General features: G+C 47.5%; 4 protein-coding genes across 7 annotated transcripts; 3 read left to right on the plus strand and 1 right to left on the minus strand.

The window, feature by feature from the left end:
* Positions 1-671: 671 nt before the first annotated feature.
* LOC136588102 (oocyte zinc finger protein XlCOF8.4-like) lies at positions 672-18,411 on the minus strand. 3 transcript variants are annotated; one of them, XM_066587061.1, is made up of 7 exons: positions 18,297-18,411; positions 15,051-15,124; positions 14,728-14,898; positions 14,469-14,642; positions 14,272-14,395; positions 13,599-13,733; positions 672-1,796 (listed from the first exon to the last, which is right to left on the minus strand). In XM_066587061.1, exons 3-7 carry the CDS (start codon positions 14,842-14,844, stop codon positions 778-780), a joined length of 1,569 nt encoding a protein of 522 aa, XP_066443158.1. In that variant the 5' UTR covers positions 14,845-14,898; positions 15,051-15,124; positions 18,297-18,411; the 3' UTR covers positions 672-777. The 3 variants fall into 3 exon arrangements, with proteins under 3 accessions (XP_066443158.1, XP_066443159.1, XP_066443160.1); XM_066587062.1 differs by lacking the exon at positions 18,297-18,411 and adding an exon at positions 18,210-18,262; XM_066587063.1 differs by lacking the exon at positions 13,599-13,733.
* A 460-nt stretch (positions 18,412-18,871) lies between these two features.
* On the plus strand, positions 18,872-36,137 carry LOC136588099 (gastrula zinc finger protein XlCGF57.1-like). The gene is made up of 7 exons (XM_066587056.1): positions 18,872-18,920; positions 24,643-24,788; positions 29,283-29,459; positions 29,533-29,653; positions 29,752-29,852; positions 30,923-31,016; positions 32,270-36,137. The coding sequence occupies exons 2-7, from the start codon at positions 24,711-24,713 to the stop codon at positions 33,280-33,282; spliced, it is 1,584 nt and encodes a 527-aa protein (XP_066443153.1). The 5' UTR covers positions 18,872-18,920; positions 24,643-24,710; the 3' UTR covers positions 33,283-36,137.
* Positions 36,138-49,337: 13,200 nt separating this feature from the next.
* LOC136587445 (gastrula zinc finger protein XlCGF71.1-like) lies at positions 49,338-68,916 on the plus strand. The gene is made up of 3 exons (XM_066586014.1): positions 49,338-49,419; positions 68,192-68,313; positions 68,647-68,916. The coding sequence occupies exons 1-3, from the start codon at positions 49,338-49,340 to the stop codon at positions 68,914-68,916; spliced, it is 474 nt and encodes a 157-aa protein (XP_066442111.1).
* A 5,943-nt stretch (positions 68,917-74,859) lies between these two features.
* Positions 74,860-115,078, plus strand: ADAT3 (adenosine deaminase tRNA specific 3). 2 transcript variants are annotated; one of them, XM_066586484.1, is made up of 3 exons: positions 74,860-74,890; positions 90,369-90,466; positions 113,824-115,078. In XM_066586484.1, the coding sequence occupies exon 3, from the start codon at positions 113,832-113,834 to the stop codon at positions 114,996-114,998; it is 1,167 nt and encodes a 388-aa protein (XP_066442581.1). In that variant the 5' UTR covers positions 74,860-74,890; positions 90,369-90,466; positions 113,824-113,831; the 3' UTR covers positions 114,999-115,078. The 2 variants fall into 2 exon arrangements, with proteins under 2 accessions (XP_066442581.1, XP_066442582.1); XM_066586485.1 differs by lacking the exon at positions 90,369-90,466 and having other exon boundaries at positions 74,868-74,890.
* The last annotated feature ends 29,101 nt before the right edge of the window (positions 115,079-144,179 follow it).

Below are 144,179 nucleotides of genomic sequence, written 5' to 3' on the forward strand. Positions count from 1 at the left end.
GAATACCCAGCCTCCAACAAGCGAATACTCTGATTGGTTAATCCAGCGCCGCATCAGCCAATGAAAGCCGGCACTGGGTTAACCAGTCAGAGCATAAGCTTGCTGGAGGCTGGGTATTCAAGATCCGCTTCTAGGAAGAAATGCTCTGTCGGCATGGAGGACCACGCGGCAGCATGCAGACCATCATGAGGACTGGAACGCTGGCGCTAGGCAAGTATTAGACGGCCCCCAAGTCTCAGCTTGCGAGCTTCTTGACTTGCGAGCAGGCTCGTAACCTGAGTTATCACTCTTAAATCAGAGCAAAAATTTGGGAAAGAGCCTGCTCGCACTCAAGAAGCTCGTAAGCTGAGGCACCACTGTATAATACTTGGTGATGGAAATGTAATGCTCTGGGGCTGCTCTCTGTGTCTGCACGCTTACCATCATAGAATTCACTAGGACTTTTTCTCCCTCCCAAGGCGTGGGCTGGTGAGGTCATCTGTCAAAATACTAAACGTGGACCTTGTGTGTGTAATGCATATATTGGAGATGTATGCAAGAGTCCACTGCAGAACTGAAAGAATTCTTCATGGAGAAGGTAAGAACTCTTGCAGTGCATATCAGTCACAGACAGACAACTATAAGAAGTGTGAGACGGAGGCCATTTTTCCAGAGGAGCCAATACCAAGTAGTAGAGCAAAGGGTTCTGTATTACACTATTGCAAAGTTATTGCCCGATATGGTAACACCGACCCCCTGAACAAACAGCAGATATGAGGGGTTCTTTACTTTTTTTTTTTAAACAGTTGGATCTTTATCTACAATCAGAGCAAAATACTCGGCATCTTTCAGAATCTCATTTTTCAGGTGATTTTTCCGATGCTTCAAAAGTTCTGAGCTACTAATAAAGCACTTCAAGCATTCGGAACAAGAATACGGCCGCTCTCCCGTGTGGATGCGCTGGTGAACAACAAGATAGGAATTACTGAAGAAACATTTCCCACATTCCAAGCAAGGATATGGTTTTTCACCCGTATGGACCCTCTGATGGACAACAAGATTTGAGTTCCTGGCAAAACTTTTCCCACATTCTGAACAAGAAAATGGCTTTTCACCTGTGTGAACTTTCTTATGGTTTGCAAGATTTGACATTCTGCTAAAACATTTCCCACATTCGAGGCATGAATATGGTTTCTCCCCAGTGTGTCGCCTCTTATGTGCAATAAGGTAAGACTTTAGCTTAAAGCATTTTCCACACTCCAGACAAGAATACGGCTTATCAACCATCTTACAATGGAGTTCATCTTTGATGTCCATGGATGCAGATGACACATACTCTGTAGGGCTGCTGGGTGGATCAGGGTTATTTCTCATGATGGGCTTTTCTTCATAGGAGACAAATAACTCAATATGAGCCGATGAATACTCTTGTATATGATCTGCAGCTGTATGAATGTCTGTACAACCTCCTTCATCCCATGGTTCCTCCTTAACACGTGCAGACGGGTCATGTGTGTGATCTCTGGAGTCTTTTAAAAGCTCTTCGTCTGATGAGACTAGTTCCTCCTTAATGGGAGCGGTTGGGCAGTGAGGGATAAGACCCGTGTGTCTACAGAGAGTGGCGTTAGGGAGATCTTCTGGTCCACATAGTGCCGCTGTCTTGGTAACCTCCGGACAGTCATTTATCTTCGGCTCATCTGATGATGCGCATTTTGTTATCTGAAAATCTCTAATTTTATTCTGGTCATTAATGAAACAATCTGGTGAAGAAACAGAAGTGCGCGAAGCTTCAGATAATGTAGACGTCTCGGTGAGATCTGTGGAGACAGAGATATTCGGAGTCATTACTCCTCTGACCAATCACGCTACATTGTGGAGGAGGTTTGCACTTTGTCATCTGGCCTAAAACATTTAGGGTTCTTTTCTAATTACGTGTTTGAAACATATTTCCTTATTTTTGCTAATTACACCTTCATACAACTCTGTAGCTTTAGATTTTAAGTAAAATAATACCCAACGCGTAAAACACCTTCTTATGGATCATGTAGGTGGTGCGTCTAATCCTGAATAAGGTGGAGAAGTGATGTCAAATTACTGATGGAAGCTGCTTGACCCTGGCTGGATCAAACTGACATAAAAGAGCGGCCATTCTTCATCTTCGCCTTCATACGGCACCGATGAACTGCCTCCGCCAACAGCGTCCCTTGAGGTAAACTAGTAGAGGTTTTAGGGACGTCTACTTGTCTCTGCACATCATGGGGGAATTTATTAACCCCTTGAGTGGCGGGTTTCCTACCACCCTGTCGTGCCCACCAGGGCAGGTTTTTTAAATGGTCTAATCATTGAATTTCAACAAATTTTGCAGTCGCGTTCCAAGAGCCATGACTTTCTCATTTTTCCATTGACACGGCCATATAAGGGCTTGTTTTTTGTGGGACAAGTTGTACTTTTTGATGGCATCATTTTTGGGTGTATATAATGTATTGCAGAACTTTTGTAAAAACATTTGTAGGGAGATTGGGGGAAAAAAAAAAGAAATTCTGCCATTTGTTTTTTGAATTTCATTTTTACGGCGTTCAACATGCAGAATAAATAGTGTGATAACGTTATTCTCCGAGTCAGCACGATTCTGGCGATAACGAGTTTATACAGTTTTTAGGTTTCGGGGAGGAAAAAAGAAAAAAAAGGGGGCCATGTCATTAAGGGGTTAAATAATGTACCAACTTCCTTCTCTGGGTCATTACGACGCAGGGATACCACATGTGTGATTTTATTTTACATTTTTTACAAAGTAAAGGGAGACAAGTGTTTTTTAAATTTTTTTACTTTTTTTTTTTTTTAAATTTTTTTTATTTTTGTCCCTTTAGGAGACTTCCACAGGGACCCATCAGGACCCCCTGATCACTTTCTGGAGGTCCGATGGTGACAGCCCATTACATGCTGCAGTGACTGCCCTTTACATGCTTCAGTCACATAGACTGCAGCATGTAAAGGGATAACACAGCAGAGATCGGAGGTTTTCTCTGATCTCTGCTGTAAGAGCTAGTACCTAGCTATCCTCTGGCAGCCAAGCATCAGCTCCCCCTGCCACAGAGATCATCGGCTTGCTTCTGACAAGCCGATGGTCTCTATGGCAACCTATAAACGAAGCAGGAGACTTAGAAGCAGGAGATTGCCGGCATATCGGCAATATCTTCTGCATCTGTTTTTCAAAGTCCTTGCTTTGTTCTCTGTGGGCCTATGCAGGCAGAGCACAGTGCCACAGCTTGTGGCATTGTGCTCTGCAGCTCCCATAGTGATACATAGCCCGGAAATCTTCCGGGCTATATCACTATCGGCAGTGGAGCTCATCCCGGAAAATTTCCGGGCGTGCCACTCAAGGGGTTAAGACTGGCATTCCAAACTCCAGTCTTAATATGATCGCTGCTGGCGCACAATGTCTAATGCACACGTCAAACACAAGGCCTGTGGGCTAAACCCAGTCCGCCCCCTTATTTTATGTGAAGAAAAAAGAAACACAGCAGCACTCCAAAGATTCAGCCACACCGCTGGTGCAAGGCACTATGCAATAGCCCAGTTAGGGTCCCGACTCCCCGGGTCCACCGTTGATCAGCAATGTAGAAAAGGAGAAGAACCGGGCAGCATTCACTAAATATCCTCTTCTTTATTAGAATCAATACATCATGAGGAAGCAAGCAGCCACGTATCGACCCTGCACTCGGGTCTTTATCAAGCTTGATAAAGACCCGAGTGCAGGGTCGATACGTGGCTGCTTGCTTCCTCATGATGTATTGATTCTAATAAAGAAGAGGATATTTAGTGAATGCTGCCCGGTTCTTCTCCTTTTCTACATTCCCTTATTTTATGTGGCCCACTGGCCGTGCATCAATTATAACAGGAATTATACACACCCCATCTACAGCTCTGGTCCAGTGGCTGCTGCCGCGGAGTCTGTGACCACCGGCGTTTGTGCAGAGGTGAGAGGTCAGTGGACACAGACTCCGCATCGGCTGACAATAGGAGGCTCGATGAGTGTAAAGCCTGGAGGGAGGCCAATAGGGGGTCTAGCCAAAAGCATCCCTACAGGTTGCCGCCGGACCGAATCTGCAGGTGGGGCGAGTATAATTCCTGTTATTGGCCACTGGTCAGACAGCATCCTTGGAACTACTGTGGTGGTCGCTATTACTACTGCGGCCACTACAGGGGGGAAGAAGTCGCTATTACTACTGCGGCCACTACGGGGGGGAAGAAGTCGCTATTACTACTGCGGCCACTACGGGGGGAAGGAGTCGCTATTACTACTGCGGCCACTACTAGGGGAAAAGTCGCTATTACTACTGCGGCCACTACGGGGGGGGGGGGGGGGGGGAGTGGCCATTAGTACTGCGGCCACTACGGGGGGAAGGAGTCGCCATTACTACGGCGGCCACTACGGGGGGGGGGGGGGGGGGGGAGGAGTCGCCATTACTACTGCGGCCCCTACGGGGGGGGAGGAGTCGCCATTACTACTGCGGCCACTACGGGGGGGGGGGGAGGAGTCGCCATTACTACTGTGGCCACTACGGGGGGAAGGAGTCGCTATTACTACTGCGGCCACTACGGGGGGAAGGAGTCGCCATTACTACTGCGGCCACTACGGGGGGGGGGGGGGGAAGAGTCGCCATTACTACTGTGGCCACTACGGGGGGAAGGAGTCGCTATTACTACTGCGGCCACTACGGGGGGAAGGAGTCGCCATTACTACTGCAGCCACTACGGGGGAGAGAAGTCGCCATTACTACTGCGGCCACTACGGGGGAGAGAAGTCGCCATTACTACTGCGGCCACTACGGGGGAGAGGAGTCGCCATTACTACTGCGGCCACTACGGGGGAGAGAAGTCGCCATTACTACTGCGGCCACTACGGGGGAGAGGAGTCGCCATTACTACTGCGGCCACTACGGGGGGGAGGAGTCGCCATTACTACTGCGGCCACTACGTCGGGGAGGAGTCGCCATTACTACTGCGGCCACTACGTCGGGGAGGAGTCGCCATTACTACTGCGGCCACTACGTCGGGGAGGAGTCGCCATTACTACTGCGGCCACTACGTCGGGGAGGAGTCGCCATTACTACTGCGGCCACTACGTCGGGGAGGAGTCGCCATTACTACTGCGGCCACTACGTCGGGGAGGAGTCGCCATTACTACTGCGGCCACTACGGGGGGAAGGAGTCGCCATTACTACTGCGGCCACTACGGCGGGAAGGAGTCGCCATTACTACTGCGGCCACTACGGGGGGGAAGGAGTCGCCATTACTACTGCAGCCACTACGGGGGGAAGGAGTCGCCATTACTACTGCGGCCACTACGGGGGGAAGGAGTCGCCATTACTACTGCAGCCACTACGGGGGGGAAGGAGTCGCCATTACTACTGTGGCCACTACGGGGGGAAGGAGTCGCCATTACTACTGCGGCGACTACGGGGGGAAAGAGTCGCCATTACTACTGCGGCCACTACGGGGGGGGGAGGAGTTGCCATTACTACTGCGGCCACTACGGGGGGGAGGAGTCGCCATTACTACTGCGGCCACTACGGGGGGGAGGAGTCGCCATTACTACTGCGGCCACTACGTCGGGGAGGAGTCGCCATTACTACTGCGGCCACTACGTCGGGGAGGAGTCGCCATTACTACTGCGGCCACTACGTCGGGGAGGAGTCGCCATTACTACTGCGGCCACTACGTCGGGGAGGAGTCGCCATTACTACTGCGGCCACTACGTCTGGGAGGAGTTGCCATTACTACTGCGGCCACTACGGGGGGAAGGAGTCGCCATTACTACTGCGGCCACTACGTCTGGGAGGAGTTGCCATTACTACTGCGGCCACTACGGGGGGAAGGAGTCGCCATTACTACTGCGGCCACTACGGCGGGAAGGAGTCGCCATTACTACTGCGGCCACTACGGGGGGGAAGGAGTCGCCATTACTACTGCAGCCACTACGGGGGGAAGGAGTCGCCATTACTACTGCGGCCACTACGGGGGGAAGGAGTCGCCATTACTACTGCGGCCACTACGGGGGGGAAGGAGTCGCCATTACTACTGTGGCCACTACGGGGGGAAGGAGTCGCCATTACTACTGCGGCGACTACGGGGGGAAAGAGTCGCCATTACTACTGCGGCCACTACGGGGGGGGGGAGGAGTTGCCATTACTAATGCGGCCACTACGGGGGGGAGGAGTCGTCATTACTACTGCGGCCACTACGGGGGGGAGGAGTCGTCATTACTACTGCGGCCACTACGGGGGGAAGGAGTCGCTATTACTACTGCGGCCACTACGGGGGGGGAAGGAGTCGCTATTACTACTGCGGCCACTACGGGGGGGGGGAAGGAGTCGCTATTACTACTGCGGCCACTACGGGGGAAAAAGTCGCTATTACTACTGCGGCCACTACTAGGGGAAAAGTCGCTATTACTACTGCGGCCACTATGGGGGGGTGGGGGGGGGGGGAGTCGCCATTAGTACTGCGGCCACTACAGGGGGAAGGAGTCGCCATTACTACGGCGGCCACTACGGGGGAGAGGAGTCGCCATTAGTACTGCGGCCACTACGGGGGAGAGGAGTCGCCATTAGTACTGCGGCCACTACGGGGGGAAGGAGTCGCCATTACTACGGCGGCCACTACTGGGGGAAGGAGTCGCCATTACTACTGCGGCCACTACGGGGGGAAAAGTCGCTATTACTACTGCGGCCACTACGGGGGGGGGGGGGGGGGAAGGAGTCGCTATTACTACTGCTGCCACTACGGGGGGAAAAGTCGCTATTACTACTGCGGCCACTACGGGGGGGGGGGGAAGGAGTCGCTATTACTACTGCGGCCACTACGGGGGGAAAAGTCGCTATTACTACTGCGGCCACTACGGAGGGAAAAGTCGCTATTACTACTGCGGCCACTACGGGGGGAAAAGTCGCTATTACTACTGCGGCCACTACGGGGGGAAAAGTCGCTATTACTACTGCGGCCACTACGGGTGGAAAAGTCGCTATTACTACTGCGGCCACTACGGGGGGAAAAGTCGCTATTACTACTGCGGCCACTACGGGGGGGAGTGGCCATTAGTACTGCGGCCACTATGGGGGGAAGGAGTTGCCATTACTACTGCGGCCACTACGGGGGGGAGGACTCGCCATTACTACTGCGGCCACTACGGGGGGGAGGAGTCGCCATTACTACTGCGGCCACTATGGGGGGGGGGGGGAGGAGCCGCTATCACTAATGCAGCCACTACGGGGGGGGGGGGGGAGGAGTCGCCATTACTACTGCGGCCACTACGGGGGGGAGGAGTCGTCATTACTACTGCGGCCACTACGGGGGGAAGGAGTCGCTATTACTACTGCGGCCACTACGGGGGGGGAAGGAGTCGCTATTACTACTGCGGCCACTACGGGGGGGGGAAGGAGTCGCTATTACTACTGCGGCCACTACGGGGGAAAAAGTCGCTATTACTACTGCGGCCACTACTAGGGGAAAAGTCGCTATTACTACTGCGGCCACTATGGGGGGGGGGGGGGGGAGTCGCCATTAGTACTGCGGCCACTACAGGGGGAAGGAGTCGCCATTACTACGGCGGCCACTACGGGGGAGAGGAGTCGCCATTAGTACTGCGGCCACTACGGGGGGGGGGGGAAGGAGTCGCTATTACTACTGCGGCCACTACGGGGGGAAAAGTCGCTATTACTACTGCGGCCACTACGGGGGGAAAAGTCGCTATTACTACTGCGGCCACTACGGGGGGAAAAGTCGCTATTACTACTGCGGCCACTACGGGGGGAAAAGTCGCTATTACTACTGCGGCCACTACGGGTGGAAAAGTCGCTATTACTACTGCGGCCACTACGGGGGGAAAAGTCGCTATTACTACTGCGGCCACTACGGGGGGGAGTGGCCATTAGTACTGCGGCCACTATGGGGGGAAGGAGTTGCCATTACTACTGCGGCCACTACGGGGGGGAGGAGTCGCCATTACTACTGCGGCCACTACGGGGGGGAGGAGTCGCCATTACTACTGCGGCCACTATGGGGGGGGGGGAGGAGCCGCTATCACTAATGCAGCCACTACGGGGGGGGGGGAGGGGGAGGAGTCACCATTACTACTGCGGCCACTACGGGGGGGGAGAGGAGTCGCCATTACTACTGCGGCCACTACGGGGGGGAGGAGTCGTCATTACTACTGCGGCCACTACGGGGGGAAGGAGTCGCTATTACTACTGCGGCCACTACGGAGGGGGAAGGAGTCGCTATTACTACTGCGGCCACTACGGGGGGGGAAGGAGTCGCTATTACTACTGCGGCCACTACGGGGGAAAAAGTCGCTATTACTACTGCGGCCACTACTAGGGGAAAAGTCGCTATTACTACTGCGGCCACTATGGGGGGGGGGGGGGGGGGAGTCGCCATTAGTACTGCGGCCACTACAGGGGGAAGGAGTCGCCATTACTACGGCGGCCACTACGGGGGAGAGGAGTCGCCATTAGTACTGCGGCCACTACGGGGAGAGGAGTCGCCATTAGTACTGCGGCCACTACGGGGGGAAGGAGTCGCCATTACTACGGCGGCCACTACTGGGGGAAGGAGTCGCTATTACTACTGCGGCCACTACGGGGGGAAAAGTCGCTATTACTACTGCGGCCACTACGGGGGGGGGGGAAGGAGTCGCTATTACTACTGCGGCCACTACGGGGGGAAAAGTCGCTATTACTACTGCGGCCACTACGGGGGGGGGGGGGGGGAAGGAGTCGCTATTACTACTGCGGCCACTACGGGGGGAAAAGTCGCTATTACTACTGCGGCCACTACGGAGGGAAAAGTCGCTATTACTACTGCGGCCACTACGGGGGGGAGGAGTCACCATTACTACTGCGGCCACTACGGGGGGGAGGAGTCACCATTACTACTGCGGCCACTATGGGGGGGGGGGGAGGAGCCGCTATCACTAATGCAGCCACTACGGGGGGGGGGGGGGGAGGAGTCACCATTACTACTGCGGCCACTACGGGGGGGGGGAGAGGAGTCGCCATTACTACTGCGGCCACTACGGGGGGGTGGGGGGGAGGAGTCGCCATTACTACTGCGGCCACTACGGGAGGAAAAGTCGCTATTACTACTGCGGCTACTACAGGGGGGAAGGAGTCTCTATTACTACTGCGGCCACTACGGGGGGGGGAAGGAGTCGCTATTACTACTGCGGCCACTACGGGGGGTGGGTGGAGGAGTCGCTATTACTACTGCGGCCACTACGGGGGGGAAGAGTGGCTAATACTACTGCGGCCACTACGGGGGGAGGAGTGGCTTACTACTGCGGCCACTACGGGGGGAGGAGTGGCTATTACTACTGCGGCCACTACGGGGGGAGGAGTGGCTATTACTACTGCGGCCACTATGGGGGGGGGAGGAGTGGCTATTACTACTGCAGCCACTACGGGGGGAGGAGTGGCTATTACTACTGCGGCCACTACGGGGGGAGGAGTGGCTATTACTACTGCGGCCACTACGGGGGGAGGAGTGGCTATTACTACTGCGGCCACTACGGGGGGAGGAGTGGCTATTACTACTGCGGCCACTACGAGGGAGGAGTCGCTATTACTACTGCGGCCACTACGAGGGGGGGAGGAGTCGCTATTACTACTGCGGCCACTACGAGGGGGGGGAGGAGTCGCTATTACTACTGCGGCCACTACGGGGGGAGGAGTCACTATTACTACTGCGGCCACTACGGGGGGAGGAGTCGCTATTACTACTGCGGCCACTACGGAGGGAGGAGTCGCTATTACTACTGCGGCCACTACGGGGGGGGAGGAGTCGCTATTACTACTGCGGCCACTACGGGGGGAGGAGTCGCTATTACTACTGCAGCCACTACGGGGGGAGGAGTCGCTATTACTACTGCGGCCACTACGGAGGGAGGAGTCGCTATTACTAAGAGTACGCTACTTCTGTCTATGGACACTTGGGTGTAACATGAGCGTCAGATCGCAGGACCGGCAGTCATTGTGGATGGTGATGAACGGGGGGGGGGGGGGGGGGGGGGGGGGGGGGGGACAACCTCTCCAGAAACACTGACCGTGGAAGAAGAGGACTGTGGACGATGATGGCGGACTACTGGTGAAACATCAGGCCAATGTCCAGCAACATCTCATCCCAGAAATGTAGTTTCATCGACATCTCAGTGAAGAAATTCTTGTTTTATTCGTGTTCTCGGCTTCTTGGGATTTGTCTTTGTACCTTCAGCTTCTGAGTGGCGGTTATTACATGTATAATACAACATGTATACATTTATAAGGACACGTCAGATCTTGGTAAGCAGACCTGATGGTATGCGACACAACAAATACACCGAGGTACCAAACGTTATGGGCAGGAAGGAATGTCATGCAGGACTCCTCCGGCCCACAGAGGTGCAGCAGACCAATGTGGCATCAATTCCACAAGTGGATGGAAGATGTCTGGAAGGATGTGGAGTCGTCTGGACGCCCCCACAGCTCCGGGGGTTTCGTCCTCTCCACCACATCCCATTAAATGCTTGCTGGACTCACGTTGGTGGATGTGCAGCCATATCGCTCGTAGGAACTCACCAGAATGCCCCTCCAACCCCTCGGGGGCGGCAGCCCCCCTGCCCCCCCCCCCCCCTCCTACCCCCAACATCTCCAAAAATAAATAAGTTAGGATTTCTTGAAAGTAGGGATGAAAAAAAAAATGGGAAAAAAATGGCTGCAGCAGGAAGGGTCAAACTAGAAAGATAAAAATGAGCAAATCTGGTCATCTCACTATAATCATACTGACCCGCAGAATAAAGTGATCTTTAGCGCACGGTGACCCTCATAATGAAACGGAGAATGCAAATGGGGAAATTGCAGGATTTGTACATTCATCTCACTTAAACATTTTAATAATGTCCCCGTACGTTATAGGGGGGCACCACGAGCGGCCATCAAAAGCACAACGGGTCTCGCAAAAAAACAAGCAAATCACAAGAGCAACAGCGAAACTCCTCAGCAGAGTGCGATCAATCAGAAGACCGTCGTCCACGCGCCATCAGGTAGCATTCCTGGCCTAACGCACCTCCAGCATACAGGGATCTCCGGCATCCATGGTATCGTGAGTCCCGCATGCTTGGGTGGTGTAGTACACACATGCCACATTATGGGGGGGTCATGCCCCCTTTCTCAGAGGCTCGAGATTGGGCTGTAGCCCCTAAAATGTTGCGCGCATGTACTATGCATGAACATGACTGACAATCAGATATCCGCTGTTGGAGCTGAGATCAGATGTTTAACCCCTCAGATGCCAGAGTCAATTACGTCCGTGACATCTAAAGGTGTCAGAGGGAAAGGCATGGGCTAAGTAGCCTGTGAGTGTTATAGTGACAGGTGATGATGCCCTGGAATCATTCTAGAAACAATCAAGCCCCCTGCCCCTCTAGGGAGAAAGAAAAGAAGGTCAGTTAATCCAAAAGATGGCATGTACCCAAAATGGTGCCAATATGAACCACAGCCTGTCCCGCAGAATACAAGCCCTCGTAAGACCACATCAAAGGAGAAATCAAAAAGTGACGAGTCTTAAAATGTAGCGACACAAAAATGACTTTTTTTTTTAGAAAACATGTAGAATCTATAAAAATACTTAATTGGCGTCACGGTATTCGTACCGCGGCAAACAGTAAACGTGATACTAAACACAAAAAAACAGAAAATATGGGAAATGCTGAAAAAGGATTTTCTGCATCGGCTCCCTTCGGCTCGTTTCACGCGGGTGATCACAATTTTGTCGCAGGAAAATTGTGGCAAATTGCATCTTTGTTTCTGCGAGTTTTGAGCTTCAGCAATGATTCTTTTTAGAATAATCTTGCATCGCACGACTGCCGCCCGCGTTACAATCGTACAAGATAGTCACACGGTTTTTCTTTTTCTTTTTACGCAAAAGTCAATAGGACTTTCTAATGTGAAAATCACATGACAAGTGTGTTGCGTTGCGATAAATAGGAGGCTCGATAGGGAAACATGGGAGATAAAAAAAAGCAAAACGCAGAAAGATCGGGCAGGCAGTGATTTTTTTTTTCCTGCTCCACATCACATCAGTGAAAACATCGCAGATGGGAAGGAAACCCTTGTAAATCATTGGCTTCATAATCTGCTTTTTTACGGACTCTCGCATCAGGCGCAAAATTGCGCAATTTACTCACCCGGGTAAAACGAACCTGAGGCGAGACAAATCACGTGAGACTTGTGCATTGCGAGGCGCATAAATATGAACCCCATTCCTTTGAATGGAGTCATATGCACGAGCGATGTCACCACGATGCAGGAAACACACCGCAGCTGGTCCTATGTTGTACGTGATCTCACATTGTTTGCTGCAGGGTGCTGAGCCCGATCCAGAGGAGGCATTCATCTCCCACTTCTATTATCCAACCTTCATAGACTATAGCGTCCAATACCAAACATCAGTGCCCATGGATGTGCCCATAAATGGATCCGAGTGCCCACAACTACGGAGAGATCTTATACAATCCCTGATGTCATGATTGGTTCAAGAGTCGATTCTTTTGCTAGACATGAATGCACGGGTCGGTTCTATTCTTTTCTAGACATTGGTTCCGGTTTAGAAGACCCCTCCTCTGAACAGCGGGGACCCTGCATCCACTAGTGACTGGCATAAATACCAATTATTGCCACACAGGATCCAGACTGAGCGCTTACACCATCTGCACACCACGGTAATAGAAGGGATACCGCCATTACAAGAGCTCCGGTGTGCGGGGAAGCGATGACCCACAAACCCTCTAACTGAGAGGAGAGAATAAGACCTGCTCTAGAAAGGTCTTCAGATTAATTATGGACACACTATATACATACATTTAGGCGTATACGTCCGCTCCTATGGCATTAAAAGGGTTGTCCCGCGCCGAAACGGGTTTTTTTTTTTTTTCAATAGCCCCCCCGTTCGGCGCGAGACAAACCCGATGCAGGGGTTAAAAAAAACAAAACGGGTAGTGCTTACCCGAATCCCCGCGCTCCGGTGACTTCTTACTTACCTTGTGAAGATGGCCGCCGGGATCTTCACCCTCGGTGGACCACAGGTCTTCTGTGCGGTCCATTGCCGATTCCAGCCTCCTGATTGGCTGGAATCGGCACGTGACGGGGCGGAGCTACGAGGAGCCGCTCTCCGGCACGAGTGGCCCCATTCAGAAAAGAAGAAGACCGGACTGCGCAAGCGCGTCTAATCGGGCGATTAGACGCTGAAAATTAGACGGCACCATGGAGACGTGGACGCCAGCAACGGAGCAGGTAAGTGAATAACTTCTGTATGGCTCATAATTAATGCACAATGTACATTACAAAGTGCATTAATATGGCCATACAGAAGTGTATGGACCCACTTGCTTTCGCGGGACAACCCCTTTAATAGCCGCTGTTACTGGATATAAGGTGGGGGTGAGATTTATTGGACGTTTCTTCGTGAATTTGGGGCAAAATTTTTAAAGATTGAAATAAGTTATTTTTTAGGAATCTATCCTGGGACTGAAAAGAGTCCGAATGAAGTGATTAGAACGACTCCTCTGATCCACACACGGCATTTACCTCTGTGTTCAATCACACTTATTTCAAGCGCTGATTTGTCGGAAAGAGACGCCCCCACTGGGGTATTAAGATGTTCCGTTGGGCAGTACTGAGGGCTGGCACAAGTCTCTGGTAAACCTCTCGTACACGACCCATCTGTAGGAAACACAAAGTGATGAAATACATTGTTTTTACATTACATTTAGATGATTGTCATCTAACGGACCCCCAGCCCACTTTCTGTAGGAATAGTATTTGTTCTTGTAAGGCCCATTTACACGCAAAGATAATCTTTAAAAAAAAAAACTGAAATTTTCAGCAAACTTTTTGCATAAAATGTTAATGGCCATTAATACTTTATCACCTTCATTTGCATGTAAAGGGGCCTCCAGGAGTTGTTTGCAGACCTCAGTGTGTGATTAGTTATACGCTCAGCTGTGCACAAAGCTGCATCACGGCTGCTGGCAGGTTACAATGTTATCTGCCAGTTCCCCGTGGAGATAACAGCCTGCGGTCTACTGAAAAATAAATGTGTTTATCTCCAGTAACAGAACGATGGAGTTTAAGTTCACCTTAAAATCATTGTTCAAACGAAAAGTGCGCGCTGCCCGCGTTTACATGTAACGATTATTGCTAATTTTTGGTTGTTTGAACGAATTTTGAGCGATAACTGTTCCATTAAATGGGTCTTTACCTGGAGATATGAGGGTTTGGTGGTTCTCCATCATGACGTCCTTGTAGAGGTCCTTGTGTCCTTCTAGATACTCCCACTCCTCCATGGACAGATAGACGGTGACGTCCTCACACCTTACAGGAACCTGATAACATAGTGATACATTTATCATCCCTTGTGTTACTATGTCACGTCCCATCATCCCCGGCGCCGCTCACCTCTCCGGTCAGTAGATGAATGATCTTCTTGGTGAGCTCTAGGATCTTCTCCTCATTGTTCCTCCCATGTAAGTGATGAGGACCAGTGATGGAGCCCTGAGTCTTGCTCCACCCTTCTGTCACACTACTGGGAGTGTCAGACTCACCAGATATCTTCTTCACTACAGTGTAATCCTGTGTATGGAGAGAGGGATCACATTATACATTCCCAGAAGCCTCCACGTCTCAGTTGTGTCTGTCTCTGTCCCACTGCCCTTACCTCCCCAGTAAGCATGTAGATGATCTCCAGCGTGAGGTTGAGTATAATCGTAGTCATGCGACTTTTGCCCTTCTCCATCTTCAGCGAGTCAATCACATGACTTTGGTATTCGTCCATTCTCTTCGCGTCAGGCACGAGATTTCAGCAGAGCGTACGGCGTCTTCATGGGACCTAAGAGAGATATAGAGGAAACATGTTCAGCTCTCGACTCCCCAGGGGTCTTCTTGGGGGAACATCAGAGAAGCTTCTGGTCTCATAGACAACAGGCGAGCGTCACGCTCTATAGGACTAGAAAACATTACGATAATCATATCCCTGCTTACCGTGGTCCTTGCTGCAGAGCTTACAATCTACTCTCCTGCTTCTGGTACCAGACCCCCGATTCTGGGTAATTTCCCTAAAAAATAGGAAGGTGAGAATCTGAAGGCAACACTTTTAGACAGAAGAAAGATGTACAAGAACAGCGCGGCGGGCCATCAGTACATGCCTCACACACCGGTGTCCCATAAAGCCTGCTCCCCTCCAATACAACAACCAGTCCCAGACAGGACACCAAGGTCTGATCCTCCTGGGTCATAATACCTGACATCTCTAGTGCCAGAAAAACTACAAACATGGTGGAGATCAGCCTCTACTACATGAACAAGGTACAAAACAATCACCAGGTTTTTTATCCAACTATATCAGGAGACAGCACACCATAATCTGCCCCTACTGTAATATAATACCCAAACCATGTAGTCAGCCCCTCCCATGTTGCAAAACTCAAACCGGGTAGTCAGCCCCACGTGTAGTGTAATAACCAGTGGAATCTGCCCCTCCTGTATTATAATAACCAGGCAGTGTAATCGGCCCCTCCCGCGATGTAATAACCAGTGGAATCTGCCCCTCCTGTATTATAATAACCAGGCGGTGTAATGTGCCCCTCGTGCCATGTAATAACCAGGCGGTGTAATGTGCCCCTCGTGCCATGTAATAACCAGGCGGTGTAATGTGCCCCTCGTGCCATGTAATAACCAGGCGGTGTAATGTGCCCCTCGTGCGATGTAATAACCAGGCGGTGTAATGTGCCCCTCGTGCCATGTAATAACCAGGCGGTGTAATGTGCCCCTCGTGCCATGTAATAACCAGGCGGTGTAATGTGCCCCTCGTGCCATGTAATAACCAGGCGGTGTAATGTGCCCCTCGTGCCATGTAATAACCAGGCGGTGTAATGTGCCCCTCGTGCGATGTAATAACCAGGCAGTGTACTCTGCCCCTCATGTGATGTAATAACCAGGCAGTGTACTCTGCCCCTCATGTGATGTAATAACCAGGCAGTGTACTCTGCCCCTCATGTGATGTAATAACCAGGCAGTGTACTCTGCCCCTCAGGCCATGCAATAACCAGGCAGTGTAATTGGCCGCTCATGTGATGTAATAACCAGGCAGTGTAATCTGCCCCTCGTGCAATATAATAACCAGTGTAATCGGTCCCTTGTGCAATGTAATAACCAGGCAGTGTAATCGGTAATAACCAGGCAGTGTAATCGGGCCCTTGTGTCATGTAATAACCAGGCAGTGTAATCGGGCCCTTGTGTCATGTAATAACCAGGCAGTGTAATCGGCCCCTCATGTGATGTAATAACCAGGCAGTGTAATCGGACTCTCGTGCCATGCAATAACCAGGCAGTGTAATCGGACCCTCGTGCCATGCAATAACCAGGCAGTGTAATGTGCCCCTCGTGCCATGCAATAACCAGGCAGTGTAATGTGCCCCTCGTGCCATGCAATAACCAGGCGGTGTAATGTGCCCCTCGTGCCATGCAATAACCAGGCGGTGTAATCTGCCCCTCGTGTCATGTAATAACCAGGCGGTGTAATCTGCCCCTCGTGTCATGTAATAACCAGGCGGTGTAATCTGCCCCTCGTGTCATGTAATAACCAGGCGGTGTAATCTGCCCCTCGTGTCATGTAATAACCAGGCGGTGTAATCTGCCCCTCGTGTCATGTAATAACCAGGCGGTGTAATCTGCCCCTCGTGTCATGTAATAACCAGGCGGTGTAATCTGCCCCTCGTGTCATGTAATAACCAGGCGGTGTAATCTGCCCCTCGTGTCATGTAATAACCAGGCGGTGTAATCAGCCCCTCGTGTCATGTAATAACCAGGCGGTGTAATCAGCCCCTCGTGTCATGTAATAACCAGGCGGTGTAATCAGCCCCTCGTGTCATGTAATAACCAGGCTGTGTACTCGGCCCCTCGTGTCATGTAATAACCAGGCTGTGTACTCGGCCCCTCGTGTGATGTAATAACCAGGCAGTGTACTCGGCCCCTCGTGTGATGTAATAACCAGGCAGTGTACTCGGCCCCTCGTGTGATGTAATAACCAGGCAGTGTACTCTGCCCCTCATGTGATGTAATAACCAGGCAGTGTGCTCTGCCCCTCAGGCCATGCAATAACCAGGCAGTGTAATCAGCCGCTCATGTGATGTAATAACCAGGCAGTGTAATCTGCCCCTCGTGCAATATAATAACCAGTGTAATCGGTCCCTTGTGCAATGTAATAACCAGGCAGTGTAATCGGTAATAACCAGGCAGTGTAATCAGGCCCTTGTGTCATGTAATAACCAGGCAGTGTAATCGGACCCTCGTGCCATGCAATAACCAGGCAGTGTAATCGGACCCTCGTGCCATGTAATAACCAGGCAGTGTAATCGGCCCCTCGTGCCATTTAATAACCAGGCAGTGTAATCGGCCCCTCGTGCCATGTAATAACCGGGCAGTGTAATCTGCCCCTCCTGCCATGTAATAACCGGGCAGTGTAATCTGCCCCTCCTGTGATGTCATAACCGGGCAGTGTAATCTGCCCCTCCTGCGATGTAATAACCAGTGTATTCTGCCCCTCCTGTCATGTTATAACCAGGCAGTGTAATCGGCCCCTCGTGCAATGTAATAATTGGGCAGTGTAATCTGCCCCTCCTGCCATGTAATAACCGGGCAGTGTAATCTGCCCCTCGTGCCTCGTAATAACCAGGCAGTGTAATCTGCCCCTCGTGCCATGTAATAACCGGGCAGTGTAATCTGCCCCTCCTGCCATGTAATAACCAGGCAGTGTAATCTGCCCCTCCTGTCATGTAATAACCAGGCAGTGTATTCTGCCCCTCCTGCCATGTAATAACCAGGCAGTGTAATCTGCCCCTCCTGCCATGTAATAACCAGGCAGTGTAATCTGCCCCTCCTGCCATGTAATAACCAGGCAGTGTAATCTGCCCCTCCTGCCATGTAATAAGCAGGCAGTGTAATCTGCCCCTCCTGCCATGTAATAACCAGGCAGTGTATTCGGCCCCTCCTGCCATGTAATAACCAAGCAGTGTAATCGGCCCCTCCTGCCATGTAATAACCAAGCAGTGTATTCTACCCCTCCTGTGTTGGCTTCAGACACCTATAAGGCTCCAGTCTGCCCCTCCATGACACTACTGAGGCCAGAGTTGGCAGTCACACCCGGTACTCCGCAGGCTGCTGCTCCGATACTATAGGCGGCACACATGGCGCCTCCTGCCGCATCCACAACGGTGTGGATGATATTACCGCTGCCAGCCTCAGGGATGTCTCCTCCCAGATCCCTTCATCCTTCACCCGGATATTCTTCTCCCTCTTCCCATCCGCCATCACTGTTGCCTGGAGACCGCAATGCTGCCGATAGACTTTGGCGCCCCCTGCTGGATAGCAGCGGTGCTTACAGAAGGTCACATGACTGTAGCTCAGTCCTCACGTGACTGCTGTGACGCAGCCGGCGGCATATTAACTTATTCCACAAGACTTCTGCTCAACTCACAACCTGATTGGTTGTTTGGGTTGGCTGATTCACAGTGATTGGTTGTTCCAACCCAAACAACCAATCAGGTTACGAATCGAGCAGGAGTCGTGTGGAATCAGTAATATGCCGCCGGCGTCCCTGGCATATATGTATATTCCACAACACTTCTGCTCGATTCACACCCGGCGGCTGGATACCGGCTCCTAAGCAGGTCAGTGACGGGTCATGTGACGGGAAGGGGAGGGGCTTACTCCTAATGCAGCGTGCATATTAGCCTTTTACGCCCTACCTCGGCCCTAACAACCAATCAGGTTGAATCAGTCAAGCCAAACAACCAACCAGGTTCAATGAGCAGGGCTGAGCTGCGACCTCCGCTGAAGGGAGATGAAGAGCCTGTGAGAACCGGCGGTGTGGGGGATGTAGGGAGTAGTTAGTGGGATTGTGGTTGCGTCCTGTCATGGCTGCCCTCCTCCTGTATTGGGGTCTTTGGTTGGGTGCCGTCTGCTCCCCTCCCGAAGGGGTGGAGGGGGGTGTCAGTGGTTGGCTCCCTACACACGGGCCGATATTCTGCGGTGGGATTTCCCGCAGAGTGGCCGCTGCTATACGATTGCATTAAAAAACGCCATCCTGTGCAGACGGCCGCGATTTGTATGCGGGAAGGAAAACAGATGGCGTCATGTTCTATTTCCGACCCGGCCGTCCTCAGGCGGCCGTTGGGTGCTGTCTGCTCCCCTCCTGTATGAGGGGGGTCATTGGTGGGGTGCCGTCTGCTCCTCTCCTGTATGAGGGGGGGTCATTGGTGGGGTGCCGTCTGCTCCTCTCCCGTATGAGGGGGGTCATTGGTGGGGTGCCGTCTGCTCCTCTCCTGTATGAGGGGGGTCATTGGTGGGGTGCCGTCTGCTCCTCTCCCGTATGAGGGGGGTCATTGGTGGGGTGCCGTCTGCTCCTCTCCTGTATGAGGGGGGTCATTGGTGGGGTGCTGTCTGCTCCTCTCCTGTATGAAGGGGGTCATTGGTGGGGTGCTGTCTGCTCCTCTCCTGTATGAGGGGGGTCATTGGTGGGGTGCCGTCTGCTCCTCTCCTGTATGAGGGGGGTCATTGGTGGGGTGCCGTCTGCTCCTCTCCCGTATGAGGGGGGTCATTGGTGGGGTGCCGTCTGCTCCTCTCCTGTATGAGGGGGGTCATTGGTGGGGTGCTGTCTGCTCCTCTCCTGTATGAAGGGGGTCATTGGTGGGGTGCTGTCTGCTCCTCTCCTGTATGAGGGGGGTCATTGGTGGGGTGCTGTCTGCTCCCCTCCTGTATGAGGGGGGTCATTGGTGGGGTGCTGTCTGCTCCTCTCCTGTATGAGGGGGGGTCATTGGTGGGGTGCCGTCTGCTCCTCTCCTGTATGAGGGGGGGTCATTGGTGGGGTGCCGTCTGCTCCTCTCCCGTATGAGGGGGGTCATTGGTGGGGTGCCGTCTGCTCCTCTCCTGTATGAGGGGGGTCATTGGTGGGGTGCCGTCTGCTCCTCTCCCGTATGAGGGGGGTCATTGGTGGGGTGCCGTCTGCTCCTCTCCTGTATGAGGGGGGTCATTGGTGGGGTGCCGTCTGCTCCCCTCCTGTATGAGGGGGGTCATTGGTGGGGTGCCGTCTGCTCCCCTCCTGTAGGAGGGGGGTCATTGGTGGGGTGCTGTCTGCTCCTCTCCTGTATGAGGGGGGTCATTGGTGGGGTGCTGTCTGCTCCTCTCCTGTATGAGGGGGGTCATTGGTGGGGTGCTGTCTGCTCCCCTCCTGTATGAGGGGGGTCATTGGTGGGGTGCTGTCTGCTCCTCTCCTGTATGAGGGGGGGTCATTGGTGGGGTGCCGTCTGCTCCTCTCCTGTATGAGGGGGGGTCATTGGTGGGGTGCCGTCTGCTCCTCTCCCGTATGAGGGGGGTCATTGGTGGGGTGCCGTCTGCTCCTCTCCTGTATGAGGGGGGTCATTGGTGGGGTGCCGTCTGCTCCTCTCCCGTATGAGGGGGGTCATTGGTGGGGTGCCGTCTGCTCCTCTCCTGTATGAGGGGGGTCATTGGTGGGGTGCCGTCTGCTCCCCTCCTGTATGAGGGGGGTCATTGGTGGGGTGCCGTCTGCTCCCCTCCTGTATGAGGGGGGTCATTGGTGGGGTGCCGTCTGCTCCCCTCCTGTATGAGGGGGGTCATTGGTGGGGTGCCGTCTGCTCCCCTCCTGTATGAGGGGGGTCATTGGTGGGGTGCCGTCTGCTCCCCTCCTGTATGAGGGGGGTCATTGGTGGGGTGCCGTCTGCTCCCCTCCTGTATGAGGGGGGTCATTGGTGGGGTGCCGTCTGCTCCTCTCCTGTATGAGGGGGGTCATTGGTGGGGTGCCGTCTGCTCCTCTCCTGTATGAGGGGGGTCATTGGTGGGGTGCCGTCTGCTCCCCTCCTGTATGAGGGGGGTCATTGGTGGGGTGCTGTCTGCTCCTCTCCTGTATGAGGGGGGTCATTGGTGGGGTGCCGTCTGCTCCTCTCCCGTATGAGGGGGGTCATTGGTGGGGTGCCGTCTGCTCCTCTCCCGTATGAGGGGGGTCATTGGTGGGGTGCCGTCTGCTCCCCTCCTGTATGAGGGGGGTCATTGGTGGGGTGCCGTCTGCTCCCCTCCTGTATGAGGGGGGTCATTGGTGGGGTGCCGTCTGCTCCCCTCCTGTATGAGGGGGGTCATTGGTGGGGTGCCGTCTGCTCCTCTCCCGTATGAGGGGGGTCATTGGTGGGGTGCCGTCTGCTCCTCTCCCGTATGAGGGGGGTCATTGGTGGGGTGCCGTCTGCTCCCCTCCCGTATGAGGGGGGTCATTGGTGGGGTGCCGTCTGCTCCCCTCCTGTATGAGGGGGGTCATTGGTGGGGTGCCGTCTGCTCCTCTCCTGTATGAGGGGGGTCATTGGTGGGGTGCCGTCTGCTCCTCTCCCGTATGAGGGGGGTCATTGGTGGGGTGCCGTCTGCTCCTCTCCCGTATGAGGGGGGTCATTGGTGGGGTGCCGTCTGCTCCTCTCCCGTATGAGGGGGGTCATTGGTGGGGTGCCGTCTGCTCCTCTCCTGTATGAGGGGGGTCATTGGTGGGGTGCCGTCTGCTCCTCTCCTGTATGAGGGGGGTCATTGGTGGGGTGCCGTCTGCTCCTCTCCTGTATGAGGGGGGTCATTGGTGGGGTGCCGTCTGCTCCCCTCCTGTATGAGGGGGGTCATTGGTGGGGTGCCGTCTGCTCCTCTCCTGTATGAGGGGGGTCATTGGTGGGGTGCCGTCTGCTCCCCTCCTGTATGAGGGGGGTCATTGGTGGGGTGCCGTCTGCTCCTCTCCTGTATGAGGGGGGTCATTGGTGGGGTGCCGTCTGCTCCTCTCCTGTATGAGGGGGGTCATTGGTGGGGTGCCGTCTGCTCCTCTCCTGTATGAGGGGGGTCATTGGTGGGGTGCCGTCTGCTCCTCTCCTGTATGAGGGGGGTCATTGGTGGGGTGCTGTCTGCTCCCCTCCTGTATGAGGGGGGTCATTGGTGGAGTGCCGTCTGCTCCTCTCCTGTATGAGGGGGGTCATTGGTGGGGTGCCGTCTGCTCCCCTCCTGTATGAGGGGGGTCATTGGTGGGGTGCCGTCTGCTCCTCTCCTGTATGAGGGGGGTCATTGGTGGGGTGCCGTCTGCTCCTCTCCTGTATGAGGGGGGTCATTGGTGGGGTGCCGTCTGCTCCTCTCCTGTATGAGGGGGGTCATTGGTGGGGTGCCGTCTGCTCCTCTCCTGTATGAGGGGGGTCATTGGTGGGGTGCCGTCTGCACCTCTCCTGTATGAGGGGGGTCATTGGTGGGGTGCCGTCTGCTCCTCTCCTGTATGAAGGGGGTCATTGGTGGGGTGCTGTCTGCTCCCCTCCTGTATGAGGGGGGTCATTGGTGGGGTGCTGTCTGCTCCCCTCCTGTATGAGGGGGGTCATTGGTGGGGTGCTGTCTGCTCCTCTCCTGTATGAGGGGGGTCATTGGTGGGGTGCCGTCTGCTCCTCTCCTGTATGAGGGGGGTCATTGGTGGGGTGCCGTCTGCTCCTCTCCTGTATGAGGGGGGTCATTGGTGGGGTGCCGTCTGCTCCTCTCCTGTATGAGGGGGGTCATTGGTGGGGTGCTGTCTGCTCCCCTCCTGTATGAGGGGGGTCATTGGTTGGGTCCCGCCTGCTCCTCTCCTGTATGAGGGGGGGTCATTGGTTGGGTCCCGCCTGCTTCTCTCCCCCGCACGGGGGCGGGTTGGTTGGGTCCCACCTGCTCCTCTCCTGTATGAGGGGGGTCATTGGTGGGGTGCCGTCTGCTCCTCTCCTGTATGAGGGGGGTCATTGGTGGGGTGCCGTCTGCTCCTCTCCTGTATGAGGGGGGTCATTGGTGGGGTGCCGTCTGCTCCCCTCCTGTATGAGGGGGGTCATTGGTGGGGTGCCGTCTGCTCCCCTCCTGTATGAGGGGGGTCATTGGTGGGGTGCCGTCTGCTCCCCTCCTGTATGAGGGGGGTCATTGGTGGGGTGCCGTCTGCTCCTCTCCTGTATGAGGGGGGTCATTGGTTGGGTCCCGCCTGCTCCTCTCCTGTATGAGGGGGGGTCATTGGTTGGGTCCCGCCTGCTTCTCTCCCCCGCACGGGGGCGGGTTGGTTGGGTCCCACCTGCTCCTCTCCTGTATGAGGGGGGTCATTGGTGGGGTGCTGTCTGCTCCTCTCCTGTATGAGGGGGGTCATTGGTGGGGTGCCGTCTGCTCCTCTCCTGTATGAGGGGGGTCATTGGTGGGGTGCCGTCTGCTCCTCTCCTGTATGAGGGGGGTCATTGGTGGGGTGCCGTCTGCTCCCCTCCTGTATGAGGGGGGTCATTGGTGGGGTGCCGTCTGCTCCCCTCCTGTATGAGGGGGGTCATTGGTGGGGTGCCGTCTGCTCCTCTCCTGTATGAGGGGGGTCATTGGTGGGGTGCCGTCTGCTCCTCTCCTGTATGAGGGGGGTCATTGGTGGGGTGCTGTCTGCTCCCCTCCTGTATGAGGGGGGTCATTGGTGGGGTGCTGTCTGCTCCCCTCCTGTATGAGGGGGGTCATTGGTGGGGTGCTGTCTGCTCCCCTCCTGTATGAGGGGGGGTCATTGGTGGGGTGCCGTCTGCTCCTCTCCTGTATGAGGGGGGTCATTGGTGGGGTGCTGTCTGCTCCCCTCCTGTATGAGGGGGGTCATTGGTGGGGTGCTGTCTGCTCCTCTCCTGTATGAGGGGGGGTCATTGGTGGGGTGCCGTCTGCTCCTCTCCTGTATGAGGGGGGGTCATTGGTGGGGTGCCGTCTGCTCCTCTCCTGTATGAGGGGGGGTCATTGGTGGGGTGCCGTCTGCTCCTCTCCTGTATGAGGGGGGTCATTGGTGGGGTGCCGTCTGCTCCTCTCCTGTATGAGGGGGGTCATTGGTGGGGTGCCGTCTGCTCCTCTCCTGTATGAGGGGGGTCATTGGTGGGGTGCTGTCTGCTCCTCTCCTGTATGAGGGGGGTCATTGGTGGGGTGCCGTCTGCTCCTCTCCTGTATGAGGGGGGTCATTGGTGGGGTGCCGTCTGCTCCTCTCCTGTATGAGGGGGGTCATTGGTGGGGTGCCGTCTGCTCCTCTCCTGTATGAGGGGGGTCATTGGTGGGGTGCCGTCTGCTCCTCTCCTGTATGAGGGGGGTCATTGGTGGGGTGCCGTCTGCTCCCCTCCTGTATGAGGGGGGTCATTGGTGGGGTGCCGTCTGCTCCTCTCCTGTATGAGGGGGGTCATTGGTGGGGTGCCGTCTGCTCCCCTCCTGTATGAGGGGGGTCATTGGTGGGGTGCTGTCTGCTCCCCTCCTGTATGAGGGGGGTCATTGGTTGGGTCACGCCTGCTCCTCTCCTGTATGAGGGGGGGTCATTGGTTGGGTCCCGCCTGCTTCTCTCCCCCGCACGGGGGCGGGTTGGTTGGGTCCCACCTGCTCCCCTCCCGTATGAGGGGGGGGGGGGGGGCGGTTGGTTGGTTGGGTCCCGCCTGCTCCTCTCCCGCGCGCGGGGGCCGGGTGGTTGGTTCCCGCCTGCTCCCCCTCCCGCGCGGGGGCCGGTTGGTTGGGTTCCGTCCTCGCACATCTGTATCATAATGCTCTTTCCTTCCAGTCTGCTCTACCCGGCCGTGTGATGGTCGCAGTGGACAGAATACCCCGGAGGTCACAATCGCTCTGTAAATGGCAGCAGACAAGAGCCCCACCAGTGGAAGGATATTAAGCCTCACCATGGACATCATCTACCTGCTAACTGGAGAGGTGAGAGACTCCTGGATAATGTGGCCCCCTCTTATGGGCATCGGGGTGTGAGGGACTCTGGGTGGTGTCACTGGGGAGGTCAGGGGGAGTCATGATGACTAGATTCACGTATGGGCTGTAGCTTGGGATAGATGAATGGTTGCCCTTCTGAGGACCTCCCTCTGAGAGCAGCTTCCACCTTAGAGGGGTTGTCTCCCGTCTTGGCTATCTCTGGCGGTCAAGTTGAAGTGAATGGGAGTGGAGGTACTCTTGCCCCACACTTTGGAAACTTCAGGATGCAGCTGGGGCTGCATTCTATATTTGGGCTGGTGCGAGACAATCCCTTTAACCCCTTGGTGACGGCCCCATAGTCTTTTTACGTCCTGCCATTGCAGCGCCGCTATCTCCCTCCATACAGCGCGGGCGTCAGCAGTTTATTACAGCTGACACCCGTGGGCAATAGCCGCAATCGTCCGATCTTAGCTATCAACCCTTTAAATTCCCTGACCGTCGTTCGGGGGTCCCGTACGGCCCCCCCTGCGGTGAGATCAAGGGAGCTGTGCAGGTGTAATGGCAGCTGGGGACCTTCTGAAAGGCCCCAGGGCTGTCTTGGCAGTATGCCTATTAAGCTTGGTAGACTGGGGTGGCTTGATAGACTGCCTGTCAAAATGCAGTATGATGTAATGCTATGGCATTACATCATACTGCAGGAGCGATCAAAGCATCACTGGTTGTGGTCCCCCAGGGGGACTAAAAGAAAGTGTTAAAATATAAGCAATATGTATGTTAACACTTCATTTCATACCTAGCCAAAAAAATTGTGCACATTGTATTTTCCTTTTTTTTTTTTTAAATAATTACCGTAGTAAGTTCAAAAAACCTTCCTTTTGCCATATTTGCAATAAAAAAATCTAAATAATAAAGCAAAAATACGTATTTTGTATCGCTGCGTCCGTAAAAATCTGATCTATCAACGTAACGCATTATTTACCCCGCACGGTGAACGACGTCCGAAAAATAAAATAACGCCAGAAACGGTCACCCTGTCTCCAAGAAAAAATGTAATAAAAAGCGATCAAACAGTCATACGTAATCCAAAATAGTACCAAAGGAAACAACAGGACGTCCTGCAAAAAGTGAGCCCGCACACAACTATGTGGACGGAAACATAAAGTTATTGTGCGCAGAAGATGGCGGCAGAAAACTATTTAAAAAAATGTAATGTCTTTAAAAAAAAAATACAAGTACTACCGCAAAAAAAACCTCTACAAGTTTGGTGTTGTGGTAATCGTACGGAGCCGTAGAATAAAGTTATCATGTCATTTTTGTCGCAGTTTGTGCGCCATAGAAGCAAGACGCACTGAAATATGGAGGAATGTTGTTTTTTTTTCCATTTCTCTCCACTTAGAATTTTTTAAAGTTTTTCAGTACATTATATAAATAGCACCATTGAAAAATACAACCCGCAAAAAACAACAAGCCTCATACAGCGACGTTGATGGATAAATTAAGGAGGTATGATTTTTTTAAAGGGAGGAGGAAAAAAACGAAAATGCAAAAAAGCTCGGTCACTAAGGGGTTAATGGCCGGTCTTGTCTGCGTTCGGCTGACAACCTTGGATTCTATTCTTTTGCATTGATCACCAGTGTGATGGAGCGGGTAGGGATAAAAGATGCATCCCCGGGGTCCCTGTCACCGGCCCTAACATAACCGCGCGCTCCTGACTGCTTCCCTTTAACCCCTTAATGACACGGCCTATTTTGGCGTTGAGGACGCAGCGATTTTTGGTATTTTTCCATCTCCATTTTTCAAAAGCCATAACCTTTTTATTTTTCCGTGGACGCGGCCGTATAAGGGCTTGTTTTTTGCGTGGCGAGCTGTAGTTTTTATCGGTGCCACTTTTGGGTATATAGACAATATCGTAAAAATTTTATTATTTTTTTTATGATAACAGGGAGAGAAAACGCATCAATTCTGCCATAGATTTTTTTTTTACAGCGTTAATCATGCAGCATAAATGACACACAAAATTTTTTTCTGCGGGTCGGTACGATTACAACGATACCAAAATTCTTATACTTTTTTTAGGTTTTTACACTTTTTTGCAATAAAACCCCTTTTTTTTGGAAATCTTTTTTTTTTCTCTATAGCTGCATTCAAAGTCCTGTAACTTTTTTATTTTTCTATGTACGGAGCTCTATAAGGGCTTATTGTTTGTGAGACGAGCTGTAGTTTTTGTTGGTTTCATTTTGGGGAATGTACGGCTTTTTTAATCACTTTTATTGCATTTTTTGGGAGTCAAAATGCTAAAAATTAGCATTTTGCCTCTGTTTTTTAACGTTTTTCTTTACGCTTTTTGCCGTACAAAATAAAAAGCATGTTCAACTTTTTTTAGACGTCGTTACGGACGCGTCAATACCCAATATGTGGGGTTTTAATTTTTTTTAACCTTTTTTTTATGCTAATATTAGAAAAAGCATAAAAAAGGGGTTTTTTTACATTTTTATTTTACATTTTTCTTTTTTTTACATTTTTCTTTTCTTTTTTTTATACTATTTGAGTCCCTCTGAGGGACTTACATCACTGTGCCTATGATCGCTGTGATAAGGCATGGCAGAGCTACTGCTCTGCCATGCCTTATCGCTTATACAGCGATCATAGGCATAGGCAATACAGGACGCCAGTGTCTGGCGTCCTGTTGCCATGGTGACAGGCCGGGCTCTCGCAATGATATCGCGAGTGTCGGCCGGAGACACAGGAAGTGCGGTCCCACTGTGAACTCTTTCCCTGCCGCGATCTACTTAGATCGCGGCAGGGAAGCGGTTAACAGCGAGGGGCGCATCTCCGATGCCCCCCCGCTGTTGCAGCGGGACGCCAGCTGTGACTGACAGCCGGCTCCTGCTGCGGGATAGCGCGGGATCATATGTGATCTCGCGCTATCCCCAGGACGTACCGGTACGTCCTGTTGCGGGAAGTACCAGGCTCCCAGGACATACTGGTACGTCCTGGAGCGGGAAGGGGTTAAGGAGACAAATAACAGGTTTTGTTGCCAAATTAACCCCTTAGTGACTAGCTAATCACCGCGTTCCAATCGCCGATCTTTGTTTGTATTCTGCATTGTGCTTGTATTTCGTGGGGCAGGTTGTATTTCTTTTAACCCCTTAATGACACGGACCCTTAGTCTTTTTCCATTTTCATTTCTCCCCCCCCCCCCCTTCGAAAAAATCCTAGCTCCTTTATTCATCCATCAACGTTGCTGTCTGAGGGCTTGTTTTTTGCGGCACAAGTTGTATTTTTCATTGGTGCTATATAAAGTACAATATAATGTACTGAAAAACTTAAAAAAAATTCCAAGTAGAGTAAAATGAATAAAAAAAACAACATTCCGCCATCTTTCAGTGCATCTTGTTTCTACAGCGCACAAACTGCAACAAAAGCGACACGATAACTTTATTCTACGGGTCGGCACGATTACTGCGATACCAAACTTGTATAGTTTGTTTTTACACAAACTACTCTTTTTCTTTTTTCAAAGACATTTCATTTTTTTCAATTATTTTCTGCGGTCATTTTGTGCGCGCGATAACTTTTTTATTTTTCCGTCGACGTAGTTGAGCGAGGGCTCATTTCTTGCGGGATGTCCTGTAGTTTCCGATAGTACCAATTCAGAATACATATGACTTTTTGTATTTTTTCTGGGAGACAGGGTAACTAAAAAAGTGCATTTGTGGCGTTCTTTATTTTTTTTTCCGGACGACATTCACTGTGGGAAAAATAATGCGCTACTTTGATAGATCGGACTTTTACGGACGCGGTGATACCAAATATGTATTTTTATTTTATGATTTAGATTTTTTAATAATAGATATGACAAAAGGGGGGTGATTTAAACTTTTTTTTTTTTTTACAATTAATAAAACTTTATTGATTTTAAAAAAAAATTTTTTTAAACTTTACTTTAAAGCCCCCTGGGGGACTACAACCAGCGAAGCTTTGATCGCTCCTGCAGTATGACGTAATGCATTACGTCATACTGCCATTTGACAGGCAGTCTATCAAGCCACCCCTCGGGGATGGCTTGATAGGCAGTCTGCTAAGGCAGCCCTGGGGCCTTTCAGAAGGCCCCCGGCTGCCATGACACCTGCAAGGCTCCCCTGATCTCATCGTGGGGAGGGGGCGTACGGGACCCCCGAACATCGTTTGGGGGATTTAAATGCCACTGTCAGAATTGGCCGATCGCGGCTATTGCTTGCGGGTGTCAGCTGTAATAAAAGCTGATGCCCGCGCTGTATGAAGAGAGATCGCCCCGGTAGAATGCCCCGCGACCCCTCTTCATACATACGCCGACGCTCCATGACGTACCGTTATGTCCTGGAGCGGGAAGGGGTTAATTGCGGGGGGAAGCCAGTGGCTACACCTCTTTTTTTTTTTTTTTTTTTTTTTTTTTTTTTTTCCAGTGATAAATTAAAATGTAAATAATCTCCCATGTCGCCCCCCCCCACCCCCCATGCACAGGACTACACTGTAGTGAAGAAAGATGGTAATGAGGGTCTACACAGCTGTCCTTGTGTGTCCGGGGGGCTGATCAGGATGCAGTGCCCAATCATGGTGCCTCCATTAATGGGCAAGGACAACAAGGAACAGAAGATCCTAGAGCTCACCAACAAGATCATCGAGCTGCTAACCGGAGAGGTGAGCGCCAGCGGGGAGGATGGGACGTTATATAGTAACACCAGGGATGATGAATGTATCACTATGTCATCAGGTCCCCATAAGGTGTGAGGACGTCACCGTCTATCTGTCCATGGAGGAGTGGGAGTATCTAGAAGGACACAAGGATCTCTACAAGGACGTCATGATGGACCACCAGACCCTCATGTCACTTGGTGAGGACACTTTCATTTCCTGTAACGTAGACAGTAGTTTTTCGGTCCGTTATTATCCTCATCATCTTCATCTCTGTCTGTTTTTTTTCTTCCTACAGGTGGATCCAGTAGCAGAACTTCAGTAGAGAGTTGTCCAGTGGTGGGAAATTGCTTCATTGCATCGGATCCTCTGTCAGATGGAACCAGGGCCGACATAATGGTCAGACTGCAGTAAAGATTGTCAGCTGTTGCAGCCTTCTCATGGCCTGAATGCATATAAAATATAGGTTTCATTAACGATGTACCGTCTCCATGGTTACAGACTGCAAACAAACTTTGCATAGCCTGATCCTGCAGTCAGTTTCCTTTTCATGTCTTCTACGTCTTGATAACTGAATGCATGTTAGCAAATAGAAGCGGGCCGACAATGAGAAGCGTACCAGCAAGATCACTGCAGGGGTCGTTTATAGTTTAAATGATCGCTAACATTTCATATAACTTGTATGATAACTAGCAAAAGTGCAAGTCACGTGATGGTCTCTGTTACTGGAGACTGCAGGACAGGAAGTGTAAAAGAGGGAGGAGTCAGTCTGCTCATTGAAGTCTATGAGTAGAGGGGAGAGGAGAAAAGCAGAGACTTGCACAAACCTGCTCTTGGAGATAATTGCAAGTGATTTACTGTTGTTTGTTCTCATCTACACGACTTGGTACTGCTGTACTCTGTCCTACATGATTGTCCTTTCTCTGTGGCACAGACAGAGCAGAATCTCCCTTTTCTCTGTGCATAGTGTATAGAATACAACAGAAAATCACAGTTACAGCCTGCATATAAAGGCCAGAAATAGAGTTATCCCTCATCTACATACTGTATACATGGCAGTTTCTGAAGCCATTTGAAGAGTTGGGTGTGCTTTAACTATATACAGACCTGTGGGTCACTATGAGATCATGCTATACAGCTGATGCACAGAACTACGTGTTGCAAACAAATCCCTCCAATCTTGTTGTCGTACTCCTTGCAATCTTCCCCATTCTGTCTAGTAATATATATCCAGCAAGTAAACTGAATGCAGAATGAAGCTACACAAGGTTTGTGGTCTGGAACCACAGAGACCCGTAGCTGTACATGAGCGCTCTAGACCCAAAACTAGGATATCTCTAACCGAGGCTGTCTGCAAAGTTGCCTCAAGATTTATTGTGCATTTAAGGAGTAAAAATAAAATTGGTTGCAAAGGCAGACACATCCCTTAATTCATGTAAGTTAATTGTGATGTTTTTTTTTTTGTTTAGGACAAAGATCCTGATCAAGCTAAAAAAGGGGAAAAGGAGATGAACACGAGTTACAGACCAATTAAGGAAGACATTCCCATAGTAGTTATCCCAGGTGAGCAACAGCTATCTAGAGACAATGGTCACATGTTGTATTGCTCAGTTACCACAATAACCTTCTATTACCTGCCTTTAACCCCTTAAAGGGGTTTTGTCATTAACAAAAGAAACAAATTCTATACTCACCTTTTCCTCCATAGGCAGTATTCTTACGCTGAGCTTCTCCAGTTCCCCCGGGTCACATCACCTCCAGCCAGCCGACTAGTTATAAAGGCTGTGTTCCTGGCATTCTCCTTTCTGTAGGTCAGTGAAGGTCACATTCCTGTGATGTAGCGTTCACTGGCTAGGACGGAATGCTGATTTATGGCAGAGACAGCGGGCATGAGCAGTCTCCACAATACCTCTGCACTCCCCCTGCTGGGCTGTGAGCTGTGACATAGTGTACATTGCCAGGCAGGAAGGAGACTGGAGGCAGAAGAATCAGGCAGCTGGAGGTGAGGTGACCCGGGGGACTGCAGGAGACAGGAGAAGATGGGTGAGGTGAAGATCTGGTAAGTAGTCTGACAGGGGAGGAATAGTTAAAAAAAAAAAAAAAATTATATATATATAATTATACTTATGACTCATGTACTTTTTAAGTTTTTCCTTTCCACTTAAAGAAAATAAAATCATAACTTTTATTTATCCATTGACATAGACGATGGAGGGCTTATATTTTGCGGGACGAGTTGTATTCCTCAATGGTACCATGTAATGTACTGAAAAACTCTTCAAAAATTGTAACTAGAGTGACAGCCATAACTTCGTTATTTTTCCATCGACAGCGAGGGCTTTCTTCCTTGTGCAGGACATCATGTAGTTTCTATTGGTACCATATTTTTTGAGTACCTTCGACTGCTTGATCGCTTCTTACTAAGTTGTTTTTTTTTCTTGGAGACAGGGGTATCATAAAGGAACCCCAGTCATCTATTAAGGACATGCATACAAAACAGGCGGCTCCTGTAGTTGTTAGGAGAGGACTAAGATGAGGTTGGATCCATTCCCTTAGCTATGGGCTGTGAGGATTTACAGCAGTGGTGCTATCAGCAAGGTGGAATTGATATCCGTAAGAGAAACAAAATCTTGTAGATGTGATACTTTTTTAATGGTTAACAAAAATAAATGAAGTTACAGCGAGCTTTCAACACTACTTGGGTCTCTTCTTCAGCAGCAAGGTGAAACGGAGGATCATGCTGTCTTCCTCTTCTACAAGGATTGGAAGATTGAGGGGCATCTTGACCACTAACGGCAATCATGTTTGTTTTGCAGAAAGCAATCTCAATTTAACTCCAAGTGATGAAGGAGAAGCTGACAAACTTATCACCGACGATTCTGTAAGAGAAGTCCCAGATGCCACAGATATACCAGCAGGCTTTCACTGCAGAGATCTAGCGTGTGAATCTTATAACCCAGTAGGTCAGAATGCAGATCACACAGAGTGTGAGGCCTATCCATGTCCTGAATGTGGGAAACACTTTACAACGAGAGCAAGTCTTATTCGTCACATGAAGAATCATTCCGGGGAGAAGCCATTTTCATGTACTGACTGTGGTAAATGTTTTAAGCGGAAGTCAACTCTTGTCAAACATCTAAGAAGCCACACAGGGGAGAAGCCTTTTTCATGTGCAGAGTGTGGCAAATGTTTCCAACAGAAGTTTAATCTTACAGAGCATCACAGAATTCACACAGGAGAAAGGCCATTTTCCTGCCCAGTGTGTGGGAAACGTTTTACATACAAATCTGATTTGATGAAACATCAGAGAACCCACATGGAAGAGAAGCCATTTTCATGTTCAGAATGTGGAAAATGCTTTACACAGAAGTTGGGGCTTCTTAGACATGAGAGAATTCACACGGGAGAAAAGCTACTTTTGTGTTTGGCATGTGGAAAAAGTTTTGTTAGAAAATCAGAACTTGTTAAACACGAGAGAATTCACACGGGCGAGAAGCCATTTCTCTGTTCTGACTGCGGAAAGGGTTTTATTCAGAAATCAGACCTTATGAGGCATCATCGAATTCACACAGGAGAGAAACCGTTTCCATGTTCTGAGTGTGAAAAACGCTTTATACTGAAATCTGAACTTGTTAAGCATATGCGAAATCACACGGGGGAGAAGCCATTCTCATGTTTCCACTGTGGGAAACGTTTTGCTTGGAAATCGGAGCTTGTTAAACATCAGAGATTCCACACTGGGGTGAAGCCATTTCAATGTATAGAGTGCGGCAAATGCTTTACCCAGAAATCAGACCTCATGAGACATCAGATTGTTCATCTGAGATAGCAGCTAGCTTCAGGCTCGGTACTTGGGAAAAAGTTTATGCCAGCAGCAACCTTGCTGCACATCAGATTCCACTAGACAACGTAAAGTCCGCCCCCAACGCAAGAATTAGTGCCCGTCCTAAAAGAAAACTTCTACAGCAGAGAGAACCAATCAGAGGCTACGCGACATTGTGAACTCGCATCGATCACTACACAACTGCGGTTCTTCACAAGCAACAACGCATCAATTGCAAATATTCTGCCCTAATGAAAGACACAAGGGTGCTTGTAATTTTTTGTCCTACAGGGAAGAATTGTACTGTGAAGACAGTCTAATATAACAATCCGCTCCTTGTTGCCATGACGTTCTAGCTCTAGATGATATACCATGTTTCCCCGAAAATAAGACAGTGTCTTAGATTATTTTTTGTTCAAAAAGGTTTAACTTTTTTACGTGTATAGCTGCCTGGACACGATTTAAATTTATATTTCAAGCATCCTCAAAAAGCCTGAAAAATCATTTTGCATCCTCGAAAATTCTGGAAAATCATGCTATGTCTTATTTTAAGGGTATGTCTTATTTTCAGGGAAACAGGGTAGCAGATGCCATAGAAATAGTGGTAAAAATGGCATCTGTCCTCAGAAAACTTCCACAAGACCCCTCTGTATAAATGTAAAATCTCGTCTCTATATGCAAACAGAATAGTCAATGTTCTTCTTGCTCTAGAGCCAACGTTGCACTGCCTGCAGCCGCAATCTATCTGATCTCGTAACTCACCGGCTAATCCGGTCACAGAGGCAAGAGATTATGCGTTGCAGAAACCTACACTATGGAAAAACAAAGGGCAATGGTGCTTCCAGAGGTAACGATATCATTCACAAAATCGGTCAAACACGAGCCAACAAGTGAACGATGAACGAAAACCGTGAGGGTCCCCTCCTGTGTGCAGTGTAAACCCTGTCCGCTCAGGGTTTAACATAGGAATGGGGGTCAGAAACGCTATCTTTTCTCCTTAGGGAGAGCAACTATACTATAAACTAAGTGAGGAGACTCAAATGGCCACGCACGCTCCTCTGGGTAATATGCAAATAAGGGAGATGGAATAAATCCTCGTGGAGGATTTATTCCATCTCCCTTATTTACATAGGAATGTGAAACGCTGAATTAGAAGTGAATGAGAACCGCATGATTGCTTGAGCCTGAACCACAAGTGTGAGATTCTTGTTTGGTCTAAAAGCAATAACTGAACTTTTTACAAACTTTTGATGTGTTCTGGTGACATGGCAGTAGTTTAGCTGAGTAGGGGTCTAGGTGCTAAGACCCCCAACACTGGCTAAATGAACGGGCAGATGTGCTCCTCTGAGGGTCGTGCATGTTTGGCTGTTTTCATTGCTTGCAGCAGTGTATGGGCTCCATTGAAAGTTTTTATAGAGTCTATACACTGCTCGCAATGACAGCCAAATGGACACAGCACCCACCAAACAAAACTTCTGACATGTATTTATGGCACATTAAAAGTTTGTAAAACTCTTAAAGCTATAGTTTAACCTTTTTTTTTTTTTTTAGGTAAATTCTGTCAGATTAAAATAAATGTAATCTATCTAGAGTAATTGTTGCTACAGCTAAAACTAATGGAGTAGATAGAGAGACTTACCTGCAGATTATGTTCCTGTTGGATTATTAAGGTCATGTGATCGCCATTATCCAATGAAATAAAAATAGAGCAAACTACCTTAGTCAGACCGCTACCTATATTGCCTACACAAGTTACAAGAAGTCCCAGCGAACGGTCACCCTCCTGCAGTTCCAGGAACAGCTTGTTGAGAGACTTCTGTTTGAGGACCACCGCAACTTTGCAAGCTTACCCCATCCCTGCCACTGAGATCAAGAAAACCCCCCAAAAAGTGTCTGCAGCAAGCACGGGAGGAGGACGGATACCCGGTTTCACTGCCCCATGTGCCTATCCGGGCCTACGTAATTACCCCTGTTTAGAGACCTACCACACAGTTTTACATTATTACTTTAATCTAAGATTTAGGGAATATCAAAAAGAAGGGGGGTGGATTTTTTTTTTCTCTGCAGAAGTGAGCAATGGGTCCTGAAATTTATTCCCTTGTGCCCTGAAAGCCAATGGCTGTTCCCTCTATTACAAGCCTAGCCATGTGTCCTTCAAGCACATTTGGGCGACAATGGGTATGTTTCTGAACACAGGACAAACAGGGGTATCCATTTTGGGGTGAACGTCTTCATGCATATGTGTGCTGTACAGAAAAAAACTGTTTTTAAAATGATACAATTGCCAAAAAAAATTAAAATCATAACTTCCATTTTGTCAATCCTGACAGCACTACTGGAGGTTGCCCTTTGACCTTTCCGGGACAGGAAGAGGAGTTTAAGAGGCCACCTCCCTCACACTTCTCCCGTGTTCTCCCTGTCCGATGGACATAGAGGAGAGCTCCCAATGAGAGCACCAAGATCTTGTAGCTGACCACGCACAAAGAAGCGATCTGGGGTTCCTTACCAATGCGCCAATTTCGCCATACCGTCTCTAGAGAGCTATATAACACAATATTGTTAGAGAAAAATTTGTCTCCGCGCCACGTGGTACTTGTATAGAATGCGTGGATATACTTTATACTTAGCGATAAGCATAAAGGCGAGTGGTAGTATAAGAAAGACACTTACTGGGAAGGAGGGGGGTATGTAAACAGATGCCCCCTCCTTGAAGTGCTGACTCCAATCACTAATGAAGGTACACGCTGGTGTGTTGGATCAAGTCCAAGGTTTATTTCATAATCCACCGGTTGTGGAAAACGTAACAGGCAACGCGTTTCGGTGTCTGACACCTTTCTCAAGTAATAAATATGCACAAATTCTATTGGTCTTTTTTTACCACCTAACTGAAGTACAATATGTAGTGAAATAAAACATGTCAGAATCACTTGGATATGAGAATAATTCTGCAAAGTTTCCACGTTAAAGAGAGACATGTCAGATTTCCAAAATTTGGCCTGGTCATTAAGGCACAAACTGTCTTGGTCACTAAGGGGTTAATGGTGGCATCAAATCGATAATATTAAGCCTCAAGTGGTGGTTGGTGACCTTTCTCTGCAAACTGTTTAGTACCTGGCATATGAATCAATTTCTGACATATTGTACTTCTATGTTTGTTCTTTCATGAATCTCTATGGTCATCTCCCCTGTATACTCATTGTAAAAAAAAAACTCCCTCCCCTAGAAACCGTTTTCAGAATAGAATGAAACTTTCTCTGTGTGATTGTAACGTTGATATAAGTAAGTGATTACGTTATTAGAGCGAAAGGAGAATTTATTGTGAAGAATCGACCCTCGTAGGAAGGCTCTAGTACCCTGTTATACCGCCTCTAGCTTGGATATAAGATGTGATATGGGTGGACATGGAGGCTCTAGTACACTGTTGTATCGCCTCTAGCTTGGATACAAGATGTGATACGGATGGGCATGGAGGCTCTAGTACCCTGTTGTACCAACTCTAGCTTGGATACAAGATGTGATATGGGCGGACATGGAGGCTCTAGTACCCTGTTGTACCACCTCTAGCTTGGAAACAAGATGTGATACGGATGGGCATGGAGGGTCTAGTACCCTGTTGTACCGCCTCACCAGACCATCACACCAGAAGTGTGGGCAGTATGCCGCTCCACAGCAAAGGCAAGATTGAAGCTTTCACCCCAAGGTCTCCAGACATGAACACAGTTGTCATCTGTGCTCAAACTTTAACCTGGATTCATTGTTAAAAACAACCCGGTTCCACTCCGTAGCATCTAGTTTCATTGTTCAAGACACCCTTGCAAACAGAGGCAACGGTGGGTGTCAAAAGCAGAACACCTAATCGACGCCGTGAAACCAAATGTTCTTCAGCCAAGCATCTGGAAATGTTTCTGGCAGACACAAGGGCCTGTAATGATGGTGCCACCTATCTCTGGATGGCAGACAACAAAAAGGAGCTGCTTGTACTTTTTTGATGCGCAAACTATCCTCTTTACTGGGGGTCTGTAGGGGGCATCCTGACCTCGGTCACCTTGTGTGCCCCCATCCACTGCTCCCAACACCTCCGAACAGTCTGATCAGAATGGCCGGTTGATGAAAATTCGTGGATACACCCATTCAGCTTCTCCCATCCCAATAATGCACCCCCCTCAGACTCTGGTAACGGGGTGAAATCTCTTCTCTGCGTCGTAGAGGTGTCTAGTGGCCAACAAGCCCTACAAGCGGAAGAAGTCACTACACACAAGGAGCCTCCGAAAGTCTCTTATAGGCCAAGGAGGGAACCACTTTTAGGGTCTCCGGTGACCGTCCATCTAATCACCACAACGCTCATCATTTGCATATTTCCCTAAAATGTAACAATGCAGAGTTTTGCAGAAAATAAATTCTAGAAGCGGGATAAGCATATAGATCAGGCATCACTGTTCCCTGAAACACTGGGGTTCTGGCTTCACATCCTAATAAGGGAACCTCTGCAGTCCATAACAACTCGCTTTATGGAGTTTTACACTAATCTCTATAGTTCCTCCAAGGTCAAAACTACCATAGATGTCCTTAACTACCTACAAGACCTGACATTTCCCACTCTTTCTGCTGAACAAGTGGAGTTTCTAGAAGCCCCAATTACTTTAGAGGAAATCCAACAAACTATTAAAGACATGGCGCTTAATAAGTCCCCCCGTCCTGACGGCCTCCCAATGGAAATATACCAGAAATATAGCGTGCTACTAGCTCCACTTCTACATGATACCTTACATCAGGCCCTGCTAGAAAAGTCCCTTCCTTTATGAAGCGTCCATTATAGTTATTTTAAAACCTGACAAAGACCCGACGGAATGCAGTTCTTATCGCCCTATCTCATTAATAAATGCGGACTATAAAATCTTAACAAAAATTCTGGCCACTAGATTGAACCAGGTAATCCTATCTATTATACATCCCGATAAGACAGGTTTTATGCCAGATAAATCTACAACGATTAACATTCGCAGGGTTCAGATGGTCATTCAATTAGGTAGACAATACAATATGCCTTGGGCTCTTGTATCATTAGACATGATGAAAACCTTTGAGTCTCTGGAATGGAATTTTCTGGAGGCCTGTTTGGCCGGTTTTGGGTTCGGTCCCAAGTTTAGGCAATGGATTAAAGTTATATACAAATCCCCGAAGGCCAATGTGGTAATAAATGGTGTACCCTCTACTGATTTCCCGCTCTCGAAAGGCACCCGTCAGGGATGCCCCTTGTCCCCGGCCTTGTTTGCCATAGCCATAGAAGCTCTAGCGATCCGTCTGAGGTCCTCTACCAATGTGCTGGGCATCAGATGGGGGGAACTCGAGAACAAGGTGGGCCTTTATGCAGATGATACAATCCTTTTTTTATCGGATCCTGACACCTCCTTTTCTCACTCGTAGACGAATTTTCCCAATTTTCTGGGCTATATGTTAATTGGACTAAATCTACAATTTTATACACGGGCCACAACCCTAAAAATGATCATTGCGTTTCTAGATATGATCTGGCCGTAGTCTCCACATTCAAATATTTGGGGATGATTATGTCTCGAGACTATCAAAGCGCTATAGCTGATAATATTGTTCCGCTACAAGAAACCCTAAGGTACAAACTTAAGAAATGGACTAAATTACCACTATCGGTAGCCGGTCATATAAATCTGGTCAAAATGGCTATTCAGCCCAAATGCCTATATGCATTGCAACATATGCCACTGCACGTCCCAAAACGTTTTTTCCAATTCTTTAACTCCCTCATTATATCATTTAAATGGAACTCAACCTATTCTAAATTAAGCTTTCCATCGCTGCAGAGACCTAAAGATCAGGCAGGAATGGCCCTCCCGGATCTCCAGTTATACTACTTAGCAGGACAACTGCGGAACCTTCAGCCGTGGTTCTTGCACCAGGAGATGCCCACTGCAGACCAATATCTGGCGAAACAAGTAATGGGTAACAATCTACTAAACTATTTAGAATTTCCAGAGTGCACAAATTCTTCTGAAGTATTACCATTACATAGGCTGGCTCTTTGTGTGTGGAGAAAAGCTAAATCTCTTCAAAGATATCGGGATGTGGTGTCTGACCTTTCCCTTTTCGACAACCCCGGCCTAACAGCCTTACACGCAGTACCGGATCCTCAATACTGGATCGGCTTGGGGGTGGTTTCACTGGGAGATGTGTACACGGAGGGCATGCTCCCCACATTTACCCATTTACGTGGGATGCTCCAATCCCGGCACCTTCAATTATTTAGGTTCTTTCAATTGAGACGTGCATTGAACACCCAGTTTTCCCCGACCTCTACTCAAATCTCAAAGTACCCCACTATTGGTATTCTCAAATCCCAGTGTCCCAAAGGTTTGATCTCAATACGATACACACACTTACTCTCAGCAAGGTTAAGTTTTAACCCACTTCCCGTTTTCGACAAGTGGAAACTCCATATCCCGTCCTTAACACCTAAAGAATGGTCAGACGTAAAAAAGAGTCCCACCTGTCAGTTTCCCCTGCTGTAAACAACAAATTGATCCAACTATATATCATCCATCAATCATACCTCACCCCTAGCCGGTTTTAAAAAAATGAGGAACACTCATTCAAACTCGTAAGTCACAGTTGCAGGAGGACCAGTGAATATTTTAAGTACTTTCACAGACTGAAATCCAAAAAATAAAACGTAACCTTTAATTAAACTCTTATAAAATCATATACCAAAGAAAAGGGCCTCATTTATCAATAAATAACATGGTTTGTTGGGGGTGTGCACCTTCGTTTAGTTTGGTTAGGGCCTGAATATCCCCTTAGCCAAGACCCCCACAATCGGGAACAATGGTGACAAACTGGACTAATATGGTATGGCAAGGATGCCAATTAAGTTGTCCGGTAGTGTCATACCAGGGTGCATGCCCACCTATAAACTCATTAACTTAAAATAGATGGTTTCTGGGACATATTTATTGGTCCAAGAAAATAGGTTCTATAGAGGCTCACCTCGATGCGTTTCTATCGCTTTCGTGATTCATTAGAGGCCGTATATTTAAAGAACAAATAGAACCAGACCCAAAATGGGTCGAAAGCTCAGGTGTATGTCGATATCTTACGATAATTTTGAATAGACCATATACCCTGAGTATAAAGAGCTCGGCCTATCAGTGTGTGTCTCAGCACAACGAGTTTCTCTTCACCGAAAGGGGCCGAGTGGGTCAATAACCATCTGTAGTTATCCAGGGCAGATATCCTGGTTTCAATGAACCATAATAGTATTGATATCTACAATCTGAATAGCTTGAAGTGACGCTGCCAGATGGATTTTTTAGAGCATAAGATACAATAAAGATTCCCAGGGTACAGGGCTGTTCGGCCTAAACCTCAATAGATTACTATCATCTGACCCTATAATCCCTGGAGTTGGTAAAACCAACCGTTAGAAGGTATACTAGAATGCCCAAATTTGCTTGTCCCTTACTCATGACCAAATGCTGTTCATTGGTCAAGGTATTTGATTAGGAAACAAAATAACAAAAAGATTCGGCAGCAGCTCCAGCCTTGCAGGTAGGCTGGAGGCATCTGACATGCATCCAAGTGTTGCTTCCTTATAAAGCCCAATTCGGGCACTCCCTCCAGTAAGTTTGTACCTTTAGAGCCAATCAGAAACTCCCAGACCACAGCTATGGGCTAATGAGACGCTTAACTAATGGTCTCATTATATGTAGAATATGCCTCTTCTAATGCTCAAGAGCATTGGATCGTGTGCTTCACTTTCGTGTCATAGCCCCGTTGCACCCGATCTACCATTGTAGTAACCGATCTTTTGGTTCTGCCTCCGTCTCTGAAGTTGAGCTGACAGACTCGGTCATGTGACTGGTATCGCGTGACCGGCCTCGTCAGCGATGGCGCCTCCTATGCAGTGACGTTTACTGACGTTTAATGATCCACCCCAAATCGGGGATGTGACTGACGGCCGCGGTCATGTGAGTCAAGTCACATGGTCCACTGCGTCATAAGTGAGGCCACTCCTCCAATGACGCTGAGTCACGTGAGCTGCTGATCATCACGTCACCGGGTTCCGCCCGCATACGGGGCGCGTCATGCATATTCAGTATCAGGGGTTTGACTGTAATGGTAATGATGACACCTTCAGGATGCTAGATGGTTCTACACCTAAACAGCCGCTAACCCACTTTAATATGCTTGTGGTCTTACTCGTGCATTGTCGTGTAATATAGTGAGAGCGCCCAATTAGCCACCCCATCCTGATGGACAGAGGATGTTGGTGAAAATATTTCTGCGGAGGTAGGGTCTTACCCCAATATCGAAAATCATTAAGACGGCCCTATATGGCAGAATCCTAAGTAGTGATCAGCGGGGCACATGTGGTTATACTCTATCTCAATGAATAGAGATAAGTATAGTAACTAGCACGGAACTATGATGCTAGTGGCTATATGCCGGTGTTTTTTGTTCCAAGAGTATTTTATTACATTTTCAGAATATTCTGGAGTGTCGCATAAGATTTTTTCCCATGCAGGGGGTATATATAGAACAGTAAACAATTTTCATAATAAATAATTGTAACGTGAATTGATTAATAAAAGGTGAAGATGGTGTTTCACACCGAGCTTTAAACTTAAAGGGGTTGTCCCGCGCCGAAACGTTTTTTTCGGCGCGAGACAAACCCGATGCATGTGTTGAAAAAAAAACCGGATAGTACTTACCCGAATCCCCGCGCTCCGGTGACTCCTTACTTACCTTGCGAAGATGGCCGCCGGGATCTTCACCCCCGGTGAACCGCAGGTCTTCTGTGCGGTCCATTGCCGATTCCAGCCTCCTGATTGGCTGGAATCGGCACACGTGACGGGGCGGAGCTACGAGGAGCAGCTCTCCAGCACGAGCAGCCCCATTCAACACGGAGAAGACCAGACTGCGCAAGCGCGTCTAATCGGGCGATTAGACGCTGAAAATTAGACGGCACCATGGAGACGAGGACGCCAGCAACGGAGCAGGTAAGTGAATAACTTCTGTATGGCTCATAATTAATGCACAATGTACATTACAAAGTGCATTAATATGGCCATACAGAAGTGTATAACCCCACTTTGTTTCGCGGGACAACCCCTTTAAGTTAGAGAGCCTGTATTCACTAAGTCTTTCCTCCTCTCCTCTCTTCTCCTCCTTGTTCATTATTGGTGTTTTATTCTTTCGGCTATTGTTTGTTCTAGATTTCTGTCTTTCTTAATTTTATGTTTCTGGCAATTTCTTGCTCTTTTCTGGTTATTATGATTTGTAGGGTCTTATCTTCTACCTGGTATTTCCTGCGCTGAGGGACCTATTAAGGCCCGGTAAATCTAGGAATTCTGCCCAGGCTTTCCATGTCTTGAGGAATAGGTCCATGCTATCTTCTCTCATGGCCGACAGCTTTTCATAGAGCATCATTCTAGATATTCTAGCTTTAATTGGTTCTATAAAGAGGTTGGGAGATAACCATTGTGATGTTATGTCTGTTTTGGTCGCCATACAGATCTGTTGCGACAGTTTATGCTGTTGGTTGTTGTAACCTAGAGGTTTGTCGGCCAGGAGGCAGATAGATGGCGCAGGTGGGAATGCCTTTCCCAGGACTCTTGCTATTAGGTTAGTTACTTCTTTCCATAGTTTGGTGACCAATGGGCATGTCCACCATGTGTGGGCTAGTGTTCCCAGACTGTCGCAGCCTCTAAAGCAGTTCGGAGATGTGGATGGGGAATATTTGTGAATTATTGTGGGTACCAGGTTCGTCCTGTGTAGTACTTTTACTGCTGTTTCTGCGAGGGTCACTTGGTGGCTTCCTTTTGCGGTGAATTACAGCAATGCTGCCAACGAGGTAGGGATAGGGAGATGCCTAGATCTGATTCCCAGCATTGCATAAATGGGAGTTTAACTTCCGCGGAGGGTTTATTTATGCGGGAATAGAGCGAGGATATTATGCCTGACTGGAGTGGGGACCATAGGCATACTCCCTCGAAAGGTGTGACGGTTGCCTGGGGACTAGTCGCGTTTCTTAGAGAGCGTATGAAGCTGTGTATTTGCTGCAGCTCGAGCCATAGGTCCCTAGGAACCGAATATTTCTCTGTCAGTTGTTGCAGGGAGAGAACTTTGTCATGAGACATAAAGTGGTGAAGGAGTGTAATTTGTTTGGATCGCCACCATTTAAAGTTCTCCTCCTGTAGACTTAGTGAGAATGCGTGGTTGGGGATTACTGGTAGTAGCGGTGAAATAGGTGACATCATATTGTATTTAAATCAGTTTTTTCTCCATATCAGGAATAGGTGGTGTGTTAGTGGGGCTATCTGCCATATGTTTATGGGTTTCCAGTTACTGTCCCAGAAAATGGTTTTCAGGTCTAACGGTCTAATGAGAGAGGATTCTATTTCTACCCACAGTGGTTTTTTGGAGCCTGCGAACAAGGAGGGGATTTGTGTTAATTGGGCTGCCAGATCATATTTTTTAAGGTTGGGTACCGATAAACCTCCTATTCTTTTATGGTAGTGCATTAGCTTTTGTTTAATTCTGTTTTTTTTTTAATTTCCCCAGATGAAATGGAATATGGCGTTTTGCATGTCTTTTAGCTCTTTTGGAGGGATATCTATAGGTAGGCACCTAAATGGGTAAAGGAGGCGTGGCAAAGCGTTCATCTTAACCGAGTTGATGCGGCCAATCCAGGAGATAGCGGGTTGGTTCCCTTTTTTCAAGTCTGCTTTTAAAGATGCAAATGGGGGGGGGGGGTAATTCCATTTATATAGTGCGTCTAGATTCGATGCTAGTTTGATGCCTAGGTAGGTCATGTAGTGTGGGCTTGCCTTGAAACCAAAGTTTATTTCTACAAGTTTCTGGAGGTGTGGTGGAGTATTATGGAATAGGGCCTCTGTTTTGTCCATATTGACTACCAATCCTGATATTTCTGCAAAGGAGTCCAGGGTTTTTATCAGGTTTGGTAGTGAGGTGAGTGGTTTGGTTAAAGTGAGCAGGATGTCATCTGCGAAGAGGGTGATCTTGTATTCTTTCTTTCCCGCCCTTACCCCAGATATGTTTGGGTTCATTCTGATCAGCTGAGCTAGGGGCTCCATCGCCATTGCGAAGAGAGCTGGGGACAGGAGGCACCCCTGTCTTGTTCCTCTTTGTACTTTTATTGTATTTAATGTGGATGAAGGAAGCTTTAGTTCTGCTGAAGGTGTTGAGTAGAGGGTGTGAAGTGCTGTGATGAAGTTCCCCTTTATCCCTGCTTTTCCTAAGACTGCAAATAGGTAGTCCCACGAGAGGCTATCAAAGGCCTTCTCAATGACCAGGGCCAGTGTCACTTGTGGGGCTTTGTGTGTTTTTGAGATGTGTATTAGATTAAGGACTTTTCTGATTTTATCTGGTGCTTGTCGGGACGGTATAAAGCCTACCTGGTCTTTTTTAATTAATGTAGGAAGGAAGGAGTTTAATTGTTTGGCTAGTATACTGGTCAGGATTTTATAATCTAGGTTTAGGAGAGATATGGGCCTGTAATTCTTAGTGGAGGTATGGTCTTTATTGGGCTTGGGGATGACTGTTATATGTGCTTTTAGAGACTCCTCCGGGATTGACTTTCCTAGTAGGATGTCATTGTAAAAGCGTGTTAGCGGTAGGGAGAGGGTGGAGATAAATTTTTTTATAGTATAAGGCCGTTATACCGTCTGGGCCCAGGGATTTCCCTGGTTGTAGGGTCTTAATAGTCTCTTCTACCTCTTCTACGGTGATGTGTTGGCTGAGGTGCTCATTTTGGTGTTCTGAAATCTGCGGAAGCGGTATGTTTTTTCTGGGGCTTATATTTATACAATTTATTATAAAAGTCGGAGAATGTGCGAGCTATTTTGTCGGGATTCGAGGTGCAGATCCCGCTTTCTTATCTGATAGTGTGTACTAGGTTAATTCTTTCCTTCGCTCTAAGGCGGGCTGCCAGTAGTTTGTCTGGTTTATTGGCTAGTTTGAAGTAGACTGCTTGTGTCCATTGAAGGGCCTTTTCTGCCTGGGTTGTGTATAATAGATTTATTTGAAGTTTTGTATCTTTTATATTTTTGGTTAAGGCTATATTAGGGCGTTGCTGATTGGCTATTTCTAGCAGTGCAAGTCGCCTTTCCAGGGCTTGTAGGGCCTGTGATTTTTCTCTTTTTTTGATGGATCGATTCGGGAGTATGATTTATGTGGGGCGGAATAGAAGGTGTATCCTCTACTTGTTCCGTTGGCCTCTCTCCAGCTGTCCGCCAGTGCTAACTCTTTTAGTGTGATTGAAATTGATGCTCTCTGTGATGGGCAAATTTTGTCTGCGGTGTGCGAGGACCGGTCCAGGGCGGGTGAGATGACCATGTTAAAGTCTCCCATCCAGTAGATGGAGGCCTTGGGTATGGCTTTGAGTTTTCTGGATATCAATGTAAATAGTCTGTAGGGGTTGTTCACCGGTGCGTATGAGTTTATAATCACTATTTTTTGCTCACGCATCGAGCCTTGTAGTATGACAAATCTGCCCTCGGGATCTGTTTCTGTTTTATCCACGACAAGGGGGAAAGAGTTGTGTATAAGGATCGTAACGCCTTGGTGTTTTTTGGCCGCTACTGAGGAATAGGTCCTTGAAGGCATATGACGTCAGGCTTTAATTTAAGATATTGGGCGAATGCTTCTTTCTTTTTAGTGGGGAGTTAAATCCCTTGACATTATGTGAGATTATGGTGGCCATAGTGAATAGGGGAGAGGATGCCATGTAAGTCTAAGGTTCTTATGTGTTCGTTGGAGGCTCTTGTGGTAGCAGTAAGTCAGCTTACGGTGTGTGGAGATAAATTTCCGTATGTGATGTAACATTGTGAAATAAAAGTAGTATAACCACTATTAGAAAGATAAACCGTTATGGGTCCCAGGACCCAAACTATCCCAAACTGAGTGTCCTCCTCCGTCTATAGAAGGGGGGAACTCGGAGTCTGGCAGGGAGTGGGCATCAAGTCACTCTGCCCCGTCCCAGTGCAACTAATTCACATAATATTAACAGAAGTAACATAACGTGACATAGTTTTTCAATAAACTCATCTAGCTTTAACATTCTGGGTGACCTTGTCAACAGTAATACTAGTGTCAATCCGTATGTGAGGGGTGCAGCGCCCATGGTTCCGACACTGTTGCGTCGTCTTCATCTAATATCATGAGGGTCATTCTAATGTGGGGTGAGGGCCACAGGGTCCCACACGGATCATCACCTATAAATGTAGGTCTCTGCCTAGCGTTCTGTCATCCTCTACATATCAACTTGTAGTGACGATTGTTGAACATGCAAGAGGCTGTCCATATAGGGCTAGGTTTGGAAGACTAAAGTCCAGTGTAACTTAAAGTTTGAGAGCTATCCCTGGCTCCCCAAGGGGAATCAGGGAGGTCCCCAGCCTGTCAACAGTATTGAGCTGTGTAGTGTGGGTGATACATATCTGTCTCAGACGTTCGGGGCTCGGCTTTCTGTGGCGTTCACCCTGCGGCGAGGATTTCCCACTGTTGTCCACGAGCGGGATGGTCGTTGCGGCCTGGGGGACCTGGCCGTTTCGTTCATGAAGGGAATTTGCTCTTCTTCCAGCATGCGTTTTCCTTCTTCTAGTGTTCTAATTGAATACGATCTTTGATTGATGCGGACCAGAAGGGCAAACGGAAAGTTCCATCGGTATCGGATATTTGCTTGTTGTAAAGCTAGGGTGACTGGTCTCAGGGTACTCCGTTTAGCCAGGGTGGATGGTGCAATGTCAGCAAATATTTGGACGGTGGAGGGGACCCCGGTAGAGCGTCCAGATTACGGGCGGCCAGCAGAAGTTGATCTCGCATCTCAGAGTAATGCAGCTTTAAGATTGTATCTCTTGGGAGATCGGTGTTAGTCGGTCTTGAGAGGGCCCGGTGTATTCTGTCTATGCGGAAGGATTCATGTGCCACTTGGGGGAGAAGAGCTGTAAACAGGTTTGTGGCTGCTTTTTTCAGATTGATGACGGTTTCTGATAGACCTCGGATACGGATGTTAGCTCTCCTGCTCCGGTTTTCGAGATCTTCGCATTTTAATTCGAGAGCTTCCACTCTTTCGGCGTAGTCTTCCCATCTTGTTCTTTCGTGGTTAAGTGCGTCTATTATGTCATCAGTCTTGTGTTCGAGGTCGTTAGTGCGTTGGCCTAGCTCGTTGATCTGTTTGGAGATATCTTGCATTGCTGTCTGAAGTTCTTCTCTGAACATTATTTTTATATGAGTGAGAAGCATGGAGTCTGAGGCAGAAAGGTCAGCGATTTGCGGTGACGCGGAGGGGTCAGTGTTCAGGTCGTTGTCGTGCGCATCTCCGTTATCTGAGTTGTGCGGTGGGTGGTCCATTTCCGCTAGCTGGGGGAATTGATTGCGTTAGAACAGCTCTGGTAGCGTACACTGGGAGGCTGTTGGTTGTCCCTTGTTCTGTCTGCTGATCCTCCTGGACATATTAATCTTTCAGTGTTGCAAGGTCGTTTAGTTCTATGCTGGGTGACACTTCTGTTCTAATGACTGGGCCTGGGACAGAGCGCAGCTCACGGTTAGACCTTGGTCATTCCGCTTGCTGCGTATGAGCCTTGTCCTATGTAGTGGGGGGCGTCCGTACAGGCGTGGCCCGGTGTGATGGCACTTAAATTTTCAAGTATAGGCTGAGTTATGCTGCTACTTGCAGGGTGGCTTTGTAGTTGCTGCGTTGCAGTAGCTTTATCGCGTTTGTAGATGGCCCTGTGTTGCAATGCGGTGCTTCTCTGCAGGTTCTGGCCAGCAGCTTGGTTGCACTCTGGTAGGTGCTGGTGGGGGCTTTTACCCTGTTTCTGCACCTCTCTTCACCCCAAGGTTCTACTGGCTATGGGCTGATGGGCCTATATGTTATAGTGGGTTTGTGCTGCAGCTTTGCTGACCTCAGGTTGTTTCTGAGGGTCTTGGTTTTTACTGGGGGTCCCACTTGCTGGTAGGTGGCAATTCTTATTTCTGGGAGATGGGAGAGCGTGGTGCAGGGGCTTTGGGTTTAGCCTCTGGATATCTTAATGTGAAGTGTCTCTTATTTGTGGGGCTGTAAGCCTTTCACCTCCCTCCTCCTGTGCTCTCCGGGTGTTCTCCGGTCTCCAGCAGCTGTGCCCCTTCTCCTGCTGTCTCTCTGCAGGATTCCGCTGCTCCTCTTCGCGGCCGGCGCTCACTTCCGGTCCGCCGCGGCCGCAACTTTAGGCCGGTGCTTCACCTGGCCGAGTAGGCCCCAGTTTTGGCCAGCGGGTCACAGGAGGTCTCCTTCTCGAGCTCTCGCCTTGGTGGCTGGGGTGGTGAAGAGCTAGTTGGATCCTGACTGCTGTCCTAATGAGCCCTGGCAGCAGACGTGGCACCACGAGGAGACCAAGGCCTCTGCTTTGGCTAAACGGGCAACGGCACACAGAGTCCAAAGTGAGGGGAGCCAAAGAGGACCAGCGTCCTGTTGACAGATAGAGAGCCAGACCTGTGTAGCCTTGCATGCAGCTAGCCTGCAGGCGCTCTGGTTTCTGGACTGTTGGCATAAGTGGAGGAGTGAGAAAGCAGGGAGACCCAGGGGCTCGGTCAGTGGTGACTGACTGTGGATTTGTAGTAGTGCACCTTGGAAAATGATGGGGATAGTGGGACATTGGGGTTGACTGTGGGACATTGGAAGAAGATGATGATGGGGGTTAATGCGGAGGTTGGAATAATTATTGTTTGGTATAGGGGGTAAAAACTTGGTGTCTGAGGAGAGGGGGGCCAGTCCACTACTAGTGGCAGTATTTTATACTTTGATGGTCCACCTTTTGGCATTGCATATAGTCCTAATTTCATAGGTTGACGTCCCATTTTGGGTATTCTATACAGTGACACATTGCCTGTAACATATACACTGAACGATCACTGCTGTAGGAACAGCTGGTGCAAGACCTCTTGTGATCTATAGCATAGTCCCACATGATAGTTATGCTGCGATCTGCTCTCAGATAATGTGCTAACTTCTCTTCTTTATAGCAGAAGGCAACATGGCAGTCATAAGTAAATGTGGTGACTTAACAGACTTCAACAGCCACACGATACTGGTGTATCTTGACGCCACTGGAAGTGGTGGGTGCAGCCAAGTGTTAGGCTGCTTGACAGCCAGGTAATGCCCCCCATAACCTGATTGGCTACACTAACCACTTCGGGGCTGATTGTCTGGATTCACCGCTCCGCCGCTGTGTTTAGTGCTGGGCTCCTGAGACTGCAGTCAGCTGGTAAGTAATCCTGCTGCAGCGCCGGCGCTTCTCGTTGCCTCCTCCTCCTCCTATTGCTTCAGTCAGTAACGGTGCGGCATGTGGGCCCCCAATGTCGGCATCTGGAGCGGTGGGCGCGGCAGCGAGGGTTCACAATCCAGGGGAAACTATACACGGAGGCAACATCTTTTGGTGGCGTGTGGCCTCCTGGCTCCGCATCTGCAGTGCCAGCGGTGGAGGTTCACACTCCAAGTGAGAGATATACAGCGCCGGCGGTGGGGGTTCACACCCTAGAGGAGACTACACGTGGGAAGCTATGTCCTAGCGGTAGCTGTGGGGAAGGGGGGTTTAGACACAACGGCGGCTAAGGAGCGTGCAAGAACTTTGTGGTGGGATGGAGGGTTAGGGGTAGTTTAACAGTTAGGCTTTACTACCCCTAACCGTAACTCTCCATCCCAGCACTAACTCCTTCCACGCTCAGGCAATCAGAAGCTTTGCAGCCAATCAGGCACAGGGGGCATCAGCAACTGTCAAACAGCCTAACAGTTGACTATACCCACCACTTCCGGTGGCGTCAAGATACACCAGTACCCAGACTCTCTCTGCTACAATGGTGAGGTTGTGGAAGACAGAGCACAGCAACAAGACACAAGGACGTTATTCTCTGGGTAAATATGATTTACAGCCGTATCAAATTGATATTTTTATCTCTTACTTTTCTCAATAAACTCTTTTTATAAAATAAAAATTGTATTTGTTTTGTCACATTCCATGACCCATAACGTGGTTTAAAATATTACGGTTTTATAGGTTAAATAGGTTTCCCTGAATACAGTCAGAAAAGACAATTAGCAGTCAAGTCATTAATTAGGTGTAATTAGCTCCCTACAGAGGTCAAAAGAACCCAGATGCAAATGTTATGAGGCAATACCTTTTCTATTGGCTTGGTTATTTATGTGTCGCCTATAGGCACCAGAAAACAAAAATTTTAACCAGTTAGTGACGTAAACATTTTGGGGGGTTTTCTTCAGTTTTTAAAAGCCATAACTTTATGGCTTGTATTTTGTGTCAGGAGCTGTAGTTTTTATTGGTACCGTACTTGGGTACATTTAGGCCTCATGTCCAGGGGCAGGTTTGATTTGCGGAACCCATGTGGGACACCCACAAATCAAGCCGCCCATAAGGAAGCATGGGCATCCGCAAATTAATTTAAGCATATGGATTTGTTTTGTGCACCTTTTTGGACCGGAAAGCAAATTGCAGTATGCTCTATTTTTGTGCGGATCCCGCACTGACTGTTTCTATTGAAATCAATGGAAGCTGTCTGGTCCGCAGCTGACCCTGTGAACGTGCCAGTAATCCCACAGGAAAGCAGAAGATTAAAAAAAACTGTACTGTGCATGTCCGACAGCGAGCCATGAGGACCAGGCGCAGTACAGCGGATCCGGAAGTGGAGAGATCTGCGTTGACGCCACTTATGGGGAAATACAGGTAAGCCTGGGTCACTGGCTGCGGGCAGGGCTGGATCCATGCGGGATTCCCAGCACAGTATCCGAGCCGCCCGTGGACATGAGGCCTTAATGTACTGCATAAGGATTTTTTTAAAATTTATTTTATTTTATTTTTTTGGAGGTTTGTATTTTGCAGAAGTTGTTTTTAATGCCATCACGTCAATTTTGCCTTTTTTTTTTCAAACAATCTTAATCATGCAGCATAAATTTATGACAAAACCAAAATTACATATATATATATTTTTTTAGGTTTTTCCACTTTGGTGCAATATGCCCCTTTTTTGGAAACCTTTTTTGTAATGCAGTGCTGCATTCAAAGTCTAATAGCTTTTTTTATTTTTCGTAGGTGCAGTTGGCCGAGACTACAGAGGTTATTTCTTTCCGAGCCTTTCCCGTTGCGTGCGATTGTAAGACGCGTTCTGTGTAGTGTATGGCAGATGACTGTTCTGTATTCCAATGGGAAATTATCGCTAACAGTAGAAGCGCCAAACCAGGTTTGTTTTTAGATGCGTAGGGGTGAAGCGGTTTTATAATTTTAACCCCTTAGTGACCAAGCCTGTTTTGCGCCTTAATGACCAGGCCAAATTTTGCAAATCTGACATGTGTCACTTTAACATGGAAAAACACCAGAAAGGTTTTGCATATCCAAGCGATTCTGACATTGTTTTTTCGCCACATGTTGTACTTCATTTAGGCGGAAAAAATAGACCGATAGAATTTGTGTTTATTTATTAAAAGCGCCAAAATTGGGAAAATTTTGAAAAAATCGTCATTTATTCACATTTCCAACTGCAATATCTTAAATATGTGCAAACATAATATAGAAATTTTTGCTAAGATTTATATTTCCACCCGTTTACTTTATTTTGGGCGCACATTGGAAAAACTTTCGTTTTTTTTTTAACCATTTAGCAGACGTACAAATTTAACATTACTTTTTAGCATTTTGAGGAACACTTTGTTTTCCTATACCAAGCCGAGATTGGAAAGGCTCATGAGTGTCAGAATAATAGATACCCCCACAAATGACCCCATTTAAAAAAACTACACCCCTTAGTGTATTCACTGTGGGGTGTCATGAGTATTTTGACCCCACAGTTTTTTTTCAGGAATTAATTCAATTTAGAGGAGAAAAAGTAAAATTTCATATTTTTGCAAATCTGTCATTTTAAAGACATATTTTTTTCCTATAGTTTACATGAAAATGAGGATTTACACCCCAAAGTGGATACCCCTATTTCTCCCGTGTTCAGAAATATACCCATTGTGGCCCTATTGTTATATCTGAGTCCACAACGGGGCCCAAAATGAAAGGAGTAGTCAGTGTCTTTCAAAACAGAAATTTTGCTTGAAGTCCTTTTAGGCCCCATAGCACACATGTAGAGTTCTTGAGTGCCCCAAACCATAGAAAGCCCCCACAAATGACCCCATTTTGAAAACTAGACCCCTTAAGGAATTTATCTAGGGGTGTACTGCATATTTTGACCCCACAGTTTTTGAATGAATTCAAACCAAGCAAAAGGAAAAAATTGTGATTTTCGTTTTTTCGGCAATTCTGTCATTTTAAAAACAGCTTTTTTTGTACAGCACACATATGAAGGAAGACTTGCACCCCAAAATGGATCCTCCTGTTTGTGCTGTTTTTAGAAATATACCCATTGTGGCCCTAATATGTCCGCATGCACAACGGGGCCCAAAATGAAAGGAGTAATCGGTGGCTTTCAGAACATAGATTTTGCTTGAAGTCCTTTTAGGCCCCATTGCCCACTTGTAGAGTTCTTGAGCGGCCAAAACCATAGAGAACCCCCACAAATGACCCCATTTTGAAAACTAGACTCCTTAACAAATTTATCTAGGGATGTACTGCATATTTTGACCCCACAGTTTTTGAATAAATTCAAGCAAAGCAAAAGTAAAAAATTAGGATTTTCATTTTTCGGGCTATTGTGTCAATTTAAAAACAGTTTTTTTTGTACAGCACACATATAAATGGAGGCTTTCACCCCAAAATGAATACCCCTGTTTGTCCCGTGTTCAGAAACATACCCATTGTGGCCCTAATAGACTTACAGGACCCATGGCTAGGCCTACAATGAAAGGAATACCCGTTGGATTTCAGGGTACCACTGAATAAATTTCAGGCCCCATTGCCCACTTGTTGAGCCATTGAGTGGCCAAAACTATAAAGAACCCCCTCAAATGACCCCATTTTGAAAACTAGACCCCTTAACGAATTCATCTAGGGGTGTACTGCGTATTTTGACCCCACAGTATTTGAATGAATCTAAGCAAAGCAGAAGAAAAAAGTAACGATTTTCAATTTTTTTGGCAATTTTTTCAATTTAAAAACAGTTTTTTTGTACAGTGTACATAGGAATGAAGACGTTCACCCCAAAATGGATACCCCCATTTGTCCCGAGTTCAGAAACATACCCATTGTGGCCCTCATCTACTTACAGGACGCATGGCAAGGCCTATAAAGGACGGAACACCTGTTGGATTTTAGGGCACAACTGAATAAATCCCAGGCCCCATTGCTTATTTGTACGGAATAAAAATTGACTCCCTAAAAATCCCCCCCCCCCCCACACACACACTCCGCGCCCTTTTTGGCGTTCGCAAATCTTAGATAAAAGTAATAATGTGAACTGTGTAGTATTTCCGAAGACAGGGGTAATTACGGAGGCTGGTTGGAATGGGCCCATGGGGCAATAACACCGGGTATCCCCCTTCCTCTCATGTATTTTCAGGGGCTTTTCTTGACCTCAGTAGCGGGTATGGGGTGTAAAAAGTGTCCCTCTGTGAGTCTCCGTAATCTTGCTGCAGTGCGGCGGTCTCACACAGAAGGCGCTCAACAAGCTGCTCCTGGAACTGCAGGAAGGCGAGCGTTCCCGGGGCTTCTTGTAAAATACGTATCACAGGTAGCGGTCTGAATAACGCTGGGCTCACGCGGGTGCAGGCGGAATCCGCTTGCGGAGGCCCGCAGCGGATCCCATCTGTGAGCCCAGCTGTGACCCTGCGTACGGCCGCGTAATGTACTGCACATAACTGCCTACTCACACAGGCGGTCATGCGCAGTACACCTTTTTTTTTGTTTGTATTTCCCGCACCGTCGCTTAGCGATGACGCAGGTACCAGCAGCCCGTATGCAAGGTAGTTGCGTATGGGCTGCGGGTATATCCGCGACCATGGAGCACAATGGGCTCTATGTTGCGGATATCCGCGGTAAAATAGAACCTGCTGCGTTCTCTTTTCTGCGAGTGGATTACACAATTCCAACCGGGTAATGTGAGCGGAATTGTGTAATCCAATGCGATTGATCCGCGTATTACCATAGATGAGACGCATGCGGAATCCGTAATTCCTATCCGGTCATGTAAGACCGACCTAAGGTAGATCGCTACCTTCTTATCACGTGACCGTGACTGCTCAACGAGGCCACCCATCACTGCTCCAGGCTCTCGGCGACCGTTGGTCGCTGGGAGCAAGGAGATTTTAATTTTCCTGGGCTCCCCGACTCCTGCGCATGTGTCCGGCTTTTTGCCGGCAATCGCATGTGCAGAATTCGGGAAGGTCCACGGAGGAAAATCGCGTCGGGGTTCAAATACGCAGGCCTCCGGTAAAAAGTTTCATCTCCTCTCACCGATCGCATCGGTGAGGGGAGATAAAACTTCAAATTTTTTTTTTACTTTTACTTGATCGCCATTATTGGATAACGGCGAACACGTGATCAGGAACCGCTCACTGTGGCCCACGTGAAATCTCCAGGCTCTTGGCTACGTTTTGTAGCCAGAAGCAGGGAGAATTTAAATTATCCGGGCAATCCACAGCTTTTGCGCATGCGCCCGCCATTTTGGCGACGGGCGCGTGCACAGAAGCTGTCGTAAGGTCCGCGGATAAATCCGGGGGCCTTAGGTACGTACTTTCATCCTCCCTTACGGATATGATCCGTGAGGGGAGATGAAATGTACGCTTTTTAAACTTTTTAAAACTTTTTTACACTTTTTTTTTTCACTTTACATGATCACTGTCATCTATTGGATGACAGTGATCATGTCCCCGGTATAATCTCTCTGCTCCTAGCTGCACATGGCAGCCAGGAGCAGAGTGATTTTAAATTTCCTGGGGCGTGAGCCCCTCTGTGCACGTGCCCGATGTCAATCATCGGGCGCGCATGCGCAGACGGGGATTCGGGTCCCGGGACATCGGGACACCGCTGAGGACTGGGGAGGGGTATTTTCACCTCCCCTCATGGATCCGATCCATGAGGGGAGGTGAAACTGACTTTTTAAAAACTTTTTTTTAACTTTTTCGCGATCGCCGCTATCCATTGGATAACGGCGATCGCGGTACCGGGGATCGCTCACCGCGCTCCCTGCTGACATCTCCTGCCTCCCGGCTACCTACAGGAGCCAGGAGATTTTAAATCTCCCGCGCCGCCGGGCCTTCTGCGCATGCGGCTGACGTAATGCCGCCTGGCGCGCATGCGCTGAAGACTGACTTCGGGCCCCGGAGCGGCAGGAGAGCGGGGAGCAGCGTGCCGGACCTGGGTGAGTAATTTCAGCTGCTCCGATGGATCCGACCCATCAGAGCAGCTGAATCTTTAACTTTTTTTGTACTTTTATTTACTTTTTTTGCGATCGGCGCTATCCATTGTATAGCGCCGATCGCAATGCCGGGGGGGGGGGTCCGAACAGCCCGGGATGACAGCTCCATGCTGTCGGCAACCTGCGGACACCGACAGCATGGAGCTGTCACGTCCACAGCCCGAGGGGCTTTATTCTCTGCAGGATACGTGTTTTTACGTCCTCAGAGAATAAAACCCACTTCGGGAGGACGTAAAAAGGCTATGGCCCGGTCGTTAACGGGTTAAACACCGTCTTCCATAAGATGGAGATTGGGGGGGGCAACTCCAGAAAATATGGAGCAGCGACCCCACTTGTCTGCAGTTTAGTGGATGCGCTGCTATAGATGTATGAGAGTTGTAATAGACTATAGTACTATCTGACCAATAAGTCATAGTTCTGCTCGTGGTGGGACACCCAGGATGTAGGTCTTACGGCCCATTTTGGGGCGGTTTGCCATTCTTGAAGGGAGAATTGACTTAAGGTCCGTTTCCCGTTTCAGGAACTGTACTGTTTTCTTTAGAGACATGTCGTCAGATGAAGATGCGTGTTTAGTGCGATCCTTGTATTGGTGAAGGGTATGAGATATTTGGTCTCTTAGGATCGTTGGAATATTGATTTGTGTGGCTGGGGGGGGGGGGGGGAGGGATATATAAAACTCAGAAGGAATTTCTATATTTTCCCGGAATTGAAGAGAATGGCAGCAGTTAGTAAAAGTCTTTAATCCCAGTGTTTGATCATATTTCGAGGGAGATTACAAGGATGAAAAATTGTAATGCCAACGGGGATTGGAGTGATCCGACTATCTTGGGAAAGGAAGTATTTTCTTAAACTTGTTCTTCATCCTAGTTCGCCTGTAGTGGGAGAATATATGGGGAGGACATGTGAGTGGGGAGGCTACAGAGGGTCAGGAAATATGATGTCCAGTCTGAGACCTGTGCAAAGTGAGATTGTAGTGATGGCCACATTTTGTCGGGATGGGTAGCGCATAGGTTTTTGATTTGAGCGATCAAAATTGAGTTGTGGTAGTTTTGGAGGATAGGTAGGTAGGCTTGGCCGCCAGGTTTTTTTAAATTTTTGGTCATAAGAGAGAAGGCTACTCAGGGTTTTGCTTTTTGCCAGATAAACAAGTTCATTTGTTTGTGGAGGGAAGCGAAGGTTGTGATCGGGATGGGTATAGGGAGAGTCCAGTATAAGCCTTTTATATAGTGTAATCCTGCCCATCCATCCCGACTCCAGGGCAGCTAGTCAGTCCAATTCTTTTTGTATTAAATTTCTTAGGTGAAGTAAGTTGGCTTTAATGAAGTTTGAGGTGTCTGGCATTAATTAAATGCCAAGATAGGGAATCGAGTGGGGGCCCTATTGAAAGCAATGGGAGAAGACCGTGATCCCCCTACTGCCGCTGTGACCGCAGCGGCAGGGGATTCCTTTATCCCCGCAGGGTGTCCCCTCATCACTGAACACTGCAGCTGCTGTCACAGTGTTCAGTGATGGGGGGAAGTGGAAATTCATTGGTTTCATAATTATGCGTTTTCACTCACTCTCGCAGTGCGATAAAATCACCAAATTTTCTCGCCAGTGTAAAGGTGCCCTCAGTCCCTTGCTAAATGCTGGGGCAGAGCTGCTGCAGAAAGTTGTGCCGGGCCAGGCTCTGAGAAAAAGCTGGAACTACTCCCTGAGAGGAACGCTAAGAGGAGGCCGAAAGCCTGACAGCGGTGGGAGACCAGGCTGTGGTACGGCCACGAGTCTGAACCGCATGGGAATTTAAACAATACATACATTTTTTTTTTCTTTAAATTGCATACAGGTTCTTGATGGGTTTTTAATTTATTATAAAGTGTGCAATTATATACAGGAGATACCCAGGTTATACCAGCACACTCCATATCTCTATATACAGGGAGATGCATAACTAATACCAGCTGTACATATATAATTATATACAGGAGATCCCCAGGTTATACCAGCATGCTCCATATCACTATATACAGGATGTATAACATATAGCAGCTGTACATATATAATTATATGCAGGAGATACCCATGTTATACCAGCATGCTCCATATCACTATATACAGGGTGTATAACTTATAGCAGCTGTACATATATAATCATATACAGGAGATCCCCGGGTTATACTAGCATTCTCCATATCACTATATACGGGAGATGTATAACTTATACCAGCTATACATATATAATTATATACAGGAGATACCCAGGTTATACCAGCATAGTCCATATCACTATATACAGGAGATGTATAAATGATACCAGCTGTACATATATAATTATATACAGGAGGTACCCAGGTTATACCAGCATGCTCCATATCACCATATACAAGATGTTTAACTTATACCAGCTGTCATATATAATTATATACAGGAGATACCCAGGTTATACCAGCACACTCCATATCACTATATACAGGAGATGTATAACTTATACCAGCTGTACATATATAATTATATACAGGAGATGCCCAGGTTATACCAGCATGATCCATATCACTGGCAGGATAATAATAATAAACTTTATTTGTATAGCGCCAACATATTCCGCAGCGCTTACATAGACAGGGGATACAGAAAGACAAAAGTACAAACATTACAGAACCACAGTTACATAGTAATCAATTGATGGAAACAATAGGGGTGCGGGTCCTGCTCCAACGAGCTTACATACTACAAGTAATGGGGTGATACAGAAGGTAAAGGGGCTGGAGATGTGCACTGTATGGCGAGGTGGAGAGTGAGGGGTGATATACACAGACAATGGTTAGACATTTAGCCGTGTGACGGCAGAAACAGTATGACTGCAGGAGCGGTTTATGATGGCTTGCAGGGATTGCAGTCAGTAGGTCAGGGAGCATGTTATCAGGCGAAGTACAGAGGGGTTTGTTTAGGGAATTCGGTATGCCTCCCTGAAGAGGTGCGTTTTTAGAGCACGCCTGAAGTTCTGCGAGTCCTGGATTGCTCGGGTAGCCTTTGGTAGTGCGTTCCAGAGGACCGGTGCTGCTCTGGAGAAGTCTTGGAGGCGGGAATGAGAAGTTCGAATTAAAGGGGCGCTCAGTCTGGTTTCGTTAGCAGAGCGGAAAGCCCGGGCTGGTTGATGGATTGAGATGAGGGAGGCGATATAGGGGGGCACTGCACTGTGGAGGGCTTTGTGGATGAAGGTGGCGAGTTTAAATTGAATTCTGTATTTAACGGGCAGCCAGTGCAGTGACCGGCACAGGGCAGAGGCGTCCGAGTAGCGGCTGGACAGGAAGATGAGCCTGGCTGCCGCATTCAGGATGGATTGGAGAAGGTAGAGTCTGGTGCAGGGGAGGCCGATCAGCAACGAGTTGCAATAATCGAGCCGGGAGTGGATGAGGGCAACAGTAAGCGTTTTTAGCGTGTCCACAGTGAGAAAAGAGCGGATTCTTGCGATGTTCTTGAGGTGCAGCTGACATATTCGGGCCAGAGATTGGATGTAGGGGGTAAAAGAGAGATCAGAATTAAATATGACTCCAAGGCAGCGGGTATGTTGTCTAGGAGTTATGGTGGCGCCACACACTGAGATGGAGATGTCAGGAGGAGGTCGGTTAGTGGAGGGTGGAAATACCAGCAGGTCAGTTTTAGAGAGGTTTAGTTTTAGGTAGAGAGAGGACATGGTGTTAGAGACAGCGGACAGACAGTTAGTGATGTTTTGGAGTAAAGGTGCAGAGATGTCACGGGAAGAGGTGTATAGCTGGGTGTCATCAGCATACAGGTGGTATTGGAGGCCAAATCTCCTGATCGTTTGTCCAATAGGGGCTGTGTAGATAGAGAAAAGAAGGGGGCCGAGGACAGAGCCCTGGGGGACCCCAACAGCAAGGGGAAGAGGAGGGGAGGTAGAGCCAGCAAAGGAGACACTGAAAGAGCGGTCAGATAGGTAGGAAGAGAACCAGGAGAGGGCAGTGTCCTTTAGGCCAATGGAGCGTAGCATACTGAGGAGGAGTTTGTGGTCAACAGTGTCAAATGCTGCGGAGAGGTCGAGGAGGATCAGTAGGGAGTAATCGCCCCTCGATTTGGCTGTCAGTAGGTCATTGGATACCCTTGTAAGGGCAGTTTCTGTCGAGTGTTGAGGTCGAAAACCAGACTGTAGGGGGTCTAGGAGATAGTGCTCTGATAGGTAGCTTACAAGGCGGGAGTAAACCAGCCGTTCTAGTAGTTTGGAGATGAAGGGGAGGTTTGAGATGGGTCGGTAGTTGGCAGCATCAGTCGCGTCCAGAGTCGGCTTCTTTAGCAGTGGGGATATGATGGCGTGTTTGAAAGAAGAGGGAAAGATGCCAGAGGTGAGAGAGAGGTTGAATATAGTGGTGAGATGGGACAGAACTGGGGAGAAGGAACGGAGGAGGTGTGAGGGGAGGGGGTCGCTAGGGCAGGTGGTGGGGCGAGCAGAGAAGAGCAATTTGGAGACTTCTTCCTCTGTCGCTGGTCTGAGTACAGACAGTGAGCAGGAGCTAGATGCAGTGCTGACAAGACTAGGGTCAGGGCTAGTCTGGGGTTGGGAAGTTATTTCCTGACGGATGTCATCAATTTTCTTTTTGAAGTAAGCAGCCAGCTCTTCGGCACTGAGATCCGTCACCGGGGGCTGCGGTTTAGGGCTGAGAAGGGAGTGAAAAGTATCAAAGAGCCGTTTAGGGTTGTGGGATAGTGAGGAGACTAGAGAGGTGAAATAGACTTGTTTGGCATGATGGAGGGCGAGGTTGTAGGTTCTGAGCATGAATTTGTAGTGGAGGAAGTCTGCGGACGTTTGCGATTTCCTCCACAGCCGTTCAGCACTTGTAGAGCACCGCCGGATGAAGCGCGTTTCAGGCGTGAGCCAGGGTTGCCGTGGATAAAGAGCATAATAATTTTATAATACAGGTCATTAGGAATGCGGTCATATGTAATGTTCATTTTTGTTTATTTAATAAATGTTTTGGGGTTTTTTTTAATGCGATTTTATTTATGTAACTTTTCTCACATTTTGTTGATACCTAAAGCCGCCTGCACACGGCAGAGACAGATTCCACATGCAGGAGCCCGCAGCGGAATCTAACCCTGTGCCCGGCCAGCAACCCTGCGTACCTGCTTCTTTTCTTCATTTTCCGTACTGCGGATGGTCCACATGGTCCACATGGTTCGCCGTTAGACATGCGCAGTACAGGTTTTTTTTTCTTTTAACTATTTACTTTTCCTGTGCCATCGGGTCGGACGGCTTCCTTAGAGCTCAATGGAAGCCGTCCGTGCGGACACCGCATAAAAATAGAGTATGCTGCGATTTTTTTTTTCTCCCTATGTGAGTGGAAATCACAATTGATTTCTATTCCTGTGCAGAAATTCATCAACTGATGAAAAGATAAGACAAAGACAAAACAACAATGAAGAACAGAACACACGTGCTAATAGAGATCACGGGGTTACCACACAAAGGAAGTTTAAATTTAGACTCAGTTGATATGTCTCAGATATGGCTACGCGATTCTCGTGCCATAGGAACTTCCCATTAGAGGGACAATATAGACATGGAGGGATAGGACGTCGCCAATCTCCCTGATTGTATCTCCCATATACCTGAGATATTATAGTGTGATACGTTAGAATCACCCCTCAGTATAGGATATTGTCCCAGTTTAGTACTTTCATTCATTGGTTTGGTTGATAGACATCAGGGCAGGAGGCTACACCAACCTCTATCTAATTTAGCCTAAAAGAAAATTGCTCTCCATTCAGCGCTTTTACTTAGTATAGACAGTCAGTTAACTGAGTCAAGACTATTTGACCAAGGGTTCAGTTAGCTACACTGGCAAGTCTGCTGACTTTTCTGCAGATCTAGATTCAAGTTGAGGGATTGTTTCCTCCTATGTTTGCTGAGTCTAGATAGTCAGTAAACTGGGTCAAAAATATTTGACCGAAGGTTTAGTGAGTTAAACTAGCAAACCTGCTGACCTCCTTGCAGATCTAGATTCAATTTGAGGGGTATTGTTTCCCTAATCTTTATCTTTTTCTCTAAGCGCTGAGACACTGGTCTATATAACAGGAGAATGGTGCTATAGAATAATAACCCATCTCTACGTCACCGATATCATCAAATCGGATAGATCAATGATAGCTGCTAAGAGGCGGTGTATAAATACCAAACTGACAACTGCCAATTAGGAGAGCTGACGTTAGAATTATTTGGGACTCCTACAAAATCTATCCTGAGCCCCCCAAAAAATTTCCTTTGTGTGGTAACACCGTGATCTCTATTAGCACGTGTGTTCTGTTCTTCATTGTTGTTTTGTCTTTGTCTTATCTTTTCATCAGTTGATGAGTGTCTTGAGCCCAATGTGTGTTTTTTAATGTAACTGCCTCTGTGATTCTCTATTCCTGTGCAGGAAGAAGTGCTTTTCCATAGCATGCTATGAATGGTATTTGCGGTGCTGGGGAGGAGTTGGTCTGTGGAGTTAGTCTGTGGAGTGCCAATCAGGAGGCTGGAACCGGCACACGTCATGGGGCGGAGCTACGCGATGACGCGTACAAGGGGGCGGAGCCAAAACGCAGATGCTTCCTAGACCAGCCGAAGGGAGAAGATCCATCTGCGCAAGCGCATCTAAAAAAGCAAGAAGACACCGAAGTTAGACGGCACCATGGCGACGGGGACGCCAGCAACGGAGCAGGTAAGTGAATAACTTCTGTATGGCTCATATTTAATGCACGATATATATTACAAAGTGCATTAATATGGCCATACAGAAGTGTATAACCCCACTTGATTTCGCGAGACAACCCCTTTAAGGACTAGGGTGTTTTGGTCCTAAGGGACCGAACACTTTTTGGGGATTTTACCCATGTGGTCATTTTACTGCCCTATTTTTTTTTTTCTTCAGCCACCAAAGTTATTATTGCAGCTTATTTGCCCCTAACATATAGGGATATTGGGGGGGTTTATTAGGGGTAAAAATATGAAAAGATTTTTTTTATAGTTAATTTTCCCCATGACATCATGACAGCATACGCTGGAGGTTGCTCACCTGCTGACCTGAAGGGACAGGAAGAGGCAGAGTATAAAAGGAACCTCCCCTCCACCAACACCACTACCTGCCACCAGACCACCCAAGAGACCCTTTACTCCTCATCCCTCGTCCACGTACGCCGGGAAGGGGAAGACCGGAAGATGGTCTTATCCAAAGGGCGGAAGGGGTAAGACTTTTTAACTTTTGTCCCTCAGCCCATACTTTCGGGCCCGGTAGGGGGCAGACTGGCTCGCTGTTCCAATAGCTGGCGTAGTATTACAACTAACGAGTGGGTACTGCACCTAGTGGCGGAGGGGTACAGGATCGAGCTACTATCCCGCCCCCCGGACAGATTTATGATAACCCCAACCCAGTCTCCAGGCCTAGAACAGGCTCTGTTGGAGGGCATACGGAACCTGCAGGGTCTCGGCGCGGTTATCCCGGTCCCCAAGAAGGAACAGGGAAAAGGTTTCTATTCCCCCCTCTTTCTGGTTCCCAAACCAGACGGCTCCCACTGCACCATTATCAATCTCAAACAACTGAATAGATTCATTGAATATAGGAAATTCAAAATGGAAACCATTAGAACTGCAACTCCTCTAATTGCCAGAGATAACGTAATGGCTACGATAGACCTTAAGGATGCCTATTTTCACATCCCTATTTACGCCAACTCACAAAAGTTCCTGAGGTTTGCGCTGAGGGTGGAGGGGGAAATCTGCCACTTTCAGTTCGTCTGCCTCCCATTTGGAATCTCCTCGGCTCCGCGAATTTTTTCCAAGGTCGTGATAGAAATGGCGGCCTTCTTACGAAATCAGGGTGTCATGATCATCCCCTACTTGGACGACTTCCTATTGGTGGCAGATTCCCTGTCTACTCTGAGATCACACTTGGAGTCCACATTGCAATTATTTAAGGAACTTGGATGGATTATTAACGAGTCAAAATCCAACATGGAGCCAGAAACCAGGAAGAAATTCCTGGGTGTCATCCTGGATTCCAGTCTACAAAATTCGTCCCTTCCTCCCCTAAGAAAACATCTTATCATAGAGGAATGTTCCAACCTCTATAAAAAGCATAGGGTAACGATAAGAGACGCAATGCGGATCCTGGGACTAATGACTTCGTGCATCGGCATGGTCCCCTGGGCCCAGTTCCATAGTCGCGGACTCCAGTCACTAATTCTCCGGAATTGGGACAAGTTGCAGGCTTCGCTTGATCAGACAATCCCTATTTCGGCGGAAGCCAGAGCTTCACTCCGTTGGTGGGTATCATCGGACAACCTGTCTCAGGCATCCGATTGGAATTTGGACCCGGCAGTAATAATCACGACCGATGCCAGCGCCAAAGGGTGGGGGGCCCACTTTAAAGGTGGTTATGTACAGGGGGCCTGGGACGTTCACGAGAAAGCTAGCTCATCGAACTTTAGGGAGCTTAAAGCGGTATGGAAATCCCTGCGTAGCCTGCAAACACGGTTAGTGGCGAAGCATGTGAGGATCTTCTCAGACAATATGACAACAGTATCACTCATTCGCCACCAGGGTACCACCAGGAATCCTCCACTACAACGACTGGCGGGGCGGATCCTTCAATGGGCGGAAGGCACAACAAAGTCCCTATCGGCCTTTCATATAAAAGGAGCCGAGAACTCAGCCGCGGACTTTTTAAGCAGAAGGAAAGTGGACCCAGGAGAGTGGGAACTCCATCCAGAGGTGTTCAGCCTTCTTGTGGAGAAGTGGGGGGTACCAGAAGTAGACCTCTTTGCGTCAAGCGCAAACACCAAATGCCGGCTTTTCTTTTCCAGAGGCGCAGAGAAACAGGCCTTGGGCACGGACGCTCTCTCTCACCCCTGGGATTGGGACCTAGCGTATGCCTTTCCCCCTCTACCACTAATCCCGCTCCTGCTAAGGAAATTACTGCAGTCAACTCTAACAGTAATTTTTGTAGCACCATATTGGCCAAAAAGACCGTGGTTCCCCCTCCTGAGATCCCTGTCAGTGGGAGAGCCCTTCCACCTTCCAACAAGACCGAACCTACTGTCGCAGGGCCCTCTTCTTTACCCAGAAGTTCACAAGTTCAGGCTTACGGCCTGGAGCTTGAGCGGGTAAAAAGTTCCTAGGGAAGGGTCTTTCTCCTAATGTTATTTCCACCATTAGCGAGAGCCTTAAACCCTCGACACACAAAATCTACTCCAAAGTCTGGAAGAAATTTTCGGAGTGGTTAGGCCAGGACATCCAGCAGCTGGACCAGCCAGACGTCCGTAAAATCTTAGATTTTCTCCAGGCGGGCCTGGATAAAGGTTTGAGTCCGAATACCCTCAAAGTCCAAATGGCGGCTTTGGGGGCATTCTTTGATCTCGAGCTGGCGGAGCACAGGTGGATTAGGAGATTTCTTAGAGGGGCGAGCAGATTACATCCATTCACACGGCCCACGGCACCACCCTGGGATCTGACCATAGTCCTTCAGGCCTTCTGCGACCCCCCCCATTCGAACCGATTACGGATCTATCCATCGCCTGGCTGACGTACAAGGTAGCCCTGCTTGTGGCAGTTACGTCGGCCAGACGCGTGGGGGAAATCCAGGCCCTCTCACGAAGGGCCCCATATATGACTATCCACCCAGACAAAATAGTTTTTTCTTTAGACCCATCCTTCCAGCCTAAAGTATTGTCAGATTTCCACAGGGGCCAACCAATAGTTATTCCAGCCTTTTGCCAAAATTTCAAAAATGGAAAAGAACAAAAGCTCCATAATATAGACGTCAAAAGAGCGGTACTAGCGTACCTTGAGGCAACGGAAAGTTTCAGGAAGTCTGACAAACTTTTCGTTCAATTTCAGGGGCAGGCCAAAGGAAAGGCCACTTCTAAAGATGCGATCGCCAGGTGGCTCAGGAGAGCCATCCAGGAGGCTTACAAGGCCAAGGGCATCCCCCCTCCAGAAGGATTGAAGGCCCACTCAACGAGAGCGGTGGCATCCTCTTGGGCAGAGAGAGCGCACGCGTCGATTGAGCAAATCTGTAACGCAGCCACATGGACTTCAGGCCATACTTTCATCAAACATTATAGGCTGGACTTTAAATATAGTCAGGACGCATCCTTCGGTAGGAAGGTGCTCCAAGCCGTAATCCCTCCCTAAAAAGACCATGCCACTTATTTGGTATTCCTCCAGCGTATGCTGTCATGATGTCATGGGGAAAACGGGAATTTTTTCTTACCGATAATTCCCTTTCTGGAAGACATCATGACAGCATACGGGCTTCCCCCCCCCTTACCAACATGGTTACCCTAGTTTGTCCAACACATGAGGTAATGTGTATGCTTTGACTTTGTCTTCTGAGGTGTGTGATGTCAATAAAAACACACCTTCTGGTTAAATAGCTGGTCACTGTGGTCATTTGGAACGCACTGGTGTTGGTGGAGGGGAGGTTCCTTTTATACTCTGCTTCTTCCTGTCCCTTCAGGTCAGCAGGTGAGCAACCTCCAGCGTATGCTGTCATGATGTCTTCCAGAAAGGGAATTATCGGTAAGAAAAAATTCCCGTTTTTTGTAAATTAGTATATTTACGCTAAATAAAGTACAGGAATGGGCTCCTCATTTTGATATATAATTTGTTTAGTCTCGGATAATGGCGCATATGGCAACAGTTTTAGTTGGCGTCGGTGGTGGGTCATTTTTCTTTTTTACATATATATTTTTATTTTATTCTGTAATGTTAAAAAGAAAAAATTGGTAGCACTTTTTTTTTACCATCTATGTCCCCCATGATGTCATATAAGACCTCTGGGGGTCATTCACATTGTCTGTCTTTTTTTTTTTTTTTTTTCAGATTTAAAAAACACTTCTGCCTTCCCCTCTGGGTCCTCAGCTGTGAATAACAGCCAAGGACCTGACACCAAGCGCCGTGAATTGACTGTGTTGGGTCTTTAAGGGGTTAAATACTTTTGCCTCTAACCCTCTCTCTATCATATCACCCATCATCCACTTGAAGATGGATTTCACTTGACAGCAGGCAGTGGATAGCAAGATAGACTGACGGGTGACACCTACTCCCCGGCACTTTGGAGCAATTTTTTGGACAGAAAATATCATTTTTTGAAAATACCATAATTTGCAATTTTAGGTTGGCCATTAGAGATGAGCGAGCGTACTCGGTAAGGCGATATACTCGAGAGAGCATCGCCTTTTTCGAGTACCTGCTGGCTCGTCCCTGAAGATTCGGGGGGGGGGGGGCTGCGGGGGTGAGTGGGGGGTTGTAGAGGGGATTGGGAGGGGAAGAGAGAGAGAGAGGGATCTCTCTCACTCTCCTCCCCACTCCCCCTCGCTGCCCCGCGCCGCCCCCGACCCCCGCCCGAATCTTCAGGGACAAGCCAGCAGGTACTCGAAAAAGGCGAGGCTCTCTCGAGTATATCGCCTAAATGGGGTAACTAACGTGATCTGATATTTTACTAGTTCTGACTTTTACAGACAGTTATACCAGTTATGTTTTTACATTGTTTATATTTTCATGGGAAATAGTTTAATAGTTTTCTTTTTTAACGTTGTTTTTTTGCACATTTGTTTTAGCCTAGTATGCACTAGTATACTTCACCATTTTATCACTTGTATCATACAGTGCAATGCTTCTCTACTGCAGTGTATTGTGCCTGTCAGCGCTTTCCTGTTAAGTTCTTCCTAATAGGAGTACTAAGATGGCAAACCTAGAAGTCTTCATTGCACCCCTGGCTGCCACAACAACACATCAAAACCCCATGATTATACTGTGGGAGAGCCAAAGGGTGACTGATAAGGCTCCCTCTCTGTCTGACTGCTTAGTGGTCACTATTGGCCACAGCATCTAAGGGGTTCAATGAGATTGCAATTCTCTTCAATCCTGGCTGTTGTAGTTAGGTGTCAGCGGTATGGCTCAGCTGGCAGTCATTGCACGTACAGCAGGCTTAGCTCCTGAATAGAGATGAGCGAACGTGCTCGGCCACGCCCCTTTTTCGCCCGAATACCGCGATTTCCGAGTACTTCCGTACTCGGGCGAAAAAATTCGGGGGGCACCGTGGCAGCACGGGGGGTAGCAGTGGGGAGTGGGGGGGAGAGGGAGAGAGAGAGGGCTCCCCCCTGTTCCCCGCTGCTACCCCCCGCACCGCCACGCCTCTCCCCGCCCCCCGGTGCCCCCCGAATCTTTTCACCCGAGTACTGAAGTACTCGAAAATGGCGGTACTCGGGCGAGTAATTACTCAAAACGAGTACGTTCGCTCATCTCTATTCCTGAACCATCTGCATATACTCCCCTGCAATAAAGATAGTGGTGAAAGATGTGGCCATATCCAAACTGTTCTTCTCTTACCTGCATTATTTTTTGCTGTTGTTGGTTTTACACTTCCCATGGATTTAGTTTGAGATGGCTCCCTATAGTCCGTAGACTCCATCTAGGTGTAAGCCTTTTCCTATATAGCATACTGCTGTGCGTTATGAGCACTAATAACAATAATGACATTTGTATTTCTTTTCACAGATCCAGTAGGTCAAGAAAGCTGCAGAAATATTTCAAACGGACATCTCAGTTTATCTTCTGATTATGAACCAGAAACGATCTCTATTCAAGTACTTCCAGAAGAAACCTTCACGGCCCCGGATGTACCCCCAGTTGTCCACGGCACATGTCTCTTGTGAGATCCATCAAATTACGAGGAACACTCTCGTGATAAGTTACATATTGCTAAACAAAGTACAGATCATGGTGAGAACACAATGTATGCATGTTCTGAATGTAGAACGAAAGCAAACCTTACTGTGCAGCAAAGAATTCTCATGGGAGAAAAGCCACTTTCATGCGCAGAGTGCAGAAAATATTTTACATCAAAAGCGAACCTTATTCAACATTGGCGAATTCACATAGGGGAGAAGCCATTCTGATGTGCGGAGTGTGGGAAGTGTTTCACGTGGAAATCAAGTCTTCTGGACCACCAGAGAATTCACACAGATGACCCAAAATTCCAATGTTCTGAGTGCCCAAAAAGCTTTGTACATAAATTGTCTCTGGTTAAACACCAGAGAATTCACACGGTAGAACGGCCATTTTCTTGTTCTGAATGTGGGAAATGTTTTTCGCAGAAATCTGATTTTGTTAAACACCCGAGAATCCACACAGGGAAGAAGCCATTTTCATGTTCTGAGTCTGGGAAATGTTTTACACAGAAGCCCCATCTTGTTCGTCATCAGATGATTCACAAACATTAATTGGATACTTATTGGGATTTTTATGAAATTTGTATTTTTTGTAAATATCAGAAAAACGTTCTCACTAGATATAAGTTATTTATACATTAGGATACTGAGAATTCAGACAATCCCACTCAACAAGTCAACATCCTATGTAACGTTTAATCTAATTGGTTGGTACTATGTACCCAGTCTTTATGTTTTAGGCCTCAGCCAGATTACAGTATCATACAAACTTCGGCTTGTAACATAGTAACATAGTATGTAAGGCCGAATGAAGACATTGTCCATCTAGTCCAGCCTGTCTATCCTACTGTGTTGATCCAGAGGAAGGCAAAAAACCCCAAGGCCAGAAGCCAATTAGCCCTTTTGGGGGAAAAATTCCTTCCCGACTCCCTAATGGCAATCAGACTGTTCCCTGGATCAACCCCTAATAGTTCCTACCTGCCTATATACCACAATTGTAAGAAGAGATTATATGGCCCTCAGAAAGCTGGATGAGACCTTGATGATCATCTAACTTCATACACGTAAGATACAGTTCTAGAATAATTGACCCATAAATACATTGCTTTCAAGCCAGTACACCTCGTTTACCTGTTAGATGCATGCGTTTTAACCAATAAAGCCAATAACCAATAACCTCCTCCATAGCTACAGTTTCTCTCATGAAGTTTAGCCAATTGGCAACGGCTATTTGAGGACGGAGCTCCCGTTGGGGAACAGATATTGTTTTTCCCTCCTGTATCGGAGGCACTGCTAGTGAGGCGAGCCCCTATTCATTTTTTTCCTTACACCTCCATAATCTGGTTTCATTCCCCGCCCCACAAGGTGCCTACAGCATAATATGGAGCCATGAGGATGCCGGTACAGACCCCGCATGCACCTTGCTGTATAAAGGGGCCTTACCCTTGAAAAAAATATGGATTTTAAGCCATTGGTAGCTCCATTTAATTTATACATCCCAACATTTTGCATGTGTTTGGTTTCACGGTGAGGAAAGTGTCTGAAATGTATGTATGAAAATGATTTCAATTTTATACGATTAGCTAAATAAAATCTACCTTGGATCTGGGCAGCGGTGGTGACAAGTAAAACGGGACGTCTGGAAATAGGTGGATGAACATTTGTTTATGCACCATAGAAGTGAGAAGAAGTCTATGAAGGTTTTCTTCTGAATCGACATTACCAAAATTAAGCCAATTAGCATGGTTACTGCTGATCAGCTGCTAGTGGCATCATTAGTAAGGCTGAAGCTTAAAAGCCATAATCACGCTTTTAGGGCTTATTTAGACAGGTGTATATCGGTCGGGTTTTCACGGCCGGCCAATATACGCTTCCATCTAAGCAGTCCCCGTCCCCCCCCCCCCTTCACCATCCAATCGCTCAGTGATGATGGGTTGCTGGGGCAACTGGCCAACTGATAGTGGGCTCTGGGTCTGCCATGACTTGTACTGGCAAAGATAGGAAATTACACAATACACAATCAGCAGGTATCTTGAGCAGCAGACCCCACTGATGAGGTACTGATGGCAGAGAAAAGTGAAATGCAGAGTAATAAAGTAAACTCTACATTAAATGCCACTAGTCTAAAGGCCGGACAGTAAAAGATGGGCACATTTAGACACAACGATTATCACTCAAAAGAAGGCTTTTGAGTGAATTTTGAGCGATAATAGTTGTGTCTAAATGGGCCTTAACCCAGGAAGAAATGGGTCTGGTAGATGGAAAAGTGTTTAAATTACGAAATACGGTAGGTCTCCCTAAAAAGATGTGTTTTTAAGGTTTACTTAAAGCTGTGAGCGTTGGGAATTACCGATTGCCTGGAGTAACACACTATAGAGAACTGGTGACGCTCGGGAGAAATCTAGGAGGTGGGAGATTCAGAATATAGAGGAATTTAGTCTAAAGTCATTAGCAGATGGTAGAGCACGGCAGTGGACAGAAGTGAGGGAGGAGATATAAGGCATAAGACAGAGTTGAGGGAGGACACATAGGGCATGATACAGATGAGGAAGGAGATATAGGGCATGATACAGATGTGGGAGGAGATATAACGCATGAGACAGAGATGAGGGAGGAGATATAGGGCATCGAACAGAAATAAGGGAGGAGATATAGGGCATTTGACAGAGATGAGGGAGGAGATATAGGGCATGAGACAGATGAAGGAGGAGATATAGAGCATCAGACAGATGAGGGAGGAGTTATAGGGCCTGAGACAGAGATAAGGGAGGAGATATAGGGCGCCAGACAGAGATGAGGGAGGAGATACAGGGCGTCAGACAGAGATGAGGGAGGAGATACAGGGCATAAGACAGAGATGAGGGAGGAGATACAGGGCATGAGACAGAGATGAGGGAGGAGATACAGGGCATGAGACAGAGATGAGGGAGGAGATACAGGGCATGAGACAGAGATGAGGGATGAGACACAGGGCATGAGACAGAGATGAGGGATGAGACACAGGGCATGAGACAGAGATGAGGGAGGAGATACAGGGCATGAGACAGAGATGAGGAATGAGATACAGGGCATGAGACAGAGATGAGGGATGAGATACAGGGCATGAGACAGAGATGAGGGATGAGACACAGGGCATGAGACAGAGATGAAGGATGAGACACGGCATGAGACAGAGATGAGGGATGAGACACAGGGCATGAGACAGAGATGAGGGATGAGACACAGGGCATGAGACAGAGATGAGGGATGAGACACAGGGCATGAGACAGAGATGAGGGAGGAGACACAGGGCATGAGACAGAGATGAGGGAGGAGACACAGGGCATGAGACAGAGATGAGGGAGGAGATACAGGGCATGAGACAAAGATGAGGGAGGAGATATAGGGCATGAGACAGAGATGAGGGAAGGAATATAGGGCATGAGACAGAGATGAGGGTGGAGATATAGGGCATGAGATAGAGATGAGGCTGTAGATATAAGGCGTCAGACAGAGATGAGGGAGGAGATATAGGGCGGCCAACAGAGATGAGGGAGGAGACATGGGGCATGATACAGATGAGGGAGGAGACATGGGGCTTGATACAGATGAGGGAAGAGTTATACGGCCTAAGACAAAGATGAGGGTGGAGCTATAGGGCATGAGACAAATGAGGGAGGAGATATAGGGCTTCAGACAAAGATGAGGGAAGAGATATAGGGCATGAGAGAGAGATGAAGGAGGAGATATGGGTGGGCAGACAGGGATGAGGAATGAGATATAGGGCGTCAGACAGAGATGAGAGAGGAGATAGGGTGTCAGACAGAGATGAGGGAGGAGATATAGGGCGGCAGACAAAGATGAGGGAGGAGATATAGGGCGTCAGACAGAGATGAGAGAGGAGATATAGGGCGGCAGACAGAGATGAGAGAGGAGATCTAGGGCGGCAGACAGAGATGAGGGAGGAGATATAGGGCGGCAGATAGAGATGAGGGAGGAGATATAGGGCGGCAGACAGAGATCAGGGAGGAGATATAGGGCGACAGAGATGAGGGAGGAGATATAGGCGGCAGACAGAGATGAGGGAGGAGATATAGGGCGGCAGAGATGAGGGAGGAGATATAGGGCGGCAGACAGAGATGAGGGAGGAGATATAGGGCGGCAGACAGAGATCAGGGAGGAGATATAGGGCGACAGAGATGAGGGAGGAGATATAGGCGGCAGACAGAGATGAGGGAGGAGATATAGGGCGGCAGAGATGAGGGAGGAGATATAGGGCGGCAGACAGAGATGAGGGAAGCCACAGACACAGTTTACAGAAATGAATGTGTTTTTAGACGGAATGATTATTGTTCACACACGCACTAGTGACTGATATCGTTTGGTTTAAACGCAGCCAATGACTGAACAACAAAGGATAATTGTTCACCTTTTGCTTATCCATTTATTACAGGCATAAAAGCCCTCGCTGGTTCGTTCATTTCTCGTTTGGTGTAAGTGGCGCTCGTTCCGTCCGTCCTCACTTATACAGCCGATGTGAGCAACTGGAGCCATCGCTGTATCTACGGTATAAACAGGCTGCCGAGCGATCTAGCGCCAATGTCCCCATGGTCAAACTATGAATCGGCTTGTCTCCAAGGACCCATCATTATTCGTCATCTACAGGACAAGCCGTAAGAAGATCTCCGAAATCTGGACGGTCTGGAACATTCCTGCAATGAATCTGCAGCATTTTTGAAATGTAAACCTGCAGTCGTTATGCCTCTGCTGCGGCCGCGGGCCAGCCCCACACAGGCGCAAGCTGTTGTATATGGGCATTTGCGCAATGGGTGTCGTGTTTTTGCGTGCATTTTACTGTATTTTTTGTCTGCGCATGCCCTTAATAAAAAAACGTGTTCATGCTATTGATTTCAATGGGCATTTAAGATTAGTTAGATGTGCTATTTTTGCGCGCAACACGCATGAAAATAGAACACGCAGATTTTTTCGTGTGAACTCGGCCCGTGACATCAGTGGGTTCTCTTCACAGTGTAAGGCGCTCACAGATCTTCCACACGTGATACGCAGCACAAATGTGTTTGTGCGACTAAGCCCACATGCCGCGGATTTCACTGGATGGGTTTCTTCTAATGAACACATTTGCGCGGTGTACGACACATGCAACACTTGCTTTACACGGGTTTGTCCTCCCGGCTGCTTTTGTGTGCGCATTTTGATCATGCAAAAAAAAAAAAAGCAGCATGTTCTGTTTTTGCGCGTATTATGCACCAATAAGCCCATATTAAACTTAATTCTACATTAAAATCAAACGCAGCGCCTGTTGCGCAAAAGTGCACGTAAATATACTAACACCCCAGAGGCGTAACGTGAAGCTCCTGGGCCCCAACGCAAAACCTGTAACGGGGCCCCCAGCTGCAATGCTTTATTCATAGTACTAGGCTCCCTATATGGAGAGGAGAGGCCTTATGGGCCCCCTAAAGCTCCGGGGCCCGGATGCAGCCGCATCCCCTGTAGTTACGCCAGTGTAACGCCCGTGTGAAGCTGGGCACAATCCCCAACAGATCCGTGTTTATCGCCCCTCCATCCACGGCATTGAGGTGCAGGTTTAGCTGATGCCAATTTAAGGTACATTTTCTGCAGGTTTTCTGCCGCGGGCTGTGATGGCGCCTCTGTTGTCACGCCCAGAAAGTGGCGCCCACTAGCTGCGTTATTCTTCTCCCATTGCTCACAAGTTGGCAGGCCGATCGTGCGGACAGAAGGTGGAGGCTGTGCCCACCGCCAGTCTGCAGCTGGTATATACTGCGGTATACCGGAGCCGCAGCGGCCAAACCGCGCACATTCCGAAAATAAAAAATGGTTATAAAAATGTTTTCTAGGTTAAAATAAATAAAACTTTGTGGCGGTGCCCGTTAACCCCTCGGTGGTTGTCTTTCGTTCTCCCGTGCAGGGGATGGTTTTGCTGGGCAGGTTGGGTTTGCTGTGCCAATTTGGCGCGATATGACGGACGTGAAGACTTCATTCCGCAGGTTCGTAGTCACATCCACACCTTAGCCGGTTTTTCCCCATATTTGCCCCTCCTGTATGAGCGCGCTCACTATGATTCGCGTCCGCAGCGCTGCAGGTTTCCCCGACGGCTGGCAGTGTTCCTGCGGCTGCTTGGTCTTCGGTCCGTTACTGCTACTATAAGTGGGGGTCATCCACTCGCGGTCTGCAGGTCACGGCAGTCACTGTTTGGCTCCGCGTTTTATGGTCCATTTGAAGAATCAATAACATGTAGCAAATACTGTGCTGTAAGTTCTCCCCTGAACCCCTCAGCAACAGGGGCCACAGGTTGCTAGGGCCAGTGTGGAGGGCCCGCAGTGCCTCCTTGTTCCTCACTGCCGCCCGCCAACAACCTGAATGCCGAAACTTTCTACAAGCGGCGATAACTGTCGGCTGTCTCGGCAGTGCCCTCACTAAGTATGGCTGCCGGAGAGTCGGTCACATGACACCAGCGTGACTGGCTACGTAATCACAGCAGGTCACGTGAGGAGACGCAGCGGCTGAGGTGAGCGGCGCTGCCGCATCGTTCTGCTTCGTGCTTAATTTGCCGGTTTGTTCGCCGGGTGAGGGGGCCGCATGCGCAGTACAGCCTCTGCAGCCCGGTGAGCTGCTGGGTGTAGGTTGTGCGGTGACTCCCCGTCAGGTGCCGTGTGTTAGTGCCGCCGCAGCCCGCCGTCCCATGCAGTGCCGCAGCGCAGTGTCATGGCGTCTGTCCGGCCGGCACTGCGGCGAGGGGAGCAGCCAGGATAGCGGCGGCCGGGGGCTACACGGCGGGGGCCCCATCACCGGCTCCGCCGCAGGAACGGCGTTTGTGAAGACGCTGCGTTTTTCTGCGGCTTCCTGCGTTTTTCCTGCCTATGTTGTGCAGTAAGCAGGCAGGTGCCCTCAGCTGCCCTCCGGGGGGCGCAGTAAGCAGGCAGGTGCCCTCAGCTGCCCTCCGGGGGGCGCAGTAAGCAGGCAGGTGCCCTCAGCTGCCCTCCGGGGGGCGCAGTAAGCAGGCAGGTGCCCTCAGCTGCCCTCCGGGGGGCGCAGTAAGCAGGCAGGTGCCCTCAGCTGCCCTCCGGGGGACGCAGTAAGCAGGCAGGTGCCCTCAGCTGCCCTCCGGGGGGCGCAGTAAGCAGGCAGGTGCCCTCAGCTGCCCTCCGGGGGGCGCAGTAAGCAGGCAGGTGCCCTCAGCTGCCCTCCGGGGGGCGCAGTAAGCAGGCAGGTGCAGGCAGGTGCCCTCAGCTGCCCTCCGGGGGGCGCAGTAAGCAGGCAGGTGCCCTCAGCTGCCCTCCGGGGGGCGCAGTAAGCAGGCAGGTGCCCTCAGCTGCCCTCCGGGGGACGCAGTAAGCAGGCAGGTGCCCTCAGCTGCCCTCCGGGGGGCGCAGTAAGCAGGCAGGTGCCCTCAGCTGCCCTCCGGGGGGCGCAGTAAGCAGGCAGGTGCCCTCAGCTGCCCTCCGGGGGGCGCAGTAAGCAGGCAGGTGCCCTCAGCTGCCCTCCGGGGGGCGCAGTAAGCAGGCAGGTGCAGGCAGGTGCCCTCAGCTGCCCTCCGGGGGGCGCAGTAAGCAGGCAGGTGCCCTCAGCTGCCCTCCGGGGGACGCAGTAAGCAGGCAGGTGCCCTCAGCTGCCCTCCGGGGGGCGCAGTAAGCAGGCAGGTGCCCTCAGCTGCCCTCCGGGGGGCGCAGTAAGCAGGCAGGTGCCCTCAGCTGCCCTGTGGGGGGCGCAGTAAGCAGGCAGGTGCCCTCAGCTGCCCTGTGGGGGGCGCAGTAAGCAGGCAGGTGCCCTCAGCTGCCCTGTGGGGGGCGCAGTAAGCAGGCAGGTGCCCTCAGCTGCCCTCCGGGGGGGGTGCAGTAAGCAGGCAGGTGCCCTCCGGGGGGGCGCAGGAAGCAGGCAGGTGCCCTCAGCTGCCCTCCGGGGGGGGGCGCAGGAAGCAGGCAGGTGCCCTCAGCTGCCCTCCGGGGGGGGGGGCGCAGTAAGCAGGCAGGTGCCCTCAGCTGCCCTCCGGGGGGGGGGGGGGCGCAGTAAGCAGGCAGGTGCCCTCAGCTGCCCTCCGGGGGGCGCAGTAAGCAGGCAGGTGCCCTCAGCTGCCCTCCGGGGGGCGCAGTAAGCAGGCAGGTGCAGGCAGGTGCCCTCAGCTGCCCTCCGGGGGGCGCAGTAAGCAGGCAGGTGCCCTCAGCTGCCCTCCGGGGGACGCAGTAAGCAGGCAGGTGCCCTCAGCTGCCCTCCGGGGGGCGCAGTAAGCAGGCAGGTGCCCTCAGCTGCCCTCCGGGGGGCGCAGTAAGCAGGCAGGTGCCCTCAGCTGCCCTCCGGGGGGCGCAGTAAGCAGGCAGGTGCCCTCAGCTGCCCTGTGGGGGGCGCAGTAAGCAGGCAGGTGCCCTCAGCTGCCCTGTGGGGGGCGCAGTAAGCAGGCAGGTGCCCTCAGCTGCCCTCCGGGGGGGGTGCAGTAAGCAGGCAGGTGCCCTCCGGGGGGGCGCAGGAAGCAGGCAGGTGCCCTCAGCTGCCCTCCGGGGGGGGCGCAGGAAGCAGGCAGGTGCCCTCAGCTGCCCTCCGGGGGGGGGCGCAGTAAGCAGGCAGGTGCCCTCAGCTGCCCTCCGGGGGGGGGGGGGGCGCAGTAAGCAGGCAGGTGCCCTCAGCTGCCCTCCGGGGGGGGGGGGCGCAGTAAGCAGGCAGGTGCCCTCAGCTGCCCTCCGGGGGGGGGGGCGCAGTAAGCAGGCAGGTGCCCTCAGCTGCCCTCCGGGGGGGCGGCGCGGTAAGCAGGCAGGTGCCCTCAGCTGCCCTCCGGGGGGGCGGCGCGGTAAGCAGGCAGGTGCCCTCAGCTGCCCTCCGGGGGGGGCGCAGTAAACAGGCAGGTGCCCTCAGCTGCCCTCCGGGGGGGCGCAGGAAGCAGGCAGGTGCCCTCAGCTGCCCTCCGGGGGGGCGCAGGAAGCAGGCAGGTGCCCTCAGCTGCCCTCCGGGGGGGGCGCAGTAAACAGGCAGGTGCCCTCAGCTGCCCTCCGGGGGGGCGCAGGAAGCAGGCAGGTGCCCTCAGCTGCCCTCCGGGGGGGCGCAGGAAGCAGGCAGGTGCCCTCAGCTGCCCTCCGGGGGGGCGCAGGAAGCAGGCAGGTGCCCTCAGCTGCCCTCCGGGGGGCGCAGGAAGCAGGCAGGTGCCCTCAGCTGCCCTCCGGGGGGCGCAGGAAGCAGGCAGGTGCCCTCAGCTGCCCTCAAGGGGGCGCAGGAAGCAGGCAGGTCACCTCACCTGCCCTCCGGGGGGCGCAGTAGGTTGTGTTACACCCGCCGTACAGAGTCCGGCCGCGTTCACCCAGGTGTTAGCAAAGCGTCCCCGTTCCAAATGGCCATGTTTTACCACAATTTCACTCTCGCTGCTGTTTACTGCGATTGGTGCGGCATATTGAACACAACGCCAACCGCAGTACAATGCCGCCGTTGACTTAATAGGGGCCGCGCACACCAGAGCTCGCACGCGGCATCTCTAACCGCGATTTTTGAGCGCTGTCTGCTGTATTTTTCCGCGTTTAGCGCCCCTCATCACAATGGTGGTGTGCGCCAAAACACCCTGTCGGATGCAGGAACTTGCGGCCAAAAACGAATGTAAAATTGTGGCATTTTGCTGACGGTATGTGTGAGAGCGGTCGGGGGCTGGGCGCACGTCGGGGGCTGGACGCACGTCGGGGGCTGTAAGAACGCTGCGGTTTCAGCACAATTAGCCCCAACGCACACGGGCGGATTTCTGCTGCGGAAGCTGGAGCGGGCGTCCGCCTCTGGGCTGCGCAGCAATAACCCTCCGCAGCACGCCAGGATCAAATGACTCCTCATGCACACCAGCAGAAACTAATCGCAGTTTCGGCTCATGGATGAAAAATCGCAACACGCTCCATTTTACTGCGGTTCCCGCATGGACCGCCTCCGCTGAAGTCAATAGAAGCCGTCCGACTCGCGACCCGCGTGCAGTCAACATTGCAGCGCGGCGCGGAATCCGAAGGGAAAGCAGGAGTTTAAAAAAGAACAAAATCTGTACAGCGCATGTGCGGACCATCCGCAATACAGAGAAGCCGGAAGAAGACGGGTACGCTGGGTCATACGGGTACGCTGGGTCATACGGGTACGCTGGGTCATACGGGTACACTGGGTCATACGGGTACGCTGGGTCGCCCGCTGCGGTCACGGATGGAATCCATGTGTGCTGAGTGCATGAGGCCTTATAAACGCAGCCGAGCACGCTGATAATGCCAGGACTGAGAGAGCGCAGTCACCACATTCTACTGCGTCTTCAGTGCTGAAAACGCCTCAATCAATGGACGACGCAGGAAAATAGAAGAGACGGCGCCTAAAAAACGCAGCGTTCTAACGCTCATCGAAGAATCAATGGTAGCGATTGACAGCGTTTAGCTCTGCGCTGGAGCTGCAGCGTTAAACACTGAAGAACACGTGTGTGTGAGAGCGGCCTGAGGGGGATGGACCACTACCACCGCAGCGCCACCTACTGGATGGCAGCATTCCTGCAAATCAATGTCCGACCCTTTATACAGGTCTGTAGAGCAATGACTTGAGAACGGAATACCAAGCCAGGACCCACGCAGACAGCGGGTTCGGGGGGTTCGCCCGTCATCAGGGTGCCCCGCTGTCTGTGTGGGTCCTGGCTTGGTATTCCATTCCCAGTCATTGCTCTACAGACTTGTATGAAGGGTCAGACATTGGTTTGCAGGAATGCTGCCATTCAGTAGGTGGCGCTGCAGAGGTATTGTTCCATCCACTATTTGCATATATTTCCCAGAGGAGCAGGGACGCCTTCGGGCTCCTTCAGACCGCTGATCGCGATATCGCTGTGAGAAAATTGCGGCATAATCGCATCTTTTTTTCCTGCGATTTCTGCTTTTTCTCACTATAATGTCGCTGTGGCGCGATTTTGCCAAGTTTTTTTAGCGCAAAAGTAAATAGGACTTTATAATGTTAAAATCGCATCACACGCAAGTCGTACGTTTGTGATTTGATAACATGGAGGCTCCGTAAGGGAACATGGCAGATAACAATTGTGCATCGCAGAGAGATATGACACACCACGATTTTTTTTCTTTCAACATCGCATGAGTGAAAACATCGCAAACGTGAAGGAAATCACTGAAAATCCTGCATTTTATAATTCTGCGTTTTTTCTCACTCGCATCACGCGAAAATCGTGCGATTTTTCTGGCCAGTGTGAAGACGGCCTCGCTCACCGCCTCGGTGCTCTCCCTATGGAGAGATGATACCCATCCTGACAAGGCAGTTTTTAACACACCCCATCCTTATGATGGGCGACGAGGTGCATTAAAAAGTGCTAAAACACACAAAAATAGAGCAGATAGCGCTCGAAAATCGATGCGTTTCTGACACTGGTCTGCGAGGCCTCATTGAAGTCAGTGGGAGCATATTACAGCGTTCAGCACAGCAAAAGCAGGCTGTGTGCGAGGGTCGTTTACAGCATTTGTAACGCACCCCATGAATTTTAACAGAGGACGCAGGGTGTCAAAAACGTGCTGAATGCCCGAAAATAGAACGAGCTTTTGTTTTAGCGCGTTTCTAAAACGCCCGTCTGAGAAGCCCCATTGAATGAATGGAGTCTTAGTGCAGCGGTCTTAGCGGGCGTTAAAAACACTCCCTGAATGCTGTAAAGACCCGCCCGTCGCCCTGAGGCCGTCCTTCACTTACAGTTTCTCTATCTCACTGCCTTCTCCTTGCTACTTCTAGGGGGCGACTCAGATGAGAGGTATTACGTAATGTACGTTATAGCGGACTGCAGTGGATTGAAATAGATAAACAAGCATTCTGCCATCTTTGGGGGTCTTGTTTCTGCGGCGTGCGCCTCAGCAGTGATGACACCATAACTCTGTTCTGGGGGTCCCTATGAGTACATCACAAAACTTACTTTTTTTTTTTACTGTACTAATAAAAGCGGAGGAGTAGGCATCATCCTCTCCCCAAACTGTACCTTCCAGGTCATTCCCTCAGCTCCCTCGCTTACCTTCCACTCCTTCGAAGTCCACACCCTGCGACTCTTCCGCCCACTGCCTCTGCGTGTCGCAGTTATTTACCGCCCCCCAGGTCCCGCCCACCTGTTTCTAGACCACTTTGCTGCCTGGCTCCCCCACTTCCTATCCTGTGAAATCCCAACCCTCATCCTTGGTGATTTCAACATCCCTACTAATGACTCTAGCTCCTCATCTGCCTCCTGGCTTTTAACACTTACCTCCTCCCTTGGCTTATCGCTAATCTCTGACTCCCCCACTCATAGAGATGGTAACACTCTCGATTTAGTTTTCCTCCGTCTCTGCTCCACTTCTCACTTTACTAACTCCCCACTTCCACTCTCAGATCACAACCTCTTTCTCCATCAGGCACCCTAGCATCTCCCCTGACCCTCCAATCTATCGCACCTCTAGGAACCTCCAGTCCGTCCGCACTAAACAGTTTGCCGAAACTATTCAGTCCTCCCTATCACCTATCTCTCGCCTAACCTGCCCTAACCTGGCAGCCGAATATTACCACACCACCCTCAGCCGTGACCTGTATGAAGAGGCACCGCCCATGACTCGAGCCGTCAAACGCAGACCACGGCAACCTTGGCTCACGTCCCAAACGCGCTTCATCCGGCGGTGCTCTAGGTGCGGCTGTGGAGAAAGTCAAAGCTGCCGGCAGACTTCCTCCACTTCAAATTCATGCTTAAGACTTATAACCTAGCCCTTCACCATGCCAAACACGTTTATTTCACCTCCCTTGTCTCCTCACTATCCCACAAGCCTAAACAACTCTTTGAGACCTTTCACTCCCTCCTCAGCCCCAAAGAACAGGCCCCTGCGACAGACCTGACTGCTGGAGAACTAGCTGCCTGTTGCAAAGAAAAAAATCGACAACATTCGAAAAGAAATCTCTGAAAGCTGCATGGTTAGCCCCGATCCCAGTTTCATCAGCACTGCACCCAGCACCTACTCACTATCTACGCTAGAACCAACGACAGAGGAAGAAGTCTCCAGGCTCCTTTCCGCTGCCCGCCCCACCACCTGTGCTAGTGACCCTCTCCCTTCTCACCTCCTCCGGTCCCTTTCCCCAGCTCTCATTACTCACCTCACCACAATCTGCGACCTCTCCCTAACCTCTGGCACTTTTCCCTCATTTAAACACTCCATCATATCCCCTCTGTTTAAAAAACCAACCCTGGACCCGACTAATGCTGCCAACTACCGACCCGTCTCAAACCTCCCCCTTCATCTCCAAATTACTGAAACGCCTGGTCTACTCCCGCCTTACTCGCTTTCTCTCTGACAACTCGCTCCTCGACCGCCTCCAGTCTGGTTTCCGCTCTCTACACTCGACCGAAAGTGCCCTTACAAAAGTAACAAATGACCTGATGACAACAAAGTCGAGAGGTGATTACTCCCTACTAATCCTCCTTGACCTGTCTGCTGCATTTGACACTGTCGACCATAACCTCCTTCTCACTATGCTCCACTCTATTGGTCTAAAGGACACGGCTCTCTCCTGGTTCTCTTCCTACCTCTCTGACTGCTCTTTCAGTGTTTCCTTTGCTGGTTCTATCTCTTCCCCTTGCTGTCGGGGTACCCCAGGGCTCGGTCCTTGGTCCCCTTCTCTTCTCTATCTATACTGCCCCAATTGGACGAACCATCCACAAATTTGGCCTCCAATACCATCTCTATGCTGATGACACCCAACTATACACCTCCTCTCGTGAGATCTCTGGACCATTCCTCCAAAATATCACCGACTGTCTGTCCGCTGTCTCTAACACTATGTCCTTCCTTTTTCTCAAACTAAACCTCTCTAGAACTGATCTCCTCGTCTTTCCACCTTCTAACCGACCTCCCCTCAACATCTCCATTCCAGTGTCTGACACCATCATAATCCCCAGACAGCATGCCCGATGCCTTGGGGTCACACTGGACTCTGACCTCTCCTTTACTCCCCATATCCAATCTCTGGCCCAAACATGCCACATGCACCTCAGAAATATTGCTAAAATACGTCCGTTCCTAACCACGGACACGCTAAAGACGCTCGTGGTCGCCCTCATCCACTCCCGACTTGACTACTGCAACTCGCTACTCATCCCCCTCCCCCGCACTAGACTCGCTCCACTCCAATCCATATTAAATGCGGCAGCTAGGCTCATTTTTCTATCCAGTCGTTATTCAGACGCCTCTGCATTATGCCAGTCGCTGCATTGGCTGCCCATCCACCGCAGAACTAAATGTAAACTCCTCTACCTCACTCACAAAGCTCTGCATGGAGCTGCGCCACCATACATCGCCTCCCTCCTGTCAGTACACCACCCAGCCCGCTCACTCCGATCGGCTAACACCCTCAGACTAAACACCCCTGTAATACGAACCTCACATGCTCGCCTACAGGACTTCACCAGAGCAGCACCCATCCTCTGGAATGCTCTACCCCAAGGCATCCGGACAATTCCCGATGCACGAAATTTCAGACGTGCCTTAAAAACGCACCTCTTCAGGGAAGCATACCAAATCTCCTGACCTAGTCCCTCGCCCCTCCCTATGGTGCTCCACCCTGTTTGCCTTCTAATAAATGATCTGTACATGAAATCCCCTATTGCCTGTGTTCCCCACCCCCTGCACCTCCTGTACCACCCCCAACCCATTTGTGTCTAACCCAATGTACCTCACATTGTAATTGTTGTATTGTTTTGCATTTATCCAGGCCTGAAAGCGCTGCGGAATAAGGTGGCGCTATACAATAAAGATTATTATTATTATAAAATCTCCTGAAAGAAAACTGCTGCTGCCCAAGCGGTTGTGTTTTCCCGTCAGGGTCGCTGTGCGAGCGCTCCGCTTTACTTTTGCAGGACATCCTGTATTTGCATTGGTACCAGTTTGGAGTAAATAGTTTTTTTTTTAGAGACGGTGACCAAAAATGCGCAATTCTGACTTACTTTTTTTTGTAAACATTCACCAAGTTGTGTAATTAATGCGTTGCTTTGATCGCACTTTTATGCTCGCAGCAATGCCAAATATGCTTTTATTTTTTTATAAGTAATATGGGAAAATCGTTTTTTTTTCCAGTTATTAAAAAAAAACAAAAACACCTTTTTACTTGTTACTTTTTTTTTTACTTGACTTGAGATTGTTAATTGCTCATACAGTATTACAGTATACCGCATTGTGAGAGGCAGACTATGCATTTATTCATGGGGGCCCTCAGAAGGACCCCAGTTGCCAACGCAATGGAACAGCATCCACAGTCGCATCACAGGGGTGTGATTCAGGACCTGCTAACACTGATCAGGGCATTTAATTGACAAGAGTATTTAGAGGGTTAACAGCCACAATCAGCGTTGGCGCTGATTGCGGCTGTTGCAGGTGGGTAGCCATCACCAGCTTTGTATGGAGTGGGATCGGCTCATGGTCCCATTCCAGATAAGCCCTGCACACCCAGGACATAAATATATGCCCTGTGGCGTTAAGGGTTAAAATAGTCCCTCCCGTGAAACATTTCATTATTCATTATGTGGCCCCCAGTATACATAGATCAGCCTCATTATGTGGCCCCCAGTATATACATATATATATCAGCCTCATTATGTGGCCCTCAGTATATACATATATATATCAGCCTCATTATGTGGCCCCCAGTATATACATATATATATATCAGCCTCAGTATGTGGCCCCCAGTATATACATATATATATCAGCCTCATTATGTGGCCCTCAGTATATACATATATATATCAGCCTCATTATGTGGCCCTCAGTATATACATATATATATCAGCCTCATTATGTGGCCCCCAGTATATTTGTTATTCCTTTCTGTCTGAAAAAATCCCTTCAGTTGGGTCATGTGATCCCCATGGTGACCCCCTTGGAATTAAAGGGGGTCACCAGAGCTCACTCGCCAGAACTTTCTGTGGGTGAAATTACATGGACTGTAACACACATGCTGTTCTCAGGGGGCACAGTAACTCCTATTAAATTACTGCTGATGACTAGAGGCCCCATCACACAGTTATAATGAAGATGATGATCACTCATCCTCCTGACTGTATACATATGGATTTTGGCTTATTTAGGTGAAGGCAGAGGTTATTGATATTTACACTGTCCTCTCAGCAGGCAGAGCTGGTACAGCCTGTAGCTGCTTCTCTGCTGATGCATCACTTTATTGATGTGAAAGTAACATGAAGATGATGGCTGATACGCATCAGACTGCACCGCATGGAGGTGACTGCAGTATACCTCCAGAGCGTGACAGGTGAGGGGGGCCGTGAAGGATGTGTTTTCACAGGAGGGTTTCTTTAAGCTCGTTGAGCGCATCAGATCCACCGAGGTGTAGTGGGTATGGAGGTAGCAGACGGTTGTGTGGTGTCTGCCGCCAGCGGAAACAGGGATCCGGAATGAGATTCAACAAGCGGAAAGGGAATATGTCACCTACTTTTACCCCTCTGAGCTAAGCAGGCTGACGGTAGGTGACCCGCTGAGTCTGGGGATGTGTTATACTTACCTCCCCTGTCATTCCCCCAGTATTGGCCTTAAGAGCCGTTGCCCAACATGGAACGGCGCTGCTAAGTAGTCCATCTGTTCTAATGTTATAACGGGTGCCTAATAGCGACGGCTTCCAGCGCTCACACCAGGGGAATAAGGGGGAAGGTAAGTGTAACACATCCCCGGACTCAGCGGGTCACCTACTGTCAGCCCATAACCCCTTAGTGACCAAGCCTGTTTACCCCTTAATGACCAGGCCAAATTTTGCAAATCTGACATGTGTCACTTTAACATGGAAAAACACCAGAAAGGTTTTGCGTATCCAAGCGGTTCTGACCTTGTTTTTTCGCCACATGTTGTGCTTCATTTAGGTGAAAATAGACCGATAGAATTTGTGTTTATTTATTAAAAGCGCCAAAATTGGGAAAATTTTGATAAAAATCGTCATTTTTTTCATATTTCCAACTGCAATATCTTAAATATGTGCAAACATAATATAGAAATTTTTGCTAAGATTTATATTTCCACCCGTTTACTTTATTTTGGGCGCACATTGGAAAAACGTTCGTTTTTTTTAACCATTTAGGAGACGTACAAATTTAACATTACTTTTCAGCATTTTGAGGAACACATTGTTTTCCTATACCAAGCCACGATTGGAAAGGCTCATAGGGGTCAAAATGATAGATACCCCCACAAGTGACCCCATTTAAAAAAAACTACACCCCTTAGTGTATTCACTGAGGGGTGTCATGAGTATTTTGACCCCACAGTTTTTTTTTCAGGAATTCAATTTAGAGGAGAAAAAGTAAAATTTCATATTTTTGCAAATCTGTCATTTTAAAGACATATTTTTTTCCTATAGTTTACATGAAAATAAGGATTTACACCCCAAAATGGATACCCCTCTTTCTCCCGTGTTCAGAAATATACCCATTGTGGCCCTAATGTTATATCTGAGTCCACAATGGGGCCCAAAAGGAAAGGAGTAGTCGGTGTATTTCAGAACAGAAATTTTGCTTGAAGTCCTTTTAGGCCCCATAGCACACATGTAGAGTTCTTGAGCGCCCAAAACCATAGAAAACCCCCACAAATGACCCCATTTTGAAAACTAGACTCCTTAACGAATTTATCTAGGGGTGTACTGCATATTTTGACCCCACAGAATGAATTGAAGCCAAGCAGAAGGAAAAAATTGTGATTTTCGTTTTTTTGGCAATTCTGTCATTTTAAAAACAGCTTTTTTTGTACAGCACACACATGAATGAAGCCTTGCACCCCAAAATGGATCCCCCTGTTTGTCCCGTGTTCAGAGACATACCCATTGTGGCCCTAATCTCATGTCTGGATGCACAACGGGGCCCAAAATGAAAGGAGTAATCGGTGGCTTTCAGAACATAGATTTTGCTTGAAGTCCTTTTAGGCCCCATTGCCCACTTGTAAAGCTCTTGAGGGGCCAAAACCATAGAGAACCCCCACAAATGACCCCATTTTGAAAACGACCCCTCATCAAATTTATCTAGGGGTGTACTGCGTATTTTAGCCGTACAATTTTTGAATAGATCTAAGCAAAGCAGTAAGAAAAAATTACGATTTTCATTTTTTGGGCTATTGCATCAATTTAAAAACAGTTTTTTTGTACAGCACACATATAAATGAAGGCTTTCACCCCAAAATGGATACCCCTGTTTGTCCCGTGTTCAGAAACATACCCATTGTGGCCCTCATCTACTTACAGGGCCCATGGCTAGGCCTACAATGAAAGGAATACCCGTTGGATTTCAGGGTACAACTGAATAAATTTCAGGCCCCATTGCCCACTTATAGAGCCATTGAGCATCCAAAACTATAAAGAACCCCCTCAAATGACCCCATTTTGAAAACTAGACCCCTTAACAAATTCATCTAGGGGTGTACTGCGTATTTTGACCCCACAGTATTTGAATGAATCTAAGCAAAGCAGAAGGAAAAAGTCACGATTTTCAATTTTTTTGGCAATTTTTTAAATTTAAAAACAGTTTTTTGCACAGTGTACATAGGAATGAAGACATTCACCCCCAAATGGATCCCCCCGTTTGTCCCGTGTTCAGAAACATACCCATTGTGGCCCTAATCTACTTACAGGGCCCATGGCAAGGCCTATAAAGGAGGGAACACCCGTTGGATTTCAGGGCACAACTGAATACATTCCAGGCCCCATTGCTTATTTGTACGGAATAAAAATTGATACCTTAAACCCCCCCCCCCTCCCCCCCCCCCTCCGCGCCCTTTTCGGTGTTCGCAATTTTTGATAAAAGTAATAATGTGAACTGTGTAGTATTTCCGAAGACAGGGGTAATTATGGAGGCTGATTGGGATGGGGCAATAAAACCGTGTATCCCCCCTCCTCTCATGCTTTTTGGGGGTCATTTCTTAACCTCAGTGGTGGGTATGGGGTGTAAAAAGTGGCGTTCCGTGAGTCTCCGTAATCTTGCTGCGGTGCGGTGGTCTCACACAGAAGGCGCTCAACAAGCTGCTCCTGGAACTGCAGGAAGGCGAGCGTTCCCGGGGCTTCTTGTAAATTGCGTATTACAGGTAGCGGTCTGAATAACGCCGGGCTCACGCGGGTGCAGGCGGAATCCGCTTGTGGAGGCCCGCAACGGATCTCATCTGTGAGCCCGGCTGTGACCCTGCGTACGGCTGCGTAATGTACTGCGCATAATTGCCTACTCACACAGGCGGTCATGCACAGTACACCTTTTTTTGTATTTCCCGCACCGTCGCTTAGCGATGACGCAGGTACCCGTATACAAGGTAGTTGCGTATGGGCTGCGGGTATATCCACGACCATGGAGCACAATGGGCTCTATGTTGCGGATATCCGCGGTAAAATAGAACCTGCTGCGTTCTCTTTTCTGCGAGTGGAGTACACAATTTCAACCCGCTAATATGAGCGGAATTGTGTAATCCAATGCGATTGATCTGCGTATTACCGCGGATCAGACGCATGCGGAATCCGTAATTCCTATCCAGTCATGTGAGAACGACCTATGTTAGAGCGCTACTTTTTTATTACGTGACCGGCGACCGCTCAACGAGGCCACCTCTCACTGCTCCAGGCTCTCGGCGACCGTTGGTCGCTGAGAGCAAGTCGATTTTAAATTTCCTGGGCTCCCCGACTCCTGCGCATGTTTTTTTACTTTTACGTGATCGCCATTATTGTATAACGGCGACACGTGACCAGGAACCGCTCACCGCGGCCCTCTGTGAAATCTCCATGCTCTTGGCTACGTTTTGTAGCCAGGAGCAGGGAGAATTTAAATTATCCTGGCAATCCACAGCTTTTGCCCATGTGTCCGCCATTTTGGCAATGGGCGCGTGTGCAGAAGCTGGGGTAAGGTCTGCGGATAAATCCGGGGGCCTTATGTACGTACTTTCATCCTCCCTCACGGATATGATCCGTGAGGGGAGAGGAAACGTACGCTTTTTGAACTTTTTAAAACTTTTTTTTCTTTTTCTTTTACTTTTTACACTTTTTTTTTTAACTTGAAATGATCCATTGGATAACAGTGATCACATGCTGGGTGACATCCCTCTGCTCTTGAATTTCCCGGGGCTCGAGCCCCTCTGTGCACGCACCCGAAGTTTAAAAAACTTTTATTCACTTTTCCGCGATCGCCGTTATCCATTGGATAACGGCGATCGCGGTATCGGGGACCGCTCACCGCAGTCCCCGCTGACGTCTCCTGCCTCCCAGCTACCTACAGGAGCCGGGAGCCAGGAGATTTTAAATCTCCCGCGGCTCCGGGCCTTCTGCGCATGCAGCTGACGTAATGCTGCCTGGCGCGCATGCGCAGAAGACAGGCTTCGAGGCCTGGAGGACGAGGAGAGTGGGGAGCAGTGCGGCGGACCCGGGTGAGTAATTTCAGCTGCCCTGATGGATCCAATCAGGGCAGCTGAATCTTTAACTTTTTTTGCACTTTTTAAAACTTTTATGCGATCGGCGCTATCGATTCGATAATGCCGATCGCATTGCCGGGGGGGGGGGGAGGGGGGGTCCCCGCAGCCCGGGATGACAGCTCCATGCTGTCGACTACCTGCGGGCACTGACAGCATGGAGCTGTCACATCCAGAGCCCTAGGAGCTTTATTTTCTGTAGGACGCATGTTTTTACGTCCTCAGAGAATAAAGCCCACTTCGGGAGGACGTAAAAAGGCTATGGACCGGTTGTTTAGGGGATAAGCTTAGCTCAGAGGAGTAATGTAGGCAACGGGCTGTTTTGTTCCCCTCAAATGTCAGCAGCAATCAGAGGTGTCTGGCAGCCGCTTCTCTTTGCCTCCCACTGTGAGCCGGCACAGTTATGGGCTAGTTGGGAGACTGGCGGGACCTAGGAGTTCTCTTCTGTTCAGTAGATGTGTACGGGTCACTCTTCGTAGGCGCAACACTGACAAATAACTTATTACCGTACTCCTCTAATAAAGGGGAGGCCTCTCAAAAAGGACAGCCAGAAGAAAGTGCTTCCGGGGCATCATTTGGGCTTCTACCTGTGGGCCCCCGACAACACAGACTTGTCTTCTAAGCTACAGCTAGGTGCAGGCCGCCTCGAAACGGTTGGGGAAGCATGTGCTGTAAGCAGTCCGTACTTCCGTCAATGACTGTAGTTCTAGTTCTGTATTACTGCAGCCAGTCACTAGTACTGCTGTATAACACTGGCTGGACGGGGCGGTCCTCTGGTGCCACAGTGTGGAGCTTGTCCTCAGCTACAAATCGGGGGGCCTCCCTCACTTCATGGTGGGTACAGCCGACCATCACAAAGTCTACCTTCCACTTAGACGTTTCCCCGGGTGTAGCTCATGCCAAAACACTCAAACAAGGAGTTTCCATCAAAAAATCCTGGCCTGACTATTGTGAGCAGAGGAGGAGTGCGGTCCATGGGACCAGTAGCCGGACGAGGACAAGTGCCCACTGGGCACATGTGTATAGAATGTCCCATCCAATAGATACACTGATGGAATGTAATAACAGCAGCTCCTGATTGTTAACACTTGGTTTGCTGGCAGTAGACCATCCCAATCTCCTGGCTGCTTGCGGATGAGTTGCTAAATGCTGCCAAGCGGTGCGACTACTGGCCGCAGGGCAAGTCTACTGAAACAGGGCATTGGGACCCGCCAGAGGAGTATGAGACTACAAGACATATAACGAGTACCTGTCTCACTGACCCACATGGGACTTTCATCGTTGGCATTCTTCACATACAGAAGCAGCAATGTTTAAGGGGGATTCTGGGGACTGGGCAAAATTTTCTAAATCCCCCCAACGCTTCCTCTTATTACCATTATCCCAAACTTCCATCTCAATCGTCAAACTGGACTCCATTCCTTTTGCCTGCTCCCCAGCAGCGTCAGATTTCCACATTGTTATTTAAAATGGCTACCGGGGAGTGCAAAAACGACATCTCCCACAATGCCCCGCCGCCAGTTACTGACGGGGCACATTCATGATGTACCATCTGTGTCATCCTTACAGAACGTGAAGGCACCGAGCATGCCTCACCAGTAAACAGCGGAGCGGACGGGTCGTAACCAGTGGATACCGATGGAGAACTGAGCCGGGGAGGACCGCAGGTAGAGACAGATCTCTGCAGATTCGTAAGACAGGTTATTGCAAAATGATACGTTATCACCTTCAGCAGCATATAACTCGCTGTGAATCGCCAGAATTCCCCTTCGGTAACACATGGTACGGAATCGGTACAGAATTACTGTGCGGACCCTCCGCGACCCTTACAGTAGCAGCAGCAAAGTGGATGAGATTGTGAAAATATCGTCCACAAGCTGTGGAAAGATTCCGCACTAAACCTGGGTGGAAATTGACTTGCGGCACGGAATTCAAACCCCGACATGTCAATTTATTGCCGTCTGCTGCGGAATTCACCCCCTTCTAATGAGACAAAAAAAGAAAAATAGGCTCAGAATCCAATCCAGTCCTATTATAATCCAAAACACTCTCGCCATGAGCATGAACTACGAATGGGATCCCTTTAATATGTATTGAATTATACAAAGATTGCACATGGAAACGGAAAATATATATATATATAATGGCACATGGAAACGAAAACATGTTTTACCACCTAAGGCCCCCTGTCCACGGGCATTGTGGTACCCTGTGGCGAATCTCAGCCGCGGGAACTGCCGCCCGGGAGCAGGAGCCAGCAGACGGTTCTCCGCGGTCAGCCTATCTGACAGATAGGCTGACCACGGAGAATCGCAATGATTCTCCGCTCGTGGACACAGGGTCGGCGCTTTCCATAGCAACGCTATGGAAAGCTTCAGCCGGCGTGATTCGCCAGCAATTTACCGCCGGCGAAATCACTGCCGTGGACTGGTGGCCTAAGTGGTGTCTTCAGGGGAATATGGAAACTAATATAGCCACTTAGGTGGTGAAACATGTTGCAAGAGCTCTGCTTCATCTCTTAATATCAGTGTTAGACTGCAGGCGTTGCTATTCCACGCTATTAACCCTTTGGATCATCGCGATCACTCAGAATACAGCTAGACAGTCATGCAGTTTCCCTCCATGTGTGGCAGGAGGACGGTGTAGCAGGTTCTGACGATCAGTTCATTGTGGCTCAGTCAGACGGGCGTTTTTTGCTGTGCATGTTACTTGCGTTTGCGATCCGCATCTATATAGAACCAATGCTGTTCAATGGCAGCGGTTATATGCCTGGTCATATGCCAGATTTTTACCTGCGCACAAAAATATGCAGCGGTAAATATAGGACAGTGGATTTAAATACGCAAGTAACTGCGGCATTCCGAATTTTTGCATGTTAAACTCCTGGATGCTACCGGTATCACATCCAAAGGTTTCACCCAGTGGTGCCGGCGGCAGCAGCAGTACCGGCATCATTGAGAACATACAGTAAAGATTGCCATCCTCTGGCACAGCTGTCAGAGCTGTGGGACAGGAGCGTGATGTTCTCCCATTGCTTTCAGTGGGGCTGAAGCTCCCTTGAAAGCAATGGGCTGCCGGCAAGCATATAAGTCCTTCCCTGAAAATCATCCCCAGACTGTAAAAAAATATATAATCCCCTCTCAGAGTGTTCAGTGATGAGGGACTCCCCGCGGAGATGAAGAAATCCTCGGCCACAGCTGTGCCAGAGGATTGCGATCTCTGTATGTCAGTGGGGCCGCCGCTGCTGTTGCCGGCCCCATTGAACACAAGGTGAAACCCCTGGATGTGACAGCATCCAGGGGTCTCACATCCAAGTCGTCCCCTGCTGGGAGCGAACTTTATGTGCAAATAAGCGCAACCAAGCGTATTTTTTTTCATCGTGACGCCCGCTTCAGTCACGCAAGTTTTTGTGTGTTTGCGTTCTGCACAAAAAAATGTTCAGCAAACAAATATATATCTATACATAGTTATTAGACCGCCCCCTTGTTACAGCTCCAAGTATAATAGATGATGGGAGAGATCTCTGTACTGACCCCTGATATATCTATACCTAGTTATTAGACCGCCCCCTTGTTACAGCTCAAGGTATAATAGATGATGGGAGAGATCTCTGTACTGACCCCTGATATATCTATACCTAGTTATTAGAGCGCCCCCTTGTTATTATCCTGGGTATAATAGATGATGGGAGAGATCTCTGTACTGACCCCTGATATATCTATGCATAGTTATTAGAGCACCCCCTTGTTACAGCTCCAGGTATAATAGATGATGGAAGAGATCTCTCTACTGACCCCTGATATATCTATACATAGTTATTAGCGCGCCCCCTTGTTACAGTCCTGAGTATAAACAGATGATGGGAGAGATCTCTGTATTGACCCCTGATATATCTATACATAGTTATTAGTGCGCCCCTTGTTACAGTCCTGGGTATAATAGATGATGGGAGAGATCTCTGTACTGACCCCTGATATATCTATACATAGTTATTAGAGCGCCCCCTTGTTACAGTCATGGGTATAAACAGATGATGGGAGAGATCTCTATACTGACCCCTGATATATCTATACATAGTTATTAGAGCGCCCTCTTGTTACAGTCCTGGGTATAATAGATGATGGGAGAGATCTCTGTACTGACCCCTAATATATCTATACATAGTTATTAGAGCGCCCTCTTGTTACAGTCCTGGGTATACTAGATGATGGAAGAGATCTCTGTACTGACCCCTGATATATCTATACATAGTTATTAGAGTGCCCCCTTGTTACAGTCCAGAGTATAATAGATAATGGGGGAGATCTCTGCACTGACCCCTTATATATCTATACATAGTTATTAGAGTGCCCCCTTGTTACAGCTCCAGGTATAATAGATGATGGGAGAGATCTCTGTACTGACCCCTGATATATCTATACCTAGTTATTAGAGTGCCCCCTTGTTACAGCTCCAGGTATAATAGATGATGGGAGAGATCTCTGTACTGACCCCTGATATATCTATACATAGTTATTAGAGCGCCCCCTTGTTACAGTCCTGGGTATAAACATGATGTGAGAGATCTCTGTACTGACCCTTGATATATCTATACATAGTTATTAGAGCGCCCCCTTGTTACAGTCCTGGGTATAAACATGATGTGAGAGATCTCTGTACTGACCCCTGATATATCTATACATAGTTATTAGAGCGCCCCCTTGTTACAGTCCTGGGTATAAACATGATGGGAGAGATCTCTGCACTGACCCCTGATATAGCTATACGTAGTCATTAGAGCGCCTCCTTGTTACAGTCCTAAGTATAAACAGATGATGAGAGAGATCTCTGTATTGACCCCTGATATATCTATACATAGTTATTAGTGCGCCCCCTTGTTACAGCTCCAGGTATAATAGATGATGAGAGAGATCTCTGTACTGACCGCTGATATATCTATACATAGTTATTAGAGCGCCCCCTTGTAACAGTCCTGGGTATAATTGATGATGGCAGAGATCTCTGTACTGAACCCTGATATATCTATACATAGTTATTAGAGCACCCCCTTGTTACAGTCTTGGGTATAAACAGATAATGGGAGAGATCTCTGCACTAAACCCTGATGTATCTATACAGAGTTATTAGAGCGCCCCCTTGTTACAGTCCTGGGTATAATAGATGATGATAGGGATCTCTGTACTGATCCCTGATATACATAGTTATTAGAGCGCCCCTTGTTACAGTCCTGGGTATATTAGATGATGGGGAGATCTCTGTACTGATCCCTGATATATTATACATAGTTATTAGAGCGCCCCTTGTTACAGTCCTGGGTATAAATAGATGATGGAGAGATCTCTGTACTGACCCCTGATATATTTATACATAGTTATTAGTACGCCCCTTGTTACAGTCCTGGGTATAAACAGATGATGGGAGAGATCTCTGCACTGACCTCTGATATAGCCATACGTAGTTATTAGAGCGCCCCCTTGTTACAGTTCTGAGTAAAAAACAGATGATGGGGAGATCTCTGTACTGATCCCTGATATATCAATACATAGTTATTAGAGCGCCCCCTTGTTACAGTCCTGGATATAAACAGATTATGGGAGAGATCTTTGTACTGACCCTGATTTACATAGTTATTAGAGTGGGAGAGATCTCTATTTTGACCCCTGATATATCTACACATTGTATTAGAGCGCCCCCTTGTTACAGTACTCCTTATAAACAGATGATGGGAGAGCTCTTTGTACTGATCCCTGATATATTATACATAGTTATTAGAGCGCCCCTTGTTACAGACCTGGGTATGATAGATGATGGGAGAGATCACTGTACTGAACCCTGATATATCTATACGTAGTTATTAGAGCGCCCCCTTGTTACAGTCCTGGGTATAAACAAATGCTGGGGAGATCTCTGTACTGATCCCTGATATACTATACATAGTTATTAGAACACCCCCTTGTTACAGCTCCAGCTATAATAGATGATGGGAGAGATCTCTGTACTGACCCCTGATATATCTATATGTAGTTATTAGAGCGCCCCCTTGTTACAGTTCTGAGTATAAACAGATGATGGGGAGATCTCTTTACTGATCCCTGATATATTATACATAGTTATTAGTGCGCCCCCTTGTTACAGTCCTAGATATAAACAGATGATGGGAGAGATCTCTGCACTGACCCCTGATATATGTATACGTAGTTCTAAAGCGCCCTCTTGTTACAGTCCTGGGTATAATAAATGATGATAGGGATCTCTGTACTGATCCCTGATATACATAGTTATTAGAGCGCCCCCTTGTTACAGTCCTGAGTATAAACAGATGATGGGAGAGATCTCTGTATTGACCAATGATATATCTATACATAGTTATTAGAGCGCCCTCTTGTTACAGTCCTGGGCATAATAGATGATGGTAGAGATCTCTGTTCTGACCCCTGATATATCTATAGATAGTTATTAGAGCGCCCTTTTGTTACAGTCCTGGGTATAATAGATGATGGGAGAGATATCTGCACTGACCCCTGATCTATCTATACATAGTTATTAGTGCGCCCTCTTGTTACAGCTCCAGGTATAATAGATGATGGGAGAGATCACTGTACTGAACCCTGATATATCTATACATAGTTATTAGAGTGCCCCCTTGTTGCAGTTCTGGGTATATTACATGATGGTAGTGATCTCTGTATTGACCCCTGATATATCTATACATAGTTATTAGTGCACCCCCTTGTTCCAGTCCTGGGTATAATAGATGATGTGAGAGATCTCTGTACTGCCCCCTGATTTAGCTATACGTAGTTATAAAAAACGCCCCCTTGTCACAGTCCTGAGTATAAACAGATGATAGGAGAGATCTCTGTACTGACCCTGATATACATAGTTATTAGAGCGCCTCCTTGTTACACTCCTAGGTATAAATAGATGACGGGAGAGATCTCTGTACTGACCCCTGATATATCTATACATAGTTATTAGAGCGCCCCCTTGTTACAGTCCTGGGTATAATAGATGATGGGAGAGATCTTTGTACTGACCTGCGATATATCTATACATAGTTATTAGAGCGCCCCCCTTGTTACAGCTCCATGTATAATAGATGATAGGAGAGATCTCTGCACTGACCCCTGATATATCTATACATAGTTATTAGAGCACCCTCTTGTTATAGTCCTGGGTATAATAGATGATAGGAGAGATCTCTGTACTGACCCCTGGTATATTATACATAGTTATTAGAGCGCCCCCTTGTTACAGTCCTGAGTATAAACAGATGATGGGATTGATCTCTGTACTGACCCCTGATATATCTATACGTAGTTAGTAGAGCACCCCCTTGTTACAGCTCCAGGTATAATAGATGATGGGAGAGCTCTCTATACTGACCCCTGATATATCTATACATAGTTATTAGAGCGCCCCCTTGTTACAGTGTTGGGTATAAACAGATGATGGGAGAGATCTCTGCACTGACCCCTGATAGAGCTATACGTAGTTATTAGCGCGCCCCCTTGTTACAGTCCTGAGTATAAACAGATGATGGGAGAGATCTCTGTATTGACCCCTGATATATCTATACGTAGTTGTTAGAGCGCCCTCCCTTTACAGTCCTGGGTATAAGCAGATGATGCGAAAGATGTCTGTACTGATATATCTATAAATAGTTATTAGAGCGCCTCCTTGTTACACTCCTAGGTATAAATAGATGACGGTAGAGATGTTTGTACTGACCCCTGATATATCTATACATAGTTATTAGAGTGCCCCCTTGTTACAGTCCTGAGTATAAACTGATGATGGGAGCGATCTCTGTTTTGACCCCTGATATATCTATACATTGTATTAGAGCGCCCCCTTGTTACAGTACTCTGTATAAACTGATGATGGGAGAGCTCTCTGTACTGACCCATGATTTATTTATACATAGTTATTAGAGCACCCCCTTGTTACAGCTCCAGGTATAATAGATGATGGGAGAGATAGCTGTACTGATCCCTGATATATCTACACATAGTTATTAGAGCGCCCCCTTGTTACAGTCCTGGGTATAATAGATGATGGGAGAGATATCTGTACTGATCCCTGATATATTATACATAGTTATTGGAACACCCCCTTGTTACAGCTCCAGGTATAATAGACGATGGGAGAGATCTCTGTACTGACCCATGATTTATCTATACATAGTTATTAGAGCGCCCCCTTGTTGCAGTCCTGAGTATAAACAGATGATGGGGAGATCTCTGTACTGATCCCTGATATATTATACATAGTTATTAGAACACCCCCTTGTTACAGCTCCAGGTATAATAGATGATGGGAGAGATCTCTGTACTGACCCCTGATATATCTACACATAGTTATTAGAGTGCCCCCTTGTTACAGTGTTGGGTATAAACAGATGATGGGAGAGATCTCTGCACTGACCCCTGATAGAGCTATACGTAGTTATTAGAGCGCCCCCTTGTTACAGTTCTGAGTAAAAAACAGATGATGGGGAGATCTCTGTACTGATCCCTGATATATTATACATAGTTATTAGAGCGCCCCCTTGTTACAGTCCTGGATATACACAGATGATGGGAGAGATCTTTGTACTGACCCTGATTTACATAGTTATTACCGTGCCCCCTTGTTACAGTCCTGAGTATAAACTGATGATGGGAGAGATCTCTATTTTGACCCCTGATATATCTATACATTGTATTAGAGCGCCCCCTTGTTACAGTACTCCGTATAAACAGATGATGGGAGAGCTCTCTGTACTGACCCATGATTTATCTATACATTGTTATTATTGCGCCCCCTTGTTACAGTCCTGAATATAAACAGATGATGGGGAGATCTCTGTACTGATCCCTGATATATTATACATAGTTATTAGAGCGCCCCTTGTTACAGACCTGGGTATGATAGATGCTGGGAGAGATCTCTGTACTAAACCCTGATATATCTATACGTAGTTGTTAGAGCGCCCCCTTGTTACAGTCCTGGGTATAAACAAATGCTGGGGAGATCTCTGTACTGATCCCTGATATATTATACATAGTTATTAGAACACCCCCTTGTTACAGCTCCAGGTATAATAGATGATGGGAGAGATCTCTGTACTGACCCATGATTTATCTATACATAGTTATTAGAGCGCCCCTTGTTACAGTTCTTCGTATAAACGGATGATGGGGAGATCTCTGTACTGATCCCTGATATATCTATACATAGTTATTAGAGCGCCCCCTTGTTACAGTCCTGGATATAAACAGATGATGGGAGAGATCTTTGTACTGACCCTGATTTACATAGTTATTAGAGCGCCCCCTTGTTACAGTCCTGGGTATAAGCAGATGATGCGAAAGATGTCTGTACTGATATATCTATAAATAGTTATTAGAGCGCCTCCTTGTTACACTCCTAGGTATAAATAGATGACGGTAGAGATCTTTGTACTGACCCCTGATATATCTATACATAGTTATTAGAGTGCCCCCTTGTTACAGTCCTGAGTATAAACTGATGATGAGAGAGATCTCTGTTTTGACCCCCGATATATCTATACATTGTATTAGAGCGCCCCCTTGTTACAGTACTCTGTATAAACAGATGATGGGAGAGCTCTCTGTACTGACCCATGATTTATTTATACATAGTTATTAGAGCGCCCCCTTGTTACAGCTCCAGGTATAATAGATGATGGGAGAGATAGCTGTACTGATCCCTGATATATTATACATAGTTATTGGAACACCCCCTTGTTACAGCTCCAGGTATAATAGACGATGGGAGAGATCTCTGTACTGATCCCTGATATATTATACTTAGTTATTGGAACACCCCCTTGTTACAGCTCCAGGTATGATAGATGATGGGAGAGATCTCTGTACTGACCCATGATTTATCTATACATAGTTATTAGAGCGCCCCCTTGTTACAGTCCTGAGTATAAACAGATGATGGGATTGATCTCTGTACTGACCCCTGGTATATTATACATAGTTATTAGAGCGCCCCCTTGTTACAGTCCTGGGTATAAACAGATGATGGGATTGATCTCTGTACTGACCCTTGATATATCTATACATAGTTATTAGAGCCCCCCCTTGTTACAGTGTTCGGTATAAACAGATGATGGGAGAGATCTCTGTACTGATCCCTGATATATTATACATAGTTATTAGAGCGCCCCCTTGTTACAGTCCTGGATATAAACAGATGATGGGAGAGATCTTTGTACTGACCCTGATTTACATAGTTATTAGCGTGCTGCCTTGTTACAGTCCTGGGTATAATAGATGATGGGGCAGATCTCTGTACCGACCCCTTGATATATCTATACATAGTTATTAGAGTGCCCCCTTGTTACAGTCCTGGGTGTAATAGATGATGGGAGAGATCTCTGTACTAACCCCTGATATATCTATACATAGATATTAGAGTGCCCCCTTGTTACAGTCCTGAGTATAAACTGATGATGGGAGAGATCTCTATTTTGACCCCTGATATATCTATACATTGTTTTAGAGCGCCCCCTTGTTACAGTGTTGGGTATAAACTGATGATGGGAGAGATCTCTATTTTGACCCCTGATATATCTATACATTGTATTAGAGCGCCCCCTTGTTACAGTGTTGGGTATAAACAGATGATGGGAGAGATCTCTGCACTGACCCCTGATAGAGCTATACGTAGTTATTAGAGCGCCCCCTTGTTACAGTTCTGAGTATAAACAGATGATGGGGAGATCTCTGTACTGATCCCTGATATATTATACATAGTTATTAGAGCGCCCCCTTGTTACAGTCCTGAGTATAAACTGATCATGGGAGAGATCTCTATTTTGACCCCTGATATATCTATACATTATATTAGAGCGCCCCCTTGTTACAGTTCTGAGTATAAACAGATGATGGGGAGATCTCTGTACTGATCCCTGATATATTATACATAGTTATTAGAGCGCCCCCTTGTTACAGTCCTGGATATAAACAGATGATGGGAGAGATCTTTGTACTGACCCTGATTTACATAGTAATTAGCATGCCCCCTTGTTACAGTCCTGAGTATAAACTGATGATGGGAGAGATCTCTATTTTGACCCCTGATATATCTATACATTGTATTAGAGCGCCCCCTTGTTACAGTCCTGAATATAAACAGATGATGGGAGAGATCTCTGTACTGATCCCTGATATATCTATACATAGTTATTAGAGCGCCCCTTGTTACAAACCTGGGTATGATAGATGATGGGAGAGATCACTGTACTGAACCCTGATATATCTATACGTAGATATTAGAGCGCCCCCTTGTTACAGTCCTGGGTATAAACAAATGATGGGGAGATCTCTGTACTGATCCCTGATATATTATACATAGTTATTAGAACACCCCCTTGTTACAGCTCCAGGTATAATAGATGATGGGAGAGATCTCTGTACTGACCCCTGATATATCTATACCTAGTTATTAGAGCGCCCCCTTGTTATTATCCTGGGTATAATAGATGATGGGAGAGATCTCTGTACTGACCCCTGATATATCTATGCATAGTTATTAGAGCACCCCCTTGTTACAGCTCCAGGTATAATAGATGATGGAAGAGATCTCTCTACTGACCCCTGATATATCTATACATAGTTATTAGCGCGCCCCCTTGTTACAGTCCTGAGTATAAACAGATGATGGGAGAGATCTCTGTATTGACCCCTGATATATCTATACATAGTTATTAGTGCGCCCCTTGTTACAGTCCTGGGTATAATAGATGATGGGAGAGATCTCTGTACTGACCCCTGATATATCTATACATAGTTATTAGAGCGCCCCCTTGTTACAGTCCTGGGTATAAACAGATGATGGGAGAGATCTCTATACTGACCCTGATTTACATAGTTATTAGCATGCCCCCTTGTTACAGTCCTGAGTATAAACTGATGATGGGAGAGATCTCTATTTTGACCCCTGATATATCTATACATTGTATTAGAGCGCCCCCTTGTTACAGTACTCTGTATAAACAGATAATAGGAGAGATCTCTGTACTGACCCATGATTTATCTATACATAGTTATTAGTGCGCCTCCTTGTTACAGTCCTGAATATAAACAGATGATGGGAGAGATCTCTGTACTGATCCCTGATATATCTATACATAGTTATTAGAGCCCCCCTTGTTACAGACCTGGGTATGATAGATGATGGGAGAGATCTCTGTACTGAACCCTGATATATCTATACGTAGATATTAGAGCGCCCCCTTGTTACAGTCCTGGGTATAAACAAATGATGGGGAGATCTCTGTACTGATCCCTGATATATTATACATAGTTATTAGAACACCCCCTTGTTACAGCTCCAGGTATAATAGATGATGGGAGAGATCTCTGTACTGACCCATGATTTATCTATACATAGTTATTAGAGCGCCCCTTGTTACAGTTCTGAGTATAAACAGATGATGGGGAGATCTCTGTACTGATCCCTGATATATTATACATAGTATTAGAGCGCCCCCTTGTTACAGTCCTGGATATAAACAGATGATGGGAGAGATCTTTGTACTGACCCTGATTACATAGTTATTAGAGCGCCCCCTTGTTACAGTTCTGAGTATAAACAGATGATGGGGAGATCTCTGTACTGATCACTGATATATTATACATAGTTATTAGAGCGCCCCCTTGTTACAGTCCTGGATATAAACAGATGATGGGAGAGATCTTTGTAGTGACCCTGATTTACATAGTTATTAGCGTGCCCCCTTGTTACAGTACTCCGTATAAACAGATGATGGGAGAGCTGTCTGTACTGCCCCATGATTTATCTATACATAGTTATTAGTGCGCCCCCTTGTTACAGTCCTGAATATAAACAGATGATGGGGAGATCTCTGTACTGACCCCTGATATATTTATACATAGTTATTAGAGCGCCCCCTTGTTACAGTCCTGGGTATAAACATGATGGGAGAGATCTCTGCACTGACCCCTGATATAGCTATACGTAGTCATTAGAGCGCCTCCTTGTTACAGTCCTGAGTATAAACAGATGATGAGAGAGAGCTCTGTATTGACCCCTGATATATCTATACATAGTTATTAGTGCGCCCACTTGTTACAGCTCCAGGTATAATAGATGATGAGAAAGATCTCTGTACTGACCACTGATATATCTATACATAGTTATTAGAGCGCCCCCTTGTTACAGTCCTGGGTATAATAGATGATGGCAGAGATCTCTGTACTGAACCCTGATATATCTATACATAGTTATTAGAGTGGCCCCTTGTTACAGTCCTGGGTATAATAGATGATAGGAGAGATTTCTGCACTGACCCTTGATATATCTATACATAGTTATTAGAGCACCCCCTTGTTACAGTCTTGGGTATAAACAGATAATGGGAGAGATCTCTGCACTAAACCCTGATATATCTATACAGAGTTATTAGAGCGCCCCCTTGTTACAGTCCTGGGTATAGTAGATGATGATAGGGATCTCTGTACTGATCCCTGATATACATAGTTATTAGAGCGCCCCTTGTTACAGTTCTGAGTATAAACAGATGATGGGAGAGATCTCTGTATTGACCAATGACATATCTATACATAGTTATTAGTACGCCCCTTGTTACAGTCCTGGGTATAATAGATGATTGGAGAGATCTCTGTACTGATCCCTGATATATCTACACATAGTTATTAGTACGCCCCTTGTTATAGTCCTGGGTATAAACAGATGATGGGAGAGATCTCTGCACTGACCTCTGATATAGTTATACGTAGTTATTAGAGCGCCCGCTTGTTACAGTTCTGAGTATAAACAGATGGTGGGGAGATCTCTGTACTGATCCCTGATATATTATACATAGTTATTAGAGCGCCCCCTTGTTACAGTCCTGGATATAAACAGATGATGGGAGAGATGTTTGTACTGACAATGATTTACATAGTTATTAGAGTGCCCCCTTGTTACAGTCCTGAGTATAAACTGATGATGGGAGAGATCTCTATTTTGGCCCCTGATATATCTATACATTGTATTAGAGCGCCCCCTTGTTACAATACTCCGTATAAACAGATGATGGGAGAGCTCTTTGTACTGACCCATGATTTATCTATACATAGTAATTAGTGCGCCCCCTTGTTACAGTCCTGAATATAAACAGATGATGGAGAGATCTCTGTACTGATCCCTGATATATTATACATAGTTATTAGAGCGCCCCTTGTTACAGACGTGGGTATGATAGATGATGGGAGAGATCACTGTACTGAACCCTGATATATCTATACGTAGTTATTAGAGCGCCCCCTTGTTATAGTCCTGGGTATAAACAAGTGATGGGGAGATCTCTGTACTGATCCCTGCTATATTATACATAGTTATTGGAACACCCCCTTGTTCCAGCTCCAGGTATAATAGATGATGGGAAAGATCTCTGTACTGACCCCTGATATATCTATACGTAGTTATTAGAGCGCCCCCTTGTTACAGTTCTGAGTATAAACAGATGATGGGGAGATCTCTTTACTGATCCCTGATATATTATACATAGTTATTAGTGCGCCCCCTTGTTACAGTCCTAGATATAAACAGATGATGGGAGAGATCTTTGTACTGACCCTGATTTACATAGTTATTAGAGCGCCCCCTTGTTACAGTCCTGAGTATAAACAGATGATGGGGAGATCTCTTTACTGATCCCTGATATATTATACATAGTTATTAGTGCGCCTCCTTGTTACAGTCCTAGATATAAACAGATGATGGGAGAGATCTTTGTACTGACCCTGATTTACATAGTTATTAGAGCGCCCTCTTGTTACAGTCCTGGGCATAATAGATGATGGGAGAGATCTCTGTACTGACCCCTGATATATCTATACATAGTTATTAGAGCGCCCCCTTGTTACAGTCCTGGATATAATAGATGATGGGAGAGATCTCTGTACTGACCCCTGATATATCTATACATAGTTATTAGAGCGCCCCCTTGTTACAGTCCTGGGTATAATAGATGATGGGAGAGATCTCTGTACTGACCCCTGGTGTAATATACATAGTTATTAGCACATCCCCTTGTTACAGTCCTGGGTATAATAGATGATGGGAGAGATCTCTGTACTGACCCCTGATATATCTATACATAGTTATTAGAGCGCCCCCTTGTTACAGTCCTGAATATAAACAGATGATGGGGAGATCTCTGTACTGACCCCTGATATATTTATACATAGTTATTAGAGCGCCCCCTTGTTACAGTCCTGGGTATAAACATGATGGGAGAGATCTCTGCACTGACCCCTGATATAGCTATACGTAGTCATTAGAGCGCCTCCTTGTTACAGTCCTGAGTATAAACAGATGATGAGAGAGAGCTCTGTATTGACCCCTGATATATCTATACATAGTTATTAGTGCGCCCCCTTGTTACAGCTCCAGGTATAATAGATGATGAGAAAGATCTCTGTACTGACCACTGATATATCTATACATAGTTATTAGAGCACCCCCTTGTTACAGTCTTGGGTATAAACAGATAATGGGAGAGATCTCTGCACTAAACCCTGATATATCTATACAGAGTTATTAGAGCGCCCCCTTGTTACAGTCCTGGGTATAGTAGATGATGATAGGGATCTCTGTACTGATCCCTGATATACATAGTTATTAGAGCGCCCCTTGTTACAGTTCTGGGTATAATAGATGATAGGAGAGATTTCTGCACTGACCCTTGATATATCTATACATAGTTATTAGAGCACCCCCTTGTTACAGTCTTGGGTATAAACAGATAATGGGAGAGATCTCTGCACTAAACCCTGATATATCTATACAGAGTTATTAGAGCGCCCCCTTGTTACAGTCCTGGGTATAGTAGATGATGATAGGGATCTCTGTACTGATCCCTGATATACATAGTTATTAGAGCGCCCCTTGTTACAGTTCTGAGTATAAACAGATGATGGGAGAGATCTCTGTATTGACCAATGACATATCTATACATAGTTATTAGTACGCCCCTTGTTACAGTCCTGGGTATAATAGATGATTGGAGAGATCTCTGTACTGATCCCTGATATATCTACACATAGTTATTAGTACGCCCCTTGTTATAGTCCTGGGTATAAACAGATGATGGGAGAGATCTCTGCACTGACCTCTGATATAGTTATACGTAGTTATTAGAGCGCCCGCTTGTTACAGTTCTGAGTATAAACAGATGGTGGGGAGATCTCTGTACTGATCCCTGATATATTATACATAGTTATTAGAGCGCCCCCTTGTTACAGTCCTGGATATAAACAGATGATGGGAGAGATGTTTGTACTGACAATGATTTACATAGTTATTAGAGTGCCCCCTTGTTACAGTCCTGAGTATAAACTGATGATGGGAGAGATCTCTATTTTGGCCCCTGATATATCTATACATTGTATTAGAGCGCCCCCTTGTTACAATACTCCGTATAAACAGATGATGGGAGAGCTCTTTGTACTGACCCATGATTTATCTATACATAGTAATTAGTGCGCCCCCTTGTTACAGTCCTGAATATAAACAGATGATGGAGAGATCTCTGTACTGATCCCTGATATATTATACATAGTTATTAGAGCGCCCCTTGTTACAGACGTGGGTATGATAGATGATGGGAGAGATCACTGTACTGAACCCTGATATATCTATACGTAGTTATTAGAGCGCCCCCTTGTTATAGTCCTGGGTATAAACAAGTGATGGGGAGATCTCTGTACTGATCCCTGCTATATTATACATAGTTATTGGAACACCCCCTTGTTCCAGCTCCAGGTATAATAGATGATGGGAAAGATCTCTGTACTGACCCCTGATATATCTATACGTAGTTATTAGAGCGCCCCCTTGTTACAGTTCTGAGTATAAACAGATGATGGGGAGATCTCTTTACTGATCCCTGATATATTATACATAGTTATTAGTGCGCCCCCTTGTTACAGTCCTAGATATAAACAGATGATGGGAGAGATCTTTGTACTGACCCTGATTTACATAGTTATTAGAGCGCCCCCTTGTTACAGTCCTGAGTATAAACAGATGATGGGGAGATCTCTTTACTGATCCCTGATATATTATACATAGTTATTAGTGCGCCTCCTTGTTACAGTCCTAGATATAAACAGATGATGGGAGAGATCTTTGTACTGACCCTGATTTACATAGTTATTAGAGCGCCCTCTTGTTACAGTCCTGGGCATAATAGATGATGGGAGAGATCTCTGTATTGACCCTGATATACATAGTTATTAGAGTGCCTCCTTGTTACACTCCTAGGTATAAATAGATGATGGGAGAGATCTCTGTACTGACCCCTGATATATCTATACATAGTTATTAGAGCACCCTCTTGTTATAGTCCTGGGTATAATAGATGATAGGAGAGATCTCTGTACTGACCCTGATATACATAGTTATTAGAGTGCCTCCTTGTTACACTCCTAGGTATAAATAGATGATGGGAGAGATCTCTGTACTGACCCCTGATATATCTATACATAGTTATTAGAGCACCCTCTTGTTATAGTCCTGGGTATAATAGATGATAGGAGAGATCTCTGTACTGACCCCTGGTATATTATACATAGTTATTAGAGCGCCCCCTTGTTACAGTCCTAGGTATAAACAGATGATGGAATTGATCTCTGTACTGACCCCTGATATATCTATACATAGTTAGTAGAGCGCCCCCTTGTTACAGCTCCAGGTATAATAGATGATGGGAGAGCTCTCTGTACTGACCCCTGATATATCTATACATAGTTATTAGAGCGCCCCCTTGTTACAGTCTTGGGTATAAACAGATGATGGGAGAGATCTCTGCACTGACCCCTGATAGAGCTATACGTAGTTATTAGAGCGCCCCCTTGTTACAGTTCTGAGTATAAACAGATGGTGGGGAGATCTCTGTACTGATCCCTGATATATTATACATAGTTATTAGAGCGCCCCCTTGTTACAGTCCTGGATATAAACAGATGATGGGAGAGATGTTTGTACTGACAATGATTTACATAGTTATTAGAGTGCCCCCTTGTTACAGTCCTGAGTATAAACTGATGATGGGAGAGATCTCTATTTTGGCCCCTGATATATCTATACATTGTATTAGAGCGCCCCCTTGTTACAGTACTCCGTATAAACAGATGATGGGAGAGCTCTTTGTACTGACCCATGATTTATCTATACATAGTTATTAGTGCGCCCCCTTGTTACAGTCCTGAATATAAACAGATGATGGAGAGATCTCTGTACTGATCCCTGATATATTATACATAGTTATTAGAGCGCCCCTTGTTACAGACGTGGGTATGATAGATGATGGGAGAGATCACTGTACTGAACCCTGATATATCTATACGTAGTTATTAGAGCGCCCCCTTGTTATAGTCCTGGGTATAAACAAGTGATGGGGAGATCTCTGTACTGATCCCTGATTTATTATACATAGTTATTGGAACACCCCCTTGTTCCAGCTCCAGGTATAATAGATGATGGGAAAGATCTCTGTACTGACCCCTGATATATCTATACGTAGTTATTAGAGCGCCCCCTTGTTACAGTTCTGAGTATAAACAGATGATGGGGAGATCTCTTTACTGATCCCTGATATATTATACATAGTTATTAGTGCGCCCCCTTGTTACAGTCCTAGATATAAACAGATGATGGGAGAGATCTTTGTACTGACCCTGATTTACATAGTTATTAGAGCGCCCCCTTGTTACAGTCCTGAGTATAAACAGATGATGGGGAGATCTCTTTACTGATCCCTGATATATTATACATAGTTATTAGTGCGCCTCCTTGTTACAGTCCTAGATATAAACAGATGATGGGAGAGATCTTTGTACTGACCCTGATTTACATAGTTATTAGAGCGCCCTCTTGTTACAGTCCTGGGCATAATAGATGATGGGAGAGATCTCTGTATTGACCCTGATATACATAGTTATTAGAGTGCCTCCTTGTTACACTCCTAGGTATAAATAGATGATGGGAGAGATCTCTGTACTGACCCCTGATATATCTATACATAGTTATTAGAGCACCCTCTTGTTATAGTCCTGGGTATAATAGATGATAGGAGAGATCTCTGTACTGACCCCTGGTATATTATACATAGTTATTAGAGCGCCCCCTTGTTACAGTCCTAGGTATAAACAGATGATGGAATTGATCTCTGTACTGACCCCTGATATATCTATACATAGTTAGTAGAGCACCCCCTTGTTACAGCTCCAGGTATAATAGATGATGGGAGAGCTCTCTGTACTGACCCCTGATATATCTATACATAGTTATTAGAGCGCCCCCTTGTTACAGTCTTGGGTATAAACAGATGATGGGAGAGATCTCTGCACTGACCCCTGATAGAGCTATACGTAGTTATTAGAGCGCCCCCTTGTTACAGTTCTGAGTATAAACAGATGATGGGGAGATCTCTGTACTGATCCCTGATATATTATACATAGTTATTAGAGCGCGCCCTTGTTACAGTCCTGTATATAAACAGATGATGGGAGAGATCTTTGTACTGACCCTGATTTACATAGTTATTAGCGTGCCCCCTTGTTACAGTCCTGAGTATAAACTGATGATGGGAGAGATCTCTATTTTGACCCCTGATATATCTATACATTGTATTAGAGCGCCCCCTTGTTACAGTACTCTGTATAAACAGATGATGGGAGAGCTCTCTGTACTGACCCATGATTTATCTATACATAGTTATTAGTGCGCCCCCTTGTTACAGTCCTGAATATAAACAGATGATGGGGAGATCTCTGTACTGATCCCTGATATATTATACATAGTTATTAGAGCGCCCCTTGTTACAGACCTGGGTATGATAGATGATGGGAGAGATCACTGTACTGAACCCTGATGTATCTATACGTAGTTATTAGAGCGCCCCCTTGTTACAGTCCTGGGTATAAACAAATGATGGGGAGATCTCTGTACTGATCCCTGATATATTATACATAGTTATTAGAACACCCCCTTGTTACAGCTCCAGGTATAATAGATGATGGGAGAGATCTCTGTACTGACCCATGATTTATTTATATATAGTTATTAGAGCCCCCCTTGTTACAGTTCTGAGTATAAACAGATGATGGGGAGATCTCTGTACTGATCCCTGATATATTATACATAGTTATTAGAGCGACCCCTTGTTACAGTCCTGTATATAGAAAGATGATGGGAGAGATCTTTGTACTGACCCTGATTTAAATAGTTATTAGAGCGCCCCCCTGTTACAGTCCTGAGTATAAACAGATGATGGGGAGATCTCTGTACTGATCCCTGATATATTATACATAGTTATTAGAACACCCCCTTGTTACAGCTCCAGGTATAATAGATGATGGGAGAGATCTCTGTAGTGGCCCCTGATATATCTATACATAGTTATTAGAGCGCCCCCTTGTTATAGTCCTGGGTATAATAGATGATGGGAGAGATCTTTGTACTGACCTCTGGTATATAATACATAGTTATTAGAGCGCCTCCTTGTTACACTCCTTGGTATAAATAGATGACGGTAGAGATCTCTGTACTGACCCCTGATATATCTATACATAGTTAGAAGAGCGCCCCCTTGTTACAGTCCTGGGTATAATAGATGATGGGAGAGATGTCTGTACTGATTCCTGATATATCTATACATAGTTATTAGAGCGCCCCCTTGTTACAGTCTTGTGTATAAACAGATGATGGGAGAGATCTCTGCACTGACCCCTGATATAGCTATACGTAGTTATTAGAGCGCCCCCTTGTTACAGTCCTGGATATAAACAGATGATGGGAGAGATCTTTGTACTGACCCTGATTTACATAGTTATTAGAGCGCCCCCTTGTTACAGTCCTGAGTATAAACAGATGATGGGAGAGATCTCTATATTGACCCCTGATATATCTATACGTAGTTATTAGAGCGCCCTCTTGTTACAGTCCTGGGTATAAGCAGATGATGCGAAAGATGTCTGTACTGATATATCTATACATAGTTATTAGAGTGCCTCCTTGTTACACTCCTAGGTATAAATAGATGATGGTAGAGATCTTTGTACTGACCCCTGATATATATATACATAGTTATTAGAGTGCCCTCTTGTTACAGTCCTGAGTATAAACAGATCATAGAAGAGATCTCTGTTCTGACCCCTGATATATCTATACATTGTATTAGAGCGCCCCTTGTTACAGTACTCTGTATAAACTGATGATGGGAGAGCTCTCTGTACTGACCCATGATTTATCTATACATAGTTATTAGAGCGCCCCTTGTTACAGTCCTGGGTATAATAGATGATGGGAGAGATCTCTGTACTGATCCCTGATATATTATACATAGTTATTAGAACACCCCCTTGTTACAGCTCCATGTATAATAAATGATGGAGAGATCTCTGTACTGACCCCTGATATATCTATGCATAGTTATTAGAGCGCCCCCTTGTTATAGTCCTGGGTATAATAGATGATGGGAGAGATCTCTGTACTGACCTCTGGTATATTATATATAGTTATTAGAGCGCCTCCTTGTTAAACTCCTTGGTATAATAGATGATGGGAGAGATCTCTGTGCTGACCCTTGATATATCTATACATAGTTATTAGAGCTCCCCCTTGTTACAGTACTGCGTATAAACAGATCATAGAAGAGATCTCTGTTCTGACCCATGATATATTATACATAGTTATTAGAGCGCCCCCTTGTTACAGTACTCTGTATAAACAGATGATAGAAGAGATCTCTGTTCTGACCCATGATATATTATACATTTTTATTTTGTCTCCCTTCAGCCGTATTTTTACTGAACTAAACTAAATAATTCCAGTTTTGATACCCTCTCTGGGTATTGTAGTTTGCCCATTACATCTATTACTTAAGTTGCACCCTTTGTACCCGCTCAAGCTCTGATATGTCCTTCTTGAGTAGCGGTGCCCAAAACTGTCCACAATATTCCATGTGTGGTCTGCCCAGTGACTTGTAAGAGGAAGAACAATGTTCTCATCATGCGCCCCTAGACCATCTTCTGATGCCCCCCATGATCCTATCTGCCTTGGCAGCAGCTGCCTGACACTGGTGGCTCCAGTTAAGCTTACAGTTATAAAAAACCCCAAGTCCTTCTCCATGTCAGTGCTCCCCAGTGGTTTCCCATTTAGTGTGTAATGGTGACATGGATTTCCTGCCTGTGTGCAGAACCTCACATTTATCAGTGTAAAACCTCATTTGCCACTTTTCTTCTCCAACTTATCTAGATCCTCTTACAACCACCTTGCATCCTCTCTCATGTAATTATTTTACATAGTTTTGTATCATCTGCAAGTATTGATATTTTACTCCACAATCCTTCTACCAAGTCATTAATAAATATATTAAAAAGAATAGAGCCCAATACTGCCCCCTGTGGTAACCCACTAGTACCGGTGACTCCTCCAATACTTCCCCTTGTGGTACCCCACTAGTACCTGTGACTCCCCCAATACTGCCCCCTGTGGTACCCCGCTAGTACCAGTGACTCCTCCAATACTGCCTCCTGTGGTACCCCGCTAGTACCAGTGACTCCTCCAATACTGCCTCCTGTGGTACCCCGCTAGTACCGGTGACTCCTCCAATACTGCCCCCTGTGATACCCCACTAGTACCGGTGACTCCTCCAATACTGCCCCCTGTGATACCCCACTAGTACCGGTGACTTCTCCAATACTGCCCCCTGTGGTACCCCACTAGTACCGGTGACTCCTCCAATATTGCCCCCCTGTGGTACGCCACTAGTAACTGTGACTCCTGTGGTACCCCACTAGTAACAGTGACCCCTCCAAAACTGCCCTCTGTGGTACTCCACTAGTAACAGTGACCGAATCAGAGTATGTACCATTTATAACCCCTCTCTGCTTCCTATCACTGACCAGTTACTTACCCCGTTACCCACATTCTTGCCCAGACCAAGCATTCTCATTTTATATACCAACCTTTTATGTGGCACAGTATCAAACACAAAAGTCCAGATACACAAGATCCGGTGACTCCCAGTCCAGTCTAGAAGTTATCTCCTCGTAGAAACCGATCAGGTTGGTGTGACAGCAGCGACCCATCATAAACCCATGCTAATACGGAGTTATACAGCTATTGTCCTTGAGGTCCTCCAAGATGGCATCTCTTAAAAACCCTTCAAACATTTTACCCACAATAGAAGTCAGACTTACCGGCCTGTAGTTTCCAGAGTCACTTTTGACCCCGTTTGACCATTCTCGGCACAATACAGTTCTAAGAAATGATACTCCAGGATAGTTATGTTATGGAGTGTACAATTATGTACTAAAATAAATATGAAAGGTCATCACTACCTTAAAGGGGTTTTCCAGGTGTAAACCATGAATGACCTTTCCTCAGGATAGCTCATTAGTAGTTGATCGGTGGAAATCTGTTACTTGGGATCCCAGCTGATTGAAGCGACTTCAGCACTGTCAGTTCGCTCCAACCCTGTTCACTTGACTGTAGCTGATTCGCTCTCAGGCCATGTGACCGCTGAACATGACATCGCATACCGGTGAAGAGGCTGCATCCTCTGCAGTCAGCTGACCCCCCAAGTGTGGTAACCCTGTCCTAAGGATAAGTCTTCAATAATTTAGTCCTGGAAAACCCCTTTAATCAAATGAGTTACTTTGTGCCGAAGGGTTCTATTTATGACAGACAATATTCCATCTCAGTCCAACCTCCTAGTGTGGCGCTCATCTGTGGGTTGTTCCTGTACCTTCGCTTGCCTCCCACATTTTTCTTTTGGATTAAAGAGCTTAGACACTTTGTACATACATTTCTAAAGTGCCCCGTGTTGGCGTGTGGTGGTGGAAGAACTCACTACACCCGTGCAGGCCAAGGGGGGCCCCCTTATCCAGTGAATGCCGCATTAGGGGTCATACGTCTCCATACATTTGTGTCCGTTTCTACATTAAAAACATAAACGTCATACGATCAATGACTTACCTTTTAAATAAAGATTTGTAGTTGAACACTTTTTGATTAGGCATTTAAGAACAAAAACATATATATGTTAAATGTATGAAAACCCACAGTTTTACATCTCCATATGTTTCCTAGTGACTATAATGTAAAGAATAAGTATACATTGAGCGGACATATCTTTATGGGACAGATAAGCCTGATATGCTACACTTTTATCTATCTCAAAAAAAGCATACATGTAAGGGAGGTCCGATGTAGTCAACGTCGGCACTACGTTTTACCAATTATAGTCTATGGGGGTCAAGCAATACATTATAATACTAGAGCTATTGTTTGTAGGGGAGACCATGAGGCAGATTCATGAAAAGCATCCTTATTGCCCATAGCAGCCAATCACGGAGCAGGCGTTAGTTTATAAGATCATAATGAGGAATGAAGCTGTGTTGTGATTGGACAATAGTTTCATAAATCTACCTATCTCAGTGCTGTACAGAGGTATGTGGCCCCGGGTAGTTCTGTGCACCCTGCTCTGCTGAATGCCTGAGGCTTAGGGCTCATTCACACGAGCGTATCTGAATTGCGTGTAATATGTGTTACATTACAGCGATGCAAATACATTGATTTTCATGCCCCACTCACACTAGCGGTGTGAGCATGTCCTTATTCTTTTACTGTGCATTAGCCCATTGTTCTCTATGGGCCGCATAATGAAACTAGTCACACGGTGCATGACAGCGTGCGTGAGATACATGTGTGAGATACGCTGTCATGGGCAGTGCACAATTTCCGCCATACGCAGCAATAGCCGGCTCACTACGGCCATGTGAATGAGCCCTTACTGTTCCTTGTTCAGAGCTGGTAAAGGTAAATATGATTTATTGTCGTGAATTAGCAGAATTTTATTATATCTGCAGTTGGTGGTGCAGAAGTAGTCAGACATTCCACCTTATGTGTGGTAGAAGTGAGTAATGAGTATGGTTTTTACGCTTCTCTTTTTTCTCCCTCGTACCAGCTGTTACAATGGCTCCGCCTGCAGATGACCGCAAGTTCTCCTCCTGGTCGCTCATTCCTGTCTTGTCCCTGAAAGAGGAACAAGAGCTGAAGGGCTATGACTCGGGACACGTAATTCCACCTCTCTCTACATTCTTTGCTGCTCCAATCACTGACAAAAAACAAATCTCTAGATTGTCTCAGGCTCTGTACCTGCAATACCCGCTATCCCATACACAGCGGCATCTGAAGAGGGTGCGCGCCTGTCAATATAACCTGGAGATCTTGCTTCGTCCTATCATGCCTGAAGACCGAGTAACCCTGCTGAAGAACATCGTGGACCCTTCCAAACAGAATAATGGTTGCCCTGAAAATAGTGTTGGTTCCAAATCGGAAATTAATTTACAGGTTACTGACATTTTGCAAGGCGGCTACATTAACCTAAACGGCTTAGGAAAACCATTCATTGTGTCCGTTCCATCTCGGGCAGCAAGGAACCAAAAGGAGCAGCAAGTTTGGGGAAGCATTTGGCCCTGCACCTACCATGCCAAGCTCAAGACCCCAGATAAGGATGAGGGCAATAGCAAGGAAGGCGTGTCTGAGCAAGAAAAGTTACGAATTGGAAGAAACATGCATAGAGCCCTAGAAGCAGCGCAGCAGAATCAGTCTAAGGGAGGGAAGGGTGTTGGGGCAGTTGTGGTAGACCCTGAAAGCGGGAAGGTTCTGGCCATTGGAACTGATCACACAATAGCCAAGGCATGTCCACTTCTTCATGCGTGCATGGTAGCAATAGACCTGATTGCTCAGCAACAAGGTGGAGGAGCATATGTTGGGCTTTCCAGCGTGGAAGAAAAGGATAGAGAAAGAATAAATGAAGAAACTGGAAAAAGGATGGAACCAAAAGGAGATGAAAGGGAAAAGAGAAAACATTCAAAAGCCAAGGATGGAGATGCTGAAATCCCATATTTGTGCACAGGGTATGAGGTGTATGTTACTCAGGAGCCTTGTGTCATGTGTTCCATGGCTCTGCTCCACTCCCGTGTGTCTACTGTCTACTATGGATGCAGCTCCATTGGTGGTGCATTAGGAACTTACTACCGTCTTCACTGCAGCTCTGGGCTCAACCACAGGTTCCTGGCATACCGAGGGGTGCTGGAGGATGAATGCCGACGCTTGGTCTGTGGTGATGAGATTTGACATGCAAAGACTTCATTCAACTTGCTCTTTAAAATTTTTTTATTTTTGCTATTAAACAAAGTTTCACATATTGTCTTTTACCAGTTCATTATCATGTTGTGCTTTATGTGGACGTTTGCCTGACTGACCACAATGTTAAATACGTAGCCGAACTTACAACATGCAAGTCAATTAATGTGCTGCAGCAAAGACTTAGAGATCTGAAGCCACATCACATTAGTGTTTTACTGTCTCATAAAGCTATGTACTGGATAGTTCTCCCCACAGAAAATTACCTGACGACTACTTTTCTGTTATGATTTCAACTGCTTGGGAAGCAATTGAAGAACTTTGCTCCTGAGTTAAAGGGGTTTGCCCACAAATGTAATCCAAGTTAAATGTATTTGCAATGTAAATTTAATTTATTTTGGCAATTGAAAATCATTTTTAGAAATGCACGATTTCAGAGTTATGAACATACCATCCCCCTATTCCTAGGCCTATTGTGTCTCGGCTGCCCTTGGATGTGTCCATAACATGGCTCTTGTCTAGATGCAACTATACAGTAGATTGTGCCAATGGCTGGCTTCCCCTTTTATGAATGTGCTTTGCCAGCACATGCCGCATTTCCATTCCCAGCTGCAGCCTGTCAGGAATATTGTGCATGCACCATAAAAGACAGTAGCAGAAGGTTGTAGCGCTCTGCATACAGTGTCACGGCTCGTTGACCACAACAGTATCATAGAGAGTAACGGTAACAGACTAGTTTCACCACATGATGATGCTTTTGGCACAGGTGTCTTGTCTCTGCAGTAGTTACTTTTGGTGTTATATGTCTGATATCCCTCAGGGTCCCCTGTCATTGCAGAGGGTTCCTTGGGTGTCATATGTTGGAAATCCCTGAAGTGTTTTACGTTTTCTCTGATTGGCCAATCAGTGGTAAGGGAAGTTTATATATGCCAACCCCTCATTCTTGTAGAGTGACGGTTATTCATCTGATGTTGGTGAAGTTTGGTCTGGTTCAAGTCCTCCTGGGTTCAACCGTATTTTCAGATATGTGGCTGGTCCGCTGCTTTATACGGTTGTGTTATATTTGCCAAGCCTACTGTTCTGTCCGTAGTGATTATCATCTGTTTATTGGCATTCCTTACTTTCCTCTAGGGACAATCTGTGTGGCCCAGGTTCAGGACGTGGGGTCGTTCTTATCAGGACGATCGCCCCGCTATAGGCAGGGGTTATCCCGCTTTAGTGTTGTAGTGGTAGATTTCCCTTTTCCGCCATTGTTTTGTTGTATTTAGTTTGTGTTAATAGTGTTCTACACATTATTTACTGGTGTATATTCATCCTGTGTGAACACTGCCTTACGTCCGATTTGTGTGCTGATTTTAGTTTTCTAATGGATCCCATGGAGATGTTGGCTAATCAGCCTAAGGGCTTATTCCCACGAGCGTATATCGGCCGGCGTCTTCATGGCCGGCCAATATATACGCTTCCATCTGAGCAGGTCCCTCCCCCTCACTGACTCTCTGCCTCTCTCCTACACTCTGACTTTTTGCAATGGGAGGGGGCGGGGTGCAGCCAAGCTCCGCTTCGTCCTGTCCACTCCTGTGGACAAGGGGAGGGGGTGGGAGCTTATCTCCACCCCTGCCCCACCCACTCCAATTGCAAACAGCCAGAGGGGAGGAGAGCGGCATAGAGCCAGTGAGGGGGAGGGAAGGGGGCAGTGCTCAAATGGAAGCGTATATCGGCCGGCCGTAAAAATAAGCCCAAACGCTCTTTTCCCTGAAGTTGCTGAAATTAAACAAGTGTTTTAGTCAGTCCCTATTAAAGAGACCATAAAAGAGGTCTCTCATCCTCTGGTAAGGAGTCCCAAAGACTTGGGATCATAACCTCATGTTTACAGGGGAACCATCAGGCTTGGGCTTTTTTTGGCTGCAAACTGCTGTAGCTATCTCATGCGTTGACAATTATCTTCTTGCCTTAAGTTTACTATATGATGATCCTGATGGAGACACTTTGCTGAGAGTTAAATAAGAAATTTACATCAAGGAACATCACCTGTAGAGGACTTCTTTGCAGAGTTCTGCCGGAGGGCTATGTAAACCCAATGGAACGAGCTGGTGCTAAGAAGCCAAGTTTTGGGGGGTGGGGGTTTCGGACAAGATTAAAGATTTAATGATTCAGTATTTTATTCCTAAGACTTCTTGAAGAAGCTATCACCTTGGCCATCCATATTAGTCGATGGGTGAAAGAGAGAACAAGTGAGCATTTAGAGGTCACATTCTTGGTGGCCTATGATTCAGAGAGACCCATGTAATTGGGCACCCTATCAAAAAACAATAAATGCTTGGAGAAATGTTTGTCTGAGTGCCGCTGCTTTTACTATGGATGGACACAGTTGGGCAGGTCAATTTATGCCAGTTTGTCTGTTTTGGAACTCTTAGTTGGAAAACTAACTGGCTTGAAGGTTGGGGGAAGATTCCTTTAGGCTCACTAATTGCTTGGATATCTTTTTCCAGGCCAGTCCTCCCTCTCAGATAATTCTGCGTACAGGCAATTTTCCGGTGACTGCATTTTTGGATAGTGGTGCTGGAATTAATTTGATTCATCAAAATGTGGCAAAATTTTGGGTTTGTTCTTCGAACCTTTAGATTGTCCAATTCCTGTTTCAGCCATCGATTCTGCTCCTCTCTCAAAGGTGTTTAAAAATTTTTGTTCCTGATGTTCGGCTAAAAATTAGGATGTTCCTTTTAGAAGAAATTATTTTGTTATGGAAACTCTCTGCACGGGTGGTGTTGGGGTTGCCATTGAGGGGGTTGCATGGCTGAAGTTTCACAGCCCTGTTGATTGGGAGAGGGGGGATATTGTCAAGTGAAATACTGCCTGTTGGTATAATTGTATGTTAATATAGCTTCTATACAGGCTGAAGAATTAACAGAGTTTATCAAGGGTTTTTTAGAAGTATTTGCTAAAGAGGGAGCAGATAAAATGCCTACCTTTTAAGGCCCATTTAGACTGGATGAATTTTGGGCAACCGATGCCCGACACTCGTCCCCGCACATACTCGCTCTTGTGCTTCTGCATGGGAGCTAGTATTGCTGGCTCACAGAGGAGAGGCTGCAGAAGATTTCTCTCCTCACTCTCCCCCGCCCCTCTCCATTGACTTAACATAGTGGCCGTTCAATACTGAACGGCTGCTATTTACACTGAACGATCAGCGTTCAGTGTATGTTATGCTGCATATCGTTTATGCAGCATAACATCTTGGACGATGAGCTGATCGTTCAGTGTAAATAGCAGCTGTTCACTATTGAACGGCCGCTATGTTAAGTCAATGGAGAGGGGCGGGGTAGAGCCAGGAGAGAAATTTCCTGCAGCCTCCCCACTGTGAGCCAGCGATACTAGCTTCTGCGCAGCAGCACCACAGTGAGTATGTGCGGGGAAGAGTGTCGGGCATCGTTTGCCCGACATTCGTCCTGCCGAAATGGACCCATAGAGTAGTTGATTACATCATTGATTTTATTCCAGGATGCAAATTACCTTATACAATACTAAAGGTGTTTTGTCTCTGACAATCAGAAACACTGGCTGTGGTATTTGCCTTTGGCTTAGTTTGCACTGAACAATAGGTCCCTGGAGGCTACTAGCTCCTCTCCTTTTACCATCTGTGTTTTGGTTCATTTTCCAAATTTATATCTGAGGTACCTGATGAAAATAAATGTTTGTCCTATATCGAGACAATTTGAGGGGGAAGTTCAGAAAAATCTTAGGAAGTAAGTGGGAGACTACAAGAGGGTGGGAGACAGAAGTCTGTCGCAGGGTGTTTCCGAGTTGGAGATGCTTTTGCAGGCTACTAGGAACATTAAGCTTAAACTGGGTCCATGTTTTATGGGTTCAAACAAGATCAAAGAGGTTATTAACCCTGCTGCTTTCAGGTTAGAGATCCCCAGTTCATTTGATTGCGGATGTCTTTGATGTCTTTCACAAATCCTTAAAGGGGTTGTCTCGCGAAAGCAAGTGGGGTTCAGCACTTCTGTATGGCCATATTAATGCACTTTGTAATATACATCGTGCATTAAATATGAGCCATACAGAAGTTATTCACTTACCTTCCCTGCGCTGGCATCCCCGTCTCCATGGCTCCGTCTAACTTCAGCGTCTAATCGCCCGATTAGACGCGCTTGCGCAGAAGGGTCTTCTGCCTTCGGCTCGGTTCGGCAGCAGCGGCGTTCTGGCTCCGCCCTCTTCTACGCGTCATCACGTAGCTCCGCCCCGTCACGTGTGCCGATTCCAGCCTCCTGATTGAAGACCCGTGAAGACCCTTCTGCGCAAGCACGTCTAATCGGGCGATTAGACGCTGAAGTTAGACGGAGCCATGGAGACGGGGACGCTAGCAATGGAACAGGTAAGTGAATAACTTCTGTATGGCTCATATTTAATGCACGATGTATATTACAAAGTGCATTAATATGGCCATACAGAAGTGCTTAACCCCACTTGCTGCCGCGGGACAACCCCTTTAATTAAACGTTTAAAAATCCTGTGAATGTGGAATCTCCCGCTCCCTCAGTTGTAGATGGAAATCTTCAGTTTGAGGTCAGCCACATTATTGATTCACGCACGGTCCTGAAGAGAAGACTTGGGTTCCAGCCAAGGATGTCAATGCTAACAATCTTGTTAAGAGATTTAAGTCAAACTGAATCTTTCAAAGCTGGATCCCGAGACCCCTCCTCAGAGGGGAGGCACTGTCATGGCTCTTCGGCCACAACAGTGTTATGGTGCGATAGCCGCAATGCAAAAATGGACTGGCAAGTCAACGTCAGTCCGAGCCACATGTTGACACTTTCAACACAGTTCTCCTGTCTCTGCAGTAGCTACTTTTGCTCTTGTAGGTCTGATATCCCTTAGGGTCCCCTGTCATTGGAGAGAATTCCTTGGGTGTCATATGTTGAAAATCCCTTGAAGTGTTTTTTTTGTTTCTCCTGGCCGGTCAATCAGTGATAAGGGCAGTTTATATATTCCAGCCCCTACTCTTGTGGAGTGCCGATTATTCATCTGATGTTGGTGAAGTTTGGTCTGGTTCACATCCTCCTTGGGGTTTCAGCCATCTCGTCAGATATGTGGCTGGTCCACTATTTTATACTATGGTGTTATATCTGCCAGGTCTACTATTTGTCTACTGTGGTGTTATATCTGCCAAGTCTACCCCCCCCCCCCCCCCCCCGCCCCGTCCTTGTTGATTTGGTTTGTGTTTAGAGTTTTCTGTGCATTATTTGCGGGTGTATATTTGTCCCGTGTGGACACTGACTTAGATCTGAGTGTTGTATGTTAACACTCAGATTCTGCTGCTCAGTGAGGTGTTAAGAGCAAACCTGTCAGGTCCCTCAAGCTGCCCAGGCTGCGTGTAGAACAGTGTAGTGACAGACACTGATTTCAGTCTATCAATTATAACAATCAGTGTAGTGGGTTTGCAAATCTTAATTTTGAAACTTTGCAGGGTTGGACTGGGGATAGTCCAATGATGCTCGTGCATATTCATATATATGCACACTTCCCTCATCCTCATTCTACATGCTGATTGACAGGTCTCTTTGTGTTACTGTGCAAATAGAAGAACCTGCCAATCAACATCTGGAGGGTGGAAGTTAATGCATATATGAATATGCATGAACTTCATTACACTCCTTTCCAGTCCAGCTCCAAAAAATTTACAAAACAAAGATCTACAACCCCACTGAACCAATGGGTATAAGTGGTAGACCCTTGAAATCAGCGTGTCTGTCACTATACTCTGCTACCTGCACCTTTGGAAGGGACACCATTGCAAATAAGAAAACAAAGGGATGCTACATCTGTGCCCAAGCAATACTATAATGCATACATAAAGCAAACATAAAAGAAGAAAATGCACTCTCGAAAAATATATACTACTATTATACAATGTATTTGGAAAGTCTTGAGACCTTTTCACTTTTTACATTTTGTCATGTTGTGGCTTCATGTTTCCCCATCATTCTGCACTCAATACCCCATAATGATAAAATGAAAACAGAATGGTTATGATCTTTGTAATTTTTTTAGTTTTCCATTTACCATTTTGTATTGACATAAGTATTCACACTCTTTGATATGGCAATTGAAATTTAGCTCTGGGCGCCAGTGGTAAATTGGAGTCACCAGTGGTAAATTCAGTTGACTGGACATAATTTCAAAAGACATTCCGTGGTCTATATAAGGTTTCACAGCTCACAATGCATATCAGGGCCAAAACCAAGCCATGAGAAGGAAAGAACTGCCTACAGCACTCAGAATTGTGTGGAGGCACAGATATGGAAAAGCTACAAAATTATTTCTGCTGCTCTGAAAGTTTCCAAGAGCACAGTGGCTTCCATAACCTGGCTGACCCACCACAGTAATCAGAGGAGAAGGACATTGGTAAGAGAGGTGACCAAGATCCCAATGGTCACTCTGGCTGAGCACCAAAGATTCTGTGTGCAGTTATGAGAAATTTTCAGAAAGTCAACGTTTCCTGCAGCATTCCATCAATCTGGGCTTTATGGCAGAGGGGCCAGAAAGAAGCCCTTAGTAAAAGATACGTGAAAGTCGCCTGGAATTTGCCAGAAAGCACCTAAAGGACTCTTATCAGAGCAGAGAATCTTGTTTCTCACACTCAAACTAACATTGAACTTTTTAAACTCAATTCAAGGCCCTATGTCTGGAGGAAACCCAGTCCGCTCATCACTTTGTGAACCCCATACAGTACAAGGGACCCATCAGACTGGGCAGAAGGTTCACTTCCAACAATGATCCTAAGAACACAGCCAAGACAACCCAAAAGTGGCTTAGGGATAACATTGTGAATGTTCTTAAGTGGCCCAGCCAAAGCCCTGACTTGTACCCAATTGAATATCTCCGGAGAGACCCAAAAACAGCTGTCCACAGATGGCCCCCATTTAATCTGACAGCTCGAAGAGGATCTGAAAAGAAGAATGGAAGAAAATTCCCAAATCCAGGTGTGTAAACTTTGTGGCATCATAGCCAAGAAGACTGCAGACTGTAGTCGCTGCCAAAGGTGCTTCAGCTAAATACTGAGTATATGGGTGTGAATACTTATGTCAAAGCAAAATGTTAGTTTTTCATTTTTAAAACATGTCTTGGGAAAAGGGATAACCGGCAACATATCTGTCAGTGTTTTGGAGAACGAGTCCTCCCTGCTGTGTTTTCAGAGTTCTACACAGGTCCAACCCCTGGAATCATAGTTTGAAACGCAATCCAATATGTCAGAAGGACTGAGTTGATGGTTGTTGAAGGCACAATGACTTCTAGTTTGTGGACAGAATGATACACCCTGTTGTCATACACTTTATAACCACCTTCCAAAATGGTATCTTATCAATAGGATAATTCCTGTCTACGTACTGCAGCCTTCACAAGCCATGCCTAGCAAGATGTCACAACCGTGGCTTGACCCGCATGGTCCCCAGATTTATTCCCAATAGAGCCTGTCATGGACGTCCTAGGTCGGCGCCTTATGTCACATGGCCACCCACCATAAACTGTACAACAATTGACTGCAGAAGTCATGCCTGCATGGAAAGATATATACCCAACAAAATATCCAAACACTTATTGATTAAATGCCTGCAAAAATCCAAGAGTGTAGAGCTGCTCATGGTGGATGCACTTCTTACTGATACTTGTACCGAACAGTAATAAACTTTGCTTTACTTAAATTTGCTATAATGTATTCTGAATGACTCTGTACACATCTACCATGTTTCATGAAATTCCACCAATTCCTTCTTGGTGTAACATTTTCAATTTCCATCAAATGAACAGATTCAAGCTGCCCTTAATAAAAAAAAATTGTTCTTGAACTGCTACCTCCCTCCTATTTAGCTGACGACTGTTGGTAGGGAAAATCCATATATCCATCTGACGTTTGCCTGGATGAAGAGGAGTTTCTCAAATAGCCATGAAGGCAGACACTGACTGTTCAGGTGTGCTGCTGGGATCTGTTGTTCTACATGGGTTCCCAGCAGCGCAGCCCCACAGGTGGGGGTTGATTTAGCTGACTGGGTTTGGATTTCTCCAGCCAGCCAATCCCCTGAGTATCAGACCACTGTGTGTTGTGTTCCTGTGTCTCTGGAGGCCCGTCTTTAAGGGGAAGGTACTTTTAGGGTGTGCTGCTGTGATCTGTTGTTCTACTTGAGTTTCCAGCATCGCAGCTTCTCAGATAGGGGTTGATTGAGCTGGTTGGGTGTGGATTTCTCCAGCCATCCAATCCCCCGAGTCTGCTGCTCATATATACCAGCTCCTCCACTAGAGTGCTGGGCTTTTCTCTGTTTTTTCAGTATAAATAATGTCATGTTCCTGTGTGCCTGTGCAGGGTGCCAGACATAAGGTGTAAACAGTCCATGGTGTTGCATGCAAATTCCTGGGGTGTTGGTGTGAGCTGTGTTCAGTCCTGCTGTGTTTCATTTGTCATCTAGGTCTAGGTAGGTTCCAGCGTGGGGCCGTCCCTGTCAGGATGATCGCCTTGCATGCAGGCAGTTTTCATGTGGAAGTTGTCTCATTTGAGTAGGAACCTGCTAAACAATGAGGACCCTTTAAGTGGGCTCGCGGGCATAAGTATCTTGGCCAAAATACGAACCAGTAGCTTGCATCATATCTATTTTTATCTGTTTATGTGTGCGGGTATGCTTGGTCGTGTTTTGGGCGTTTGATATTTAGAGTGTTATGTCTGTCTGTGAGTTATTTCCAATGTTACGCCACAGTTTTGCCAGTTTGTGAATGATGTAACACTGACCCTCTCCAATCCCTCCAGTGCACAGGTCTGAGAAGCCAATAGGGAGGTTCAGTTGCAGATGTATCTTCATAGTAAATCTGCACACATATACAATATTGAACACTGAAACTGCTGTGGGTCACTGGCATCACCAGACCCTCAGGAGGACAGAAGTAACTACTATAATCAAAACATACTTCAGAAACTGGCACATAAAAATAAGTATACACTCCTTTTTTTGTGTTCTAAACTATCATGGCCCAATCAGATCCTATTGTTCATCAATCTCTGGTGATAGTTCCACTGAGTAACATCCAGCGTCATGTAACCTGCCCACGGACCAGCATATTTAAGGCCACCTACACAACAACGGATTTGTAATTGCGAAGTCCGTGGTCGGCATCTACACCGCAGATCTGCAGCAAATACCAGCCCATAGCATGCTATAGGAAATCGATTCTTCTTGCACACTCACGGAAATCAATAGCGGTTTCTGCGAACAGAGGAAAAAAATCACAGCATCATCTATTTTCATACGATGTCCGCACTAACTGCTTCCATTTAAGTCAATGGGGTCTGAATATGGACCACGACCGCCAGCTGCCCGGATCAGGAAAAGTAGCTGCTGCCAGTTCCCCTTTTCCCCTCCACTAACCTGTTTCAGTGTGACAGGAGCTGACCCTGAGCACAGCACAAAACTTTACTCCTCCCCCGGCTCTGAACCATGAGCACAGCACATAAATTCACTCCTGCCCTGACTCTGGACCCTGAGCACAGCACATAACGTCACTCCTTCCCTGGCTCTGGACCCTAAACACAGCACATAACTTTACTCCTTCCCTGGCCATGGACCCTGAGCACAGCACATAACTTCACAGCTGCCCTAGCTTTGGACACTGAACACAGCACACAATTTAACTCTTTCCCCGGCTCTGGACCCTGAGCATAGCACATTACTTAACTCCTCCCCAGACTCTGGACCCTGAGCACAACACATAGCTTCACTTCTCCCTGACTCTGGATCCGGAGCACAACACATAACTTCACTCCTCCTCTGGCTTTGGACCCTGAGCACAGCACATAACTTCACCCCTTCCCCGGCTCTGGACACTGAGCACAGATCATTACTTCACTCCTCCCCGGCTTTGAACCCTGAGCACAGCTCATTACTTCACTCCTCCAACTTTGGACCCTGAGCACAACACATAACTTCACTCCTCCCCCGATTCTGGACCCTGAGCACAACACATAACTTCACCCCTCCCCCGGCTTTGGACCCAAAGCACAGCACATAACTTCACTCCTCCCCCGGCTCTGGACGCTGAGCACCGCACATAACTTCACCCGTTCCCTGGCTCTGGACCCTGACCACAGCACATAACTTCACTGTTGCCCTAGCTCTGGAAACTGAGCACAGCACATAACTTCACTCCTCCCGGCTGTGGACCCTGAGCACAGCTCATTATTTCACTCTTCCTCCGGCTTTGGACCCTGAGCACACCACATAACTTCACTCCTCCCCCGACTCTGGACCCTGAGCACAGCACATTACTTCATTCCTCCCCAGCTCTGGACCCTGAGCACAGCACGTAACTTCAGTTCTTCCTGGGCCCTGAGCACACCACATAACTTCACTCCTCCCCCGGCCCTGGACCCTGAGCACAGCACATAACTTCACTCCTCCCCCAGCTCTGGACCCTGAGCACACCACATAACTTCACTCCTCCCCAGGCTCTGGACCCTGAGCACACCACATAACTTCACTCCTCCCCAGGCTCTGGACCCTGAGCACAGCACATAACTTCATTCCTCCCCAGCTCTGGACCCTGAGCACAGCACATAACTTCACCCGTTCCCCGACTCTGGATTCTGAGCAAAACACATAACTTCACTCCTCCTCTGGCTTTGGACCCTGAGCACACCACATAACGTCACTCCTCCCGTCTCTGGATCCTGAGCTCAGCACATAACTTCACTCCTCCCTCTGCCCTGGACCATAAGTACAGCACATAACTTCACTCCTCCCCCGGCTTTGGACCCTGAGCACAGCACATAACTTCACTCCTTCCCCGGCTTTGGACCCTGAGCACACCACATAACTTCACTCCTTCATTGACTCTGGACCCTGAGCACATCACATAACTTCACTCCTCCCCCGGCTTTGGACCCTGAGCACATCACATAACTTCACTCCTCCCCCGGCTTTGGACCCTGAGCACATCACATAACTTCACTCCTCCCCCGGCTTTGGACCCTGAGCACATCACATAACTTCACTCCTCCCCCGGCTTTGGACCCTGAGCACATCACATAACTTCACTCCTCCCCCGGCTTTGGACCCTGAGCACATCACATAACTTCACTCCTCCCCCGGCTTTGGACCCTGAGCACAGCACATAACTTCACTCCTCCCCCGGCTCTGAATTCTGAGCACACCACATAACTTCACTCCTCCCCCGGCTCTGGACGCTGAGCACCGCACATAACTTCACCCGTTCCCTGGCTCTGGACCCTGACCACAGCACATAACTTCACTGTTGCCCTAGCTCTGGAAACTGAGCACAGCACATAACTTCACTCCTCCCGGCTGTGGACCCTGAGCACAGCTCATTATTTCACTCTTCCTCCGGCTTTGGACCCTGAGCACACCACATAACTTCACTCCTCCCCCGACTCTGGACCCTGAGCACAGCACATTACTTCATTCCTCCCCAGCTCTGGACCCTGAGCACAGCACGTAACTTCAGTTCTTCCTGGGCCCTGAGCACACCACATAACTTCACTCCTCCCCCGGCCCTGGACCCTGAGCACACCACATAACTTCACTCCTCCCCAGGCTCTGGACCCTGAGCACAGCACATAACTTCATTCCTCCCCAGCTCTGGACCCTGAGCACAGCACATAACTTCACCCGTTCCCCGACTCTGGATTCTGAGCAAAACACATAACTTCACTCCTCCTCTGGCTTTGGACCCTGAGCACACCACATAACGTCACTCCTCCCGTCTCTGGATCCTGAGCTCAGCACATAACTTCACTCCTCCCTCTGCCCTGGACCATAAGTACAGCACATAACTTCACTCCTCCCCCGGCTTTGGACCCTGAGCACAGCACATAACTTCACTCCTTCCCCGGCTTTGGACCCTGAGCACAGCACATAACTTCACTCCTTCCCCGGCTTTGGACCCTGAGCACACCACATAACTTCACTCCTTCATTGACTCTGGACCCTGAGCACATCACATAACTTCACTCCTCCCCCGGCTTTGGACCCTGAGCACAGCACATAACTTCACTCCTCCCCCGGCTTTGGACCCTGAGCACATCACATAACTTCACTCCTCCCCCGGCTTTGGACCCTGAGCACAGCACATAACTTCACTCCTCCCCCGGCTCTGAATTCTGAGCACACCACATAACTTCACTCCTCCCCCGGCTTTGGACCCTGAGCACAGCACATAACTTCACTCCTTCCATGGTTCTGGATGCTCAGTGATCTTGAGAGCCGGGGTGGTGGAGGAGTAAAGAGAAGTTTACATGGGACTGTGTTGGATGGAGCTGAAGAGAGTATTACAGACGTGTTTTATGTTGATCATGAGACCGCTTATTGTAAGGGTATGTTAAAGGGCTGAAGGTAGGGGGGTGCTCAGTTTTTTTTTTACTTAGAACTGTAATAGGAGGTAAAGGGATGGAGAGTGATGTTTGAACGGAACGTCATGTTGGGGTTGAAGGGAGGAGAGTGAGCCTTGTTTACAAGTGACTATGTTGGAGGAGATGAAGGGCGAGTGTGGTTTTTACATGGGACTGGATGATGGAAGAGTTAGTGGAGTCGGGTCACTATAACTCAGAGGGGCCACAGAGGAGGCACTATTTACTATAGGGGGATTACTGAGAGGAACATTGGGGTTAGTGGCTGGTGATGGCGGTCTGGGCCCAGATGGAGAAGTAAAAGAAAAACAGACATCAGAGAAGCCCTCAGCTGTGATCACTGGAGGTAACTGCATTGTAATCACTATCACTGTGTACAACTGCCATCCTGGCTGATAAGCATTCAAAAAGACATCCGTGGTCCAAAATATTAAAAATGAAATTTTAGTTTTATTTTTGGTCTGAGAAAAAATTGCAAGTTCTATTCTTGCCCGATTCTCAGACGAAATAGCACATGTGCAGGAGGAGTCCCGCAGATCAGACAGCACACGGGTCAGATGTGCCCGAGAATATCGATCCCTGCGCTGATGCTGTAAAAAGAAAGAAAAATGGCAGAATTGCTGTTTTTTTTTTTCTCTCTGCTCTCCAAAAATATGTAATAAAAGTTATACAATGCATTAAATGTGGTGAAAAAATGGTAAAAATAAAAACTACAGCTCGTCACGCAAAAAACAAGCGCTCATACGGCTGTGTCAGTGGAAAAATTAAAAAAAACGTACGACTTTTCAAAAGTGGAGATGAAAATTCTCAAAAATTATTGCATCCTTAGGACTAAAAAAGGCCACGTCACTAAGGGGTTAAACAAAACACAAGTAAATTGATGCCAAAGGGAGCCTGCCTTTTTATTGTGCTTGCAAGCTGAGCTGTGCTAGCGGCTTGTGTACAATGCACAAACACTCTCCGCATGTGACACGTAATTGTGTTATTTCATGTGGTGCACTAGAGCATTATTACATTGCCAGCACAGAAGATGAGTGTTCACCGAAACATTCTGACTAATGGGAGTTCAGAACAAGTCATTGACAGATGTCTTTTTTTTAATTAAAGGCTGCTTATATTATGGGGCACACCCTACAGTTACCAATAGGGCTGACTGCAGTAAAATAACAAACGGAGCATTACTTACCTCTCCGCTGCCATCGGGATCCAGCGTTGCATTAAAGGGGTTGTCCCGCGCCGAAACGGGTTTTTTTTCAATAGGCCCCCCGTTCGGCGCGAGACAAACCTGATGCAGGGGTTTAAAAAAAAAAAAAACGGATAGTACTTACCCGAATCCCTGCGCTCCGGTGACTTCCTACTTACCTTGCGAAGATGGCCGCCGGGATCTTCACCCACGGTGGACCGCAGGTCTTCTCCCATGGTGCACCGTGGGCTCTGTGCGTTCCATTGCCGATTCCAGCCTCCTGATTGGCTGGAATCGGCACACGTGACGGGGCGGAGCTACGAGGAGCAGCTCTCCAGCACGAGCGGCCCCATTCAGAAGGGAGAAGACCGGACTGCGCAAGCGAGTCTAATTGGGCGATTAGACGCTGAAGATCAGACGGCTCCATGGAGACGAGGACGCTAGCAACGGAGCAGGTAAGTGAATAACTTCTGTATGGCTCATATTTAATGCACGATGTATATTACAAAGTGCATTAATATGGCCATACAGAAGTGTATACCCCCACTTGCTTTCGCGGGACAACCCCTTTAACCCCTTCCCGCTCCTGGACGTACCTGGTACGTCATGGTAGCAGGATACTTCCTGCAACATGACGTACCTGGTACGTCATGCCATTAAAGTGTCGCCGCAGTGACAATCGCGGCGACACAGCAGTGATGTCTGCTGACATAGTCAGCAGACAAGTGCTGCGTCCGGGCTGGGGACCAATCAGAGCAGTCCCTCACCCACGATCGCTGTGATTGGTCAGGGAAAAACTCCCTGACCAATCACAGCGCAGCAGCGGACTTCGCGCTGTTTACAGTAGGGGCTCCATGTGCAAGCACCGCAGTGTGTTTCCGGTGCTTGTACAGAGAGCACCTACTGTGTTTTTTCTGAATATAAAGTGCGATTAGAGTGTAGATTAGGCAGGGAGTGGAGTGGAGTGGAGTGGAGTGTAGCAGAGTGGAGTTAGTGATCAGTGTAGTGGAGAGGAGTTAGTCATCAGTGTGGTGTAGTGGAGTGAGTGTTAGTGATCAGTGTGGTGTAGTGTAGTGAGTGTAGTGAGTGATTGATCAGGCAGTGTAGTGTAGTGAGTGTAGTGAGTGATTGATCAGGCAGTGTAGTGTAGTGAGTGTAGTGAGTGATTGATCAGGCAGTGTAGTGTAGCAGAGTGGAGTGAGTGATCAGAAGTGCAGTGTAGTGTAGTGAGTGAGGGATCTGTAGTGTGTGATCAGAAGTGTAGTGAGTGAGCTGTAGCGTGTGATCAGCAGTGTAGTGTAGCGCAGCGTGTAGTCAGTGTATCCCTTGGTGTAAAAAAAAAAAAAAAAAAAGTTCCTGTTGTTCCCATTTTGTTACCTGTCCCGTCACCCGTTATTAGTTAGTGTAGCGTTTAGTTAGTCCGTCTAGTGTGTAGCGTGTCGTTAGTCTGTGTACTGTCAGTGTATTCGTCTGTGTAAAAAAAAAAAACAAAAAAAGTTCCTGTTGTTCCCATTTCGTTACCTGTCCCGTCACCCGTTATTAGTTAGTGTAGCGTTTAGTTAGTCCGTCTAGTGTGTAGTGTGTCGTTAGTCCGTGTTGTGTCAGTGTATTCGTCTGTGTAAAAAAAAAAAAAAAGAAAAAAAAAAAAACACTTACGTGAATACACCACATAAGTTTCCGCGTTCTTTCCGACCCCCGTCCCGTGGTCACCCCATCCCGCAGTGTCCCATCTAATAAAACTTTTTCCCCGTGTGCCCCATTTTATATAAATATGGCCCGCAGGAGGTACACTTCAGAGGAACTGTATGCAATCATTGCATCAGACTCGGACTCAGGTAGTGGTGATGACGACCCCACTTTTTTGGCATTCTCCGACTCCTCATCCTCATCCAGCGAGTCTGAGCTCCCTGCACCCCCGAGAAGGCGTCCAAGGACCGCCACTGACCCCAATGCATCAGATGCTCACTGGAGTACCCCGGAAGATTACAGACCCCAGATCCCTGATTTTATTGGGAACCCAGGGATTCAATTTGATCCGGAAGGGCTCAGAGCGAAGGACTTCTTCAAGTTTTTTTTTCAGAAGAGTTCATTGCCCACATTGTTACCCAGACTAATTTGTACGCCCAGAATTTTATTCAACAAAATCCCACCTCCAGCTATGCCAGACCCGATAAGTGGACCCCTGTGGATGCACCAGAGATACAAAAATTTTGGGGGCTTATACTAACCATGGGGCTAATAAAGAAGCCAACAATCAGGGCGTACTGGTCTACCGATATTTTGTACCACATCCCAATGCTCCGCATGGCGATGTCGAGGACGCGCTTTGAGTGTATTTTAAAATTTCTGCACTACAATGACAACCAGCTGTGCCCCCCAAGCGATCACCCCAATTACGATCGGTTGTATAAGATCAGGCCCGTAATAGACCATTTTAACGCCAAGTTTGCCCAGGCGTATGCCCCACAGATAAACATTGCAGTAGACGAGTCCCTGGTACACTTCAAGGGGAGGCTAAAATTCCGCCAGTACCTGCCCAGTAAGCGGGCACGGTATGGTGTGAAGTTGTACAAGCTGTGCGAAAGTACATCAGGGTACACCCACAAGTTCCGTATTTACGAGGGGAAGGACACTAAAATTGAGCCCCCAGAATGCCCCCCCGTGCTGGGAGTAACAGGGAAAATAGTGTGGGAACTGGTGCACCCACTATTAGACCAGGGTTACCATCTGTACCTGGATAACTTTTATACCAGTGTCCCCCTGTTTCAGTGCCTCGCTTCCAGAGGAACAGTGGCATGTGGCACTGTTCGGAAAAATCAAAAAAGCCTCCCTAAGACGCTGCTTGGGCAACTGCTCAGAAGGGGTGAGAGCCGGGCCAAATGCAGCGACAATGTATTGTGCGTTAAATATAAGGACAAGAGGGATGTCCTTATGTTGACGACAATACACGGCCACAGCAGTACCCCCTGCCCAGTACGAGGTACCAGTGCAGAGACCCCCAAACCAGACTGCGTCCTCGACTATAATAAGTACATGGGAGGGGTCGATCTATCAGACCAGGTACTGGAGCCCTATAGAGCCATGCAGAAAACACGGGTGTGGTACAAAAAACTGGCCGTGCACCTCGTACAGATGGCACTGTATAATGCCTACGTGCTGTTCCGAGGTGCAGGCCACAGGGGGACATTCCTTGAATTTCAAGAGGAAGTTATCAAGGACCTAATATTTGGGGACCAGGAGGTGGGGGAGAGGCCCAGTACTTCTGGAAGCGAGGCCACAAGAATTGTACCAGGGCAGCATTTTCTCAGTGAAATTCCCTCCACTGCGACGAAGGGAAGGCCCCAAAAGAGGTGCAGAGTGTGCTACAAACAGGGGATAAGAAAAGACACCAGATACCAGTGTGAAACGTGCCCCACACAACCCGGCCTCTGTATAAATGAGTGTTTTAGGATCTACCACACGGCCCTGAAATTTTAATTTTTTTATTGCCCTGACGTTTTACCCTGATGTACTTCGCACAGCTTGTACATAAAGCCACATGCTAAGTCCTTCCCTTCTGAGCCCTGCGCCCTAAAAACAGTTTAGATTCACATATGGGGCATTTCCCTGTTGGGTAACATCATGGGTTACGTTTTCTCCTTCTGCCCCTGGTAAAAAATAAAAATCTGGGCCTAAACTGAGCATTATTGGAAAAATGTGAATTTTTCGTTCTCAACTCAAATTGTTAAAAAAAATTCCTCAAATACCTGTGGGTTCAAACCGCTCACTACACCCCTTAAAAAATTCCCTGAGGGGTGTAGTTTCCAAAATGGGGTCAGTTGTTGGGGGTCTCAAATGCACTGGTACCTCAGGGGCACTGCAAACACTACACGGTGTCTGAAAATTATTCCAGCAAAATCTGCATTCAAAAAAAGCGCTCCTTTCTTTCTGAGCCCTGCCATGTGCCCAAACAACAGTTTACATCCACATATGGGGCATTTCCGTGCTCGAGAGTAATTGGGTAATGCATTATGGACTATGTTTTCTCCTTCTGCCCCTGGTGAAAAATGAAAATCTGGGCCTAAAGCTGAACATTATTGGAAAAATGTGAATTTTTCGTTCTCAACTCAAACTGTTAAAAAAATTCCTCAAATACCTGTGGGTTCAAACCGCTCACTACACCCCTTAAAAAATTCCCTGAGGGGTGTAGTTTCCAAAATGGGGTCAGTAGTTGGGGGTTTCAAATGCACTGGTACCTCAGGGGCTGCAAACACTACATGGGGTCTGAAAATTATTCCAGCAAAATCTGCATTCAAAAAGCCAAGAAGCGCTCCTATCCTTCTGAGTCCTGCCATGTGCCCATACAACAGGCTACGTCCACATATGGGGCATTTCCGTGTTCGAGAGCAACTGGGTAACGCATCATGGGGTACGTTTTTTCCTTCTGCCACTGGTAAAAAATATAAATCTGGGCCTAAAGCTGAACATTATGTGAAAAATGTGATTTTTTTGTATTGAACTCAAACTGTTAAAAAAAATTCCTCAAACATCTGTGGGTTCAAACCGCTCACTACACCCCTTAATAAATTCCCTGAGGGGTGTAGTTTCCAAAATGGGGTCAGTTATTGGGGGTTTCAAATGTACTGCTACCTCAGGGGCACTGCAAACACTACATGGGGTCTGAAAATTATTCCAGCCAAATCTGCATTCAAAAAGACAAGAAGCGCTCCTTTCCTTCTGAGACCTACCATGTGCCCATACAACAGGCTACGTCCACATATGGGGCATTTCTAAAAACTGCGGAATCTGTGTAATACAATCCAAGTTTTGTTTCTTTGCTAACTCCTACTGTTTTATATTAAAAAAAAGGTTTTATATTGAAAATCAGTAGAAAAAAGGAACTGTTCTAATTTTTGATGCACTTTCCTTTAATTCCTGTAAAACATCTAAAGGGTTAATAAACTTTCTAAATGCCATTTTGAATACTTTGAAGGGTGCTGATTTTAAAATGGGGCAATTCATGGGGGATTCTGATATACAGGCTCGGCAAAACTATGTCTGAACTGCATTGGTCCTTAAAAAATTTAGATTTTGAAATTTGCTAGTAAATGTGAAAAATTACTGCTAAATTTATATACTTTGTGGAGTCTGCAAAAAGTAAAATAACACTTAAAAAATGATTGCTGTGTAAAGTAGGCCTATGGGAAATGTTAATTGATAACTATGTTGTGGTGTTTGACTTTCTATCTTACAAAGAAAACAATTCAAAGTTTGAAAATTGTGAATTTTTCCAAATTTTCAGTAAATTTGGATTTTTTTTCCAAATAAGGACAAAATTTATTGATGAAATTTTTACACTAACATAAAGTACAATATGTCACGAAAAAACAATCTCAGAATCACCTTGATAAGTAAAAGCATTCAAAAGTTATTAGCACAGAAAGTGACAGATGTCAGATTTGAAAAATAAGGCTTGGTCCTTAAAGGGGTTGTCCCCCGGCAGCAAGTGGGGTTATACACTTCTGTATGGCCATAATAATGCACTTTGTAATGTACATTGTGCATTAATTATGAGCCATACAGAAGTTATAAAAAGTTTTATACTTACCTGCTCCGTTGCTAGCGTCCTCGTCTCCATGGTGCCGACTAATTTTCGCCCTCCGATGGCCAAATTAGCCGTGCTTGCGCAGTCCGGGTCTTCTTCTTTTCTGAATGGGGCTCCGTGTAGCTCCGTGTAGCTCCGCCCCGTCACGTGCCGATTCCAGCCAATCAGGAGGCTGGAATCGGCAATGGACCGCACAGAAGCCCTGCGGTCCATGGAGACAGAGGATCCCGGCGGCCATCTTCAGCAGGTGAGTATGAAGACGCCGGACCGCCGGGATTCAGGTAAGCGCTGTGTGGGTTGTTTTTTTAACCCCTGCAGCGGGGTTGTCTCGCGCCGAACGGGGGGGGGGTTTAAAAAAAAAAAAAACCCGTTTCGGCGCGGGACAACCCCTTTAAGCTCAAAATAGGCCATGTCATTAAGGGGTTAAATAACCCCGCTGGTTATTTAGTGTCTATATCCTGTAATATAGCGCTCTAGAAAGTCATCTAGTCCCTCTTAAGCCCCATTTAGACACGATTATCGCTTGAAATTCGCTCAAAATCCGTCGTTTAAGCGATAATCGTGGTGTTTATCCTGTACCCGTCATGCAGTTTTCGTTAAAGATTCGCTCATCGTCTTTCAGTCCGCTTAAAATCCATCCTTCGGCTGTTTGCTTATTGTTTGGTTGAAATAACATTCCAGCGATTTGAGGGGAGTTTTCACTGCAAACACTACACAATGATAATACAACGACTGAAAACCCGACATCTTCCAACAATTTTCAGTTGAAAACGTCCGTCTTTAAAAGCAAAACCATCGCTCATTTTTATCGTTATAACGAATTTCGAGCAATAATCTATGTGTCTAAATAGGGCTTTAAACTCTTTAAACATCACCACGTCCTCAGGCAGAGAGTTCCACAGTCTCACTGCTTCTGTGTTGGTGATGAAACCTGCTTTCTTCTAGACGTAGCGGATGCCCTCTTGTTACCGTCATGGTCCTGGGTGTAAACAGATCCTGGCAGAGATCCTTGTATTGTCCCCCCATGTATTTATACAGAGTTATTTGGTCACCCCTTAGCCGTCTTTTTTCCGGGGTGAATAATCCCAGTTTTGATGCCTCTCTGGGTATTCCAGTCCCTACATTCCATGTATTAGTTTAGTTGCCCTTCTTTGAACCCCCTCCAGCACTGTAACATCCTTCCTGAGCACCGGTGACCAGAACTGTACGCAGTATTCCATGTGAGGCCTGACTAGTGCCTTATATAGTGGGAGGATAATGTTCTCATCCCTCACCCCTATACCTCTTTTAATGCACCCCAAGACTTTATTAGCTTTTGCAGCAGCTGACTGGCATTGGTTACTCCAGTTTAGTCTTCAATCCACTAGTACCCCCAGGTCTTTTTCCATATCACTTTTCCCTAGCAGTACCCCATTTAGTGTATATTGGTAACATCCGTTTCTCCTGCCCATGTGCAGAACCTTACATTTATCAGCATTCAACTCCATTTGCCATTGTTCTGCCCAAGCCCCCGGCTTATCTCGGTCTGTTTGCAGCCGCACATTGTCCTCCATTGCATTGATTATCTTGTATAATTTTGTGTCATCTGCAAATATTGATATTTTGCTGTGCAGCCCCTCTATCAGGTCGTTGATAAGTATATTGAACAGAGTGGGGCCTAATACTGAACCCTGTGGCCCCCGCTAGCGACGGTGGCCCAATCAGAGTATGAACCATTTATTACCACCCTCTGCTTTCTATCTCTGAGCCAATTCTTTACCCACTTACACACGTTTTCACCCAATCCGAGCTTCTCATTTTGTATATCAGCCTATTATGCATCACTGTGTCAAATGCTTTAGAGAAGTCCAGATATACGAGATCAATAGACTCTCCCAGGTCCAGCCTAGAGCTTACTTCATTATAGAAGCTGATCAGATTGGTCTGACAAGATCGACCCCCTCATGAACCCATGCTGGTGAGGAGTTATACTGTGGTTCTACTTGAGGTATTCCAGGATGGCATCTCTCAGAAACTCCTCAAATAATGTTCCAATTATTGAAGTGAGACTTACCGGCCTGTAGTTACCAGGCTCTCTTTTGGACCCCTTTTTGGATATTGGAACCACATTGGCAATGCGCCAATCCAATGATTCAACTCCGGTCTCTATAGTGTCCCTAAGTATACGAAATAGCAGTCTGTATCACGTCACTTAGTTCCCTTAGAACCCTTGGGTGTATTCCATCTGGGACCGGCGATGTGTCGATTTTAATCCTTTTTAACCGGCTCTGCACTTCCTCCTGTGTGAGGCAGGTGATATTTTGTAGGGGGTTTGTTTTACTCTCCTGCATCTGATGTGACATTTCTTTTTCCTTCGTGAGTATACTTGAGAAAAAAACATTAAATTAATTCGCCTTCCCCCCCATCATAATGCCAGGAGTTCAGGAACATGGTGCTGCTGCCTCTGATTGGCTGCAGCAGTCACCTAGCTTCCAGTGACATTACCTGTTACGACAATCACTGGGACCACAGCACTGGGTCCCAGTAGCAGCGAAGGAGTAAGTAATGCTCTATTTGTTATTTTACTACAGTCAGTCGTATTGAAGGGATGTGCAGTAAGTGGACAACCCCTTTAATTACAGTTTAAAAAGCTATACAGGGTGATTTGGAATCCACTATACGACTGACTTTTACGTTAGAATGCAAATAAATGGGGCTGTTGTACTTCTTTGCACAGCAGGTGGTCAGGAGTTTGCAGGTCAACACTGAGAAAGAGGTTCCTATAAACCACAGAGCTGTGACGGCTTGAAACGCTTAGGCCTCTCTCACACAGCTGTTATTTCAGCGTGCAACGCTGCCAGAGGCTCCCATTGCTTTCCAGCGCCGCAATATTTGAGCGCTGTCTCTTCCATTTTGTGCATTTAGTACACCTCATCAATGATGAGGTATGCTAAAGCCGCTTTTGGAGGCAGGAGCGCAGCCTCCGAAAGCGAAAGTAAAAGCATGGCGCTCTGCGGCGCTCATGTGTGAGAGAGCCCTCAGGAATAAACACCGCATCTTGGATTTTTACCCTGTATTATTCTGATGCTACAATAAAGATATAATGCAGTTTGCAGACGTGCCTGACTTTCATCTTTTCTACGTTCTCGATATAAGCAGTGTAATTCGTATGGGCTGCCGTTCTATCCGCGGCCATAGAGCACAATGGTTTCTATGTCGCCTATACCGCAGTTAAATAAAAGATGCTGAGTTCTATTTTCCACAATCAGATTTTCAATTCCGACTCGCTAATGTGAGCGAAATTGTGTAATCCAATGTATTTGATTGGACATTATATTACCGCTGATCGTATGATCATGAAATCCATATGAGAGCAGCTAATGGTGAGGACAAAGAACTGAACCAGCCTGAATACTCAAGTGGCGGAAGTCCAAGGCTGAAAGTTTTAGTAGAGCAGCAACAACTGTGATTGGCCACACAGCAGGTGGCATCATTAATTAAAATGAACTTGTCATCATCTTTAGGCCTCCTGCACACGGGTGACACGGCATCGCCGTGAGAAAGCCACAGCGATATCACATTGCTGGTGCGTGCAATATCACTGCGTCTTCTTGCGGCAATACTGTGATTTTGTAGCTCTACATCACCTCTCCCGTGCTGTCCGGGGCACCGCTACAGCTTCTCCCCGGGTCCCCGCACTATTTCTCTTCTTCATCTTCTGGCCGGAGATTGAAAAATCCCCGCCTCCTGGAAGCGCTGGCTGTAATTGGCTAACGCTTAGCCAATTACAGCCAGTACTCGATGAATGGCTGTGATTGGTTTAATCCCCGGCCAGAAGATGAAGAAGAGAAATAGTGCTGGGATCGGGGAGAGGCTGCGTCGTCGTCGGAGAGCACTTCTAAGGTGATGTATATGGGTTTTTTTTAGTTTTTTCTGCAACTGGGTCTTAGATTTGGCTTTGACCGTAGGATTTCCAACTGTCAAAGTTGCATCGCACCGCACAAAAATCGCGTTTTCGTGCAATGCGATGCAACAGAGAGGAAGGCTCCATAGGGAAACATGGACTACAAAACCTCACGTGTCGCTGGCATATCGCCGGACCCACAAGGTTTTCGTGTCGGGTTGTTGCATGCTACAAAACATCACATGTGTGAAGGAACCCATAGGATACCATGGGCTTCACATACATGCAATTTGTAGCAACGCGACAAAATCGTGCGACTTTGTCATCCGTGTGAAGGAGGCCTTAAGCATAATAAAATGAGGCCGGTCTCAAATGGGTGTATTATCATTGTGCATGGCACGTGCAATTTTCCTGTGCGCAACACGGGATGCCAATAGGCCATTGAATTCCATTGGGCCACTCACAACTGCTTTATTCTGCGCACATATTAATCGCACGAATTACGGCAGGTCCTATATTGATGCGTACATGCCAAGATAGTGCATGGGGATTGGCGGCATACAGTAAGCATGCATGTCATTGCATACTTGCTGTGTACTCACTAAATGGGTTTATAAAACAGGCTAAGGACTCCAGGGATGAGCTTTTTACATTCACCTCGCTCTCTGTTGCCTGGGAACTCGTGTTCGGTCCATGCATTGGACTTTTATCTGTGCGCACTGACTACAGAAATGAGTCTGATGCATAGAACACCCCACAACTTGCCTGGGTGATAGCACAGGAACAGAGAGTGAGGTTAGTATAAAAAGTACACCCCTGGACTCCTCAGCCCCGTCCTATGAGTCCATTAACTCAGTTTATAGTGCTTATAGGTGATGACAGGTTCTCCTTGTCCCACAGCAGCACAATGATGGGGTAATGTGCCGCTGTGTACCGGTAGGACCAATGGAATGATTAATGGCATTTAAGTAATCCTGGCCTTTGCCCTTGCCTCCCCACCCGCCTATATAGGGACAGATGGAGGACACCTCAGTGCCTCTCACTGTTCCTGCCCAAGAATGGGGTTTTTATTTTTATCTTCACTTTTTTTGTAGTTCCCCTCTCCTATTTTGTTCCGCTCTGTCCTTATTAGGGGTGGTAGATTGGTGTTTAGAGAGAGACCCTGCCACCTCTAGTCTTCTGAATTAGACCACAGGAACGAGCAGTAATTGGGCAGAGCCCAGACTGTGCGGTTCTTCAGGGCCTTCCGGTCTTGTACTCATGAAACTGGAGAGGACGTGTCTACCTCTGGCCAGATGGTCATGGCGGTGGCAATATGACACGGACCAGACGTGACACGGCGGTACACATGCAGCCATGCTATCACAGCATTTTACCACAAAGATCACCAATTTGCAAGTAATTCTTGGTCAAATTAAAAGGAATTAACATTTTTTTACAATTTAAAGGTGTAGAAGACAAATCTATGTATAATGTAAAGGAAAAACAAGAAATCAGGAAGTGCTCTGGCGGAGGTCACTTTCGGGGTGAGGACATCCTGCATCGGTGTTCTCCTTCTTTGGAGCTTCCTCTCCAGAAATGTGTAAGACCAGAAGGTTTTTACACAAATAGAGGAAGACTACTCAAAATCCATTCCTTGATTATCCGTAACAGCAAGGAGGTTTCCAGAATATTCTGATACAATCTTGTAACTTTTCTTGTATGTGTCAGCTATGGGTTCAGGAGAGAAAGAGTACTTTAACAGGGGTGAACAGTCAAAACAGCAATTACTGGCAACTGTCGGCCTATGTGAACATGGAACCTGGCAGGACAAGTCAGGGAGAATAACTTGTCTGAATCACTTAGTTTTCAGCTCACCTAAAAACCAAGCAACTGTCGGCCTGTTTAAACAGGCAGTTACTCATCTATGAATGACCGCATGTTTACTCTGGTGGCGGGTGGTCAGAAGAGATCTTCGTCATGCTCCACCTCCATTCAGTGAGCGATCCTAGTTCCTGAAAGTACAGGAGAGATGATTTGGACAGCTGGTGGGTGCTTAAGCACCTGATAGTCACCTTGTGTATAAGTACATATAAGTGGGACACACTGGATCCCTAACCTGAAATACTACTGTAAATGCACACCCAACTGTGGTAAACAATAAACACAACTGCAACAAGGGAAATGCTGTCCCTAAAGAACCTACCCACAGAATGGACCTTCCTATAAGCAGGTAACCCACCCTGAGAAGGGCAAACCTGACCACATACCTAAGAACCAGTGGAACTACATAGGGTAGGAAAAGACCACATCAAACAAGATGCAACAAATATAAACAGCTGTATTTAGCTTTGTGTAGACTCAGGGAAACCAGCTCCAAGCTCTGGCTTCCTTCACAGCCAGCAGATGACTGGAAATAAACAGCTCTAAGCTAAGCACAAGGCCAGGATGAATAGACCTGACATATTATGCACAGGTGAGGCCAAGCACATCTCACCTAATACCACTCCCACCAGAGCCAGAAGGTAGAGAAACGTATACAAAACCTGTACCAGATTATTTAGAAAGGAAGCGATCCCAGAACAGCAGCAAGGACCAGGTCGATTCAGATTTAGTTAATGAAAATTTTCACAAGACGGTCCGCATGGACATCTGCAGCCGGTACCCATATACTCTCTTCAGGACCGTAATCAACCCAAATACTGTAGAAATTTCCTAACCTGATACAAGTCCACTAAGCAACTTACCTCAAATTGAATATCTCCATCCAGCAGAAGTGAGGCATATCATGAATCAACAAACTTTTTCAAAAGAGATTTATGAAACACATTAGTTATTCTCATAGAGCTGGGAATTTCCAAACGAAACAATACAGGTTTAATTTTTTTCAAAGATTTTGAAAGGACTGATAAACCATGGACCTAACCTGAAGGACTGTTTGAGTTTTACATTCTCACTCTTTCCCTGGCTTTGGGTGAAGTTAGAGCTTGGAGCTGGATGTCCTGTTTGCCTGAGCCTTCTCAAAGCTAAGTACAGTGGTTATTATCTTTTTAACCAGTTTGCTGTGGCTTTCTCCTGTCCCACGTAGAGTCAGCTAGTGGCTGAGGTACGTGGCCAGGTTCGCTCTTCTCAGGGCAGGTTACCTGCGTACAGGCAGGTCCCTTTCTAGGGTTATGTTATTTAGGGACAGTGTTTTCCTTGTTGCAGTTGTCTGTATTGTTTTCCACTGTTTGCTGAGCATTTGTGTATATCAGGTTGCGGATCCAGTGCATCCTAGTTAGATGTGACCGTACCCTAGTGGGTTCTGGTGGCAGAAAATTTATCTGTAAGACAAGACATTATAGCTGCTGAAAATGCAATACACCTCTCCCAGACGGTTATAAAATGTGGTGATGCTGAGGGTGTCACCCACAAGAGCTGACATAGCAGTATGTGCAGAATTTTAAGAATTACTTTACAGAACATTCTAGTTGATCAAGAAACTTCAATAGGAAAATAGTGGCTGGGCCTTCTTCGGTAGAAGAGTTTCACATTTTGGGTAAGGCATAGTCATAGAATAGAAGAGTTGGAAGGGACCTCCAGGGTCATCTAGTCCAGTGTTTCTCAACTCCAGTCCTCAGGACCCCAAACAGGCCACGTCTTCAGGATTTCCTTAGTATTGCACAGATGATGTAATTATTGTCAGTGCCTCAGACATTGCTACCAGTGTTCTTACTATAGGCCATCTTGAAAACATGACCTGTTGGGGGTCCTGAGGACTGGAGTTGAGAAACACTGATCTAGTCCAACCCCCTGCTCAGTGCAGGATTCACTAAATCATTCCAGGCAGATGGCTGTCCAGCCTCTGAAGACTTCCATTGAAGGAGAACTCACCACCTCCTGTGGCAACCTGTCCAATCTTGGCACATATTACATGTACATAAACACTATGACAGTACATGGGAACGGGCGGCTCGCAGCAGGTACTTTTTACATGATGCAGATTTAAGACACCCATCCTGTAAAGTGACATTTCTGGTGGTGATAGCCTTGGCTTGTCATGTCAGAGACTTTCCCACAAAAAGTGAATCTTTATTAGGATATAGCCATTGGAAGGTTAAAACACTCACATAATGAGGAAATGAATGTTTATATACTAATGTTTTTGTATTGCTTTTCAGGTATATAATGTCCTCATTGTTCATTAGGAGTCTTCATGCTTTTATTATGGCATTATCCAGTTTCCTTTCAATTATTTGCTTCTTGTATCAGCTATATGAATCATAGGCTAAACTGCAGTGGCCCAGCCACCCAGCATATTGTGCTGTGTTGGGCTTTCTTTGTCTTCCCCCTGGATCAACATTGGAGGGTAAGGGGCTGAACTGGATGGACATGTCTATTTATGTCTTACATACTATGTTACAGTACTGTTGTATTATGTTGCCACCGGAAGTAAGGGGTGGCAACATAATACAGCTGTCAGAAAATTTAGTAATGCCCCCAGCTTCTGATTGGCTGGGGGCTTGTCACTGGTAAGGCTGGGAGTGATGGCCTTGCCTCTGATGCTGTGGCGCTCAGGGATGTGGAACAGCTCATCACGCATTGTTCCCAGCTTCAGCGGAGGCGCCCGCTGACGGCAACTCTGCTCCCCTGCCTCCACTGCCTTCAGCAGCTGTCACGGGCGCTGCTGCTGAGAGGACCATGGGGAGTGGAGTAGTTGTCAGTGGCCGTATCCTCCCCGCGCTCCAGGGGTTCCAATGCCGACAAATGGAATGCAGGGTATGGATGTTAGCACTTGCAACCGGGAACGCAGAGGGGAGGCCACCGGTGGGGGGTAGACTGTGCTCGGCTATGGGCAGAGACACCCTCCCCCCAGCTCCCTGGGGACTATGACAGCTGGGCCGCCACTAGCAGACATGCAAGTCTGCCAAAGGACTTGTGAGAACGGACCCGTGAGGGCAGGTGACAGCAGCAGGGTCGGGAGCTTCGAGATGCTGCAGGACACCAGCCTCCGAACACTGACAGCACCAGTGGGGACAGGGCGCTGTCTGTGTAAAGTGCAGTCGGCTGCTCTCGATCATGCTCCTCCCAGTGCTCTGTGGTCCCCGCTGTCGATGAATATCACCCTCGCCTTCCCCACTCTTCCATAGTGTGCCATGCAGCCAATCGGCAGCTAGGGGCCTGACAGGGGCGTTCCCTCCTGCTAAGGGCTCTCAGACCCCTAACTTCCGGTGGCGTTAAGGTGCAATAATACCTAGATAGCTCCAAAGCAGGTAGCGAGGGAGCAAGGGACTGGGGGGTGGAGATTAAAGTAGGAAGAGGAGGTAGCGACCAAAGGAGGTAGGAGGAGTTAGCAAAGGAAGAGGAGCAAGAAGAAGGAGGAGGATCGGCCATTCCACGCGGAGCAAAGAAGAGAAGACGTGCTGAGGCTAGCGAGGAAGTTTCGGAGATGGACCAGCTCGTGCTACAAATAAAAGAAGTGGTCGCCAGCCAGGGATCGGAGTGGCTGCTGCGGATGGCAGCCGAGATCGGAGCAACGCCGTCGGGTGAAGCCGGGGCAGGAGGGGACCCTCCGGGACAGGCAGAGTGCAGTGAGCCCCGCGGAAGACCCCAGAGAAGAAGATTCCCCCCTACCAGGCTGAGCCCGAGCCCGGCCGCGAAGAAGGGGGGCCAGAATGCGAGCCCGAGACCGGCGAGAGCAAGCGGCGGCGGCGGAGCGCGGTCGCAGTGCACAACCGCGGGAGGCAGCCAGATCGCTACCGGAGGAGGCGCAGGAGTGATCGGGGAGGAAAATCAAGGACATACCAGAAGTGGGGCAGCGGTCTCCAAGAAGGGTAAGTCCAGCGCGGGAAGGGCTTGCCCTGCGGCTGTCCGGCGTCAGTCGGGGGGAAAAGGAGTACAACCCTCGTGCCGTACCGGCGGAGGGCGGAGGGATCTTCGGGCGGGAATGAGTTCCGGCGCCGGAACCCGTGAGCAGCAGGAGACGAGCGATAGCTGCGGGAGTGAGTCCCTCAGCAGCGTGGGCGGCAGCAGCACGCGTAGTAGGGGGCAAAGGAGTGGAAGTGAAAGGGGGGGCAGTGAGGAGGTATGAGCCCATGGCGGGAAATCAAAGGGGAGAGGGGGGGAGGGGGGGAGAGCACGCAGCTAGACTGTTTTAT

The sequence above is a fragment of the Eleutherodactylus coqui genome, chromosome 13, assembly GCF_035609145.1.
Source record: "Eleutherodactylus coqui strain aEleCoq1 chromosome 13, aEleCoq1.hap1, whole genome shotgun sequence".
In the NCBI taxonomy this organism is placed as follows: Eukaryota; Metazoa; Chordata; class Amphibia; order Anura; family Eleutherodactylidae; genus Eleutherodactylus; species Eleutherodactylus coqui.

Coding starts and splice junctions, on each gene's coding strand:
- LOC136588102 (XM_066587061.1), bottom strand. CDS start 14,844: ATGGACGAATACCAAAGTCATGTGATTGACTCGCTGAAGATGGAGAAG. Junction 14,643..14,727: donor TCTACATGCTTACTGGGGAG/GTAAGGGCAGTG, acceptor CTCCATACACAG/GATTACACTGTAGTGAAGAA. Junction 13,734..14,271: donor CCAAACCCTCATATCTCCAG/GTAAAGACCCAT, acceptor TGTTTCCTACAG/ATGGGTCGTGTACGAGAGGT.
- LOC136588099 (XM_066587056.1), top strand. CDS start 24,711: ATGGCAGCAGACAAGAGCCCCACCAGTGGAAGGATATTAAGCCTCACC. Junction 29,460..29,532: donor TCGAGCTGCTAACCGGAGAG/GTGAGCGCCAGC, acceptor CTATGTCATCAG/GTCCCCATAAGGTGTGAGGA. Junction 29,654..29,751: donor CCAGACCCTCATGTCACTTG/GTGAGGACACTT, acceptor TTCTTCCTACAG/GTGGATCCAGTAGCAGAACT.
- LOC136587445 (XM_066586014.1), top strand. CDS start 49,338: ATGGCAGTCATAAGTAAATGTGGTGACTTAACAGACTTCAACAGCCAC. Junction 49,420..68,191: donor TCTTGACGCCACTGGAAGTG/GTGGGTGCAGCC, acceptor TTCTTTTCACAG/ATCCAGTAGGTCAAGAAAGC. Junction 68,314..68,646: donor AAACCTTCACGGCCCCGGAT/GTACCCCCAGTT, acceptor CTGGACCACCAG/AGAATTCACACAGATGACCC.
- ADAT3 (XM_066586484.1), top strand. CDS start 113,832: ATGGCTCCGCCTGCAGATGACCGCAAGTTCTCCTCCTGGTCGCTCATT.